The sequence below is a fragment of the Phoxinus phoxinus genome (genome assembly GCF_949152265.1).
Source record: "Phoxinus phoxinus genome assembly, chromosome: 3".
In the NCBI taxonomy this organism is placed as follows: domain Eukaryota; kingdom Metazoa; phylum Chordata; class Actinopteri; order Cypriniformes; family Leuciscidae; genus Phoxinus; species Phoxinus phoxinus.
The window spans coordinates 39472235-39616413 of record NC_136878.1 but is presented as its reverse complement, the minus strand read 5'-3'; the positions used below and the strand labels follow the sequence as shown (position 1 = coordinate 39616413).

The window sequence follows — 144179 nt, the reverse complement described above, 5'->3', positions numbered from 1 at the left end:
ATTTCATCTGAAGAAAATTATAACAAGGTTAAGGAAGGATAAAAGGCATGCTTTGAAAAAAGTTAAATGAAGAATTTGCACATGGTGATTTCTAAACTTTGTGTGTCACATTTGTACCTGTCCTGTCTATTTTATTTCCTTTTTCTTATGGGGTTTTTAAGGGTGGGCTCCTTAAATATAAATGGAGGTAGAGATAGGACAAAATTGGCTTTGATGTAGCTTGTACATCAAAATTATGTAAAATCACAAAATTATCTGATGTATCTTTTTTACAAGAAACCCATACTGATACTGTAAATGAATGGAGCATGTGGTAGGAAAGGAAAGCTCACTTTAAGTCATGGGACAAATAACAGGGGTAGCTATTTTATGTTCGAAAAATATCAATGTTAATATTTTAGCTGTAGATGAGGTTATAAAAGGTAGACTTTTGTTAACTTAGATAGAGGTTGGAGGAATTGTATGTGTTCATGAACGTTTATGCCCCAAATAATGGGTCTGAGAGGGTGGATATCTATGAAAATGACAAGGTTAATTAAGACAATTGATAGTAATGTGTGTATTGTTGTGGGAGGAGATTGGAATTCCACCACAGACTTTACAATTGATAGAAACGGTGAAGAGCCACATAGCCAATCAAGTATGGTGTTGACAAAAGTATTGAATGAATTTGAATTACTAGATGTGTGGAGAATGATCAATAAAAGAGCTAGTCAATATACCTGGCTTAATGTAAATGATAATAAAGTCAGTGGTGCAAGATCAGATAGATTTTATTTGGGTAAAGTATGGAATAATTGGGTTATGGATACTTCTATTTTGCCTAATGGTTTTTAAGACTATCACATGGTTATTTGTGTGATTCATTTATTTAATTCTGGAAAATCTGGAAAACGAAGATAGATTCATTTGAGAATCTCTATCAGTGGTGGGATGTGGGTAAAGTTAACAAGGATTTTGTGTCAGAATTATTCATCTCATATTGGATCAGTGGTGAAGCAAACTGTGAAAAGAGTCCAAAGAGACATTTAACTTTTAGAACAGGACATTTTTAATAATAATTAACTTGTGCATGATGATGCTCTACAAAGGAAAAATAAAGAGCTTGGGACTTTCCTACAAGAACAAGTGAATACAGCGCTAATGAGGGCAAGATTTTGCTCTATTAAAGACATGGGTTACACTTTATTTAGGTAGTCCACTTTAGACATTCTACTAACTATAAGTAACTTTTTAACTAGGTGTCAACTAGCTCTCATTAGAGCATTAGTAGGCTGTAGTAGACTGGTAGGTTATGGTTAGGTGTTAGGGTTCGGGTTAGGAGAACAAGTTGACTTGTAGTTGCCAAGTCACTTATAGTCAGTAGAATATCTGTTGGGGGACCAACAAAAAGTGTTAGCAGATAGAATAGCAGATAGATAGAAAGTTGACATGTAGCTGCAAAGTTACTTATAGTTAGTAGAATGTCTAAAGTGGATTATCGAAATAAAGTTACCAAGACATGAACAACCATAGCACATATTTTTTCAATCTTGAAAAGAAAAGTACAACACAGAAGCAAATTGATCATCTTCGTCGTCATGATGGTTCTATAACAACAGATCCTGTGGAAATAAGGAAGATGTCTGTGGATTTCTATTCACAATTATATGCTTCTGAAAACTGTAACTATGAAAGCGCTGAGGATCTACTTAGTGATCTACCAAAGATTGAGAGTGAACAGAGAAAGACTTTGGATGATAACATTACTTTTCAAGAGTTTACAGAGGCAATTCAGCAGTTGTCCACGGGTAGATCCCTGGGAATTGATGGATTGACTGCTGAATTCTATCAATGTTTTGGGGGGATTTTAGGAGAAGACTGAAAGAAAAACAAAAAAAACGGTAAACCGGGACCAAGCAGAATTATTTAATAGGATTTTCAGTAGGATTTAAGTGTTGATGGCGCGACTCCTTGAGTGATGTAGAATCTAGCAGAATTAAATAGGGTATTAAACTGAGAGCCTTATCTAAGATTATTTCGGCCAGGGTCAGGCATGGTGTTGGTTTCTGGTTTGCTGCTGGGCAAAGACGTCTTAACGCAGTATTCCGGTCAGGTGACAAGGCTGCTGGTCACTTTGAAAAGACAAGCTAGAGGAGTTTTGTCAAAGCTGACTAGAAGTAATCAAGGATGGATTTCAACAAACTTAATGAACCTGTGATATCTTCTTTGGGGCGAAAAAAGGAAAATAAAAGCTGAAACTTTTTCACAGAATCTTGCTAAAACAGCACACATTAGTGGTGAGGGAAAAGTTCCCTGTATTGCGTGTACGTTAATTACAACAACAAAGTTTGACAGGCGTCTATGTCAGCTGAGGAGATTAACGTTACAAAGAAGTGTTTTATTATATATCATAGCAAGTACTCGGCTTTGTTTAACTCTGAAACATGACGTGTGGTGTTATCTGCTTTTGCCACACACAAAAAAAAAGGTATATAAAAAAATACTTTCAATGAACATTAATTTTATAAGTTACCAGTATTTTTTAGTTATTATTACTGTACTTAATCAAAACAACCCAGCTGCAGTTTGATTGATATTCAAATGCACAATAATAATAAAAACTCTTCTGTTATAGAGTTCATTTGCAAAAACAGATAACTCCGTAATTGTTATTTTTCATATATCATGTTTTTTTTTTTTACTTGTAACAAACAACTTGTAAATGTCCCAATTGACCGTTCGCAAAGACCCGACCCCTTTAGTTACTGTCGCTATGTCCGACAAGCTACGCCACACCATGTTCTTACGCAGTGAAAAATACATTGCGGAGCAGAGAGGACACTGACAACGAGCCAACAGACAGGACAGACCAGGTTACTTTTCGGTTACTTTTGATATTAAACATGTTAAACAAAGTCTCACCTTTCAAATTTGGTCAAGAAATTTAAACAATAAATACCGTTTTGTGGCTCTTTAATGTGTGTGACAGATCGCTGTAGAGCATCAGTTAAAGGAGAACTCCGGTCAATTTTAACATTGAGCTCAATTTTTTGTACATTTGGAGTGCTGTCAATACAGAGAACAATGACAAAAATCTGTGTTGCCTACACCGTGTTATCTTCTTTTTAAAATTTGCACCCTATTGACTTGAATGGGGCACGTTTTAAACCTGCTTTTATTTCTCTTATCATCCTTGATGTGTCATTACAAGTGCCCAGCCATGTTGAGTGATTCCTTCAGAGTGAACACGAGTGAATCTGACTGCAGGAGATGTGAAAGATATTAATAAAAATTATTGTTATATTAGCCAGCGCACATACCTGTATTTAGTTCCTGTTTTCCGTCAAAGTCCAAAGTAGTCGATTGTCGAGTTGACGCGCATAGGTTTAGTTACTCAGATCACGCGCGTGAACTCGACAATCGACTACTTTGGACTTCGACCGAAAACAGGAACTAAATACAGGTATGTGCGCTGGCTGATATAACATAATTTTTATTCATATCTTTCACATCTCCTGCAGTCAGATTCACTCGTGTTCACTCTGAAGGAATCACTCAACATGGCTGGGCACTTGTAATGAAACATTAAGGATGTTAAGCGGCTAAAAGCAGGTTTAAAACGTGCCCCATTCAAGTCAATAGGGTGCAAATTTTAAAAAGAGGATAACAAGGTGTAGGCAACAACGATTTTTGTCGTTGTTCTCTGTATTGACAGCACTCCAAATTTACTAAAAATTGAGCTCAATGTTAAAATTGACCGGAGTTCTCCTTTAAAGTTGCTCGCGAACCAATCATCTCTTCCTTCTAGTTAATTTATAGCATCAAATAAACATAAGGAATGTTGTTTTGCAGCGGAAAGACGTCAGTCCACTCCGTTTATCAAGTTCAAATCCTCCCATGTTAATCTACTAACTCTCCTGACTGCTTAGACAGACAAAATGGCAGATGGCGAAGTATGATTGGTCAGATGACCGGTCAATCAAGCTCCCTGCGAAGGGTCAATTGGGAGAGGGTGTGCAATTTTCAAATAATTTAATTAAACTTTCATGTTATATATTTTTGGATGCATTTGTGAGTTAATAAACGTAACTGGTTGTGTACACTTGGCACATAATATCTAAATATCGTTAAATCGATCGATATAGCCCTGAATCGAATCAAATCGTAATCGCATCGCAGAATTTGAGGTATCGGCAAATATCGTATCGCTGGCTGAGAGAAACTGGGTTTTTATCCATTATCCTAGGGGTGATGAACTGTCCGATTTACACCCCTAGAAATGAGTGGCAGGAAGGCTTAAAGTGGAGTATGCATATTATAATATTGTAAATGAGTAAAGGAGTTTTATTGAAGTATGGTGTGTTAATTATGTGTTATGCACTATTTATGATGACGTGATGTTTCTGAATTAAAAAAAAAAAAAAGTATATATACATCTGTAGGTTAATATATGTTCAAATTTATTTTATTATATAATTTTAGAATATGAGTTTTGAAATGTAAAAATGAAAGAATTTTGAATCTATCTCTCTCTCTCTCTCTCTCTCTCATAACTGCAAGCCAGGGACACACATTTACTGTAGGTTGATTATGAATATAATTTGATACTTATGGCTGATCATGCCCAAACGTGTGTTCAGCACGTTCAGTCGGTGTTTAATATTTTCTGCAGTCGATGGAAACAGTCGGTCTTACAATGTTTCAGCTAGTCGTTAAGTGTGTCCCCAGCATTAGTCTGCTATCAGTGGCTCAAGCCTCCGTTACTAACTCTAAAATGACGTTTTGGAATTAGCAACGGAGGCATGGGATTAGATGAGTAAGAAATTAGAGCGTTTTAATGACAAACATCTTGAAATACATCATCTGAACAATGTTTCGAGGTGTGGTAACTGTAGTATAAGCAGAGTAATTTACTCTGGACAGTTGAATTATTAGAAAAATAATGTACACTCCGCTTCGTGACCGCATTACCACCTCGGGTGTGCATTATTTTTCTAATAATTCAACGGACTGTCATTAATTATTCCTTACATATATTTTAAGGAGCTGAGAAAGAGAGGGAAAACAGACTCAGTCTCATTGTCGTTTAGGCACTTTAGCATTTTCTGCACATTGCTTTTGGAGAAAGAGTAGGATGCATGAAACACTTAAGTTCTGTGAAGGTCTTTTCTTCCTCAATCCCATATAACTTACTAACTGTTCTGAGAAGTTCAACATCAACAGGTTCTATGCCTTTTGACCATTTGGATGCTACTGTCAGACTGTAATGATTCCACTGAAGGCAAGTCTTAAAGGGGTGGTAAAGTATGATTTCACTTTTCTAACTTTAGTTAGTGTGTAATGTTGCTGTTTGATCATAAACAACATCTGCAAAGTTACTACGCTCAAAGTTAAAAGCAAAGGGAGATATTTGCTTTTAAAGAAAAGGAATACAACAAACGGCTGGTAGGGACTACACGACATTCCTGACATCAGCAACCCTAAAATGTACATAAACCCCGCCCCCGGGAACACACAGTCCATGTTGAGAAGGGGAAAAGTTGTTGTATAAGAGTATATTTGTGAGTCAGCTCAAACTTTAGCATCCATCTTTTCACATGCAATCGAAAGTCACTCTGTGTGCATCTCACAACAGTTCCTATATGAGTGATTTATAGATTACCATGACAGAATATCCTAATTGAAGATAGTTAACTCCACATCAGCAACATAAATTCATCAACTAACCTTTCAGAGAGTTGCTTCTACATGTTTTCACTTCTTCTTTAGTATCTCCATCTTTGTCTGACTCCGTTTTAACATTAAAGGCAGAACAGTTTCTGTAATTTAGTGTGTGTCTGCATGAGGCAATCTCTTGAAACCCCGCCCTCTGTGCAGGTCATTTGCATTTAAAGGGCCAGGCACAAAACGGTGCGTTTTTGCAAATCCTCAAAAAGTGACAACTTTAACATGCTATATAAAAATATCTGTGGGGTATTTTGTGCTGATAAACTTCACACACACACTCCACACACACTCCTGGGGACATTAGAGATTTATTTTACATCTTGTAAAAATGGCATTTTACCACCCCTTTAAGAGAACCCAAGTGCAGTTTATTTAGATAAACGTGAACAAACATAAAAACAAAAGCATGGCGTGGCATGAACTTAGAACAAAACATAAACATGAACATGGAGCTTACCAGCCATGGTTTCACAAACAAAACTTGATAAAGACACATGGCAAACATGAGGGCTTAAATACATCAACTAATCACAAGACAAGGGACACCTGTGAAAAAATGAACCAATGATAACATGACGCATCAGACAAGGGCAGACACATGACAGGGAATCACATGACAGACATGAAACATGACCAAAACGTTACATAGACTGTGTAAGCCTTTGATGATAATGTTAGTTGAACTATTATCCTTTCCTTTGAATCGTCTGACCATCTCTTGAGTAATGGTATCCAAAAATGTGTAGTATACCCTTGTTAAACTCCTCCAAATTCTCAGGGTGATGGTCTTCTCCTGTTGACTTAGAACTATACTTATACCTTGCAAGCATGTTTCTGGGTCTTGTCTCGCCAGGTATTTTGTCAGCAAACTCAACTCCAGCAACCTCAGCCCTCTCCTTTGCTTTTTCAAACACAATCTTGAATTCACTGTCTGGCCTCAGTTCCTGAAGCCTTTTTAGCACTCCTTCCACCACTGGGTATGACACAACAAGATATACATCTTTACACTGAAGAGCAGCTGATGCAACAGCAGTCTCCTAAACACTGGGGTGGTCACCTCCAAACAAAGCATAAACTCAAAATTTAGGTTGTGAAATAACATTAGAGCATCACCTGCAGCTGGATCAGGCGGATTGCTGTCTGACATTTTCTCGACAGGCCTAGCGTGTGTCAGTCAGCCATTTTAATTCCCAAGATTTCTCTCGAGCATATAACAACTTTTGTATTTCTATGAATGCAGCATGGCACTTGCTAGAAGAAGACAGGAAAGAATAGAGCCTATATACCAAATAAAAAAAAAATGTACAAAATTGGGGCTTGGTTTAGCGGTTTCCACTAACACTAGGTTTAAACCGTGTGTGTGGCTGTGCCCATATAGTGCTTTTTCATTTTGGCTCTGAATACTAGCCTGCAGCCCCTTGTAACTAGCACCCATGTTAAATACACTATCATAGCCTTGACCCCGGATATTTTCAGCGTTCAATCCATTTTCTGGCAGAAGGGTCATTACCACTTCCTCTATGTCTTTGCCACTTGTTGATTTTACATCACACACTTGGATGAATCACTCCTTTATTTGCATGTCATGGACAAACCGGACCACAAAGGATACTTGCTCTGAGTGTGACACATCAGTAGTTTCATCCAAAATAATTGGAAATATCTTGGCCTTTATCTCTATCAGAATTACATTCCTCACTTGTGTTCCAAGATATCTTATTAGATGATTTTGGGACCCGTGGCTTCTTCTTGTGGAACTGAATCATCTGGATACACTCAAGATGCATTCTGAGGACACTATTATATTCAGCAAGGAGGTTCACAAGCTCAAGGAAGTTTCCTATGTTTGAACTGGTGCTACGTTCATCATGGCCTCTAAATGTGAATCATGCCAAATATACTGTGATGCCTATCAACCGAAGCAGTATTTCTCGTTTTTTCTATCTTTCTTTTTCATTTTGTAACTCACATTCTGCAGCCTGAGCTTTAAAAGTTTCAACTAAAGGTCCCTTTCTATAGTTGGCCCACCTCACCATACTGATCATATGGGCTTCAGTGGCTGCATGCTCATGAATCTTTTCAACAGCCTTCCTCCAGTTACCAAACTCCAGCTGTTCTCCATGCTGTTCTGGCTTTAAACTTTTCTTCTGTCGGCTGATATCTCTAAATAAGCTCTAACTTTAATAATGTTCGACCAAGGGGAAAAAAAGCTTCTGGGGGTGTTTGGCTCAAGGTCATGGTGCAAAGGACCCTAGATTGAAATGACTCCGAACCATCCCTTTAAGTGTTTAGTCTAGTTATTAAAGTCTTGTTCATGTCACACATAAAGTTTTCCATGTTTCATGCTCATATACTGGACTACCTAATCATGTAGATGTTGACTACTTGCTCTGAGTAGTACTGTACAGTAAGAAAGACATTTACAGAAATGTACATTTCTTAGAACTTAGATCGGGAACACTTCCTATAACACCCGTGATCCGACACCCGATGTACTCGTTGTACGCTTTTTTCTTCTGGAAAAACTTTATTGCATTATTTTCCTGTTATCTATGTAAAACTGCTTTGAAACAATCTGTATTGTAAAAAGTGTTATACAAATAAATGTGACTTGACTTGCATAGCATGTTCATTATTTTTGGGGAAGAGCAATGAAGGGAGGGGTGTTTATTTTGGGTAGGGGTGTGTTTGTTTGCATTAAATTTAAACAAAAATATGAAATTATGATATATAACTTTAACCATCTGGGGTCTGAGGTGTTTTCTTTGCTTCTGGAGGTGTTCTGACATTTATCTAACATTTGTGCTAATTTCTGTTACTTGTGACATTTTCATGGCTAAAGTCTGATTACACTGTATTCAGCATAAACTCTGCTACAATAATATGCAAATATCATGTATGTAAAAGTTTGTATTTTTGAGATAATGATGTTTATGTGTGGTTTATGATAAAAATGTCACTGAAATAAGGTCATGAAACCCATACTGATTATTTCTTCACAAAACTTTTAAAATTTTTATCACGTAGCCTAGATAGAGTATTTGCTTCAAAACTATGTGAAAATCATCCTGCGTACTCATTCAGATAAAACAATTTATTGATTTAAAATGTGTAAGACATGTTTTGCGTAAGAAAGCTTTATGCAAGGAGGCGTGAATCATCATGAATATTGATGTGTTTCACACCTGGAAAGACAAAGAACCTCCCATAATGGCCCAATCAGGTGGGACTGTGAGAGAACTTGAACAAAGAATAAGTAGAGATTAAAAAATAATAATGGCTTTTTGATTGTTTGGATTTATTTACAGCACAACACAACATAATCATGACAACACAGGACAAAAAAAGCACATTATTGAACACACTGATCTAAAGACAGAGACTTGAACAGTCACATAACTTTGTGCCAATCCTGGAACATACATACCTGTCATTTCCAAGGTGTTTGATTTTTCATTTTACCAGTTCATGTACTGAGACTTGTGTCAGCAGGACTCTGTTTAACTGTGAACATGCTGATATTAAGAGAAACTATAGGGCTGCACGATTTTGGGAATAAATTTGAGATTTTTCTGGTTAAAATTGTGATTTAAAAATTACATATATATATATATATATATATATATATATATATATATAAATGAACACCAGGTTTGTTGTGCCTTATGTGTAGGGCAGCATAATAATAATAATAACAACAATAGCCTATAGCATGCAGCCTATACATTTTAAAAGGAACTCCTCAGTATACTACACTAGAGGAAAATATATGGATTATCATGTTACTTCAAATGTTTTAATTTGTTATGACGTCATGAAATGAGATTGGAGTAAAAACATGAAGCCTAAAGTTTGCTGCGTTTTGCTTTTCAAACGCGGGTGTCAAACGCGAGTGTCAAACTATTAAACATTATTGTTACTACATCATACATATCTACGTTTGAGCAGATATCCACAAACAAAGTATTTAAAAGTAAACCCTAGTCTAAACATTATAATATTCGTCATATTAGAGTATAAACACTCATAGTGGCCTACTTTTATATCATGCTGTGTGTTATTATCAAACATAAAAACATCCCGTACACGTATATCAATTTAGCATTGAAAGGTTGCCTATCTCTATAGTTAATATTTCAACATGTTTCTGTCTAATATATATATATATATATATGTGTGTGTGTGTGTGTGTGTGTGATGCGATCTGGAAAAACCCGTCGGATGTCGCGCTGGTACGTTTTCAGTAAGGTCTAAAAATAGATTGAATGTCAGTTTTTTGTCAAAAGACAAAGTTTTTTGCGGAGAGACAAGCCGAGTGATACAAACGGTGAACAGTCCCAGTGCTGATACTGGTGAAATATCAGCAATCCTGGAAGCCATTTCAGCCAATCAGATTCAAGAACAAGAACATATCGAGCAGAAGCAAAGCAACTTGGCGTCCATTTTCAGGCCTTCCCACTCTCTAAAGTCTCTCGAGAGCTGAAAAGCTTTTCCAATATTAACACGGGTCCTAGGTCTTGCCTGATCGTAATCCTTCATTTTGCAATTATATTACTCTGACCTTTTCTTCTTTGGTAAGATCTCAGCCATCTCTCTTTCTACAGTCTTTCTATAAATGTCCCGCTTGCTCACACTCTCCTACCCATCAAGAATGTATATTCTCTCTATTGCTGAATGGCTAGAGTGTTGTGAGGCTCTTCTGATAGGTCTGATCGAAGCTTTTCTCCTATTGACACAGCCAGGACTACATACAAGGACTATGTTTTTATTTTCAGCACACAGAGAGATCAGACATCTAGCACCTATTCACAAATGTGTTCAACAGCATTTATCAGAAATCACTTAACCCTCTAATGCATGAATTATGTTTTTGCATAAAAAAAAAAAATTTAATCTTATTTTCTTGAAGATTTAAGATAACAGATTAAAAAAAAAAAAAAAAAATTTAAAAACCCACCCCCTTAGCAGATTTTATTTTGTTGCCTCAGGGCAACGCTATGCAGTATAGGTAGTAAATCACAGAGAAAAATGTAATATTGTCTCAACGTTTATTAGGAAAATCAAGAGATTTGAAAATGCCTTTTATTTAGAATTTACTAAATATAAGAAAAGGGCTTTAAACATGTATTTTTCTGCCTCTCAAACCTCTTTCTGGGGTCCATTCTTCATCACTGTCACTTTCCTCAAGCTGTACTCACTAATAAATCCATTGTTGGGTATGATTCTGACTGATCGCTACTTTCTACCATAAAATGTCCCTGCATCCATTTTCCTGTAAAACATCAGTGCAGAAAAAGCAAAAACACTGATTTTGGCCTTCAAGAAAGACACATCTACCATTAGCATTGCTATTGCACTGAACACTAGCCTGTAAAAGTACAATTTAATTATTATTATTATTATATTACCATATTGTGCACAAATAACATGTAATGATGTGTGATAACATCCAAACACATTGTCAGCAAAGACCTCATAAAAAGTACCCCTTATCGCATAACGTTGCCCTGAGGCAACAAGAAGAAAAACTGAATTTCTAAACATGCTAAATAAAAAAAAAGTTCATAAAACTTGACAAACGGCTTCTCTACACCTTCATGCACATACATATATTTTTTATTTACAGTTCATGTCATTGTAAATAAGATTACTGAAGCAAATAATCTTACATTCTTCTCACACCATGTGCTCCTGTGACCACATGTCAGAAAAGGAAGTCCCGCCTTCAAATGATGCTTGATAGTGACTCCCACACCTTATTGGACCATTCTATAGCAATCATTTGACCATTTTGATTGGTTGCAATTATTTAAAGAAACATGTACTGGAAATTAAACTTAAAAACACTTTCCGTTGCCTGAGAGCAACGCTATGCAGTAGAGGGTTAATGCACATTTACCTCTCTCTTTTGCCAAGCCTGATCAATTCACAGCATCCAGCACAGCAGCCCACCAACATCTGCAGATCTTTGTGCAATGATTTATGAGAATCCCATCCACAGCTATTATGCGGACTTCACATGCTAACGAAATTATCATACATATGAGTTTCCTAGTTAAAAATTGGACATGAATGCCCACTAAAGTTGTATTTAGCACTGGGAAGCTTAGGGATGATTTTGATACCCAAGTTCCTGAGTGGGGCGGGCCATAAACTTTAAACATGGCAGAGGAGAGAATGATTGCTGCTGTAACTGGTACAGTATTATTAAAAAAAAAAACCTGGTGTCCCCCATAATTCCTATTCTTTCCGACAACAAAGCACTTGAATGTATGACAAAATCATACTCACGACTTCAGAAGTGGGAAATTTCCGATTACACGTGAAAGCAGCATTATTGTGTAGTTGCATTATTTTTTCCCCCAAACCAGTTCAGTACAAACACTACAGAAGAGGATTAGGGCCAGGCAATAATAAAAAAATAAAACCATCTCGAGATTAAAGTCATTATAATGCGAGATTAAACGCGTTAAATTTCGAGAAAAAAAGTCGAAATACAATCTTGAGAATAAACTCATTAAATATTGAGAATAAAGTCGTTGTGTTGCGAGAAAAAACTCGTTATATTTCGAGAAAAAAGTCGAAATACAATCTTGAGAATAAACTCATTAAATATCGAGAATAAAGTCGTTGTGTTGCGAGAAAAAACTCGAACATGCTGATATCAAGAGAATAAACTCATGAAATATCGAGAATAAAGTCGTTGTGTTTCGAGAAAAAACTTGTTAAATTTCGAGAAAAAAAGTCGAAATACAATCTCGAGAATAAACTCATTAAATATCGAGAATTAAGTCGTTGTGTTGTGAGAAAAAACTTGTTAAATTTCGAGAAAAAAAACTCGAAATACAATCTTGAGAATAAACTCATTAAATTTCGAGAATGAAGTCATTGTGTTTCGAGAAAAAAAGTCGAAATGAAATGTAGAGAATAACGCATTCGATCAGTGTTCATTGCATACTGATATCAACCTCATCGAGGTTTCGTGGTTTCCCAGGATACCATAAGACGCATTATTAATCGTTTTTGGTTGTGTACGCCTCCATCCACAGAATGTAACGACTGTAACCATATACCGCTAAAAGGGTCCGTGTACGTTTTGATAGTTTGTTTTTTCGTTTGAACCAAAAAACAAAATAACGAGAAACCACCTCATTTTCGTTTGTCGTTTCAAACCAAAAACAAAGAAACGGTAAAATAAGAGCCGTTCTCCAGTTTTTGGTTTCTGAATCCAAAAACGAAAAACGACTAAACCAAATACAAATAACGGGCCGATTTAGTTTTTTTTAAATTCCTTTTTTCATTTCTCCGTTTGAAGATCTACCTTAAAAGAAAGATAGGTTGGCCACGTGACCCGAAAATAATAGTAAATATAGCCTATCAAAATAAAAACCAAGCTTTTAGAACGGAATATGCAGCACCAAAGTTATACCAGAGTAATGTTAGAAGAAGAAAAAAATCAATCAATAAATAGGCTTATATAAACCTGGACCGAAAGAAATATGTTAGCAACAGTAGTTTATTACAGTGATTTAATATCGTGCCTATCCACGTACACATCACCAGTCACGTTTAATGAGCGCATTGTTTGGTTCAATACAGTTGGTAATATAGGTTATAACCTAATAACTTATTGTGTGTGCAGAGTTGTTACTGTTAGCGCTGTATTATATAATTAAATTAATATTTAATGTGGTTTCCACCGTAATGGTGGAAAAATAACAAAATATTCAGACGCCTATTTGTCACCGTATAGTAGGCTACGGTGACGCATTGCTGCCACATAAATATATATATTTTTTCCCCTCAATTATGTCGTACATAAAACGGATAGCCTATAACGCCTTTATCATACATCTACGTTCAAAAAGCTTTAAAAGCAAATAGTAGCAGCCCCCAATCAGGCAAAATTAATCAATGACGCCCCTTTTTTAAAAAAAATATATTTTATATAAGCCTATAAGTTTTTTTTATATAATAGGCTATTGATTAGAGTTGCCATAGACTAAAGATTTTTCTAGACTAGTAGTCATTCATTTAAGCAATTAGGACTAATCGTAGTATTTTATATTAAGTATTTTAATTGTTTATTAATTAACTAGTCTTTTCTAAATCAGTGTAGGCTGCCTGCAAACATATCTCCATACATCTCCGCTGTAATGTAGCCTAGATGTGCCTTTCATACGGACAGGGTTACATAATCAGATGGTAGGCCTAGCCTACATGTAGCCTATTTGCTTTCGCTTGGATTTTTTTTCGTTGGTGGACATTTTTTTTTTTTTTTTTTACATTTTTACATTTTTTACACCACTCCACAGCCATTTCTAAAGATTTAATTGGTCGTCAATCACAGTACTGATTGACAGCACAGTTGTAGTTATAGTGAGCTTTAAAAATTCGGAAGATTAGGAACCAATTGCAATAATCACATTTATTTCCAAAATAATCTAAACACGAGGAACAGATGTACTGACCACAGTAAAACAAATAGCCATGAAGGACAAGACATGACAAAGAACGCAGGAAACACAGGGGTTTAAATACACAAGGACTAACAATATAACAAGACATACCTGGGAACAATCAAGACTAATGAACGTGGAACCCATCAATTAAAGGACTACAAAAGACAGGACTATAAACCTGACCCAGCAACTGAACATAATTATACTTCAAAATAAGAGTCCAACACAAGACAGGGGAACACAGGCCAGGATAATGACAACAGTGCAAACAAAGTGTTGTTGTTAGGTGGAAAACTAAAATCTCTACTTTCAAAAGATGGACAAAATATGAACATTTTAAAATAATTAAACACTGTGTCATCAATTTATAATTTGGGTTTATATGCGGTCAGACATGTGCATGTGCCATTATATTATAAACATGTTAAAGAGCAAATTGAAAAGGAGTTATAAAGGTTTTTGACCAGCGAATGTCAGACGTGTTTTGTCCATCATTAAAAACAACTGCATCTGAGGCAGTGGGCCATTTATGAAATAAATGTATGACAGAAAACTGGGCATATGGCCATTTCCACGCAAAACTTGGCATTTATCAATATGGATATGAGTGGTGGCTGTGATCAAATCTCACGTCAGGTCTCAACGTGTGTATGCAAGTTTTTGCATTAGCGTGAATTTGGGTGCATCATAGAGACAGAGCATATTTAGGCCACGCCCACACCGGCGGGGAAAACAATCCAACCGTCTCCATTGACTTTGCATTGCGAGAGGCTGCCTCCTTGTCATTTCTTGCTTCTAACTAAAGACAGAAAAATGCCTAAAAGCTGCTGTGTGACAAGGTGTACAGCAAACAAGCTAAGAAACCCAGAAATAAGTTTTATTTTTATCCCGGATAACAGAATATGGGCAAAGAGGCGGAGCTGAGGAGCCTGGCTATCTGAAACCACGCCCACCTAGCTCAGGCTTGGGAGCTAATGCTATATGCTACTCACAGTACCAAGTGATTCTGTACAGCTATTCTACTAGTTAAAAATGTATTATGCAGTAACTTACAATATTACTCTGAGAGTGTGTGTGTGTGACCATGATTTATGTGCATACATGTCAGTCACTCATTACAGTCTATGGTCCGTCAGCGCGGCATCGCTCATCAAGTTCGTAGAGAGCTTTATTATTCAGTCCATTTTAAATTCTGATTTTGGCCGCATCTCAAATGGGTCAAACCATACATATATTACCTATGAAGTTCAAGAAAATGCGCCAGAAATCCGTGCTCATTCAAGGATGTGCATTTATTGCATGGACGGAGAAAGCACCGACACCTGCAGGATTTCATCTGACGGTTCATAAGCATATTATAATCTGTTCCAGAGCAACGGTACCACAGAGCGAGTGTAGCCTTTATATCTATAGACGTTTTTAAATCTGAAAACTCCAAAAAGCAATGAAATTGTCAGACATCCATTAGTGCATGTTCACAGAGGAAAACAACTGAAATACAGCGCTGGTTGTTCTCTCGAACGATACTCGACGACAACGACGGAATCCAAAGACGTGGGCGAAGTAATGGGTGTATTGAATTGTATGAAATAATCCAGAAAAAAGCACAAACACGGCAGAGATGGCAAGTTCAGCAGCTGGAATTTGCTAAGGTGAAGTGACGGCTAACAGCAGACAAACGGCTAGCATTGACATCAGCGGCAATCCACCTGTCACTCAAGTGGCCACGCCCTTAATTATGCAGAACTTCAAGGCTTAATATAATTTAAACGGATGAGTTATAAAAAAAATAACCCCCCTCACAGTTTTCATGAAAGGCAAAATTAGCTGTATAGACCAAAACTACTTCGAGTACCAGGCTGTAAACATGTTTTTTTCTGTTGTAAAGTTGGCCATTTTAACATGGGGGAGATACAGATTTGACTCACTTCTGCAGCCAGCCTCAAGCAGCCAGTCAATGAATTGCCGTTTAATTCACTTCTGTGTTGGTTTCAGGGAGGTTGCCGCTTGGCTAAAACCAAATAGTTCTACTAGAAAGACTCGGGAGGCATAATAACGTAACAAGCATACATTTATTAACAGCCCAGGCTGCAAGCAAATATTGTGATATAAAGTTATTTGGTGTAGGCTCCGTACGTAGCTCGCAATCCGAGGGTACGGAATCTGCATTTTCTGCCTGAAGACGAAGGCAGGGGTGCAGCCGACCCCTGGGAGGTATGGGAAGGGACCATCCTAGTGGTGGTGGGGAGGATGGAGCCTGGAGGGTAAGGGACCATCCTGGTGGTGGTGGGGAGGATGGAGGTGAATGTAGACGTCAGCATCCGCGAACTCAGATATGTGTAAGTACTGATCTTTTATACTAAAAGAATTAGAACACGATTGGATACGTTACGAGTGACGTAACGATTGAGTCTTCCCGGCAGAACTTGCGTAGCAGGGAGTGGATAAGTGATATTAAAATTATTTATTGAGTAACAATTAGGACTGCTAATGATTTTTTTAAAATCAAAATAATTACACGATTTGCTAATAATGAATCTAATTACATATCACAAATAATTACATATCAATATTTGCTGAGAAAAAATAAAAAGGTAAATGCGGCAAATAAACAATTAACTAAAGCTTTCATTTCTAGGGTAACTAGGCTGACCCAGAAGAAGACTGTTAAGTGGTCACATCAAGACAACCCTCCTGCAAGGGTAGGCCTAAAACAATCAGCCAAGGAGGCTCAGAAAAAAGCCTATGACTTAAGACGCTACTGCTTGTAAGATACTAAAAACCTAAACTGCCCTAGTAAAATAAAAACATTTAATGGGCCTCTGAGGAGCAGACTATTGAGACTAGCATGAAGCTCTAGGGGCGAAGGACTCAGCAAGATGACTCTCAAAGTGATAGGAGGTCCAAATACAGGGAGCTCTAGAGAGCAGAGGCCAAATAAATTATTCTCTGAAAAGAGAGGCGGCCTAACAACACCCAACTAAAGGCTATCTAGATCGAGGAGGCTCTAAAGGGAGCATACAACAACAGAACTAATAACTTTGCCCAAAGAGCAGCTGTGCGTAAACCCTTATTTAACCTAAAAATACCAATGAAGCTTAAAGAAGCTTCGGGGAGTAAAGGTCTCAGCACAACGACAAAAAAAAACAAAACAAAAAAAAACCTGTAAAGAAATTAAATACTCGCAGTCAAGACCCCTCAGAAAGCTGTTATATTCTTGAAACGAACACCAAAACATCATCGGTTCAGACCCAGGGCCTGACGTAGCACACATAAGTATGAGAGTGGGAGGGGGATGAGAGGAGACCGATGAGGAAAAAGATGGCAGATGTTATGGCCCTCAAAGGGAAGGAGGGAGATGTTTTTTAACCTCTACCAACTCCGGGACGCTGATGGCCCTGTCTACAGTCCAGGTCCAGGTTGCCGTTTGGGTGTGGACTCAGACTGGCGCTGTATATACAGGTGAAACTCAAAAAAAAATAATATCGTGCAAAAGTTCATTTATTTCAGTAATTCAACTTAAAAGGTGATCTAGTATATTGTATAGACTCATTACATGCAAAGTGAGATATTTTGATGATTATGGCTTTGGGGTTTTCATAAGCTGTAAGCAATAATAATCAAAATTATAACAAATAAAGGCTTGAAATATCTCACTTTGCATTTAATGAGTCTATATATTAATGAGTCTAATATATTTAGTTTCACCTTTTAAGTTTAATTACTGAAATAAATGAACTTTTGCATGATATTTTTATAAATTTTTCTAGTCTCACCTGTAGGTTTTGAATGCTGCCGAGTGCACCTTCACCTCCTTAATGCAGGAAAGTCTGTTTTAAGGGCTATGGGTCTTTCCTATCTCTCTTTAGGGGAAACATCAACACTGAAGGCTCCGGCCCTGCCATCCAAGCCTACGCCACAGCGGGTCAGGCTGGGGCTGCATTGCATACCATGGCAGTGCTTCAAGCTTACCAGACCGACTTGCTGAAAGACTTGTGTCACGGGGTGACAAAAACCTGAACGGGACCAAGAACTGGTGAATGCACTGTGAATTTGTTGCCATGGCAGCGAGGCCAATTGCCTGAGTGACAGCAGGTGTGGGGCAATCACAGGGAACGCTGTGAGAGGGGCACATATTCAGATGGGGCTTTAAAAGCAGAGAGAAAACAGACTGAACGGTGGTTCTCCTCCCCACCTGGGGGTTCTCCTCCCGTGTGAGACTGTGTTTGACAGCGGGTTGTTCCTTTTATTGAGGCTGGGCTGTGGAGTGGTGAAGATCGAAGCTAAGGAAGAGAAAGGAAGGAGTGAAGGATTTGTCAGCGAAAACCTAAGGAATATCGTCAGCAGTGGGAAAGACGCAAGTGATGAGTATTGGATCCGTTGTTTATATGCACTAACAGTGAAGTGGTGTTGCAAGTTTGGAAGTGTGTGGCACGAGTGAATTATTACACCGAGTGAATTGTTGATCTGTCTCCAACTTCAGTCCTCTCTTTGCCGAATGTAACGACAGCTGCAACATTCTTCTGCTTTTCCTGGAGCGAAGTCGAGCCCTGGCCAAAGACTAGATTCGATCTGGTGGGAGAAAGACCGGTGGGTGAGTGCTGGCCCTAATGCACGGTGTGTGAGTGGAATTACAGTGCCTGAAATGACGATTCACCCGGTTTGTGCTGTGAAGTGAAATTGCTGTGTGGAGAAATATTAGAAGTCTGCCGTGCACTCTTCCCATTCAGTCTTCCACCCGCTGTCTCCAAGGGAAGGTTTCGACAAATCAAGAGCCCCACTTCCTCCGTGAGAAGACCCGGCCCTGTTAAAGCTGAGTGTTTTATATATCGCTGGACTGTTAAAACCGTGCTGTGTTTGTTCCAGTGTCCAACGAAGTGGAGCGTTTCGCTCAAGTGTTCTCCCTGCCTGGTGGTCTTCACACGCCCCTATTGGAAGCCTTCGCCCTGTTCAGAAGAAGAGAGAGGTATATCAGTTGAAGTTTCATGTACTGTTTGAACCGTTAAGACCTTCCTGTACTGTTTCAGTGTCCAACGACGCGGAGTGTTTTCGTCCAAAGTGCTCTACCTGCCTGGTGGTCCCCACACGCCCTATGGGAAGTCTCTGCCCTGTTCAGGAAGAGAGAAGTGGTCTCCACACGCCCTATGGGAAGCCTCTGTCCTGTTCAAGAAGAAGAGAAGGGACTCGCTGGCCCCCACACCTGAGTACCTACCGAGTGACTTACCTGGATGGCGCGAGGACCTCCCCTGAGCCCCCTTCAACGAGCCCCCGGCCCGCCACGATCGTTCCTCTCCTCCCATCCCAGGAGGTCCAGAGACGCTTGAACTGCCCTGGCGGCAAGAAGTTTTAATTAGGACTTATCCAATTCACCCCTTTTAATTTAATAAAGAACTGTGATTATTTGTATTCTCTTGTCTGTCTGGTCCTTGACCCGTTCCTCGAGGTGGTTCCCGGTTTTCAGGGGTGGGTGCAGTCTGGCTTGGCCCGCCCCGACCTGTGACACTTGGACCAACTTTAATTTATAGAAAAACTGATTAGTGGTCGAACGATATATTGCCAAGGTTGATATTTCGCATTTTTTAAATATCAGCATCGGCCGATAAGTTTTTCTGATTGGCCGATGTGTTGGAAGCGGGACTTTTATTTTGACGGCGTGTCAGACTTTTATTTTGACTTTTTACATTTATTTTACTTTTATTTTATTACCAGATTACTGAGGGCCTGTTATAGTATTTTACTTTATTTTTATTCGCATATGCATATATTTTTAAACAATTACTTTGAAAAATACTGTAATTGGATTGCAGATTCAAGAAGTTGCCATCTAAAGTATAAGCATGTTTATTTTAAAGATTTGTTTTCTACATTATTTAAAATGTATTTAATATCGATTAAAATCAATATAACGTATATGTATATATATAAATATTATCGTCTTTATATCGGTCAGCCACCCGGCTCTCTAAGATATCGGTATCAGCATCGGCCATCAAAAAAACTGTCGACCACTAAAACTGATCTATAAATGTATATGCATCCTAGGACATTGTGTATATGATGATTATTGTCTGTTGTAGTGTCTTCTATTGTATTTTGTTTAATGATAGAACCAACAGTTAATGTATCCTCACATATACTATGTTTGATATCTATAAATGTGTATTTGACAATCTAAATGATCATATATAGTACTGTAAATGTTGATACCTATGCAACATTTTAGCATTATTCAGCAAAGGGCCATAAAACCTCCTAACTGAGGAATTTTCCCACTTGGAAATTGCACCCTTCCCATAGGTCAAGCCAAAACACAGAGGTGTAACTTCTGAGGAACTTAAAAGCCAAAACAAAAATGTACAAAAACGTAAACTCAGGATTCTCTCAGTCAAACCACACCTCTTGCTTCTTTTTTACCAACATATCATTGAACCCATTCTCCTGTATTGTGCCACCTGCTATTTCGCTATGCTCTCGCTCACCAAATAGAAACATGCTCCTTAAAATCACTAACACTTCCTCAAAAATAATTGGTCTTCCCACTCCCAACTTGTCGGCTCTCATTGACACTGCTACCATTCGTAGAGTAAACACCATAATACAAAATCCCAGCCACCCTCTCAACTCATGTTTCATCCTTCTCCCCTCAGGCTGTAGATAGATACAGACAGCTACCCCATAAAAAAACAAGCCTAGGGAAAAGTTTTGTACTCTCATCTATAAGAGCGTTCAATTGACAGAATGTTGAATTGTTTTTTTTTTTTTTACAATTTTACTGTTGTGTTCATGGTGCCATTTTTGTGCAATATGTATTTTATTATGGGTACAATAATACAGTATGTGTGTTCTGTGTAGTATGTGCATATGCATGTTGAATGTTGCTCCTGGTACAGCCTGTGAAAAAAAAAAAATCCTCTATCGAGGACAGTAAAGAATGAATCTGGAAGACAGAGGATCTTTGTGTCAAAAAGTCAGGATTGGACTGCTTAAATTGACCACACCAAATCCCACAACAAGGCTTTCTGTATCTTAGTCATAGTCACTTCACAGATATTACTGAGATAAATTAAACTGAAAAAAACTATGATTTGAGTGGTGCTGTGACACCTGTTGTTTTGTCCCTCATGGTAAGAATGCTATAAAGTCTAGATTACAGTCGAGATGTCATTTTAAATGGAGTTACATGTCATCTCATTACATCCATCTGCTGCAGAAGCTCTAAAAGAATATGTTTATCATGCCAACAGATGAGAAAAGATCTACATAGGAAAAGAAAGAGTGGGGAGATACATGATAACTGCAAGAATCACGAATACTTGCAAGTATTCACTCTTACAGTTCTACAACCAACAGTTAATTTTATGTTCAGACTATTAGTGACTTTGCTATAGATTTCTGATATAACTTTTGTGACCAGTTTAGATTCGTTTTAAGAGTCGTCTATTGACAGCATCTCTTTATTTGCTGTAGAAACATTCATGTGAATAATGGCACAGTGTATTGCTGTTAAGAGTCAAAATGTATCTACATCATACTGAGAACAAACATGCTTCATTGCTTGAGAAGGTTTCCATTTCCAGTGACACGATTCATGATTATCTTTTTCTGAAGTCTTCCAGAATTCAATAAAAGTCATTTACAGCAGTACAACCGAAGATTAACTACGAGTTATTGTTTTGACTGCTTTGAAATTGGAAAAAGAAAGAATCCAGATAAATAGAATGTAATACATCATGTAGACAGAAGTGTTATCATGGGAATGACTTCAGCATTGCAAGTCAAGAATGAACTTTCAAAGATTAGGAATTGTACAATGTTGCCCAAATCTATATTGAATGCTTGTTTTGAAGCCAACAGAAGTGCAGAAGGTTTTGTGGTGCTATACTAGAACACTGTGTTTTTTTGTGTGTAGTTCACAGTAGTAACTGTCTATTTTGAAATCTCTTATGTGCTTTGCGTGCTGTTTACCTCTGACCCTTCTCTTAGGCAAACCCATAATAAAAAAATTAAAATCTACAACTGTCAATTATGATAAAATATTTAATGAGCACCATGTTATGCCGGATTTCACCATTACAATTGAATTAGCTATTAGTTGTTCTGTGTCGATCAAATCATGTTTAGTATTCAACATTAGTTTGTTCAACAGAGAGTTTAAAACTACACATAACATTTTTTTTTTATCTGGAAATATTTAGTGACATCACAGTTTCTCTCTGACATCATTTTAAGCATCCTATTTAATTTAAATAAATCAATAAAAAAATACATCACCTATATCAACATTATAACCTATATCAAGAGCTCTAAAACAATTTAGAGGGTCAATCACTACATTCAGTTCACATTCTTTTGTCCATTTATTTTATTCTAAAATCCCCTTCAGCATGTTGGTCACCTTTTAGTGTTGATCTGTCAGTCATTCTAGACAATGAACACATAACATCTTGGCCTGACCCATACATTTGTTCAGAACTTGTCAGACATCACCCTGTTTTGCATGAGTATCTCATCTTTCAACATATGTTTTGTAATGGTTGAGTTCAAGGACAAATTACAACTGCCATGTCGCATTGGAACCAATCAGATGGAGAAAAGGTTGTGGGGCATGAGGAAAACATTACAAATGTGCTTAGTTGTATTGAATGTGAACTTAGTGTATTTCAAATCTCACAAATACATGTTAGAAACTGTTTAAAGTTAGCATATTTTTAATGTACTAAATTGCATCATCATCATTACAAATGTGTAATTACAAAGATATTTCAATACATGATGTTCTATTGACAAGTTTCAATAGAAATTATTTTAGTTGGGGGCAAAAACAAAAGTGTTGCATTTATAAAAAAATGTCAGTGTATATCCATGCTCTTTTTAAATACTGAAAATATTAAACATGCAAACTTTTTAGTGCTTATTTTCTGATTGTTATGTTGAAGACTAGATCTTATCCTCTCAAACAATGGGAGTCTTTTGTTTGCACTTGCATTATTGACTTTACATGATTGCTGTCCATGGTGCTGAATAGTATGACTTTTGCATGACAATACTTTTAAGGGATAGTTCATCCAGAAATTACAATTCTGTCTTACACTCACACTCCTCTTCCAAACCTGTAATACTTTATTTCTTCTGTTGAACACAAAAAGAGAAGTTTAGTATATTGTCAAAGCTGCTCTCTTCCATAGAGTGGAAGTGACGTTTAAGCTCCAAAAAGCACTATAAAGGTTGGGTAGGCGCAGTTTTAACGAGGTACAGTCTTAATTCTGTGAATATTTGTCATCTTCTACAAGTTCAAACTGCCATCACTGGCAAATTGGCATTTGAAACCTCTGCCTGTGTGTAACCATTGAAGCGGATCGTCCACTTACCTGCATTGGGTTTGACAGACAAGGCTAAACCCTAGTCCCAGACAAAAATGCATGTTCGAGCTGCTTCAAATGAAAGCAACTTGCATTGACATATTTTTAAATATGTCACTGCTATTTATTTGTCTCAGGATGCATACCAGTAAATGTCCTAATTGAACTAAATTCTAATCATGTCTTAATCTAATCCCTGTCTGAGAAACCAGGCCATAAAGCCACAAAAATACTCAACAGATATGCATCATTACAGTTTTAAAACATTTAAAGAGTACATTTCAGGTTACTTCACCTATTAACATGAGTGTCTAAACTTGCTCCCGGAGGGTCACTATACTGCAGAGTTAAGCTCTAATCCTAAATAAACACACCTGAACCTAATCAATGTCTTCATGATTACTAGTAACTAACTTCTAGAATACATGGATCAGCTGTGGTCTCCACTTCATGGCTCTGGCCTATCTTTCCTCTCCCTACTTCTATACACATCCTTCTCCTGCTTTTATTACGTTTTTGTTATTCCTTGTGGCATCATGAGCCACCCTTTAATGTGGAGATTATGTTTTTTGGGTCTTTGTGTTTCATTTCAGCTTTTAGTTTGTAGCTTTGTCTGGTTTATTTATTTTCTTATTGTTTGTGCTATATTCCAAATGTTCTGAAGCTTTAAAGCTTTGATACATGAAAGGGAAAATCTTGCAATTTGGAAATGTTCCAATTGACTCTTTTAAATGTTGGGATGAGAGAAAGAATAAAAAAAATTTAAAAGTGACTTTTGTAAGTATTAATATAGATCTATATCATTCTCATCTATTTAACCTCTTTAGGACAGTCTTAAGTAAGGACAAGTCCAGATGTGAAGATGCAGAACATGGTGTCCCATGAGAAGCATTAACAGTCTCTAAATTAGAGTGACACATTAAATGACATTGAATCATCCAAAATCACCATGAACTTGTTTTTCTTCTATTCACAGAGAACAACCTTGAACAGTTTTAGCATCTGACAGGAGTCTCATTCATCTTTTAATCTGATACGGTACAAGGTTAATTTTTGAAGCTATTTTTTCTCCACACAAAATTGCACTCAGGGGATTTTCCAGTGCTGGAGAAAGGAAGTGGTGAAAGGATGTCCACTCAAGCCAATATTCCAGCTGCATGTGGCAAATTGTTAATGGAAAAGTTTGACTGTTTTGTGACGTGAATAACATGGGTTTCACACTGTGAATGTTATTTTAGTGGTTTATTCCCAGCAGGCTTATTAATGAATCTTTGTACTTTTGGTATAGTGTGGAGTCTCATTATAATCTTCTGCAAAATGAAGTAGCCTGGTGAAAATGTAAGTAGTGACTTAGCGCCTTACTCTTTACAAATTGTATAATTAATTCAACTCAATCCAATATTTGGACATTGCATGTTACAATACATGTAGTACAGGAACAGTGCTTTACAATTACTTCTCTTATTAAAGGTTATAAGATTTAGCAAGAATATATTAAGAACACAAAATATCAATTTCAGTGATTCATAGTGTGCCAGAGGAAACTACATGACTTGGATACACAATGCCCACATAGTATGAATTTTGCATGATGGAATGGGAACACTGCATGGGCCCTGATTATATTCCGGGCATGCTGTGGATGAATACAAATAAAAATGTAATCAGCAATCATCCTACACAAAAACACAATCCATGAATGCAAAGTGTGCTTTCTAGATGTAATATAAACACCGGTGCATATTTGTGACAGGAGATACAGGGCTGTGTTTACAGTATCACTTCCAGCACCCCCTCAAGGTAACCGCCCGTGTTCATTGATAGCTACACCACAGCATGATGCTTCACTGTGTGTGTGTGTGTGTGTGTGTGTGTGTGTGTGTGTGTGTGTGTGTGTGTGTGTGTGTGTGTGTGTGTGTGTGTGTGTGTGTGTGTGTGTGTGTGTGTGTGTGTGTGTGCAGGGTATGGAAGATATTGACACATCACATGGGGGTGTACCGCTGACTGTGAGAACTGATTCACAGTCCCTTAAAGCAAAGCAATTATGTGTGTCAAAGGGAGGAAATTGTTCTAAAGGTATAGGCGGTTTTGCAAAAAGACAGATGATGGCAATAATACAGCAATAATCTGCCAAGATACCCATAGTGAAGCTTCACTGCTTCATTCATTTGAACGAGAGAAAAAAAAAATACATATAGACTGTATAATGCTAACATGCTGTTGGTTCTAGTATTCCTTTGTAGGCCTACTTGATCTAACACTTAAAAAAATATGTTTCATTAGTGTGTTCTAATTTAGTCAGGTTTATTCAGTCATCTTTAATAATAATAATAATAATAGTTTTTAACATTATTCATTTTATTTATAGTAGAAGTTACCACATGACGCATGTTTAAACTTAAATGGGGAGTGACAAATTAAGCATTGGCCTAGTTATCTTTTTTGCAGTGACTTTAACCAAAAGTGTCCGGGTGATTTTTAGTGGATGTATGAAGCATTGTACCACCAGAGTAGAGAAGTTCAACACATTAACTCAACTATGAACATGATTCACTAACCAAACTGTTTGTCCACCAGAAAGAGTCACAAATACATTTTACCTTCATTTAAAACAATATGTGTTCTAAAGTTCTTTATTAGAAAAGTGTGCTTGTGGTATAATAATAAGTGTCACATGGTTTAATATTTGCCTAATGCAGTGGCGTTTTTCCTTATTTTTCAGTGTATTTTAGGTGTCAAAAAAATGTTGAGGGGTCACTGTACTTTGTTTAGACAGTATTTTGTTCTGGAACTGGGTTTGTATCGTAGGCTACTTAGTGTTCATTCATTGGATCCTCTGGGCATTTCAACACGCGCTTGTGTTGAGATCAGTTAACTCCGCCTCCTGCCACGCGCTCTCAGTTACTGCTGCTGGATCTGAGCGCGCTGCACCCGGCATTCGCGCTCTTCTGCTGACAACACGTACTTATTGTAACTATTTAAAACTGCCAATTTAAGTGAGATATAAGATTAGATCTAATACATTTTGGCCAGTACTAGAGAGACCATCACGTTTTATTTAGTCAAGTACAATTATTTAGCATCGTCAATAGAGGGAACACTGAACTGACATAAACGAGTATGGACAGTTTCACACTGAGTGGGGAAAAGATGCAAAATATCAAGAAGTTGTGGATATAAACGCACAGAAGAACAGAGCTCATTCCTAATATCCTATGGCTTGAAGGTGAGGTGCATGTTTTACACAAAACTATTGGATTTATTTACTCTTTGATTGAAATGATAAGTGATATTAATTACCTTTTTAGGAAAGTGTTTGTCACTGCTTCTCAGTTTGTACAAACATTAGTTGGTATTGACTAGCGTTTGGCTGTAATAGGCTACTTAAAAATGTTTATTGCATATATATATATATATATATATATATATATATATATATATATATATATATATATATATATATCATCAGCAAATATATAAATCATCAGCAATTGAAGTAACGCGCGAGTGCACCAATGTCACATTTACGGGGAATAAAACAGCTGTGGTTGCCAGAAATTCAGGTATTATTGGATGGTATTTGGTGCCTGTATATTTAACAGTTCATAACCATAACGTTTATTGAAATAGTAATATACCAACCTGCTCGAACGGTGTCTTTAAATATAGCCTACCGCTATACTATTATGCCATAAGAAATACAGAAAATGTAACTTAAACAACCAAATGAACATAAAACAACAAGAATAATATTTAAATATAAATGGTATTAATATTATTAAAATTGTTAAAATGATTTTGCTTTTTCACTTAAAAAACTATTTTAACAATGCTTTAAAACTAGGCTAAATGTATTGCCTTTTTGTAGTAGCCTATAGAGTTTCCAATTTATACTTTTTACTTCCAAAACCACAATACTTTACTGTATTTTACAGTACAATTCCATTTATTGTCTGTTAAATCAACAATTCTGTATAATAAGTAACTTATTAACAGGTTATAATTTGAGCATTTTTTTATAGCCTAGTTTTTCTATTACAATTATGAACATTCTTATGGTGCACATGGTATTGAGTAAATAGATGTGTGAGTAGAACACAGATTAAACATTGTTTAGGACATTTTCCAGAAGGAAAAAGACACATTCGGAAGTCTGCTGTTTATTGATTTACAATTACATAATCAATTCTTGTTAATTATCGCTATAGATTACCCACAAACATATTCCGAGATCTACCGAGCTGCCTAACCTTAGACAGTTGGCAAAGTGAGCCTGTTGGCTGCCAAGAATAATCTGTGCTAAATCACTTACATTGAGTCAATATGGTGGTGTTCATATGTTCACGGAGTGCTGGTCTGTGTACAGATCATAGTAGTATCCTGTAGTACAGGTTTTAATATTCATCTCTGCAAGTGTGGAATGTGTGAAATTGACTTAGTTTGACATAAGGGTAGAAAATATGATGAATGGAATGGTCTGTCTGCACTACAAAATTGATCTCTCGGTTAGAATGACCATGTAGCCTATTGAAGAATTCAAAGAATGCCATTAAGCATAAAGCACATGAGAAATACTTTTATAAGGAGAAATGAAAGTGACTGAAAATTTCTGTGGAAGACTTTCTTCCCTTGGGGCTTCTTGCGTGAAGAGGCGTGGCCCTGAGAGCATTTTCTTGACATTTCCATGGAGGAAGAGGCAGACGCCACACAGTGCCCTTTTGTTATTTAACAGAGCCTGTTTTTAGGAGCTTGTAGAACAGGGGGCAGTGTTTCACAAGAACTTTCAACAAGAACATGTTAAACCGTTGAGAACAAGAAAACGAGGTAATGAACCTTATTACCGGTAATCCATGATAGTTAGTTAAATTGCTAAAAAATCATATATAGCAATGGATACAGTATATATATATATATATATATATATATATATATATATATATATATATATATATATATATATATATTAATATTATATAGATATAGCAACAAATACCAGAGGCGGTTGACCATTCTGTATATCTCCATTCCAGATGCTGGGCTCTGATGGCAACATTTAGTATTAGCTTTTTGTGCACAGACTGAAAATACACCCATGGAGAGGCAAGCAAATAAAAGTCTCTGATTTTATGATCTTTCTTTGGAAGTGCAGCACATTATGGTCTAAATATATTTGTTAGCAGATGGTGGGATAGACATTATTAATGCTGAACACAAGGCATCCCTGAAATTGGTGTCTCGGAAATGTCACCACTGTGGCATTTAATGCGTTTAATGGTTACAACAGTACAACTCACAATAGGTTGCTATTTAAGCACTATAATGAAAGTGTAACAAATGTCACAGTGGGCAAGACTATGCCCTTATACCTCTATGTAATCCAGGACATGACATCTAACTCGTAGGAAGACCAAATTTAATGTGTTCCTTTTTTGACTCAGACAAAATCTTTCATGACATTTCTAGCTTTGTTTACCTTGCTGCCCACTATGTGATTCTGCTTAATTTAGAAGACAGGGCAGAGACATAAGGGGCTTTAGACCATGACTAATGTTATGGATCATAACCATAGGCAAACTTAAATAAATACTGTCTCTAAAATGTGCATGCTTCAGCAAGTGCAGGCCCAGCTGGAAAGTCGTTCAGACATTTTTACAACTAGTTTAAAATGGTTGTAAAAATGTCTGAACGACTTTCCAGCTGGATTTTCCAAAGCTATGATGCACAATTATGGAAGAAACTTCTCCAAAGTTCATGTCTAGGATGTACAGCTCTAAAGTTACATTGGAAGAAATTTTGAATACAGAATAAAGTATAAATCTTAATTATTATTTTAATCAAAACGTAATTGTTATGATAATTGAATTGCTCATTAATAATAAATGTGTAATTATTCACTGAAATCAAATATAACGCTTTTAAACACGTCAATGCAGATTTTACATCAGTGACATTTCACAAGTCCATGGCACAGGCCGAGCGACGACTGATCAAGGAGAAGCTGGAGGGACGAGGGAGCCTGGTGGAGCCGTAAGGACGATGGTCCCAGGTTAAGCCGAGGGAGGCAGAAGCCAAGGTCATGCCGACTGGTCGACGATGTGGAGCTGAGGTGGAGCTGGAGACTGAGAGGCCCTAGGCAGATCCACGCAGCAAAGAGAAGTTAGAGGAGGAGCCAAATGACTGGCTGTCATTGGTAGAGGAGGTGGAAGAGGGAGGCTGGGCCGGATCATTGGAGACGCAGGAGACTTGGAGCTGGGCAGAACCAATGGAGACACAGAAGACTTGGAGCTGGGCAGGACCAGCGGATAGACACTTGACTCTGAACTGGGTGGAACCAGCAGAAACCAGGAGACTACAGGGATAATCGTCTTCCAAACCCTTATCAAATATGACAAAGGCCAGCTTCAGCTCACCCTCAGCGGCGGGAGTGTGGGCGGGGCTTCCACTAGCACACCCACTGGTACTGACGATGATTCCGGCTCTCACACCTGGTCAGAGACTCTTGTTTGTGCTCTGGCTCCAGGGCGATGATCATCTAAGTCTTTGTTTCTAGCGCTGGCATTGCGGCAGTCTCATGCTCCGCATCTGCGGTGGGCTCAGGTGTTTCGACTGTTAGAACGAAAGGAGGGTGGCAGCTTGCTGGGCTCTGGGTCCGGACTGGGGCAGATGCTGTCCTCCTCAGTGGGGCAGATGAACGGGGACCCGTTTTTCACCAGCACCCACTCCACATACGCGGCAAAATCCCACAAGGACCATTCACGAGCATGACTTGGACAGATCACTTAGGCTGGTGTGGAAAAATATGCAAAGCAAGTGGTCCTGATAGTGGGTAAGGCATGCCAGATCTAAAAAGTTTCTTGTGTGGTCCTCAAGTGAGTGCTATACTTGCTCCAAACTGAGCAACTGGAAAGTTGAGGAATCCATTGTTATTTTAAAGAAAAAACGCGGCAGAAATTTGTAGGCTCTGTGTTCTGTAACGTGTGTCTGTAATGAGCACACAATGATCAGATAATTTAACAAACAAAGTTTTTAATGAATAAATCAAAAAGGAACACTTCGTAGTATCTTCAGAAATACAAACACAGTCTTTAATGAATTAATCCAAAAGGAACATTTTAATTTAAGTGTTCTGAAGAAACATGATTACTTTATATGATTTAACCATCAAGGTCTGGCTTCACAGACAGACGGAGATTAAGCCAGGAGTTGGCCTTAGTTAAATTAAGACATTTAAGTAGATTTTATACTTGTGCCTTGTGACAAAACAATATTTTAAGATATGTCAGTGCTTTCAGTTAAGACAGATCAAACATGCATTTTATTCTGGGACTAGATTTAAGCATTGTCTGTGAAACCGGGCACAAATATGTTATACAGAAGCTTAAACATGCTTGACATAATTAATTAATTAATTAATTAATAATTAAGTAAATTCATTTACATTTTTGGGTAAACTACTGTATGTCTCTAAGGGTCAACAAATTCTGTCATCATTTACTCACCCTCATGTTGAGTAAAAAAAATAATATTTTTTTCACTTTGTATTGTGTCATTGGGATTTAGCCACACTTAAAAAAATGGTAACCTCTAAATTAACTAATTTTATTCAAGTCAGGTAGAAAATATTATTCAAAATCAGCTAGATATAGCTCTTTAAAGTAACAAATGTAGGTTAACACAAGTTGTTTGATCTTCTGGTAAGTTGTTAGGGAAAGCACTGATCACATTTAGCTATGACCTTTATCTAACAAACTTGACAAACAAAAGACAAATGCTTCATATATATGTGTCCACAAAAGACTTGATCAATGGCTCACATCTGTTACATGTTAATGGCATGTAGCTAATTACCTCAGGTCGCATTCATCATCATGTCCTCATGCTTTTAATATGGATGAACTTTACACACTGCCTGCCCTGAATAAATAAATGATGATTTAACATGCTGTACAAAATTGTCTAAAACGGTATTCAATATATCAGGTTCCTCTAGTGTCAGCCAACTGTTATATTAAAATCTCCCTAAAACACTGGCCAGGAAGCCATCAGGGGTGTTCCAGCCCCACATCATCATCATCATCATCATCTGTTTCATGCCATTTCATGCTTCCCATACTGCCATGGCGGGAGAGCTCTTGCTTGACCCTTGAGGCTTGGAGACACCCTCCTATATTGGAAACAGGCACAGGCTGCTCAAGACATGGTTGTTAGGATACAGCATAGGCTTACAGTCCTAATGAGCTCATCCGAGGCTTGTTATGGTGCTTCTCCGCTGCTGCTCTCCAAGAAGCAGACGTTTCCACTGTTTCCCTAATGGTTGCTTCAGAATGAGTGAGTGCTGGAACAGACAGAACTGGAACACTGGAATAATGTGGGTTTGACACACGGCGATAGTTTTGTCGATGTTATCTAACAAACGGTGCTCTGTGTGTTTATTTAATTCAGACTATGTGGAGAAGTGCCTTTGTTCTAGTAAACCTTTGATTACCTGAGGGTGGAGCAGACACTCCAGACTGTGGCCTTTGGAATTAATAATTTTTTTATTTTTCATCATGAAATGCCAGAGTAGTAATTTTAGACTAAAGCATAAAAATTAAATCACAAATCCTTGAAAGTGAGTTTTCAATTATGTTAAAAGAAAATTACTTTTTATTGGATTTTTGTTTGTTTGATTATTGTAAAAGCTCAGAACATTATTATTGATGAGTTCTTGCATCAAACCTCAAACATTTCTTTAAAATTGAGTCCTGAAAAAAAAAAAAAAATTCTGTGGAAATCTGCTCTTAGATTTTTCCACGTTTGTCAAATCTCTTGACACTCAATTACGTCAAGGTCAATTTGAGATTATATTAACCTCTATATATCAAGGCTGCTGGAGTGACTCCAGTAAAGCACTGTCTTTTATTTCCTTGTAACTTAATACACACTCTAAAAAATGCTGGGTTGTTCCAACCCAATTTTGGGTCAAATATGGACAAACCCAAACGTTGGGTTAAAAATGTAATTTAAAAATTTAACCCAACGGCTGGGTTTGTCCATATATGACCCACAATTGTGCAGCTAGGACATTCAGGGGAAATGGTGTGGTCACGTTTTTTTTTTTTTTTTTTTTTTTTCAGAAACACTGCTCCCCATACAGCATTAAATGTAAGTTTTTAAACTTAGAGATTAAGTAAATTGCTTATTGATTTGGACTTTTTAGTAGGCTACTGATAGTCCCCGTTTATTTAGCTGACAGGATTTTTTAGATTACATTTACAATCTAAAGTTTAGAAGGTTAATTGTACAGTTATATAAATATAGTTTGGTATATGACTTAGGGCTGATTGATTATTCTTTAGTTTATGTAACTGGTCCTACTCGATCTGCCCCGAGCAGGACTTTGAACTGTGGTCTTCGGTGTGGGAGGCGGGCACTCTAAAGACCACAGCCTCTAGCGTCAGTTGCTAGAGCGCCACTTGAGATCAGGGGAGTGAGGTTTACACGCACAGTTCTTACTGGCCTACGACAGTTACACTCACTCTCCTAAACTTCACTTCCATCCGGGTCACGGCACCAAATAAAACCCATCTTACTCGACCCGCTCTGAGCGGGATTCGAACCGTGGTCATGGCATGGGAGACAAGTGTTCTAACAAGGAGGCTAAAGATCGCAGCCTCTAGAGTCAGTCGCTAGAGCGCCTCTTGAGATCAGGGGAGAGAGGTTTACACGCACAGCTCTTTCTGGCCTATGACAGGTCCATTAGGTTTGACAAAATATATGCTTTATTATTATTATTTTTTTTGCATGTAAATATCATGGCACAACTACCATAATTATAATCTCATACTTCCAACAGCTTGTTCAATAAAAAGCCATTTACATTAACCTTCTGTGTCGAGGTTGCTGGGGTGCATCCGGCAATTTCTCAACCATTTTGGAAAACAATTCACTTCAAGATCACATGAAAGCAGAGAACTGGAGAGTCATTATGTCTGTGCAACGTGCAGGGTCAGCAAGGGTGACGTCTCTTATATTGAATCAAACTGACTGTTTGTGTTTAAATGTTAGGATTTCCACCTTTTCACACAGGTCACTTTGCTTCATTTTATGTTTAGCTACAGCTCCATGTTCAACTGTAGCAGCGAAAGGAGACATCCAGAATATGTCTATAGGATGAATTATATAATTAACTATCCAGCCGTATGAATGCAGCCGTACTTCCATGTATTGTAGAAATGGCCATAGGTAAGATTTCATTTGATGGACGAGCAGGTGATTTTTCAAATTTAATTTCAATATCAATTGATTAAAAAGACCCATTTTCAATATTCATTTCCTTAGTTTCTCATCATATATTACTAGTGGTATGGGTGCATTATATTGTATCTTTCTCTCAATATGCAAGACCTCCCACTTTTTCTAGGTTGCTTTTGAAGTCTTTTGCTTTTTTTGAGCTGTACTGCATCCATATGTGTTGATTTTTTGTATGTGGAGATTTAGATCGAATTCATATTTTTGTGCACAGACCTTTTTATACATCTCTGTGTTTGTGTGTTTGAAGTACAAAGTGTATCAGCAAAACGCTGGAAAAACCATCACTCCCTATTCTTCATCAAGGTTTAGCACCTGCAGAATTATCCTTTCTGTGTATCTCGATACGGTGAATTTTGCCTTGTCATTTAAATTGGGTGAGACTGCCTGTTAAGAGCCTTAAATATTGAATGCACTGGTAACTTAATCCACCTAGGACATACAGGGGAAAATGGTGCTGTTAGTTGGTTTTCAGAAACACTTTGCTTACCTTAGAGCATTTATAATGGTGTTTTTACACTCAAAGATTAAAGGAGAACTCCGGTCAATTTTAACATTAGGGCTGTCAATCTTCCTCTATAATACTATTCGAATTTCATTCCTTATTTTATTTAATATTCGAATAATATTCGAATATTAAATGCTCAAATTCATCCTATTATTAATATTTGCGACATTACACAGGCTTATGAATCGTCAATGCCACTATAGCATTTGGTTGTTGTTACACGTTCTGTCCACTAGAGGGACAGCTAACATTACAATAAACATTTAGAAACGGGTGATCGCGTTTTTTTTATTAACAATAAAACAGCGGAAAAAAAATGAATGACTTTAATTTGGCAACTTTAATGGACATTTTTCCACTGATCAGTTGTCTGCTGTTGTGTCAGAGTTTCACAACTCTGTCAGTGATTGTTGCGCGGCTAGGAACCGTGTACTATTGGCTCAAGCTCGTGAATAATTCTTTAAATCCAGACCCCTGCGTGATGTTGATTGGTCTCATATCTTTACAGATAAACCGTGTCAGTTTGTCTGTAATCGCCTTTTGGCAGACAGCTGGTAAGCCCCGTGATGAAGAGAGAGGCAGAAAAGAAGTCATTCTTGCCTGTTTTAGCAGTGGTTCCTTGGACAGATCGCCTAGCTTGTCAGGGTGTAGCGCTGTCAGATGTGCCCTAATGGTGCGTTCACACCGGACGCGAATAGCGCGTCAGGCGCGAGTGATTTCAATGTTAAGTCAATGCAAAGAAGCGTTGCGCTCTTGACGCGCGAATGGACATTGGTCAAGCGTATAACTAGACGCGGCAGGCTAGAATTTGACGCGCTATTCGCGTCCGGTGTGAACGCACAGTAAGGTTGCAAGTTGAGGAGTGATATTTCATTCAGATTTAGCATATTCTGCAAATTGCCACTTCTTTATTTGTGATTTTCCCATTTATGATTTGAAATCCAAACACCTTCCACACATCGCTTCTCAAATTGTCAGGAGTGGTGATCTCCGTTTCCGTGGAGACATTCCTCGCCGCCATTATTGACAGTATTGTTATGACGATGCAGCGTGGATAACGCGCACAATTGTGTTACCATTAAAAAATGTATTGTTTATCAGACGAAACAAAAGCATTTCATTTTCACATGCGTGTGTAAGCCAAGTTGGCGAGAAAGGCAAGATTGCATATTATATATATATAAAAAAAGTAATATTCGAATAGTAACTTCAGCATTCGAATAGTATTGATTTTTTTAAATATTCGAATTATATTCGAATTTCGGAATTCGTTCCAACAGCCCTATTTAACATTGAGCTAATTTTTTGGTAAATTTGGAGTGCTGTCAATACAGAGAACAACGACAAAAATCGGTGTTGCCTACACTGTGTTATCCTCTTTTTAAAATTTGCACCCTGTTGACTTGAATGGGGCACGTTTTAAACCTGCTTTTAGCCTCTTAACATCTTTGATATGTCATTACAAGTGCCCAGCCATGTTGAGTGATTCCTTCAGAGTGAACACGAGTGAATCTGACTGCAGTAGATGTGAAAGATATGAATAAAAATGAGTTATTTCAGCCAGCGCAAATACCTGTATTTACATCCTGTTTTCGGTCGAAGTCCAAAGTAGTCAATTGTCGAGTTCACGCGCATAGGTTTAGTTACCTATGATCACGCGCAAATTTTAAAAAGAGGATAGCACAGTGTAGGCAACACCGATTTTTGTCGTTGTTCTCTGTATTGACAGCAGTCCAAATTTACAAAAAATTTAGCTCAATGTTAAAATTGACCGGAGTTCTCCTTTAAGAAAATTGCTTATTGATTTTTATTTTGCAGTACTGATAGCCCCCATTTATATCTAGCCTTATAGAAAACTGAAATGTACTGTAGATAGAAAAATTCAGAAGTGATCCTCCCTAACATTCATATTGAATAAGTAGATGTAAATGAATGACAAACATCTTTGAAACAAACAAACAAAAAAGGATGTTGAACTGCACTAATTAAAAAAAAAAAAGCTATGCATTAACAGTGCACAAAAGAAGATATTTTGAAGAATGTGGCAGTTTTGTTTCCATTTGACTTCAGTTCTTTTTTTAGTGCATACATCAGTGGGATACTTTACTTTTTGACAATTTGGAATGCACAAAATACACTGAATAATTCAAATACAATAACCAGAGTATTGTACTTTATACTATAATACTGAATCTTGAGGTAGATCCAGTGCATACTAGATATCAGTGATATAGAACCTGACAGTGTCAACTCTGGTATAACTTAAGGCACTATGAAATGTCCAGAGTCAAGGTTAATCTGTTTGGTGACATTCCATATAAGGACATATTCTTGTTGAGGTAAAAGGTTGTGTGTCAGACAAGGTGATACAATTCATGCAGCTTGTTCTTATATACTACAGATGTACTGTTAATGACTTAAATACATTGCTGCAGGTACAAATTGCTACAGTTTCTATGTGAAGTGTTCTCTAGTGGTGCTGAAAAGTTTACTCCAATCAAGATTAGACAAACGTTTTTTTTTTGTTTTTTGTTTTTTGTGTCTAATAAAATAATAAAAAATAAAACTCAATCTGTTATTTACAAAAAGCTATCATATGGATTCAGAATACCTGGAAATAGCACACAAGTCATTTGAAAAAGAGCAGCCCGAGGTTGAGCTGTATGTTGTTGTGAACTTTTTAAGGGCTTCCTATAGCTGTACAAATGGAGTATAGCACTACCAACAACATGGTCGTGACATCGACTCCCAGATCACATAGAATGAAACTTGAATGCTCTGTAAGTGGCTTAAATGCATCAGAAAATGCTGCACTCTCCTGAGGTTGAATTTTGTATCTAAAATTAGATTTGATTCCAGGTAGGTATAGGTTTAAGGTTATAGGGCCAAGCTTAGATAGATAGATAGATAGATAGATAGATAGATAGATAGATAGATAGATAGATAGATAGATAGATAGATGTGAATAATGTACAACTATTTTTTTAAGTGAAGATTGTAATGACTATGGTAACTATGACATTTATAAAATTATTATTGCGTTACTCATTTGTTCCTGTGTAGTTATTCATTAATGACGGAACAGTATTCTAAAGTGTTACTGGATCAGCTTTTTTAAAATCTTATAAAGCCTCATTTTGAAACTCGCCTGTGTACAGCAATTTATATATATGGCAACCTATTTCAGGTTTTGAAAAAATGTATATGACTGAATTAATGAATGAAGTTGCTTTAGATATTTATTTTTTGCTGACAGCTTCCTACCTTGTCCTGAATAACAGCTTGAATGGCTGTTAGATAGAAAATGAAACATTGCCTGAAGAATGTCTCGGTTGAATGGAGTTGTTACATTATTGAATGGTTATGATTTCTAGCATGTCATTCTACACCCACTATACAATTGAAGATTAGTTGTTCATGCTTCCCTTGAGTATTTCTCATCTTGGTCTGGTAATTTAAGACTGGGACAAATTGTAATGCTCCTCCTGTGAAACAGGCATTGTCAATGAATTGGCTGCCTGCATATATTTGTGCTAAATGACCTGGCTAAAGCTTTTATAGGGGAAATTGCCTGTTGGTTAAAGACAGTATATAAGGTGTAATGCTTTGTGGTGTTACATTACTCTGAATTGATGGGCTTGCGCTGGCCCTCTGAATCCAATTCTATATATAAAAGTAATTAATCAAGTCCCCTGAAGGATGTATTTTTTGAATCATCAACCAGAAATGGCAGCAAACTATCATTGATATCACTTGTGTTAAAACTGACCTTAGTCATGCAGAAAAAAACACAATGAAGGGGAGTTTGGAGTTGAGCTACCAAGCATAAGGACTGGATAACTGACAAGAAATCCCCTGACATTCTCTTCTCTTCTCTTCTCTTCTCTTCTCTTCTCTTCTCTTCTCTTCTCTTCTCTTCTCTTCTCTTTTCTTCTCTTCTCTTCTCTTCTCTTCTCTTCTCTTCTCTTCTATTTTCGCGAGATGTAGGAGAGTGGTGGAGGGTGCGGTGGGGAATAACATAATTGAAACATCTGTCTGCTTATATATTTTCTTTATTTTTTAAATCTTAATTTTTTATTAGATCATTTTCTGTAATTAGAATTTTGGTTTCGTTGGTTAACATTAATTGGCAAGTGTGAGAATGGCGTGGCTCCCAGTTGAGCGCGCACCATCTCCTTCAGTCCGCCATGGAATTAGCTGTGTGCCGGAACAGGGAGTCACGGTGGAAAGTGTACTGTTAGGGTGGGACAACAAATCGGTTGTAAAAGGATATAATCGGCTTCAATAATGAACAAAGCGGTAGTGATCTTTTTAACAGAGGAGCAACAAGAGTCGGGATGCTTAAGTATGAGAAAATGCAAAATACTGTGGTTGGCCTACTAGAGGATGAAAGTAAAGTAGAAATGAGGTATGATGAAACATTCTCTCAAATGTCAGGTGTTTCTGAAACAGGGCCACAGATGGAAGACAGCCGTCTTTATTCTCTTCGGGAGATAAATTATTTTCTGTTTAAAACATTTGGAAGAATGGTAGAAATTAGAGATTTTTTTCAGGACACTGTTAAATCGGTGGTAAAATTGCAGCGAACTGTTGGAATGGATGAATTGAATGAAAAAAAGAGGTTTTGATTGAGGAAAATGCTTACAAAACTAAGAAAGCGTAAAGGCTCGTCTTCAAACAAATAGAAAAATGAGTCTGGTGCATGGGTGTTCCCTTTCGAAAGGGAACTCGCACTGCGTCGAAACGCATTGGGGAGCGCTTCAGGCGTGACAGGTGTTTGAAACATCGCCTTGAGAGGGGTGTAAACATCTCAAATGATTTGACGGCTGACGAGGGTGAGTTGCAGGTGGATGAGGAAGACTATTCTCCTACTGCGAGTGTTCTTCAGACCGAGCAGGACATGGCTGATGAGGGTGATAATCAGGTAGATCCTGAACCCTCTCAGCCACCCTGCCCCGTGTATGCTGAGCTGGTGGATGTTATGGAACACGCTGCTAGCAGGCTGTAGCTGCCGTGGCGACGCGTTAGGGGAGAGACCGCTCGCAGCAGGCTTGATATCCGGTTTCTCCCCGGCCATAGACCACCAGCTCAGGCGAGCTGATCTACACACGGAGATCGAGAGGGCATGAAAGAACCCATACCCTGCCTGGATCCACCGACATTAGCGGGCTAGTTTCGCTGATGTTGAGGGGATCGGAGAGTGAGCGTCGACACTGAGAGCTGAAAGTTCAGGGAGGCGAAGGTGCGCTCAGCTGCTTTCAGGAATTGTATGTCACTGAGATCCGGATCAACGCCCAGACAGGCGGTAGGGCCTGGCCCTTCACGTTCCGAGGATCGTAGACAGGGCCAGAGAGTCAGTGTCGCCTCTCATGTGCCCCCTCCATGGAGGAGCAGGTCGCAGAAGAGGCGTGACTCCCGCAAGAAGAGGGTCCTCAGGGAGGTGTTCCAGCACAAACGCACGCAGCATCGGTAATGGATCATCTCCCCGGAGGGCGTTACATCTCAGCCCTCTCCTCTCTTCCCGAACAACTCTGACATTGGTTGTTCCTGAGTACATCGCTCCCCTGAGCTCTGTTTAGATTAGGTGGGTATACAAACAGCAGTGTTGATGGTCAGGCTCTGACCTTAGCAGGCCTTCCTGACCCTAAGCCCCATTGGTGCTCGACTGTTATTTCACTTGCCAATCAGACAATTGGCCAAAAAGACAAAAAGTCTTGATAAAGTTGATATTAAGTTATGTTTACTCTTTTTTATGTTAGAAAAGAAGTTCCTGAACTGAATGATATAAGAATCAGCAGGTGTTGTTGCGCCGAATTGATGCAAAAGTATAATGTAGTGTCAATAAAATCATTAATTACAGTATTTATCATGTTATACATGAAAATGTGAGCATTGAATATTAAAACCCTCTGTGTAATCTATAATTTACAGCAATAAACACGCATTACCCATTTTTGTCATTTTTATGGCTATGACTACTTTGACGTAGCCTGGCTCCACCCTCTTACGTCTCTCCGCTCAATTTTAATTGTCCTTCGGTACTTCGTCTGGGATTGTGGTATATTCTTGGGTTTTCTCCGGTCAATTTTTTACCGGTCCAATCAGCGAACAGAGGGAGTGGCTGAGAATGATGCCGTTGAGGTTGTGCACTAGTTTGAGTCGTCATACGTCACGACCAAATGTTAGCGATTGGTTATGGCAGATCCAGAGTGGCTCTGGGCAGATCCTATAGTTTTAAACTTCAACAGAGGACCCGCCTTCAAGGAAGTTAACGCTTGTCAATGGAGAGAGGCCAGACTCTCTGTACAAATGCAATGTACGAGAGTCTGGTAGATCCCGGCTAACTTTGACGCTCTTTTACTCATAATTAGATTCTGCGACTTTAGCCGGGGTTTCACAGGTGGGGTCACCTATCATTCCCCAATGCGCTTCGACGCAGTGCGAGTTCCCATTCGAAAGGGAAAGTCTTGGTTACGACTGTAACCTCTGTTCCCTGAGAACAAGGAATGATACACTGTGTCTCCTTGCAATGCCTCAGGGCCTGCCAACCAAACATCCCTTCAGACGATAAGGTGAATGTTATGTTTACAAGGCCCCCCTTTTATACTTCTGGGTCGCACGATGATGACATCATGGGCTGTCGCAGGTCAATAGGATTGCCGTGATTCGATAGCAGTTTCAGACACCTGTCACGCCTGAAGCGTTCCCCAATGAGTTTCGACGCAGTGTCTCATTCCCTGTTCTACAGTGCTGTCAGTGCTACATTGCTACAGGCAAGGGATACAACCTTCAAGATTAAAAGAGTTTTCGAGATCCCTAAAAACTGTCTGTTGGAGGAACCACTTTTTCACAATCCAGTGGTTCATGGTACACTGATGTCTTCTAGGAGTGTACAGGAGAATATGTTGAGAAGAAACTCCACTAAGTTGAAGGACTTGGTTTATCCAGATGGCTGGAAGTCTGTGGAGGATGTAATGTACCTGACAGGACTGCTATCTCCATGTCTCGCCATGCGTTTTTTTTTAGAAGAAATTTGCTCATTTTTGCCAGGTTTTACAGAGAAGTTATACAAAGGAACGATCTGAATGAACAGACTGATTTTATCCCTCAAAAACTGTCAATTTGTTCTACTTATAACAACAGCATGTTTGAAGACCACCATATAGGGCCCTATTTTAACGATCTGAAACTCAAGTGTCAAAGCGCAAAGCGCAAGTAACTTTGTGGGCGGATCCCGGCGCTGTTGCTATTTTCCCGGCGGGATAAATGACTCTTGCGCCTGGCGCAAATCTAAAAGGGGTTGGTCTGATGTAGCTTCATTATTCATAGGTGTGATTTCGGCGTAACGTGAAATAAACCAATCAGAGCGTCCTCTCACATTCCCTTTAAGAGCAGACGCGCTTGTTCCATGGCGGATCGCTATTATAACGGCGGATTTGCCAGGCGCACGCCAGAAGCAGTTCACAGCCAAAGAGACCGACGTTCTCGTCAGGGCCGTAAAACACAGAGAAGTGACATTGGGGATGATGGGAGAAACCCACCCGAATTAGCTTCGGTTAAACAGTCGTATAATTTGGGTAAATGTATAGCCTAATCTAGATTTTTTTTTTTTTTAATCTAGATAGATCTTTTTCACATCTTCACGGACACAACAATGATTTCCCTCGTCTGTTAATATTTTTCCTTGTAATAATGTATGATTTGCAAAAATGAAAACTGCTGCGTCTGTTTATAATTAATAGAGAATCAAAGTGGATGCGCGTTAACACGCTACATTATGGCCAAGCACGCGCCCTTAAAATACCATATCACTAACGCGCAACGCGCCACTGTCTTTAGACTGTTTTTTTCCTGGTCAGTGGCGCAATTGCTTTCTAAAACTGGAAAATAGCACCAGGGAAGTTTTAAGCCGGAACACGCCTCCTGTTTGCGCTGAACCACCCCCGCGAGCGCAAGTTCATTCCCTAATTTACCGACGTGCGTCTGTGGAGGGAAAAGTCCGCTGTGCGCGGGTTCAAAATAGGAATGATACATGCGTCGGTGTTCAAAGTCAATTGCGCTGGGTGCAAGATAGGGCCCATATCACTTCTGAGATATGGACAATTGATGAAATGTCTAAAAAGGTTTTCTATAACCTATGTGTCAAGACTGTTCATAAAGACACACTGAAGGAACAGCTGCCATTTAGGTGGACAATGAAGTTTGGGCCAGCTTTCCCTTTGAGAGATCAGTGGAGGTCACTGTATAAGTTTCCACTAGAGAAACGAACTGCAGATTTGCAGTGGAGACTTAATTACAGGGCAATATATGTGACTCACCTCAATCCAGCAGTAAGTGGGGAGCGTGGGTCCTGTAGCCAAGAAGAGACTGTGGAGCATTTATTTTTGGATTGCAAGTGATTGGATGGGACTTTTTCAGTTTTGACTGAATGGTTTAGAGGATTTGGGGAAACTTTCTGAATGCATTGTTATATAGGTGTAAAGTATAGAATGTCAAAAAATATTATATTTTGTCTCCTGAACTATGTTATGGTCATAGCAAAATTAACAATTTGGAAGACCTAACTGGAGTGGATTCAGAGCGAATATTGAAGGGTTTTGCTCGTTTTTTTTTTTACATAGCAGCAAAATAGACTTAAAATGCTTCGTCATTTTTGGTCATACAGACTTAAGAAATATGAAACAATAAGCTGTTGAATGCCTACTTTTTTATGTGTCCACTTACAATCGAAATAAAACATTGTGCTTTTGTAAAATGAAGATAAACAGGGTGTGCTTTCTGCCTTTCCGTCTCCGTGAACTTTTTTTTTGGTACACGTCTTTAAACTTAAACAAAAGTCAGCGAATACTATTCACCCAGGCATGAGCAATATATCTTTATAATCATTTAAGTGTGTACTTTTAAATTATCTCATTCAAAACTAAAACAAATATTATCTGTTTATGTAATCTATATAAAAAGAGAGAGTTCTCATTTCAGCTCATTATAGCTCGTTATCTTTTGATGTGACCACACCCACGGAGAGCGCGTGCTATTCAAACGCAAATGATCTAAGTCAATACATGCAAACATGCAAACCGGCCACATCAGCTCGATAAAACACATCAAGTTTAATTAGATGAATGTACTATGTCATCTTGCGAGGCTGTGAGGAATAATTCTGGGAAACTCACCTCAGAAGTGCTGGTTTCACTTTGAGGAGCAATGGATCCAGTTGATGATTAGTAGTAAGTTTTTTATTCTTATATGCTTTGTTCTAATCGCGATATGGAATAGTATCTGTAAACCGCAAAAAGACTGTGATATGAATCGCATTTGTGTGTGTGATGAATGAACGGCACATACTGTATGGGCGCTGTTGCTTCTAGTTGTGACATTTGGATAGACTATAAAGTTTTTACTGTAAAATAGACATCACATAAGCTTTTGTTAGCCAGTTTCTGCTCATATGTTAAATACATAGTATGTTTTGTCAGAAATAAACTCATCAACTAAGATGTTATAGTGTTTGTTCCAATGTAACGTTAGGCTATATCAAACTAATGAATCCTTAACTTTGAAATATGTATGATACAATATATACAAAAATACTTTAAAAAAAGAAATACACTTGAAATATTGTTAAAATTGTAATTGTTATTGATTTACATGTGGACACTTTTTAATAAAATAGCAAGAAAAATATTTACAAGGTAGGTGTAAAATAATATTTATAGGTCAATATAAGCCTTCTCATTAAATGATTTTATATTGTTTTTTATTAGTGACACATTTGGGCAGAGGATGTATTCCAAAACTTTCTGAAAATACATTATGAGAATTAACTGCACAATTACTAGAAATGTTTACCTTGGATATTATACAATTTGCATGTATAAAAAAAAATGTGAAAAAAAACAAAAGTTTCCAAATCTAACTTTGAACCAATTCTGTAGAATGGCCCATATAGCCTATTTGAACAGGATTTGTTTCCAGGTATGACTATGTACTAAAAATTTGCTTTTGATTTTAATTTATATTTGGATTATATATATATATATATATATATATATATCATTATGCAAGCTCATTATGCGGGTCATTATGCGGGTCATTGTCTTCTCAGGTGTGAACACATATTTACTATGTGTTTTGTGGCATTACTTCAGACACCTTATTTTTTTTTTTTTTTTTTAATAACGATGCATAAACATTATTCTCTCAAAAATACAAACATGTACATGCATGTTGCTCACATATTATGGTAGCCCTGTTTGTGATAAATATAGTGTAAATACTCCTTTTCCTTTAATATGTTTATAAGCAACTGAAAAAAGCACAAATGTCAGGGCATGTCAGAACATCTCAAGGACCCCAAAAACATCTTAGACCCCAGAGGGTTAATTTCAAATAGATAAAAAATTTAGTTTGCTTATTGTGACTTGGTAGGAGACTTAATGTCTTTTACAGAAAAGTGGTGTGTAAGAGAAGTTTGACCACATTAGAAAATACACTTACATTACATAACTTATGAAATTGAATCCATAATGTTTGTTATAGTATCTGTCTAGCGTGTTATCAAAAGGTGTGATGAAGTTATGAAACTGCCATGAGGTTTTGGGAACAGAGTTTGCTGGTATGGCAAGAGTGGTCAGTTAGGGGGAGTTACCACTGCAAAACATCAGATTGTACAAGATTAGGAATAAAAAGGTCGACCTGGGTCGGACTCTTGTCGTTGAGCCTTCTTTACCGACAACTCTATTCCCCACTGAACCCCTGCCACCACCTTGGAGCCGGGAATGATGGCCTCGGATCTGTCCTCCACCTCTGGCGTGTCAAACTGTCTCGAAAGGGCATCGGGCTTAGAGATCTTAGAGCCTGGTCGATAAGAGAGGATGAACTCGAAGCGATTAAAAAAGAGAGCCCATCGGGCCTGCCGTGGATTCAACCTTTTAGCCTCCCGGATGTATGTGAGATTCTTGTGGTCCAAATGATGAATGGGTGTTTGGCCCCTTCCAGCCAGTTTCTCTATTCCCGGAGCGCCAACTTCACCGCCAGTCAACTTTAACTAACAACTTTAACCAGTCATAAGGTCTTCGGGGTGGAAGAGAAGCAGAATGTTTCTTGCTGAACACCATAATCATGGGGGACCTGGGATGAATCGGGAGAGGCAGCAAAATAACTGGAAGCCACTTTTAATAGCCAGCATTTCTGTGGATGGGACTGATGACTCAGGTAGTGTAGGGAAGGTTGTCTGAAGCTCAGGAGAATAACAGAGAGACAAGCCAGACACACAGCAGTTAGGCCCCCACTCACTTATCTGGTTGGAAGACCAATCAATTTGTGGATTATGTTAAACTAGCCAAGGATATCCAAAGATCAAAGGGAAATCAGGAGAATTGATTAAAAATAACTGTATCACTTCTCTATGAGAACCCACTTGAAAGTAGAGGAATTTGGTGCACTGGCTTACCTGGCCAGAACCTAGGGGCAGCCCATCCAATGCAGTAACAGTCAGAGGATCATGGAGAGCGATGGGCTGAATATTTAACTGTGAAATTGAAATTCCATGAAATTCCCTGCAGCACCAGAGTCTATGAAAGCCATGAGCTCATGAAGTCCATTGCCCCCGGAGAGTGAGACATCCATGGAAATACCCGAAGATGCTGGTCGGGGGTAAGTGATTACTCTCGTCCCAGGACCCCTCTTCTTGGGCGAGAGCTGCCTTTTGCCACCAGTTCAGGGCAGTCGGACCTCAGAATGACCTATACATACTATTTTAATATCTAATAAACCAAAGCAGCACAAACAAAGTAAAAATGATTGAGCCTATTTTGCCTATTTGAGCCTCTTCTGACGTTTTTCTTTGGGTGGGGGCGGGGCCAACTTCAAGCAGTGATTGAAAGGACGAGGCGGGGCGAGGAATCGCAGAGAGCAGAGAGAAATCGTGAAGCAAAGAGGACACTGACACCAACAGACTAGACAGAGCAGGTTACTTTTAATATGAAACAAATTCTCAGCTCTCAGATTCTGTCAATTTTATTACGAAATTCAAACAATAAATACCGTTTTGACGCTTTTAAATGTGACAGATCGCCAGTAGCGTCTTAATTCAAATGGCACGTGAACCGATCATCTCTCTTTACTAGCCAAGTAAATAGTAAATAAACACGAATGATCAATAGGTGTGTTGAAAGAGACAGTAGCCTACTGAAATGTATATGGCTCATACATAATATCGACCAATCAGTGTTTTTCTACCGCGGAAAGAGGTCAATAAAATAGCTGGAGTAGACTACAATGTCACAAAACGCTACATTTACCCCAGGAAAGCCATTTATTTACCATAAGACGTAAGTTGGCTAGAATTTTTTTTTTTATCTTATAATATATTTAGTATTAGTATAAATGAGTATTTTGCTAAATGTGTGCACTAGGCTATATTACATATTGATAATATTTGTTGTAATAAAAACCGCATTAGGCCTATATTTAATTTGAGTTGTTATTTGTAACCTTTAATACAACCTGCTGAAAGGGCTCTTTGTAGTCTATGTTTACAGCATTAGGTGAGATTTTCTTTTTTTGAGAAAAATTAACATCTAGCCTACTGTACCTTATATGTATCCAAAATCAAATTTGAGTCAAAATCGGAAAAAAACAACAAGAATTACATTGAAATTGTAAAATTTGTATCAAACAATAATAAAAGCAGTAGCCTATACCAATTATTGCACCCTGCTGTCACTAAACTTAATAAAATTATGTGTATTATGTCTCTGAAGGGTTAATTGGAAATAGATTGGGAATTGAATCAGCCTATTATGAACTGCTGAACAATGTGAACACTTTTAGAGAAAACTGGTGTTAAGAAAAAAATATTGATTTACTGATAAAGAGCATCTTGGTTTAAATTAGTAAAAACCTTTAATTTTAAAAAGTTGTTTTGCAATAAAGGGCTAGGTGTTAGGGTTGGAATGTGAGTCTGTGAAATGTATATTTATGTACAGGGAGCAATTGTCTTCTCTAGTCTTTTCTTATTTATTCTCCTCTACTCTGCATATCACTGCCTATCCTGTTTTCTTCCCCATCGCTCCTCTAATTCTCTCTTCCCTTCCTTTCACTTGCACCCCAGCTAACTAATGAGATCAGACAGAGCAGGGGCGTCAATGGGGCAAAGCCAGAGCTCCAGTGGCCTGGGGCACTAGCATATTCCAACACACTGCACTGCTCACAGAGAGAGAGAGAGAGAGAGAGAGAGAGAGAGAGAGAGAGAGAGAGAGAGAGAGAGAGAGAGAGAGAGAGAGAGAGAGAGAGAGAGAGAGAGATGGTAGAGAGCAATTCTACGGGTAGACTCTCTGATGTGACCCCAGACACAGAACACACTCACAGAACTTAGAGGAGGTGCATTATCATGTTTGGATGCAGGATGCCTGCTATGAGGTCCCAGATGAGTTGTTTTCTGAGCCAACACACAGTAAGACATGAGCACTCAAATATACTCTGTACTGCTCGATATTGTAACTTTCTAATATCAAGATTGTACAGCATCACTGCATGATCATAGATTGTGTTTAATTACAGTATAAAATATATGAAGAGTGATTCTGTATGTCTAGGAATTTTTTTTCTGTGTAGTAATAATTGTTTTATAATAAAGTGCTCTCTTTTGTCATGTGCTCTTATGAGTCACATACTTTTTCCTTGTTTGAAAATTATTTGGTCTGTGATGAGACACAAAGCACTTTTAGTGTGGCTTCCTCTGCAACCAAGTAACCACACCCAAGATGTATCCTAGAAGCCAGTCATTTTTTTAGTGACACAAGATGCACACCAAGCCGTCTAAGGAGTTCACTGGAATTCACAAGACGGCTTTTAAAGGGGTGGTAAAATGCCATTTTCACAAGATGTAAAATAAATCTCTGATGTCCCCAGAGTGTGAGTGTGAAGTTTTAGCACAAAATACCCCACAGATATTTTTATATAGCATGTTAAAGTTGTCACTTTTTGAGGGTTTGCATATGGAGCTAAAAGAGTCTCAATAAAGATAAATGCACACACAAAATTCACAAATGCACACACAAAATTTAAAAAGCACAGAAGATTCACAAATGCATACAAAATTCACAAATTCACACAAAATTCAGAAATACACACACAATTCAGAAATGCAAACAAAATTTACAAATGCACTCAAGATTCAGAAATGCACAGGGCAAGATTCAGACGTGTATTTCTGATGCACACACAAATATATATTGATTTACAAACTGCTTGCGGTCTGTGAACTTCACTGCATTTGTGTGTGAATTTTGAGACTCCCTTGACTTGGCTCGACACACAAATGCCTTTTTTTTAAACAGGGAATGATCAGCAACCAATCAGATATCTCCCTTGGTTTAGCCAATCACAAGAACACACCCCGCGTGGGGGATTGTTTACTCATAAGCCAATCACATGAATGCGTTCACACAGCACGATATGCATGTGGCGCGGGCGCGGTGGAGTTCTGTCTGTCAGTTGGTTGAGACATAGGGTGTACTCACACTAGCCAGTTTGAACCGTGCCCGAGTGCGTTTGACCAACAAAGCGCGGTTCGTTTGACTAGTGTGAGTGCTCCGAACCGTGCCCGGGCACGGCTCGATTAGCCGACCCTGGCCCGCTTGGAAGAGGTGGGCCAGAGCACGGTTCAGTTGGACTCGGGACTGGAGCACGGAACAGGACGTCACGGTTTAACAGGGCGCGCTTGACAGGGCATAGCAGAAAGAGAGAGAGAGAGAGCCCCGGCCGCGCGCGCGCACTCACCGAGCGCTGTCTGATCTCTCTCTCTCCCTCGCGCATATTAATCAAAATCAATTAATACGATGGTGTCGAGAGAAAAAAAACTCCAGTGATTAAATGTTTTCTGTGTTGACAAATCTTGTGCGATATCCTAAACTGCCGAATTCATTGCTGTTTTTTTCTGTTTACATTTCATGGTGTGACACTTCTCTTCATTATGCACCATTATGCACCACAAATGCTGAAACCCTATGTGAGTGCAGGCCAGAGGGTGAGTGGGGAGGGGGGACAATCGTACTCGGGCCCGGTTCATGGCAACCGTGCCTAGACATCATATAGATATATTGAATTTCTTCACTTTGACATTCAGAGCACTGGGCAGAAATCACATCGCGTCAACACCCGCCGCGGGCATTCGCGATGCTTTGTTTTAATTGAACAGTCGGATTCCCCTGGTCCGCACCAGTTCTAAGTCTCTATATAATATCTATGGGTTGAGACCTCAACATGGCTTCTGGCAACGACTTACCGCTCCCCTGTTGTTGCCAGAAGCCATGTTGAGGTCTCAACCAACTGACAGACAGAACTCCACCGCGCTCGCACCCGCGCCACATGCATATCGCAATGTGTGAACGCATTCATGTGATTGGCTTATGAGTAAACAATCCCCCACGCGGGGTGCGTTCTTCTGATTGGCTAAACCAAGGGAGATATCTGATTGGTTGCTGATCATTCCCTGTTTAAAAAAAGGCATTTGTGTGTCGAGCCAAGTCAAGGGAGTCTCAAAATTCACACACAAATGCAGTGAAGTTCACAGACCGCAAGCAGTTTGTAAATCAATATATATTTGTGTGTGCATCAGAAATACACGTCTGAATCTTGCCCTGTGCATTTCTGAATCTTGAGTGCATTTGTAAATTGTGTTTGCATTTCTGAATTGTGTGTGTATTTATGAATTTTGTGTGAATTTGTGAATTTTGTATGCATTTGTGATTCTTCTGTGCTTTTTAAATTTTGAGTGTGCATTTGTGAATTTTGTGCGCATTTGTGTATCCTGTGTGTGTATTTATGAATCATGTGTGTGCATATGCGAATGTAGTGTGTGCATTTATCTTTATTGAGACTCTTTTAGCTCCATATTTGCAAAAACGCACCGTTTTGTGCCTGGCCCTTTAAATGCAAATGAGCTGCTGCAGAGGACGGGGTTTCAAGAGCTCATGTGTGTTAGCAGCTGCAATTACCTCACACAGACACACTAAAATTACAGAAACTGTTCTGTCTTTAATGTTAAAACAGAGTCAGACAAGGATGGAGAGACTCAAGAAGAAGTGACAACATGTAGAATGTAACAGGACGTCTCTGAATGGTTAATTGATGAATTTATGTTGCTGATGTGGAGTTAACTATCTTCAATTAAGATATTCTGTAATGGTAATCTATAAATCGCTCGTATAGGAACTGTTGTGAGATGCACACAGAGTGACTTTCTATTCGCTCCGTGCACAAAATGGCGACCGTTGACGTTCGAACCCTGAGTGTGCGGGCCAGTACTTCCGGTGATCTGACAGCGAGAGCGGGAGACAGAGAGAGCAAGAGAAAACAGCGATATGTTCCATAACTAGAGAGACAATTTTTCACAATGACTGTTTTTAGGATTCAAGAGAGGTGACTTCCCTTTCGGAGGGTGACAGCCTCAGCACTTCATTGTGCCGTTATATGTACCGTTTCGTCACGTTACAACAACAAAGTCAGCTTTCATGCATTCCCCGTTGATGCTGCGGTACAGGCTGAGTGGATGCAGAAGATCCAGGGGAATGACTTCAACCCGACCAAATTTTTAAATGCATATAATTTTCTGTGTATTTCACCTGTGAGTTTCTATGCTTTCTATTACTGCATGTATTTTGTGCAAGTGAGATGAGTAAAAAACATCCGTTTCATAAATAATGATATGTCTGGTGTTTATAAGCAGCGCATACAGTATTTTACTATGTGTAAAATATACACCTACAGTTAAAAATGTAAATGTAAAATATGTGATGATAATATTGATCGAGTAAGTGAAAATATATACGCAGAATTGAGAAAATAGTATTTATGGAGATAAATTGTAGCCTATCACAGGGCAAACGTGTGAATGTTCACGGGGTATTTTATTTAACAACTCTAACTATATTTGTATAATTGTAACTATATTTACAGTTGGCATAATGTAAATAATGCCAACGCATTTACATGCCAACGCCCTGCACCAGGCATAATGCGAAACCGGAAGTGTCTAACCGCACACTCGCTGTTCAGAAATCCAAAATGGCGGCCACGTGCAACTAGTCCATTGCAGGTGAAAAGATGGATGCTAAAGTTTGAGCTGACTCACAAATGTATTCTTATTCAACAACTTTTCCTCTTCTCAACATGGACTGCGTTTTCCCGGGGGCGGGGTTTATGTACATTTTAGGGTTTCTGATGTCACTAACCCCGGAGGAATGTTGTGTAGTCCCTACCAGCCGTTTGTTGTAGTCCTTAAAAAGCAATGTCTTTAAAAGCAAATATCTTCCTTTGCTTTGAACTTTGAGCATTGTAACTTTGCAGATGTTGTTATGCTCAAACAGCAACATTACACACTAACTAAAGTTAGAAAAGTGAAATCATACTTTACCACCCCTTTAAAATCTGAACAGTTGGTGGGTCTAATTGGTTGGAATTATAGTCTGAAAACCCTGGACTAGAGTATGGTCAGTGGAGCAGTAGCGTGTGTAAATAAGGTCCAATTTGTTACCTTATTTGTGAGTAACCGCAGTTGATACTCATTTGAGGACAAATGAGGCAAGCAGAGTGTGGAAATCAGCAGCTTGAGGTTTTTCAAGGTGGATAAATAATGCAAATAGTGCAAATAGCATTATTATTGTATTGTTTTAGCACTTTTATGATGGCAAGCAGTAAAAGATTTACGGCAGAACAAGCTCTGGAACAATTACTGGAAAGTAAATCTGCCAGGTTGTGAGTGTGTAAGCTCAAACAGTAGAGCATTGGCACTCACAACGCCAAGGTCATGGTTTCGATTCCCAGGGAAAGCAAGAACTGATAAGAATGTAAATGTGTACCTTGAAATATAATGTAAGTCATTTTGGATAAAAGCGTCTGCCAAATGCTTAAATGTCTGTTCTTCAGAGCAAGAAGTTCTAATTTAGTTAGACAGCTTTTTCACTCCTGGGACTGTTTGTAAAAAAAGTTTCTTATTTCATTGTTCTTTACACATTTGATTTAACAATTACACATGTCTGTAAAGAAAAGGGTTTGAAAAATATTGTTTTTGTTCAAAAACTGTTCTCTATTGTTGTGTGAGGTGTGATTTTCAGTAATAAATGAGAAAAATCTAATTTTCGTTTTTGAAATTCTCTAGTTTATTGTACATTTTTCACTCATACATCCTTTATAAACACATTACATGCATGTTTATGTTAGCTTAGGGTCTTCTGAATCCATAGATACCAAACACTTGGTGTTCCATCTCCATTATATGGTTTATAAGCCCAAATGAAAAAATAGAGAAAACGGACCAAAAGGGGCTTAGTCCCCAGAGGGTTAAGACAGCATGTTAAGAAGACTGCCTTCTTTTTCATTCATCAGTGCTGTGTCTCTCAGTTTGAATTAGCTAATAGTGTGTGGTGTCTTGCATTTTTAAAGGCAAAAACGCGTTCTGTGTGAATGGCCCCTAGCACTAGTAGATTTTGGCATTTATCTCATCCTGCTACCGACATTGATGATTCCGCAAGACTTGTTGGGGAAAGGTTTGCTATTACTTTTCTGACTTAACAGATTGTATGCAGTTTAGACCACCCTAGCAACATCCTTGCACCACTCACATTCTCTTCAGAAAATGTAAAAAGCTAGTTTCTTTTACTCTGCTCTTGGAACTAGTCACCAGGACTTTACAAACTGGCATGTTTACATGATACATTGAGTGATACTCTTGAGTGCCATTACTGCAAACAGACCCTGGGAAAATGTCAGCTGTTTCCCCTCAATATTAAATGGGATATGCCCCTCAAAATATGTCAGATGAGATAAGATACAATTGTGAGGCAACATTTTGCAGGTCTAAATGCACTTTTGTGGTGATCTAAGATCAACATTGCTTCTCTGTGTTGACCTTAACAGTTCTGAGAGGAATTTGAAAACTGCTCTCCACTGCAAATTACACTTCTTCATATACTTCTGGCACGCTTTAAGACCCAAGATAAACAAAGGTCACTGCATCATTATACAAATATGCCCTTTAAACAGCAAGTACAGCACTTAACAAATTGTGCTTTGAGCTTGGTTTACCATTTAAAAAAATATTTGTAATAATTTTTTTTTCATACTATTTATACTATAACTTTCTAGGTGATGTCTCTCTATATATTCTCATGTGTAAACAGCACTGGAAACACAAAACAAGTATGCTAGCCTGTATGGACGTGCCCAAAGCTGAATACCTTATACGGAAAGTCACGCGTGCTTCAGTGTGTTGTATTGTGTGTAGTAGAGCACACATTGAGCGCTCATTCAGTCTCTTTGAGCTTTTAATATTCACAGACACTAGTCCATATCGAGATTTGATTCATTGTACAGCCCTACAGGTACTTTTGATTTATTCATTCTAAAAAATTACCAAATTCCATGACGTTCTGTTTTATACTGTACAGTAAGTTCCATTTGTGAGTGGATTCCGCGGTGAATTTATGAATGAAAGTGTGAAAGTTGTGTCACAAAACTAAGTTGTTACGTATTCTCACGCTTTTTTAAGTGGGTATACGGAAATACTTGGCATTTCCTAGTGGGTATACGGCATATACCTGCACTGTAAAAAAAATTGCTGCGATTATTTAGCACAACTTAAAATCCAACATTGTTTCAACTTTAAAAAGTATGTGTTCAAGCTTGACTTAAAATATTAAGTTTAGTTAACTTAAGTTTAGTTTGGTTAAGTTGGATATTTAAGTTATCTCAACAAATTTTAACTAATCGCAGCCACATTTGCGATTATTTAGCACAACTTAAAATCCAACATTGTTTCAACTTTAAAAAGTATGTGTTCAAGCTTGACTTAAAATATTAAGTTTAGTTAACTTAAGTTTAGTTTGGTTAAGTTGGATATTTAAGTTATCTCAACAAATTTTAACTAATCGCAGCCACATTTTTTACAGTGTGCGTATCACGTAGACTACACCACTGCTGCAACTGTACTGTGGCGAGCAGGATGAGGCGAGGGCCGTAGGAGAACGGCGCGAGGCCCGTGGCGTCATTGATAATGAGCGACACCTACGCGACGCACCGGCCTCGTACTGTATCTCTCACGGAGGAGCAGAAGCATAAAGGAGGAGCGACGACAGTAAAGATCGAGAGAGGAACAGGCCTGATTTTATGTTGTGTTTTGTTTCTGTTTTGTGTGTCTTCTTATACTTTCATTTTGTATTTGTTTTGTTTTATGATTAAAATCTGTGAATGTTCGCCGGTTCCTGCCTCCTTCTTCCCATAACATCTGAACTGCGTTACACTGGTGCCAAAACCCAGGAAGAAGGAGGAACGCGTCGTCAAAGAGTCCTTGCCGAATCCGCAGTGCCATCGAGCATGGTGGGCAGATTCCGTCACAATGGACGCTCGAGGCGGTGTGCTGGAGTGAGTTGCCACGGGGACGGTCGAGCTCGCTGCTGGCCGCCTGGGTGCTGGAGGGGCAAATGTATTCCTTTCTTTGAGTTTTCCTGCCACTCATCTGTTTCCATGGATACTAATCCTCATCACAGCTGTTCGCCATTTAGTTCATCACCATGCGTATAATATACATTATTATATTATAACATGCATGTTTCTGTCAGGACCACTATCGTCAAATATGATTGACAATTAGCATACAGTTTGGATTGGCGGTATGGTTCCGTTCTGGGCGAGAACTCCCTGCGCATCCATGCAGCCTAGCATGGATAAGAGCAGGGAGAGCAGCAATAACCCCACTTGGGGTAAACAGAACAGAACCAACATGAATGAATGAATATATTGAATTCAAGATTTTAAAGTACAACATAATTCGAGAATTTATTCTGATTAAAATGGAATCAGAATGCCAAATCCTGACTGGGCGAGAGGAGGAGCTGGGGATGGAGGAGGGTAATTAGCTCCTGAGAAATGTGATAGCTGCTGATAATACTGAAGGAGCCTATATGTATATAGGGTGATAAGCGTTGTATTCCTATAGGTAGACGTGGATCAGCTGACAGTCAGCTGATGCAAGCTTGACTAACATGACCTGCCAGAACTGACGCTACGCTTGATATATATTCCTCACCTTCCCTCAGTGTTCGCCTGGTCTCGTTTTGCAACATGAATGACAAAAAAACATACCTGATAAAGATATAAAACAGTCATATACATTTGACTTTACTCTCAGCATTTCTGTAAAATAAATTGCAAGTGAAATGCAATTAGCACATGCTTCAAATTCATAGATGACAGAACATTTGTCAAACTTAAAGCGAAAACATGAAAATAATCAAACATACAGTAATGTCATAAATATGATTTAGAAGAAGAATGTAAGTGTAAAAGTGATTTTTAAGGCAAAGATGAAATGATATTAATAAGAGCTTATTAGAAACCTATACCTCTCCCATGCAAACACAATGTAGAAAGGGAAGACGGGGTGCAAAGACAGGAAATTAAGATTAACGCTGCAGTCAGAAAATTAAAGGAGAAGACGCACACATTTACAAACAGTCACTTCAGGTATTCAAAGATTAACACAAATCCATATATTTGTTTGTTTGGTCTGTTCAACAACAAAAAATTTATCAAAACTCAAAAAGATATTCACTCTGAGGTTTTGAAAAGAAACCTTCTCGATTAATTTCACAACCCAGTATATCTCCATTTGCAACATCACTCCTGCAATAGGATATCCTCCATCAGAGACCAATGCCACGGGCTGCACATATTGGTGAGATAGAGTTGAATGATGCTTTGCCAGCAGAAATTGCAATACAATCTTTCTCACCCATCATATGTTCAAGTGTGTATCACGAAAAGACCACTTTTATTATAGGCGGGGGCGGATATGAGGAAAATGACACTGAAATTGCTTTTTTCTTTATAGTTTTCACACTGTCCTATTGCTGGATCTATTCCCGCTGTGTTTTGTGATATCTTACCAAACCACTGGTTTGGGAGTCAGTTCTAATTTGTGTGATTATGATCATACACTGCCAGAATCAGGGCTCTTTGCCTCTATAGCCCATGAAAAACATGTCAAATACTGTATCTAACTACAGCGAGATGTATTGGACGCAGCTAATCAGAGCACTGAAATATCAAAGATCCTGTGTGCTGCAGGAAACCAGCCTTCATTCAATTAAATCAAAGTATATCATGATATTGATTGGTAAAATATGTTTGAGGCTAATTGTTACCTAGCAGAGACTGAAACACATCGATCCTCCCAAGCATTAATTTGAATTAAAAAGCTTAATCGGTAACACTCTACAATAAGGTTCATTAGTTAACGTTAGTTAATGTATTAATTGTAAAACCAGAGTGATCGGACAACAGCGGAAACCAGATGATGGTGACTTGATGAATGGTAATGGAGACTTAGCTGGCGATGACTGAAGTAGATTCTCTGTGCAGGTAAAGAGTGGAGAAGATGACTGGAGATCTAGGTCAGGATGACGGAGAGAAGACGAACAGAAGACAGGAGACTTGACAAGATGATCACAGGTAAGTAGGCAGGTAGGTAGTCTGATTGCAAACAGTCGTACCAACGACGTTGCAGTAACGTTCTTAGCAGAGCATGTGAGCGGAGTGGCGAGCGGGGAGCGCGAGCGGGCGGGTCTTGGACGGAGCGCAGAGCGGAATTTTTAAAAGGACGGAGCGTTGGTTTCCTGCTCCAATTTCGCTCCGCTCACACCACGAGTCTGAAGCATGCTCAGTCAAGCCTGACCCAGAATCCATCTGTCTTGCACTGTCATCAACAGACTATTTTCATTCAAACCCCGGCTCACATTACTGCTCATAGTGGAGTTCAAAAAGTACTTCAAAAAAGAAAACGAGAAATCAATTAAAAAACTAACTAACAGTGATAATGGCGTACAAGAAAACGGACGTGGAGACATCGTTTCAGTAAGTAAAGATTCCTTTTGGAATCTAAAAAGGCACATCTCCCGAAAGCATGAAAGTGTGCTACGTGAACACGCAGGGAAGAAAGCAAAAGGTTAGCAAATTGAAATTGTAACAAAGTATAAATTAAATATAGCGTAATATTCAAATAAATTTGTTTCGTCAATCAAGTAGTCCTAATGGTTCGTTTTATTTAATTTGTGTCGTTCGTGAATTTTTATTTGATTGTAGCGAGAGGAGGAGCAGCAGCAACAAGAGAAAACGGTTGAGGAATTCAAAAGTTTCTTCACTGCACGCAAAGGCCCAACCATAACAAGGGAGAGAAAAAGAGAGCTGGATGTAGCATTTTTTAAAATGATTTACATGGACTATGAACCGCTGAGTAAAGGAGAACGCGAAGGGATGCAACTCTTCGCCAGCGCAGCTCAACCGGGCTACACACCCCCATGCTACAACACCGTATGCGACACGCTCATGCCACATGCTTTGGAAGAGATGGAAGCCAAACTGCGAGACCTACTGCAAAATGGTGATGGGCTCGTTCTGTCACCTGACATTTGGACCAGTAGAAGAGGGCAGAGTTTCCTTGGCATCGTGGCCAGTTTCATTGATGGGACGTTCCGGGGGCACAGTTTTGTTGGGCTGTGAGCACATACAAGGGCACCACACCGCAGATCGTATTTATCAAAAGTATGAAAGTCTACTGAAATATTGGAACGTGTGATTTGTGTCGTCACTGACAGTGCTAGCAACTTGATCAAGGCGTTTAACCTCCTCCCTGGCACTGAAGAGGAGGCGGAGGGTGAAGTGACCGCGGATGCCAGCAGCAGCGCTGAACATGAAGAGGAGGATGAGGAACCACCGGCGCCCTCGCAAGTCAGTGTGGAAGTGATAACAACTAATGTAGAAACTATGATAAATCAGTACTTTACTGTGTCAAATTTACGGCTTATGCGATAAACGCTGATGGAAACATTATTTGCCGAATAAATAATAAATCCATTTTGTCAAGCAAAACATTGATCGCAAATGTCTGCTAGCCATTGCGGTGCTGGAAGGTCTGGGGGCCATGGCGGTGCTGGCAGCTCAGGAAGCCATGGCGGTACAGGAAGGTCTGGGGACCCTTGGACAGCCAAAGTGGTTGTGTCCGCAGACAGGTAGCCCCCCTCCCCCCAAAAATTTTCTTTGGTAGAGCTGTGGGCTCTGGATCAAGCTCAGGAACTGAACGCTTCTTTGGACACATGACCTGGACTGCAGACCTCTCTGGACACTAGTCGAAGACGGGGACTGGAGATTTGGGCATGGCGGCCTTCTTGGCAGAGGGCTCTCGCATGGTGGCAGCGGCCATCTTGGCAGAGGGCTCTGGAATGACAGCGGCCATCTTGGCATAAGGCTCTGGAATGGCCGCAGTGATCTTGGGACGAGGCTCTGGAATGGCGGCCATGATGAGACGAGGCTCTAGAACGGCGGCCATGACAGGATGAGGCTCTGGAATGGCGGCCATGATGAGACGAGGCTCTAGAACGGCGGCCGTGACAGGATGAGGCTCTGGAACGGCGGCCATGATGGGACGAGGCTCTGGAATGGCTTCTTCTATCATATAAGGTGATCCACATAACCGTAGAACATCTTCGATGTACCTCTTCAAGGAACCTGTTGTTGCAGCACGAGGAACTTGCTGATACGGGTGATTGTCTAACCTACACCAAAAGACGGTCTTTAATGTGGCCTCGTTCCAGGGTACTTCATGCGCGTGATCGAGGAACTCTTCTATGTAGTCCTCGATCGGGCAGCCATCTTGAAAGTGGGAGAGAAGAAAGTTAACTGGGTTCACCAGGTTGAGGAGGATGCCCATCCTGTGTTTCTCTTTGTGGTCTGGTCTTCTGTCACACACAGAAGGGAACAGACAGATTGTAATGTGAAATGGTTTTATTTTGTAAAAGCAGAGTGATGGGACAACAGCAGGAACCAGACAATGGTGACTTGATGAATGGTAATTGAGACTTAGCTGGCGATGACTGAAGTGGATTCTCTGTGCAGGTGAAGAGTGGAGAAGATGACTGGAGATCTGGGTCAGGATGACGGACAGAAGACGAACAGGAGACTTGACAAGAAGATCACAGTCGTATCAACGACGTTGCAGTAACATGGTTATGGCAGACTGATTGCAGGTGGGAACCAGCAGGGATGCTGGGAAGTGTAGTGCTGACAGGTTACTGAGCTGGTTACTGGTGACTGAGCTGGTGACTGTGACAGCAATAAATGTGTTACAGTATTTATTAATCTTTGTTAATGTTAGTTAATAAAAATACAGCTGTTCATTGTTTGTTCATGTTAGTTCATAGTGCATTACCTAATGTCAACAAATACAACCTTTGATTTAAATGTTGAAATTAATATTAACTAAGATTAATAAATGCTGAAGTATTGTTCATTCTTAGTTTAATGATTCCTGTCTTCCTGGTTTCTCTGGTCTCTGTTATGGTTTTGTTTGTTTATTTTCTGATTAAATTGTTTTGCATTTGGATTCAACTCACCCTTTGTTTCTTGAGTTCACCTTGCATTACACTTAGTTCATGTTAACTAAGGTAGTTAACTAATGTTAACTAATGAACCTTATTGTAAAGTGTTACCGCTTAATCCATCTCTGCCGTCGCCTAGATTTCCCAAGTGGCAAAGTACAGAGAGGCAGCAGTGATAACAGAACATACTTTAGGCCTGGAACACTGAAAATCACTGTCCTGTCAGTCACACTTTAAAGATCAAGAACATGGACATGGAATGGATTAGAATATATGTGTGTATTATTATTAATGCAAACACTACTTAAATCTGCCCCATAACACCTATCCTTTATTAACATTGCATTGTTAAGAGAAATCGATATTTCTATTTCAAATAAATAATTTTTTTAATAAATATATAGTGGAAAAATTTTTATCATGGTTTCAACTTTCCACAACAATAATAAGCAGCACAAGAATTGCCAATATGAATAAAAATAAGAAATGTTTCTTGAGCACCAAATCAGCATATTACAATTATTTCTGTAGGATAACGTGAGGCTGAAGACTGGAGTAATAACTGCTGAAAATTTAGCTTTGCCGTCACAGGAATACATTTAAATATTTTTTTTATTAGAAAATAGTTTTTAAATTGTAGCAATATTTCACAATATTGCTGTATTATTGTTTATTGTTCATTTTTGATATTTTTGAACAAATGTATGCAGCCTTGGTAAGCATAAGATATTTTCAAAAATCTTGCCAACCCTAATATATATATATATATATATATATATATATATATATATATATATATATATATATATATATATATATATATATATTATATGGAAATAAGCAAAACACGCCATTCAAATGATCAATCCTGAGCAAAGGAAAGACACTCAGTGGTTCGAAGTGATTCATTGATTCTTGTTGGTTAAAGCCGGATGGAGGGTCCTCTTTGCTGTGTTTGACATAGACATCATTTTGTCAGGCAGTTTGCATCAATCAGCAGCCATCACTTGCTCCATTGGGTCTGTGGCGTCAGCGTCACACACACATTCAACTACAGAGGTAATGCTGGGAAAGGGTGGAGGGCAACTAATATAGATTGTTGCTATAAAAGGACCAGGGAGATTGCTTCTGTAGGAGGCCATTTGTTTCGCTTTTCTTTCTTTGCTTGTAGTTTTGTCTTACATTTTGGTTTCTATGGGAATGAAGAAGATGAAGCACTGTATTGATTTTTTTTTTTTTTTTTTTTTTGGGGTGGGTGGGTGGGTGGGTGGGGGTGGGAGTGAACCTTGAAGCTTAAACATGTGTGTTTTTCTCGGTTCATTAGACTTTGCTATTATCATTTGTAAGTGTCTTAATTCTACATCTGTACACTGACTTGCCATTACAAGAAAACGTTTTATTATTGATTGACTGAGTTTAACAAGAGATAAAATTATGACTCTCTTGAGATTTCAGTGCCTTATTAGAAGCCAAATATTCTAAAGCTCAGAAATATAGGCTTTAGACTAAGCTTTAAAGAAGGCTAATGTTAATGGAAGAATGGAAGTTCCCTACCCCGTTAACCGATAATATCACCGTTTTATATTACAATGAATATTGCCAGGATGGGGCCCTGTCACGATCCACACTCAAGGAGACAAGGGAGAAGATACAAATGCAGTAAGTGCCAGGTCCATGGAGGGGAACAGGAGCAAGGGGGAACGGCTTAAGCGGCGGCCAGGGCGACACAGACAGTCCATCGGGCGGCCAGGGCGAAGCAGACAGTCCATCGGGCGGCCAGGGCGGAGACGACCCCTCGGGCGGCCACGGCGGTGAAGACCCCTCGGGCGGCCACGGCGGTGAAGACCCCTCGGGCGACGACCACTCGGGCGGCCACGGCGGAGACGACCAGGGTGAAGACGACCACTCGGGCGGCCATGGCGGTGAAGACCAAGGCGGGACAGGGACCGCCACCGGCTCAGGAACTGCAACAGACGCCACCGGCTCAGGAACTGCAACAGACGCCACCGGCTCAGGAACTGCAACAGACGCCACCGGCTCAGGAACTGCAACAGACGCCACCGGCTCAGGAACTGCAACAGACGCCACCGGCTCAGGAACTGCAACAGACGCCACCGGCTCAGGAACTGCAACAGACGCCACCGGCTCAGGAACTGCAACAGACGCCACCGGCTCAGGAACTGCAACAGACGCCACCGGCTCAGGAACTGCAACAGACGCCACCGGCTCAGGAACTGGCTTGACGTAAAGCTCAGGCTCGGCAGACGTGACGTGAAGTCCAGGCTCGGCAGACATGTGTCCCCTCCATGCATGCAGTACTGCCAATGCATAAAAAAGGAAAACAGCCCTCTTGGCCATGGCAGGACTTACGGGAACAGCGTCTGGCACAGGAACCGTCTCTGCATCGGCAGATGTGACGTGGACAGTCTCTGGAACGGCAGACGTGACGTGGACGGTCTCTGGAACGGCAGACGTGACGTGGACAGTCTCTGGAACGGCAGACGTGCTGTGCCTCCTCCACGCATGCAGTACCGCCACCGCATAGAAGAGGAAGACCGCTCTCTTGGCCGTGGCAGGACTGATGGTGGGCGGCTCCGAGACAATCTCAGGGACGACAGCGGGCTGCTCGGAGGGGACGGCCTCCGGGACGACAGCGGGCTGCTCGGAGGGGACGGCCTCCGGGACGACAGCGGGCTGCTCGGAGGGGACGGCCTCCGGGACGACAGCGGGCTGCTCGGAGGGGACGGCCTCCGGGTCCTTGGGGAGGCTGAAGGTCTTCCTCCTCCGCCGTTTCTGACGAAAATGTGCCGGCTCTGGACTGGACGGGCACCACGGCGAACGGAGCTCTGGGCTGGGCGAAATCAGCGGTGGATGGAACTCTGGGCTGGATCTCACCAACCCAGGGCCGAAGAGTGGCCAGAGTGGAGAATGGTGTCTTGGATCCTCTCGACCACCCTCTCCACTGCGGCCTCCACGGGTCCCACGAAACTTTACCAATCGGGTCCCCTCAAAAAACTCTCTCCTCTCCCGCTCAGTGGCTGGGGAAGAGACATTGAGAGACATACCGCTGGATCATGTGGGACGGAGTCCTTCTGTCACGATCCACACTCAAGGAGACAAGGGAGAAGATCCAAATGCAGTAAGTGCTTGTATTTGAGGGAAATCCGTTACTCACAATCCAGTCCAGGCAGAGGTCATAACCAGGGTAGCAATCAAACATAAACATACAACGGGAAATAACAGACGCAGAACTCAGAAGTGGCGTGATAATTACAAGGACTCCGTGACACATACTAAAACAGACAGGGTATATATACACAGGGAATAGACAATGATAATGGGGAAATGGCTGAGTGCAATGATCAGTGATAAGGAAACAGCCGAGTGCAATGAGAAGACAAGGATCGTGGGAAATGTAGTTCAATAGTGTGATGGACACCGTGGGGAAGGAGGACATCTAGTGGTGACCCAAGGAACATAAACCAGACACTGTGACAGGCCCTTTTTGAAAATCAGTTTCTTTTTAGGACATTAGTTATAAGCTGTCAAACATTTTCCACCATTATTGACTAAAAATAAAAAGTTAATTACACATGAATTGACACATTCACAAGTGCTGTACACTTATGTACAGCACAGTGTTGTGCATGTTCTTAAAAAATGCAACCTCGAAGGTCTGTTATAGGCTTTCCAGCTAAATTTACAGTGAAACAATCATGAAACACAAAACAATTAATGAAACAGCATAAATGTAAAAGGTAATATACAAAAATACCAAAGCATCGTTTTGTTCGTTTAGAAATGAAGGAATTTATTAACTTTGTCCTGAGAACACATTTCAACTCTTCAGTTAAAATCCTCTATTATAAAGTTGACTCTTTTGTAATGTATACTATTTTATTGTGTGCACATGTTTCTCAATTATACAGCAAAAATCTATAATTTTAGATTAGAGGACAGAATTTACAGAAACATTTCTAATTCAAGAAATATATTTTTGAAACCAACATGGATTTCTGACTGAGATAGTTACTGAGATATAGACCTTATCACAACCATAATTTACCTTGTAACAATAAGTCCTGGACATACTAGAAAAAAGGTATTAGAGAGGTATTTGAACATTATTTGACTCAAAATTATATACTCATGATATGTACTGTATGCTAATTTTCCATAAGCTTTAGCTTGTACCCTCATTCTCAATGCTCTTTCTGGTCGGTTTGAGATGTTGATTTTGGAGCAGGAAAAGATCTTGTTGTGTAAATTCAAAATCAATATAAGACAGCTATTATGCCACTATTCACACAGAAAAATCAATCCTGTTTCAGCAGCTGTCCATTGTTATAGCGCTTAGAGGAGAAATTGGAGGAAGGATGGAAGATATATTCTGTAATTTGTGCATCAAATATTATAGGCCTACATGTCAAATGAAGATGGGTGTGATTGTGAGAGTGTTAGCTGAATGCTGTGATTATTGTGCTTAATGTTCATTTACAATACAAGGTCACTCATGTTGTCTGAGTGTGCTCATGATCTCCGTTCTCGTACATTTCCTTTTTCTCAGCATTTTGACGCTTTTATAACTGTATCAAATTGAATATGTCCTCATACAGAACATTGCAAAACATTGCAAATCAAAACATTGTTTTTGAATTTAAATGACCTTCCATCAAATGGATGTTTAATTATTTAATTCAGTTAAAGGGAAAGTTCACCCAAAAAAAAATATATGTCATCATTTGCTCACCCTTAAGTTGTTACTACTGAAGTTGAATTTCTTTCTTCTGTTAAACACAACATATGATATTTAAACAAAAAAAATACTGTAACCAGACAGTTGATGTTACCCATTGACTTTCACATAGTATTTTTTTCCTACTAATGAAGTCATTGGCTACCGTCAACTTCTTGGTCACCAGCATTATTCAAAATATCTTCTTTTGTGTTCAGCAGAAGAAAGAAACTCACACAGATTTGGAACAACTTCAGTGTGAGTAAATGATGACAAAACAGGATGAACAATCTCTTTAAGTTTAGTTCCCTTTTGAAAGGGAACTCGTGCTGGGTCCCCTAGAGGGCACTATGGGAAATCCCTCCTGCATGACCAGTGTCTGAAGCATGAGTCTTAAAGTCGGCATGAAATCAAATTTTACAATTCGTATTTTTATGTCTAATGTTGTAGTGTTTCTTATAAATTATTTATCTGTGCACTTCATATTTTTTTATTTATTCTTGTACCCTTATAATCTTTAATCAAATACGTTTCCCTTCCCCCTCGAAACGACTTCTTTTCTCTTCCGGTCATGTGCTATGGTGCGAGGGCGTGGCAACTCCCTCAAACCGATAGTCTGCTATGAGCGCGAGATGGAGAGGAGAAGCGCTAAAGTAAAACCCTGCCCTCTATTCAATATTCAGTTTCACTTGGAAATACATCACAACACTGGAGAAAAGTAATTTGTAACTTCCGGTTCATGCCGACTTTAACACGGCAATGAACTTAGGCAGGCGTCAGCCTATGACGTCACTACTGGTGCGACCATGGCACCTGTAAAATATGTCACCCTCTTTCATGTCTTCAGGAGACTGTTTATTGTACATGAGTGAGGAGCATGTGCGTTTAATGCACGCATTGTGAGGATTTCTCATTTTAAAGCTCTGTTCACTACATCCCTTTTCTCGAGGGATATGGGATGCACATTTTGGTGGAATGATGTCTTCTCTTCGAGCAAGCTGGATACGCTAGGTATGATGCATTCACGAGACTGACTACAAGAGACAGGTAATGAGCTTATTCCTTTCTGCTCTCTCCTGAGGGATAGTAGTTAAAGTTTGAACAAGCGTGCTTGGCACTCGAGGGAGATGCATTCGTGTCCGTTTTCATATGATTCTTTATAGAGTGATAGAATCTGATGTTTGAACTAGTGCGCTTGAGGTTAAATGCGTACTTTTGCTGATGTGGTCGCAGTAATTGGCTCCACCTGGGCTTGACTCTCTCTTAAGGGATGAGAGTTGAGCACCTGGTCCCACGGCCACTATTACAGTGAGGTGGGATTTAATGTGGGGGTTGTAGGCAGAGCACGGAGGAGTCAAACATGAAGTTTTTCTTTTTTTTATCTCCTCTTGTTTACTCAAATAATACTATTCTATGTTCTATGTTATGTATCTAATTTTAAAGAATTACAGACAAAAAAAAGTGTAGAATTGTTATTGTAATTATAACAATTGGGAGTTGTGGAAAGGTATAGCCTGCGTCAATGAAAGATTAGCTCTGGTTTGGAGGATGAGACAGATTTTGTGGAAAACAATGTCTGTTTGGAAATAACTACCCCGCTTCTGTGAGCCATATGTTTTTCTGATCATCAAGGGAATCCATATTCGGCCCGCACTTATCCTTTATTACGGAATTGAGAAATAATTGTGTGAGGTTGAAAATGTGTCGATGCCTCCCTACTTTTTCTCAGTAGCTGAGGCGTCCTCATTGAAGGCACCAACCTATTTGGATCTTTATGTTCTACTGAATGGCAAATTAGGTAAGCAAGAAGCTGTGTGATGCTGAACTCCCTCTTGGTGGGCCTCCTCTCGCTTTAGAGAGTCATCATGCTGAGGTATCCATCCTCAGTGTTTAGCTAGGCAGCGTTCTTGGTTGCTAGGCTATCTCTTAGCCTACTTGGCTACTGCTTTACAGTAGGGAAGCGTGGTTAGGCCTCTTCTCATTATAGAGATTCATTCTTCTCAAGCCTCTAATCCATTGGGAACCACCTGAATAGTAGGTCCGAGTTATTAGGCTTTGCGAAGCCTCCTTGGTAAGCTGTTCTGAGCATGGGACGCCGAAAGGCCTCCTCTCATTAGAGAGAGTCGTTCTGCTAAGGCCTTCGCTCCCCAGAGCTCTGTTCTGATAGCGTCATGAAGTAGTTAGTTCGTTTGTTTGGCCTTCTTGGCATACGTTGGATATAGCTAGGACTCCGCCCTACGAACGAAGTTGTTAGGCTCTCTGTGAGCCTCCTTGGTCACTGCTCTTGAACTAGAGCGTTGTTAGGCCTCCTCGTGCTATAGAGAGTTTTTCTATTAGAGGCTTCTGCTCCTCTGAGCTCCACCAATTATTGTGTCAGGCTGCTAGCCCTGTTATGTAGCTTTCTTGACAGGGGTAGGATGTAGTGTATTCATCCTATACGCTCAGCCTTAAGCTAAGTGGTTAGGCTCTCTATGAGCCTCCTTGGCTACTCCGAGCATTGTTAGGCCTCCTCCCGCTAGAGAGAGTTATCTCATACCCCTTTTCCACCAACAAGAACCAGGTGCTGGTTCAGAGCTAGAGCTAGAGTCGGTTCGGAGTTGGTTCTACTGACGGTTCTTCTAAGAACCGGTTTGCCTTTCCACAGGCTAGAGAGCCAAAACAGAGCCAGATCTTACGTCACTGTGTATACATCTCATGTTGCCCAGCAACGCTAGCGCGGCAGCGCCAAACAAAAACACACCAGGCATGTTCGAGATGGTTCGGCTTCTCGCAGACCGATCGCCGCGTGACATTAAAGCACTGCTAAAGCGATCAAAAGCACAAGGAGTCGTATGCTCTCCAAACACTCCCGGAGCTCTGATCGGTCCGCGCCGCTCCGATGCATCTCGAACAAGCCATCAACAATAACGGACGTTGCAATACTATGGATCCTCATGGGATTGCAAAAATACATCAGAATCCAACGCGTTCGTGCAGCTCGCCGTAACTTACATAGACGGATATTATAATCGAGCTGCTATTAGCTCGACTAGCTGCTATTTAAAAATGGCGGTCACAAGTTTCTATTCGACGTGTTGGTCACGGTAACCCCGCCCCCAGCCCCTGACGCAAGCGGTTCTTACTTGGCTCCGTTCTAGACCCTGCAATGATTTGGTGCTACTTAAGAACCAGTTTTACTGGTTCGGAGCTGGTGCTTTGGCGGTGGAAAAACAAAGAACCGATTTGAAACTAGGCTCTGGCTCCGAACCAGCACCAGCTCTGCCTTGGTGGAAAAGGGGTATTAATGAGGCAGCATTTGTGAGTTGTAGGCTCTCTGTGGGCATCCTTGCAAGATGCCGTGAGCATGGGGCGTAGTTAGGTCTCCTCTTGATTTACAGAGTCATCATGTTGAGTCCTCTGCTCCTAGAGCTCGGCCAGGCAGTTTGCTAAGTTGTTAAGCTCTATGTGAGCCTCCTTGGCTACTGCAAGGGTTGCTGGGCCTCCTCTCGCTAGAGAGAGAATTATCTTACTGAGGTCTCCGCCCCCTTGAGCTCTGCAAGGACAACATTTGTGATGTGTAGACTCTCTGTGAGCCTCCTTGCATGATGACCTGAGTGTGGGGCGTAGTTAGGTCTCCTCTCGATAGAGAGTTGTCATGCTGAGGCCTTCCACTCCTAGAGCTTGGTGAGGTAGTTTGCTAAGTTGTTATGCTCTATGTGAGCCTCTTTGGCTACTGAAAACATTGCTTGGTCTCCTCTAGCTAGAGAGTTATCTTAATGAGGCCTCCGCTCCCCAGAGCTCACCTATTGCATTTACTAGTGAGCCTCCTTGCAAGGCCTCTCTGTGAGCCTCCTGAGCGTGGTGCATTGTTAGGCCTCCTCTTGATTTAGAGAAACTGAGGCCTCCACTCCTAGAGCTCGGCTAGGCGGTAGGGTGTTATGATAAGTTGTTAGACTCTCTGGGACCAAATGGAGTGAAATTAAATGGAAAGCAACAGGAGACTTTTGCTTCTCAGATATTTTCGCTCTTCTTAAAAATGAGAGGAGGCCTACAACACCCAAAGCTCAGGACATCTGGGAAGGAGGCTCACAGAGGCCTACTACTCACAATGCTATCCTAGCTATCCTAGCAGTCCACAGTAAATAACTCTCTTAGTGAGAGGAGGCCTAACAACACTCGCAGCAACCAAGGAGGCTCACAGAAAGCCTAACAACTTGGTATGCAATGGTCAAACTCTGAGGACGGTCTAAAAGTGCCTACTATGTCCTACACCTAGGACAGCTACCAAGGAGGGTCACAGAAAGCCTAACTACTTGATATTGCTATCCAGGTGGAGCTATGAGGAGTAAGGGCCTCTATAACTCCACTCTCTATAATTAGAGGAAGCCTGACAACGGTCCATCCGAAAGCAGTAACCAAAGAGGCTCAGAGAGAGCCTAACTACTCAGTACTACTGCCAGGTTGAGCTCTGAGGACTGAGGCCTCAACATAACGACTCTCCGAAGTGAGAGGAGGGCTAACTACGCCCGACCCACAGGACACCTACCAAGGAGGCTCACAGAGAGCCTAACTACTTAACATCGCTATCCAGGACGGAGCTCTGAGGAGCGGAGGCCTCTATAAAACAACTCTCTAAGCGAGAGGAGGCCTGGCAACGCTCCATAAAATAGGCAGTAGCCAAGGAGGATCAGAGGGTGCCTAACGACTCAACCCTGCTGCCTGATCAAGCTCTGAGGGTGGAGGCCTCAGCTTAACGACTTTCAGAAGTGAGAGGAGTCCTAACTATGTTCTACACCCAGGAAAACTACCAAGGAGGGTCAAAGAGAGCCTAACTACTTTATATCGGAGCGGAGGCCTCTATAACTTAACTCTCTATAGCAAGAAGAGGCCTGATAATGCTCCATCTTAAAGCAGTAACCAAGGAGTCTCAGAGAGAGCCTAACTACTCAGTCCTACTGAGGTTGAGCTCTGAGGATGGAGGCCTCAACATGACGACTCCCAAAATTGAGAGGAGGCTTAACTAAGTCCTACACTCATGACAGTTTACAAGGAGGCTCACAGAGCCTACTACCTGATATCGCTATCCTGGTGGAGCTCTGAGGACCGGAGACCTCTATAACTTGACTCTCAATAGATAGAGGAGGCCTTGCATCACTCCACGTCTTGTGGATGTGTGCAAAATATGGCTTATTCCAAGACCTCCGCACCTCACTGTGAAGATCTGGGATAAAGGAAGTCTCGTACAAGCTGGTGGATTATGCCCCGAGAAAAAAATGGTCATCGAGGCGGGCGCATGAGGGTGCGCTTACCAAGTTTCCACGGCAGATCAAGCCTATCCGCAGTGTGACATAACGTCCAACAACTCATCATATGCGGGGCAGGCGGGGTGAGAGCACTTAGAAACATCGTCGTCCTCATCAGCCTCACCCTGCACAGCTTGGTCTGGGGCGAGGAATGCGCATGCTGCTGAATGAGATGCCACAAGAGAGACCGCGTCATCATTCCGCAGCCCGCTCTCGTCAGCCACCAACGTGCGTGAGATACTCAAAGCCCTCTCAAGCACATCGCAAGCTCCATCTGCTAGCCCCACGACTTCAGTTTCCTGCTCGTCTCGGCTGCAGCAGGTCCTGAACTATGGGGCACAGATAGCTGTCCCGATTCCCTCAAGAAAAGGGGCAGACTAGAGCTCAGAGGAGAACGCTCACAATGCACGCATACAGCCCCTTCAAAGACTGAGCATGCATGCTTCTTCCCCAGACACACAACGCACATATCGCGTGTGTTATTAGGTGTCAGAAAACGCTGACACGGATGAACACACATTCTAAAATTCACAGTGCTAGTGCTGTCCATATTATAAACTTGCCAGTTCAGTCTCCTGAAGAAAATAAGAGGATGACGTATTGCACAGGTCCCCATTTATACTCGTCATCTCATCTGTAGTTTTGTCATAGGCTGTCGCCTGCCTATTTGTATGTTGATTTTCAAGTGAAGTCAAGTCATCTTTATTTCTATATTGCTTTATACAACACAGCTTTAAAGTAATAAACGGGAAATGATCAATGATTAAAACTTCATCAAATATGAGACCAACCAAATTCTACATTAAAGCTGCTTTACAGAAGATAATAGTGTTATTATTCAGCTCAAGTCAGTTCATTGTTGATTCAGTTCAGTTCAATAACTGTGTAAAGTTCCTCAATTATGAAATTAGTTCAATTCAGTTATTTCAATTCAACTGCACACCCAATGGCGCGGCCTAAGCCTATAATAGCCCTGTGAATTTGCCATTATAGCAGGTTTTAACGACTGGTTACTATGTGACAACTCTCCAGGTTACTATGGTGCGGCCGGCTACGTAATACTCATTCCCTATCTCAGGGAACTGAGGTTACGATAGTAACCGAGTAGTTCCCTTTCGAACGGTCACTTCGTATTGCGTAGCTATACGCAGTGGGGACGCCATGCAAAACGCTGCACCATAAATACTGTTTTCAAGTGTTATCAATTTAAATAATTTTTCCCTGTCTTTAATGCACACACACATAGTTAGTACAAGCTAGCACACACATACAGTGCATGTTACACACAGCAAATAATGTTGTAGAGAAGACATACTGTATACATTTAAAAAGACTACAGTTTTCATTGTTAGGCAAGTTTATGTGAAGAATGTTTCACTTTGTAGTGTATTCTTGTAGGTTTAATAGGTTTTCAATGTAACTTGAAAGTAAAGTAATTAGTAATCTGATTACTTTTTACATGCAGTAATCAGTAATGTACTTAAATTACAATTTTAGAGCAGTAATTAGTAATTTGTAGTGGATTACTTTTTTTGAGTAACTTACCCAACACTGGTTATAAGCAGCTTTTCAGAAGACAGTAGAACCGTTATTCAGCTCAAATCAGTTCAATGTGGATTGAATTTAGTTCAGTAATATTGTCAATGTTACATAATTAGTTATTTATGAAACAAAGCTGAATTAGCTATAAAACTGCTCATCATTCAAGTTTTGGTCTCATGTAACAGTGTCAGTGCAGTCAAATAACATTGTTGAATTTTAAGTGTATTTTAAACCCCAACTACGCCATTAGGAACTCAAACTCCATCAGGTAACAGAAATGGAGAAAAAACCTTGGGGAAAAACCAGGCTCAGTTGGGGGTTTTCCTCAAAAAGTATAAAAACACTGACCAGCTCAAGACAGCAACATTGGCTCAATCAATGGCTTGAGTTGGACAGGACTAACTGTTTTCAAACCAATAGAAGACTTGAGGGGGTTTCAGGAAAGCAGTTTGAAAACATCATTTTGTTATTTCATAACCACCATTATGGTTGTTTCATTTGGTGAAGTGAAATTCTGTCTTAGAAATTATACACTTCTGCTTAAAATAAAACATAAATAAAAAACTCTACTGAGATATGATAAAGCAACCTCTGATAAATAACATGTTCCTTTGTGTTGGCATAATGCTGTTTGGTTTCATTCCGTGTTTGTGGCTTCACTGACAGTGAATTATGTCTCTCAGTTTCAGGCATCTTCCCTGGCCACAGCTCATGGATTTCCTCACGGAGTATCCCTACAATGACACTTATTATGACAACGGAACTGGGGCCCTCAACAGCACAAGCTGTGAGGCCAAGCACCCGTATAACTACTATGCCATGCTCCTGACTCTCCTCATCTTTGTCATTGTCTTCGGCAATGTGTTGGTGTGTATGGCAGTCTCCCGAGAGAAAGCACTGCAGACCACCACTAATTACCTCATTGTCAGCCTGGCGGTGGCAGATCTTCTCGTGGCCACATTAGTTATGCCCTGGGTGGTGTATCTTGAGGTAAGAAACATTATTTTATTTTTTCATATGGAGTCCCATTTCAGGTTGCTGGAAGTTAAAAAAAACCTCAGACTGTATACTAAAAATGAGCCTCAAAATTGAGGATATGAGGCATGATTCAAAGTGTCTTGCTATTGTTTAATTAAATATGTGCTGTTCAATTAATTGAATTGGGTATTCGCCTAACAAGACCTTCGGGACATGTCCGAGTGGCTGCAGTGAGCTGGCACCTTATAGCTTTTGGTTTACAATACACATGGCACCACAGGGCTTTTGTGTCAATTGTGTGATTTCCAACTCACAGAAAGCCGATTGATCTGAAACATAATGCACCTCAGACAATCCGTTAAAGCCCCACAAAGGTTTCGCAGGAACTGGACTAAATGAGTTGTAGCTAAGCATCAAGTAGGGTCATTTCACTTTTTCTCCTTAGTCTTTAGGTGTTAATATAAGACTACAAAAAAAGCCTTTAGGTGCTATCATGAAGTTGTGATGAAGATATATATATATATATATATATATATATATATATATATATATTTAGTACTACACAGCTGAAATTATTCACTTTGCAAAAAAAGAGAAGTTAAAAAGGTAACATGAGTTCTTTGAGTTTCAGTTGCTTGATATTTTGCCACATTGCTCTGCATGCTATTAGAGACATCTCTGCATGCTTTTGGATACAGTACCTATATACCTGGATTACATGACTGACAGACAAGAACGGTTTGACCTAAAAATATCAAAATTGAAACTACTGCGGAGACAAAGACACCTACATCTTGGATGCACTTCAGGTAAGCTAAAACATACCAAAATTTTATTTCAAAGTGAACTATCCCTTTAATAGAGCTAAAATGTTGAATCCATAAAAAAATGGAAGAACCTTACAAACTCTCTGCATAAATGTTCATGTGGCCTTAAAATATCATCCAGATAGTTTCACTCTAACCTCAGATGTGCAAAAACCTCACTGGTTTTTAACATGCATGCGTTATTAAAGATACAAGAGAAGCCTTATCATGGTTAAATTAAAGCATGCTGACATTTTCCTTCAGTGGTAACTTTGAAATTCTTTGTCTCTGCACAATTGGCTTTTCATGTACGGCAGGTCAAGAGAAAAGGAGAGACCCACTTGGCATCATTGCCATGTAGTTTACCAATGTCCATCTCACTCCGCATCAGTCTGTGAAAATGGCCTTTGGCTGCACTTTGTTGGGTCAGCTCAGCTGCTCTTTCACCATCCATAAAAATATTGTGGCCACCGTATTGCTTACGGTGAATGATTAGAAGGGTTTATTGTATTCTGGAAATATTGTTACAATTAAGCCCTAAAGTAGCTCACAACTCAACACAGATAGCCTATATAAATGGTTATCTTCCATTCTTGGACAGTGAAAGAAAGCTTGATTCTTTTTCTTTTTGAAAACATGAAGAGGACTATCAAGGACTGTAACATTCTAGGCTACATGTGTCTACATGTTCATAGTTGATGTCCCAGTTGTCTTAAGAGAGCCAATTTAATTATACAACAATTTGAAATGCCCAGAATATTGGCCCAACAGAAATGATTGAATTAGCAAATACCTTTTGTTTGGTAGCCTGGAATAACGTAGTCTCTTGAAGTGTGAATGTGGCTGCTGCAGAAAGAGTATTTTGTAATAATTAAAACAGATAGTACAGTAATTACACAGTAACAAAAAGCACCATGGTACTTTTTAAACTTTTTTCAGACATAAGATTTAATATGCCATGGTATTACTATCTGATCCCATCACTGTACAATGATGCTGCCACAAAATGTATTTGTAACCGTTTTAGAAGAAGTCAAGACTAAAACTTAATATTTCTATTACAAATGACAAATATATTACACATATAATTAATTAAACATGATCAATAATAACATATTCATAAAAATGAATTATTTTGTGTAGTTTAGATTATTGAAATATATATTAAAATATATATAGTTATTTTAAATTGTATAGATTGTAATACATTTAAATATGATATTTAAGGCGGCAGGTATAGTCAAGTCAAGTCATCTTCATTTATATAGCGCTTTTAACAATGTAGATTGTTTCAAAGCGGCTTTACAGTAGTAAACGGATGATTTAAGGTAACATAGATTGTTTTGTCTTTATAGCGGTTCTTGAATAAATATATTTTCCAGCTAAAGTTAGTTTTGATTGATTCACTTCCGTCGCAACTGTCATTAGTTATTAAATTAGAGGCCACTAAGATGACATTGTTCTCTCTACGCGGACTTTAAACGCGAACCTGTGAGAAACGCTGATGGCGCTCATGTGCGCATTAAGAATTAATTCTATAGTTATGCGCATTTGAATATATGTGCGAAGGTTTGTAATTCCCTATAAACCAAGCCTTACTGTGCGTTCACACCGGACGCGAAAAGCGCGTCAAATTCGCGCCTGTCACGTCTAGTTATACGCTTGATCACTTTGTGTCCATTTGCGCGTCAAGAGCTAAATTGACGCGCGTAAAAACATAAATTTGAAGCAGAATTTAAGCACGTCAGAGGTGAAAGTTTCTTTTTACAAGATGTCTGATGTTGATAGATCATTTAAATAGTTGTAAACCAGCAGGACGGCAGCTTACTAGCGAGTTAGTAGGTCAATAACGTGACACAAAAGTGAAATTTGTATATCTTACAACTTACCAGGTTGTACAATCTCCTCACTTATCTTCTTCCAAGCGAGGTCCTTTTTGTTCCTGTCTCTATAAAAGTATGAACTTGAGTCTTATAATTCCGGGTGATCACTCACAGCTAAAATTAGTTTCTCCTCCATTTTAAATGAGTGACTTCGAGCAGGAGTTTGTTATGCTATGTCACGTGAAGCAAGCAGGCTCCTGATTGGTTAACGCGGCGCGAATTGATGCAGAAGTTCAGATTTTTCAACTCGGGCAGCAGACGCGAATTCGCGTCAACACGTGAATGCACAAAAAGCACTATAAAATCATTCGCGCGTAACGTGCCAGACGCTCAATGAGGCGTATACGCGTCTACCACACCGCACTATACGCCTCATTTGCGCCGCAGGATTTTTTTCCGCGCGTAACGCGTCTTTGCATTGACTTAACATTGAAATCACTCGCGCCTGACGCGCTATTCGCGTCCGGTGTGAACGCACCATGAAACTACTTGTCTGGCCTTAATTTTGAAGCAGAATTTTATCACTTCGGGGTAGATACGCGAAACCGTAATTATCCCGACAACGCTTTATCTGTAGAGTGGTAAAGGGATCCTTCACAGGGGAGAGAGAGTATAAATAATAAAGGTGAAATAAATAAATCATTGTACTGGCTCTCCACTCCAAGGGCTAGATTTACTAACAGCTTGCACCAGCACAAACCCCTACTGTCCGGATTTACTAAAGATAAGCCATGTAAAATTACCTGCAATTACTTACAATCAGGCATACAGTAATGTGATAACATTGATTTAGTATAAAAGGGGTCATGTTGAGTTCTATACTATATTTCTTGAAAAGTAGAACCAAAAACAATAACATTTTTTTATTTATTATTGTTGGTATTACCATCTAAATTCAATTAATTTGATTTGTTACATTTTGCTTACATTCTGACATTTGTGCTTCTGTTACTTGTGACATTTTCATGGCTAAAGAATAAATACTTTTATTCAGCACAAACTCTGCTACAATAATATGGCAACAGCATGTATGTCAAATTTGTGGTTTTGAGATAATGATGTTTATGTGTGGTTTGTGAAAAAACTAAAATAAATCGTCACTGAAATAAGGTCATGAAACCCATACTAATTATTTATTCTCAAGACTTTTGAAAATTGTATCACATAGCCTAGCATATTTGCTTCAAAACTATGTGAAAATCTTCCAGCGTACTCATGCAGATAAAACAATATATTGATTTAAAATTTGTAAGACATGTTTTGTGTAAGAAAGCTCTATGCAAGAAGGCGTGAATCATCATGAATGTTGATGTATTTCACACCTGGAAAGACAAAGACCCTCCCATAATGGCCCTATCAGGTGCTATCAGGCCCTATCATTATAAGGAACCTTGCACAAAGAATGAGGGTAGATTTAAAAAAGAATGGCTTTTTGATTGTTTAGATTTATTTACAACAAAACATAATCCAAAGATACAAAACAGAGGACAAAAAAAGCACATTATTGAACACACTGATCTAAAGACAGAGACTTGAACAGTCACACATCTTTGTGCCATTCCTTAAACATACCTGTCATTTCCATGTTGTTGTTTTTTTTTTTTCATTTTACCATATCCATATACAGAGACTCATGTGAATGTTAGCAGGACTCATCAGTGGCATCTGATCCCTGTAAAAAAAACTGTGAACATCCTGTTATCAAGAGAAACAACAGGGCTGCTCGATTTTGGGAATACATTTTAGATTTTCTGGTTAAAATTGCAATTTAAAATTTACAAAAAATATATATATAATGAACACCAGGTTTGTTGTGCCTTGTATGCATATACTTGTAGGAATGCATAAAACAATAATAACAATAGCCTGTTGCATACGGCCTATAAATGGTAAAAAACAAACACATCAGTGCACTACACTAGAGAAATATATGCTTTTCAAACGCACAGCGCGAGTGACCCAAACGCACAGCGCGTGCACAGAGCATTTACTGAGGCGATCAAGCCGCTCCAAACTATGAAACATTATTGTTAGCACATTATAAACATCCAAGTTTGAGCAGATATCAACAAACACAGCATTTAACAGTAAACACTGCTCTAAACATTATAATATTCATCATGTTAGTGTAAATTTCATACTAGCCTACTTTTATATCATGCTGTGTTTTTTTATCGAACATAAAAACCTCCTCGTGTCGTACATGTATATTTATTTATCATTGAAAGGTTGCCTGTCTACAGTCCAAAAAATAAATTGTTGAATGCACCCATTATGCATCTGATTAAATAATAAAAAAATAAAATTTAATCTTATTCACTCAATGACGTCAAAGCACTTCAATTCAACAAATTCTGCCTTGTTACATCAACTAGTTAATGTCTTGTTTATGTATGGTTTTGGTAGTTTAATGAATATCTATCTTGTAGTTTCAATTAGATTTGTTTTACATGACAGCACTAAGAAGCATGACATTACCAAAACTTCAGTAATCTACACAAAAGCACAGAAAACATGCAAACAATTTAAAAGTTGTATTTTTTTTTAAATTGGGCTTTAAGATCTTCTGCAAGACTTCAAAATTGCATTTGAGCTCTGGTGGGTAGATCCGGTTCAAACAGTATATCAGCCCAAATAACAGAGCACAAGCCTGTGCAATGCTACTCAAGTCACTGAGGACTTCTACACCTTAAATTAGGACACCGTACCTTCAGTATGACATACACTCCCATTACAGTTTGCTTCATGGTACTTTGTGACTCAATGTCTGTAGGACGAAATACATGAAAGATCACAAACAGTAATCAGCTCAAATATGTATTACAAGAATAGCACACTTATACAATCACTGGCCACTTTATTAGGTACACCTGAAACAGTAAATTTCAATCAAATACAGGAGCTCTGTTGTGAATTCTACATGTCAAAGGTTATAATTTCTCCGTTTTTAAGTTGAAACTGTCAGAAAGGTTATAATTCTACTATATTTATTATTGAGGTCACAGTGTGTGCTGGAGTGTTATTGCAGTGCATTATATTATAAGATTGTTATAATTTATTTGGCCACCATATTTAAAATGAATGAGGTGGCTAAAACATTAGAACCATCGTAGAATATAATGCACTGCAATAAAATAAAGCATGCATGTACAGTTTCTGATGCAGTTTATATATATATATATATATATTAGGGCCGGGACTCGATTAAAAAAAATAATCTAATTAATTAGAGGCTTTGTAATTAATTAATCGAAATTAATCGCATTTTAATTGCATATAAATATTTGACCTGAGAACAGTGAGAAGTAATTTTTTTCACATGGATTTTTAGTATACCATTGAATAATGACTGAATACATAAGCTTAAGCAACAAAATATTGTTTATTTTTGTTTAACCAAGTGTAGCAGACCAGTGCTATTTTTGCCATTAAGTGTAGCAATAGCCGTTCCGAATTCCTTGTTGCACAGCTTGCACACAACCATGCTCTTATAGGTTGTAAATAGTTTTTTCTTTGACACTGGTGGCTCATCCGATTTTGTTGTGTTATCCTCCTCGTCCGTCTCTCCCCCAATTTCACATAATAGATGTAAATAGAACGTTTTTTAAAGCTAGCTAGCAACTGCTCACGATGTTTAGTCCTGGATGTGTGTTGATGCGCGCGACCGACCGACCCACAGCGCAGGCAGTTGCTAGGCGATAAGTTGAGCTTCCAATCAAATAAAAGTAAACGCCTGGCATTGGCCAATCCACTGTTTTACCCGTTTACAGACACAGGATTGGATGTACACAACCATGAAGAAAACAAAGTAACAGTAGACGGAAACGGTTTATAATATACATTTTCCGGGACTGTCGCTCAAAAAAGAGAACAATCCCTGGAAAACCGGGACGGGTGGCAACGCTAGAAGTTATCGTTTAAATACTGTCTATGGAAGTTGTGAACGCTAGTTGGTGCTCCAGTATAATCGGTCCGCCTAAACTCATCCAGTGAGAAACGTTCCGCGGTGCAAAAATAAGTGCGATTAAAATGCGTTAAAAATGTTTAACGCGTTATTTTTTGTGTAATTAATTAATCTTAATTAACGCGTTAAAGTCCCGGCCCTAATATATATATATATATATATATTTTTTTTTTTTTTTTTTTTTTTAAATTAGGCCCCAAGAGAGCTCAACCGATATGAATAAAATGAATTAGTTTAGTGCATCAACCAATTCACATAAGAACTTTGTCACGATGTATAGCATCAGTTCTGATATATGACAAGCGATGAGCGCGTCCGTCTCTGTCTAAGCGCCAGTCAGCGCGCGAAAGCACGTTTGAATTTAGCAGGTAATCACGTGATGCACTGACCGTTCTAATCACACCGGTGTGATCGTACGGTCCAGGGACCAGCCTTGACTGTTCACACTGGTGTGGTCGTATGTGTGAAAGGGTTCATGTGGAAAATTTTAGCTTCTTAAAGGGTTAGTTCACCCAAAAATTAAAATTATGTCATTAATGACTCACCCTCATGTCATTCCAAGCCCGTAAGACCTCCGTTCATCTTCAGAACTCTTAAACAGAAAGTTTAAGATATTTTAGATTTAGTCCGAGAGCTTTCTGTCCCATTGAAAATGTATGTAGGCTACGGTATACTGTCGATGTCCAGAAAGGTAATAAAGACATCATCAAAGTAGTCCATGTGACATCAGTGGGTTAGTTAGAATTTTTTGAAACATCGGAAATACATTTTTGTCCAAAAATAACAAAAACTACGACTTTATTCAGCAATGTATTCTCTTCCGGGTCTGTTGTCAATCCACGTTCATGACTCCGCATTGACGTTGCTGACGTGTTATCTGGTGCGCCCGAGCTTCGTTTACAGTCTGAGGGAGACGCACAATGTATTCAAGCTACTCTACATTGTTTGAATTTTGGTATTGCTATATTTTTTAAATGGTGCGTAAGTGTGCATGTCGCGGATGTCCTAATCGGCAAAAACAACCACGGCGACATAAAAGTGCATTACCAACAGCAGCGTCTTACGTCAGCAGCGTCACTGCGGAGTCGTGAACGTGGATTGACAACAGACCCTAAAATATCTTAAACTTTCTGTTTGAGAGTTCTGAAGATGAACGGAGGTCTTACGGGCTTGGAACGGCATGAGAGTCATTAATGACATAATTTTCATTTTTGGGTGAACTAACCTTTTAAAGGCAGGGTAGGCAGGTTTTTTCTAAAAAAAACTTTTAAACTGTCTTTATATACCAATACATAATTAAAATGTAAGTACTCTGAAAAGGAGAGTATAAAAAAATCGAGTGTCTATAGTCCTCTCAGGGCTGACATAAACACAGTTACTTATTTCCATTCGGAACTAATTAAATCATTTGGTGGGCAACTGTCACTCTCCCTCGCTACCATGGCTACCACCCCTGCTGCCAGCATGCGCGCACCCGTTTGACTCGAGGAGGGGAAGAGGCACGGAAGCTAGGGAGAATCACAATTATGGCAGAGAAAGAGCAGTCAAAATTCCCAGTACCTGCATATACAGTCAGCGAAGGCAAACAAGGCAAAAAAAAGGAAGACAGTATTCGAAAAGTTACTTGTCTCTGGAGTGTAGTCCTCATCAGAGCCAACAGTGCTTTCATCGTGGAAGCTCTTCAATGCAAATCACCGTATATGTTATGAATCTTACACAAAATTCACCTTCAATCACAGTGTAACTGATGGTAATGGGAAAACGTGTATCAATGCAACCTGTTTTTAGCTTTGCCTTATGTTACTAGCTCGTTACCGAATCAAACTCAATATATTTTAAACTTTACCAGTATCGATATGCTAGCTTGATAGTGAGTACTAACAGCCATGTTAGTTGTTTATATTCATAATGATAAAGTTAGGTATTTTATTACATGTGATTCTGACATGATGTCACTACATGCACTGCGCTCCTCTCCGCTCGGCTTAAATTTGTATATGTATTTACTCAAAACTATTGCTTCTCTCTCAAGTACTGAATGAATTATACAACAGGTGTTAATTGTTGTTTTAGCTGTTTAAACTGGAGATAGCATGGGGGGAAAAACTGTTTTTGTGCCTAGATCAAAATGCACCTCCAGCAGTCTTTGGAGGTGCAGTCATTTGTGTAGAGGGAGAAAAGCATTGGGGAGAGAACGCACCCCTGGTGGGCACCAGTACTGATGGTGAGGGTCCGAGATGTGAGTTTTCCTAGCATCACAGCTGCTGCCGGCTGCCGGATGGAGGAGGGCACAGAGAGCTGGGTTAGTTTATTCAGGAGGGTATCTGGGACGATGGTGTTGAAAGCGGAGCTGAAGTCCACAAACAGGATCCTTGCATAAGTCCCTGGTTTGTCCAGATGTTGGAGGATGTAGTGCAGTCCCATGTTGACTGCATCATCCACAGACCTGTTTGCTCGATAAGCAAACTGTAGGGGGTCCAGCAAGGGTCCAGTGAGGTCCTTCAGGTAGGCCAGCACCAGTCTCTCAAATGACTTCATGACCACAGATGTCAAAGCAACAGGTCTGTAATCGTTAAGTCCAGAGATTTTAGGTTTATTGGGTACCGGGATGATAGTGGAGTGTTTGAAGCAGGAGGAGACTTGTGATCTGTTGAAAATCAGTGTGAAGATGGATGACAACTGGACAGCGCAGGCTTTGAAACAGGCTGGTGACATATATATATATATATATATATATATATATATATATATATATATATATATATATATATATATATATATATATATATATATATATATTCAATCACTTTAGAGTTTCCTGACAGTGTTGCAGACACACTGTATTGAGCTTTCGACAGGGATAGAGAGTCTGGCCATGTAAAATAAGTGTCGTCTTGTCACATTTTACCTGTAAATAATGAATGGCTTTATAAAGATGTGCTTCGGCAGACATGGTCTTACTGTGATTTCTGCATCTAATGAGGTAGAGGAGTAAGGGAAGAAAGGGAAATTATGTCAGCATTGTTTTATAAAACTAAGTCAAGTTAATGGGATCCGTGTTGAGAAAAAACTAAGATATAGTGACAAGAGCAAAATAACATTGAGAGAATTAATGCTGAGTAATGCTGACAGTTCCAGCTGACAGGATGTGATTTATTATGATTTGAAAATAGATTGATGATTTTGCACTGTGTTCATTGTTGGATGTAAGTTTTCATACTAGGGATTTGTAAGTGGCTATGCTGAAGCAGTGAGATAACACCAAATCAATGACTACCCTAGTGAAAAAAAAATATGTTAAGTATACTTGAAGCCAGACTAATTATTAGTATACTTCAAGTGTATTAATGATTAGTTAACTTAAAGTGTGCTATTTTGAAACAACTAATTTTGTACTAAGTATATTTTAGTAGTAATTAAGTTGTAGTAAAGCATAACTTTAAATGTATTTAGTGTACTTTTGTGTACTAAATTGGAACAACTTTAAGTATATTTAGTATACTTTAAGTATATGCCTGTGTAAGGACTAGTTACATACTTGATTAGTGTATTAAAGTGTACTTTATTTGTGTTACAAGTACATTACAAATTAATTACAAGTGTCTTCGAAACATACAAGAAATATACCATAAATATATTAAAAATATATAATAAGTATACTTGCAGCCACACTAATTATAAGTATACTTCAAGTGTGTTAAGGATTAGTTAACTTTAAGTGTGCTATTTTGAAACAACTAATTTTGTACTAAGTATATTTTAGTTGTATTTAAATTGTAGTAAAGCATAACTTTAAGTGTATTTAGTGTACTTTTGTGTACTAAATTGGAACAACTTCAAGTATACTTAGTATACTTTAAGTATATGCCTGTGTAGGGACTAGATACATACTTGATTAGTGATAATAAAGTGTACTTTATCTGTGTTACAAGTACATTACAAAATCATTACGAGCAATATACAAGTCTATTATGTTTGAGTAAAAATTATATTCTCCGTAATACCTTTGGCTTAATCCAAATACTACAAATAGCACACTTTGTCTTCAATAACAAATGCACATTAAAAAGTGTATTTAAGCATATATTTATTACAAATCGTCCCCTTGGAATTATAAGGTTCTATCTGACATTTTTGTCAAAATTGAGTTATTCACATATTCTTATTCTGTGACAACTTATTTACATTATGTGATGTTGTTTTTTAAGTTGTGTACATTTTGGAACTTTTTATTTAGAAAATAAAAAGGTTATTTCTACACAGTTGAATGGAATGCAAAAACTTTAAAGCTCAATATCTCAAAACCAGTCAGAATGCAGATAGAACCTTATAATTCCAAGGGGACGAAATGTACTTATAGTGCACTTGTAACCCATTAATAGGATAACACCATAAAATAAAAGGAGGAAAAATATCTACTTAGGGTCTGAGCTCACCAAATACTTATAATCACAACTTAAAGTATATGGAGTCCTGGGTTCGGGGTGTCACACCTTGCATTAATAAAAAAATATATTAAAAAATTATAATGTGTGACTGCACTTATTTAAACTAACTGGTGTCTAAAATCCTAACTAGACAGATAAATAAAAATAAAAATTATTGAACCAAAGGAATGAAATAAAATCAGAAATATGAATTAATGAATAATAATGAAATTAATGAATGAAACAATCAGTTCACTGAACAGTACACTGAAATCTCACTTCGCTGTTCACTTCATAGGCACGCATCACTTTGTACACATCACATGAGATATCTATACCATTCAATCAATGACAATCAAATAAAATGAAAATAAAATAATTAAATTCAACCTTGTAAGTGTGATGAAGTCTGAGTGCAATGCAATTGACTCAGTTCAGTGTGATGGACTCAGTTCAGTTCGTGCGAATATGACTCAGTTCAGTTCATTTGGATAGAAGTGTAATTGACTCAGTTCAATTCAGTTCGTTTGAAGGTGAATGCCTACAGACTTTGCAGGGATGAACGATGAACAAATCGAATCTTTTTCCTCGTGAAAGAGTCGCCAAGATGACTCGATTCTTCCACATAGGAATCCAGCGCGTTTCTGCCTCACTGCGCGAATCCAACACGACCACGGAGCGTTGAAATCAAGCCAACTAATGCAATAAAACAGTTCAGACATCAAATCAGAAAAATATTGACGACGATGGATAAGATAAACGATAGCCACACGTGGCTCACATATCTCTCTGTTCAATGAGCTGGCGCGAATGTGACGTCAGCACCCATCACGAAATGCATATAAAACATTCATATAACTCTTAAACTTAATACATTATTCCCATAACATAAATGTGTAAACAGGTTTAACAAGTATACTAATACAGCATAAACACTTTACATGTGTTGTATTGCCCAGTTTATACTCGATTACGAACAGCATTAACCATCCACATTTTCTTATATGAACAAACACAAACTTAAACATTATTTATGAAAATATGAAACAATTGTGACTTACCTAATGCAATAAAACAGTTCAGACATAAAATTAGAAGAATATTGACGACGATGGATAAGATAAACGATAGCCACACATGTGGCTCACATATCTCTCTGTTCAACGAGCTGGCGCGAATGTGACGTCAGCATCCATCGACGCAATTCTTTATTAGTTTCGGCCCTCAGCAAAAACAAAATAATAAAAGAAATAAATTATAATAAAACATATGTCTGAACATTTCATGCATTAGGCAAGGAAAAATATAAAATCATACATGAAAATACATGAAAACACAGCCTCAATTAATTGGGTGGGTTACACACTTGTTAGGAATATATTAAAAGTATGCTTGTTTTCAGCATATTTCTTAAAAGTGTAATTAAGCATATTTATTACCAATGTACTTATAGTGCACTTGTTAGAAATACATTAAAAGTATGCTTGTTTTCAGCATATTTCTTAAAAGTGTAATTAAGCATATATTTATTACCAATGTACTTATAGTGCACTTGTTAGAAATACATTAAAAGTATGCTTGTTTTTAGCATATTTTTTAAAAGTGTATTTAAGCATAGATTTATTACCAATGTACTTATAGTGCACTTGTTAGAAATACATTAAAAGTATGCTTGTTTTTAGCATATTTTTTAAAAGTGTATTTAAGCATAGATTTATTACCAATGTACTTATAGTGCACTTGTTAGAAATATATTAAAAGTATGCTTGTTTTTAGCATATTTCTTAAAAGTGTATTTAAGCATAGATTTATTACCAATGTACTTATAGTGCACTTGTTAGAAATACATTAAAAGTATGCTTGTTTTTAGCATATTTTTTAAAAGTGTATTTAAGCATATATTTATTACCAATGTACTTATAGTGCACTTGTTAGAAATATGTTAAAAGTGTGCTTGCTTTTAAATATATTTTTAGAAAATATACTAAAGTACTATTATTTTAAAGTGTGTTAAAAGTTGTATTATAAAAATAGATAAAAAGCATGATGCTAATATACTTTTAATATATTTAAAGATAGTATATTTTTTTTGTGTATATTTGCAATGTACTATTGAAAAAGGGAATATATTTCAAATACAATAAAGTATACTTTTTTTTCACTAGGGTACTCCCAAATGTAAACCTTCTTCATTTCCTTCTTGCAGAAGGGACATCTATAACAGATATTTCTCTAGAGAGTTTATGAAGGTCTAGAAGAATGAGATAATATAGTGTTCATAATATAGTACAATATAATAATATTAAAGATAGATAACAGGCCATCTTTTACACCAGCTACAGTATTGGAAGATAATGGACTAATTTACAACAAAAGTTGTTTCACTATTGCCATTGCGTATGGTAACAAAAACATGTCTTATTCACTAACCACACACCAACCAATCTGCATTTTTTAAACTACTTTCTGCAGAATGTTATGTTTGGCCACTCATGGGCAAAAGTGAGTGGGGATGTTCATGGTCCTTCACTAGCCATATCCTTATTTCCATAAGCAAACTACCAGACTATAAGCAAACTAATATTCAGGCTATTTCAATGTTCTATTATTTGCCTTGCTTATTGAAACAGAACACATGCACATTACAGCAAAAACTGTCAATGGACATTCATTTTCCCTAGGGAGCACAGAGTTAAATACATGTATGTGACAGCACGGAATCCCTCAAAGGCCATGGATTATTACTTTTGTGTTTATTTGCCCTCATAATCTTTAATCAAAATAGCTTCCCCTCCCTTTTGCAGCAACTTCTCTTCTCTTCTCTTCTATTCTCTTCTCTTCTCTTCTCTTCTCTTCTCTTCTCTTCTCTTCTCTTCTCTTCTCTTCTCTTCTCTTCTCTTCTCTTCTCTTCTCTTCTCTTCTCTGGCGCAAGGGCGGTACAACTTGTCACTCACATGAGATCACAATAGCAAACCACAATGATTCAACCATCCAATCAATTCCCCACGGACAAAATTAAGTCCTGCCCTACATTTTCTCTTGTTCACGGGGATGTTTCACAAAAGACAATTGCAACTTCCGTTTCATGCTGACATTAGATAAAGCATCAAAGCACAGGCAGTGTCCACAAATATACAGTACGATCAGTGGGTGCATTCTTAATTAATTAAAAGGGTTTTGCATGAAGTGAAGATACTCTTTTGATTTATTTGCATGTCTCTAAAAGTAAAAAAGTTTGCAGACTTTTTGGACTGTCAGTTTCAAAGATTCCTTTCATTTATGCAATCTGCTGTTGTTGGAAATGATGGGTAGATCCGATATGACAGGTTGCAGTGATAAAAGGAGGATAATTATTCTTTATTTCTCCTGAGATAAAGAAGAAAGCAGACTTACTCTGAATGTTACTATATAGCGTTGTTTTTGGAAAATCCTTCTCTTTCTGTTTGTTCACTCAGCCTTCCACCCTCCTCTGTTCCCCTGGTACCAGCCACTGCTGTCTAATGTGGTGCAACATGAGTACTAATAAGCTCCCAGTTTTAAAGGGCATGCAACTCTATTAAGAAAACACTTTTTGAGGATGATCTTAATTTAATATAAGAAAAATGGCATTTTCAGAAAAAACCCTACACAGTTGTGTTTGTATAACCACATTTTTGGGTGGATACAATGTTTTATGAGGTGATAAATTGGAGGCCAATGCTCCTGTCATTTACAGCATTAGGCATTTGAAATGTTGCACCAGTTAATACATTTTATATTTGTAATGAATGACAACACCTACAATGATCAATTGAACCGGACATGAGCAGAGCCGGCGCCAGCGGAGCACTAACAAAGTCTGACGATGATGTAATGCAAAGTATCCCTAGCTAGAAAAACATGGTCCATTCACTTATGTTACGTCCCTAAGGTGGCTGAGGGTATGAGGGAATAAAACATCAAATAAATAAAGTAAATTCCCGGATCTTTTAACCCTGGTTGACATTAATCAATGTGCTGGTACAAAATGAACACAAGAACAGAGGGAGTTTCAATTGAGAAAAGGGAGACATTTATTCACAATAAAACACATGATTACACTTAATTGAGAGGACAAAAAAAGAACAAATGTCAATCACAGGGAGTAAGAACCGGAGCGGGGCTAAATCAAAGAAAAAATTGTAACAAAACCCACACTTCAATTACACCCCATTCCCAATAAACTACCTAACGCAACAAAACAAAGAAAGAGAAAAAAAGTCTTCGCCATTCAACGCCCTACATAATCTACACTAACTGAAACCCCAAAACATACAATGATGGAACCCACTCCTTACCTAGTGTGTTGACAACAGACTTCCCTACGTGTTGCGAGATGGAAGTCAAATGACATGCTTTCCTGTTTACTACCTCCTGGTCGGTTGTAATACATTACGAAAAATACGTTTATTCAAATGTTCTATTAGTATACTTCTTTTAAACAAAAAATAAGAAAGTAAACTTTCAGTCCACATTATATATACTTCTCAGAAATATACTTTATGTACTTCTCAGAAATATACTTAAAATTACACTTAAGTGTACTTGACTATGCTGAGAGAAAAGTCCAAGTACTGTATATTTGGCCTGAACTTGTTCAATCTTTTGATTGAGATATACTTAAAAGTATAATTAAGCATTCAAAGTATACTTGGCTTGTAGATGTGTGAACTCTTTTGATCGAGTATCCTATTAAATATACTTCTTTAACATAGGCTTTCATATACAGTCTTATAAAACTTACATTGTTTGAAAATATTGATTTGAATATTGATATAAAAGATATGTTTCTAATTCTACGTATCTGAATTTTTGTGTAGGCTAGTTGGTTCACAGGTACATTTACTTCAATTCTACTTCATTTTTATTCTACTTTATGAGGATATTGTTAACCATGAAGTTATCGTTGTTATTGTACATTATAAGTCCATAGATAATGTCCTTTGCAGTGAAGTCCGAAACAAGTGATGGAAGATTGCTCACTCAAATGTTAAATAATGTGATCATCAAACATTAAAAACATTAAACAACATGTAAATCAAAACTGCTTAAAGGGGTCATGAACTGGATTGTTTTATTATTGTATAATGTTGCTTGGGGTGCCCTTATAATGTTCTAATGTAACTCTCTCAAAAACTTTTACAACATTTTTACTATTACAGCTATCGAGATTAACAAATCGTGTATTGTTTAAAGCATTATATTTAAATCTATTCCATCACATGAAATGTTGCAGTGATGAACACTGAGCAGATGACAGACAGTCTGTTGATCGAGTGAATAAAGATCTATTGCAATTTTTGCTCTCTCACGAATGCCTTCAACAAATAGCACTGCAAACACGATGTAAATACAGTAAGAGCTTCGTTGTGCAGTGTAACAGCATTATTGATTTCATAACGAGTTTTGGCAAGTGTCCAGATAAACTCGCGCTGTGTGATTGACAGCTTGGGCGATTTGGAAAGGGAGCATTCTTTGATCGCTTTCTGTATATAATTTAATCACAATTTAAATACGATTATTTTCATCCTACTAAGAGAAACGATGTGAAGTTGATTGTTTAGTCACGGATTCATAAACCGTATTGAACGATTTTGAGAGAAAGATAATCTATCTGAACTTGAATAATTACTCAGAAATCACTGATCACAGATCAGGCATTAGAATATACATGGTTACTTACATGTTTGTGGCGTTGCTGGCAGATCCGTATCGTAAAAGTCTGTTTGCAAAGCCTGTCAGATTCGGAAATTGTGACTGATTTACTGATTTAATAAAGTTTAATCACGCATTCCTAATATTGGAATCCGAAGGAAGCTTATGCAGCGACTGTCTTCTTCCAAAACCAGGCCCTGCACAATATTTTGTAAACGGCATATTTATTGTTTGCTTGGTAGCTCGATCCGGTTTAGCAATGATCACCTCGTAGGCCTATGTTATTTAGCGCGAATCAGTTGGCGGGGCTAAACAGGCAGTATTGAAGTAGGCGTTGATTTTCTTCTGCGGAGGCGGTGTATGATACCCTTTGACTTCATAGTTCCCCCCTTTGAAAAACCTGTTGTTCGCTGTGTCTGGTGTCAATGAAAGCTTTTATTGGACAAACAAGGATGTTTTCAGCTCTGAAACGTAGGATATTATAGTATGATGACCTCTTATATGTCAAAAACTCAAGGAAAATTAGATTTCTCAGTTCATCACCACTTGAATGTTACTAAATGAAATGTCGAACACACGAAGAGAAAACAACTGTAATGCTTTGGGGTTGTTGGACTCAATCTACATCTCTGTTTTGATCATCGTTCTGAATCTGGGGCCGTATTCACAAAGAATTTTATCTTACCACTAGGAGTACTCCTAAATCGCACTAAAAGATTTTAGCTAGGAGTGTTCTCTTAAAAGTTATTCACAACGCCTTTCAGACCTACTCTTAGTAAGGAAAAATGACAACTCCTAAACTAAGAGTGAGTCTTCGTTGCTATGGATGACGTCAATTATCATGCACGAGCTTCCTCGCAATGATCACGGTGATTGGTTGTTAGATGACAGGGCCATGCGAACCATAACACAGACGCACCAAATCATGGAATTACGACATCTAAATATGTCTGTGTCCTACACAAAATAATAATAATAATGTCATCGAAATGCATATATAATGACATGTTTGTGTAGGCCCCAGTGAAGTGTAATTCTAAAAAGGCAGAGAGAGAGAGAGAGAGAGAGAGAGAGAGAGAGAGAGAGAGAGAGAGAGAGAGAGAGAGAGAGAGAGAGAGAGAGAGAGAGAGAGAGACAAGTTGTGAATTAAATTAAATTAAAGCCTACCCTAATGAAAACCGCCACTTGCCTAATAATGAAAAACGACACTTGCATTAACACTTGCTTGGTTAATTGACATCCTATTAGCCTAAATAGACTACTTAAAGCAAGGAAATATTGCTCCTATTGTAATGTAATAGTTGAATGACGGTGGATTATGAACTCGCCAAAACGGAAAAGAAAGCCCAACTGGATGCAGGATCAGTTACTGCGGCTGGCCCAGTTGGTGCTGGGAAAAAAAAAATATAGGCCTATATAATAAAAGAGAAATTCGGCACTGGGATACAACATCGAGAATTGTGAAGTTTGCATCGAACACAATCTGGGTATTGATGGAGTGGGTTTTCTTTCTATTCACAAACACGTCCTCATCCTGACGTGGTGCAATTATTTGTCTATAGCAACGACCACTCCGGGCACACCGGCAATATCCATAAAGCTGGCTTTGTTTCTTTGGAGTTGGCGAATGTCCAAAGGAAAACTTATGAACTGTCGAATAATATGGGGTCTACAGAGTGCATTGATGGTTTGGTGGATATTTACCGATGGCTGGGATATCGCTAGATCGTCGGCATTACACAATTGCATTTTCCCCGTTGCCAGGTAGCGAAGTGTTATCAAACATTTCAATTCGGCACTGATTGGGTTGTTGCGATTAGTTGGCGCTGTTATTGCATCCCTCACAAGATCCACAACAATCAGTATTCCCTCACGGTTAAGGCGGTATCTTTGTAATAACTCCGTGTCATTGAGTGTCTCCAATACACTGTGTCACGCGGCGATTTTAAGATCCTTTGTGAATAGGTCTTAGTGAGTTAGGAGTCCTCTCGACTTCTTTTAAGCTGTCCCAGACTTAGGTGCTACTTTTAGGGCTAAAATGCTTCGTGAATTACTCTTAGTGAAAAAAATTAGGAGTCCTAAAGTTAGAAGTGACACGCCCATTATTTTTAGGAGTTGCTCCTAAATTCGCCAGTTAGGAGCTACTTTTAGCCTTAAAATTCTTTGTGAATACGGCCCCTGATCAAGACGTAGTCTTTGACAAAAAATTGGATTTTCTCAACTTTTTTGTTTAAAATGTTGCCTTTCTTTATGAAACTTACCGACATTCAAGTGTTGATAAAAAAGGATGCATGAAGCTATAAAATGTTTTTAAAATAAAGTACAGTTAAATGTATTTTTCAAGTACAAAAAAGAATATCTACATTTGAACATAGTAGTATACTGTGAGTGCAAAAATAATATATAAATAGTAAACTATAAGTATAATGTTATGTTCACTTAAAGAAAACTACTGTTACACTTATAGTACACTTAAATATATACTTTTATATACTAAAAGTGGGCTAATTTAGTCCCAAGCAGTATTGAAATAGTATACTTACAAGTTTACTACAACTACACATTGATATTAGTATACTTACATAAACGTACAGTATACTTAAAAATATACTTAAACATTACTTAAGTATACTTCATAAAATGAACTTGAAGTATACATCTTTTTTAGTAAGGGTTACTATAAAACACACACTCGTTGTGACCGCTTCACTAAAAAGTATAACGCACTCATTACAACCCGTTTAACAAATGCAAATGCAACCAATTTTATGGTAAGTTAGAGCAGCCTGAGCAGTAACTCGTTATTTTGATGGTCCCTTTTGTAACTACATGTAAGTAACTTTGCAACTACATGTAAACTAACTCTCATTACAGTATTAGTATGTCTGCTTAATATCTGCTAACTGTTTATTGGAATGGTCCCCCAACAGACATTCTACTGACTATAAGTAACTTTGCTTACTTGTCAACTTATTCTAACCCTTACCCCATGAGCCTAATAATACTCTACTAACACTCTAATGAGAGATATTAGAAATGTAGGTGCTACTTATAGTCAACAGAATGTGTTAAAGGGACCATCATAATAAAACAAAACCGCCTGAACTGCGACTGGCGACGAAAAATAACAACACATTGAAATAATCAACTACAACCATTATCTATCCCTCTAAACATAGAAAAGAGCTGCATTCTTTGTGTCAAATGTGTCAATCATAATGTAACTTTGCAAAACAGTCCATGGCTAAAATGTTGCTATAGAGAACCCTAAAATTAATCATAGAACGCCTATTTTTTGTTTTAAATAAGTCTATTCCAGGAGCTGGCAACCTGAAGTGCTATTTTTGAGTTAAACCCTCAGAAACAAACAAAAAATGTGTGCATTCATGGGATGTGCATGAAACAAGGCCAGAAAATTAGTATAGAAATATGTACACTGTTTACACAAAAAATTTAACCTCTCCAAGTCAAAATATTCTAGTGACTGGTCACATCTAAATTTTTAAATTGGAAAAGTGAAATTCTGTAAAATAAATTGAATTATTTGTTGCAATAGTCTGTTAACATTGGCTCAATGAGAAATAATATTTCAGACTAAGTGAAAAATTTAGATGTTATCAGTCACTAAAAATTTTTTACTTGGGGATGTAATTTTTTTTTTTACAGTGTAATGCACAATAGGATAGAAAAAAAATCACATAATTAGTGTATTCAACTATGCTTAGCAATTTAAGTATGCATACTTCAAATACAGCTAAGTACCTCTTTACTAATTCATACTAAGAGCTTAAGAGCTCCACTAAGAGCTTGTTGAATGCACTTGAATTGAAAGGTAGACTTTAAAGCATGCATTAGGAAATAAATTGTAAAACCAAAGCTAAATAACCACAGAATCTGTTTTTCTTTTATTTATGAACATTCAAAAAGAGATCAGATTATACTGTGTAAGGAATTTAATGCAATCCATTTCATAATACATTATATAAACATATGCTAATGCCTTCAAATCATATATAATACATTAATTAATTCAAATCAATGGGCTTATGATTGGGAAAATAGCCTTTCATTAAACATTATTAAGGCATGAATATATCTTCAACCTCTCAAGACCTGTTAGCTCTGTTACATTTCTGTGAGCTATCATTTAATCTTCTGCTTTGTAAAACTGCTAACTTGAATATTTTATACATTTTATACACTTCGAGAGAACATCATCAACTTCAATTTTCTGAAGAAAGACATACATGCATGCTGGACATATGGCAACACGACGCAGTGTCTCGTTTCCATTCTCAGGGAACCATGGTTAGAGTCTTAACCTTAGACATTCACTTTCGAACTCTACACTGCGTCATATATCGACACTATGGGAAAGAAATACCCACTATGTCATACTGACAAAATGCCTTCTTACTGTGCTTGTGAATTATCCAGTGAGCTAAGCTGTAGCCAAAAGCATTGTCATACATAGCAGAGATGACTAAAAAAATAGATAGCCTGAGGTTACATCCACAGCTCAAATACCACACGTTATTCCTGACCTATCACTGAATCTGGGGCTGAACAGCCTAGATAGCTGAAAGACTCACACCGTCTGTTCAGTAGCGGTTAAGTTTTGCTCCAAGCCTGAACCTCGAGCCAAGACTCGAATTTGGGTTGCTGAGTGCACAACTGCGTTGTTTGCAGCACATAGTCCACAAAGCTATTCTGACTGCTATCCGGACCCTTGGCCAGTGCAAGGCATTAAGCATCCTGTCCTCAGGACTGACAAGAAGCAGATTAATGCTTCACATTGCCATGCCTCCGAAGGAGACAGAGAAGGAAGTGGGACCCTAAATCAGTATTGCCCAATCTTCCTGTACTGTCTAGCCCCCTGACATGTGATCACAGAGGGAGCACTTTGTCACGAACCGCTGAGGAAGAAAGCAGACTGGATCCAAGATGCAGTAAACGAGGCTTTATTTTATAAAAGGATAATCCAAAAACGTGGTCCAGGCAGGCAAGGGTCAATATCCAAAAGAGCAGATGACAAAATAACAAACAGACTAGGTACAGGAGAAACTCAGGAAACAAACGCGGTGTGACGTAGAACATTGATACACACAGAACAAGAGACAAACAGGGCATTAAATACATAAATGACAAAGGGAAAACGAGAGACAGCTGGTGATTACAAACAACAGACACCTGGGTGCGATTACACAGACAGAATTGTGGGGAATGGAGTTCTAGTGCATGACACCGGGGGAAAGAAGGACATCTAGTGGACACCCGGGGAAACACAACCAGACACCGTGACATGACCTCCCCTCTACGGAGCGGCTACCAGGTCCATGGAGGGGAACAGGAACAAGGGGGAACGGCTTAAGTGACGGCCAGGGCAAAACAGACAATCCATCGGGCGGCCAGGGCAAAGCAGACAGTCCATCGGGTGGCCAGGGCGGTGAAGACCCCTCGGGCGGCCACGGCGGTGAAGACCCCTCGGATGGCCACGGCGGAGAAGACCCCTCGGGCGGCCACGGCGGAGACGACCAGGGTGAAGACGACCACTCGGGCGGCCATGGCGGTGAAGACCAAGGCGGAACAGAGACAGACCCTGGCTCAGGAACAGTCACAGACACCACCGGCTCAGGAACAGCAACAGACACCACCGGCTCAGGAACTGGAACAGCAACAGACACCACCGGCTCAGGAACTGGAACAGCAACAGACACCACCGGCTCAGGAACTGGAACAGCAACAGACACCACCGGCTCAGGAACTGGAACAGCAACAGACACCACCGGCTCAGGAACTGGAACTGGAACAGACACCACCGACTCAGGAACTGGAACAGACACCACCGGCTCAGGAACTGGAACAGACACCACCGGCTCAGGAACTGGAACAGACACCACCGGCTCAGGAACTGGAACAGACACCACCGGCTCAGGAACTGGAACAGACACCACCGGCTCAGGAACTGGAACAGACACCACCGGCTCAGGAACTGGAACAGACACCACCGGCTCAGGAACTGGAACAGACACCACCGGCTCAGGAACAGGAACAGACACCACCGGCTCAGGAACTGGAACAGACACCACCGGCTCAGGAACTGGAACAGACACCACCGGCTCAGGAACTGGAACAGACACCACCGGCTCAGGAACTGGAACAGACACCACCGGCTCAGGAACAGGCTCGGCGGCCGTGACGTGATGCTGGATCGGGGCCGGCAGGGCGAGCAGCTCGGGCGGGGCCGGCAGGGCGAGCAGCTCGGGCGGGGCCGGCAGGGCGAGCAGCTCGGGCGGGGCGAGCAGCTCGGGCGGGGCCGGCAGGGCGAGCAGCTCGGGCGGGGCCGGCAGGGCGAGCAGCTCGGGCGGGGCTGGCAGGGCGAGCAGCTCGGGCGGGGCGAGCAGCTCGGGCGGGGCGAGCAGCTCGGGCGGGGCGAGCAGCTCGGGCGGGGCGAGCAGCTCGGGCGGGGCCGGCAGGGCGAGCAGCTCGGGCGGGGCGAGCAGCTCGGGCGGGGCCGGCATGGCGAACAGCTCGGGCGGGGCCGGCAGGGCGAGCAGCTCGGGCGGGGCCGGCAGGGCGAGCAGCTCGGGCGGGGCCGGCAGGGCGAGCAGCTCGGGCGGGGCCGGCAGGGCTAGCAGCGTGGGTGTGGTCGGCAGGGCTAGCAGCGTGGGCAGAGCAGGCAGGGCGAGCAGACCGTGGACGGTCTCAAGAACAACCTCCCCCGCAGTGGCAGCAGCAGCGGCCTCAGGGACAGCTTCCTCCTCCGCAGCAGCAGCGGCCTCAGGGACAGCTTCCTCCTCTGCAGCAGCGGCCTCCAGGACATTGGGGGAATCGGGGGTCTTCCTCTTCCTCCGTCGCCTACGGCGGTGAGGTGCAGACTCTGAGCTGGGCTCTGGGGTTTGAGCGGTGTCTGTGCTGGACAGCGGGGATGCACGCTCTGGGCTGGGCAGCGATGAAGCTTTCTCTGAGCTGGGCAGTGATGAAGCTTTCTCTGAGCTGGGCAGCGATGAAGCTTTCTCTGAGCTGGGCAGCGATGAAGCTTTCTCTGAGCTGGGCAGCGATGAAGCTTTCTCTGAGCTGGGCAGCGATGAAGCTTTCTCTGAGCTGGGCAGCGATGAAGCTTTCTCTGAGCTGGGCAGCGATGAAGCTTTCTCTGAGCTGGGCAGCGATGAAGCTTTCTCTGAGCTGGGCAGCGATGGTGCAGGTGAGGCTGGTGTATCCCATTGCACACGAAAGTGGAGATACATCGTGAATCTCTGAAAGTTCAATATCTCCAGCCCCTTCATCTCCCACCGGGGCAATGGGTCGTCCAAACAACGATTCAAAAAGTCTTTCAGGGTTGCATCGTCGTAGTTTAAATTACGTGAATATTCTAAAAAAGTCTGAGCAAACCCACTTATCTTTTGGCCATTCTGTTTCAAGGCCAACAGCTTCTGCAGTCTCTCCCTCCTCTCCTTTTGAGTAATGGGGAGAGAGGACGCGACACCTCGTCCTGCTGGATCCATTTCGGGTGTATCAATCTGTCACGAACCGCTGAGGAAGAAAGCAGACTGGATCCAAGATGCAGTAAACGAGGCTTTATTTTATAAAAGGATAATCCAAAAACGTGGTCCAGGCAGGCAAGGGTCAATATCCAAAAGAGCAGATGACAAAATAACAAACAGACTAGGTACAGGAGAAACTCAGGAAACAAACGCGGTGTGACGTAGAACATTGATACACACAGAACAAGAGACAAACAGGGCATTAAATACATAAATGACAAAGGGAAAACGAGAGACAACTGGTGATTACAAACAACAGACACCTGGGTGCGATTACACAGACAGAATTGTGGGGAATGGAGTTCTAGTGCATGACACCGGGGGAAAGAAGGACATCTAGTGGACACCCGGGGAAACACAACCAGACACCGTGACACACTTAGCTAACACCTCTGTACTTCTAGTGCGGGAGGGAGAACCAATGATGACCAATGATAATGTGGTATGAAATTGCATTATTTGCCCATCATCTGCATTTATCAGATGTAACTTAACTGTTATAGAGGAAGCAGTTCGCTACCACCTCTAAACTGCTGGCACTCGGACACAACAGACAGAAAGTAGTGTGGGACACGAGCAGCTTAATTGCTCATCATTTCCTTCTTACTGAAACTGCCTTTGTATCCAGTTCACTGGAGAGCGCCAGATGAAAGAGAGGGATGCGATGCCCAATCTCTTCATCTGGATCCACTATTTATGTGCCACCAGGGAGGTGCATCAATGTCAACTCCATACTCCTAGTAGTGGACAGGCAACAATAAAAAGTGATGTGCAACTCATCACATTTTCTTCACTACTGTATTGCCGTTCTTGTACTAGGAAGGGCTGCAGGTAGAATAATTTTACTGCCAGGGAGATCTACATGAGCTTCAATGTGTTAAAGGGCATGACAGACCAAGGGGCAAGGCGCTTAACAGTGAATCCTGCTCCCTATCTATGTCCATTTAAATAACAGGAGACATGCTCTCTAGACAGAACAAGATTACAGGGGAAGTGCAGTAAGCCATAGACAATATACTGAAAAAGTTGGGTATACTAAAAAAAGCAGCCATTTAATTATTAAGCCTTTAATTATTAAGAAAACTTGTATGATATAGTCTACATGATGCACAGCCCTTGCTACAGACTCATTCCTTTCTTCAACCAAATCTGGAGGATTAAAAAAATACAGGAGAGAGAAAACTTGACCTCAACCGCCGCTTCACTCAGAAGAAGACTAAAAAGAAGATTCTGAGGGTTCAGCTTTTTATGTCTCTTGGCCAAGATGAATTCCCTTAGAAATCCCTGGTCAAGATGACTTCCCTTAGATCTTCTTTGGGCTTTCTGCAAGGTCACCCCCTCGAAGCCCGACTCCTCAGAGGTAGAGTACGGGCAGCAACACTCTTCTTCTGACCCTGTCTCCAGCTGGGGCCAGCAACAGATGTAGGGGGGAAAAAGGGGGATATAGGGTCTTGACTGCCATGGGGGATGTACCACTCGAACGCCATATCAAAAAGTCCCAAAGGCCACACCGGAACATCAAGAAGATAAGCTTTGGTAACACTTTATAATAACTGCATGCTATGACTCATTGGTTAAGCATTAGTAAATTGTTAATTCCTAATTTATAAAGCATTGTCCCAACATTAATAGACATTAGTAAGCAGTTTAAAATACAGCTATACATTATTCTTGATTTATAAGCATATCTATTGTTACGAGTGAACGGTTTCATTGTGTTTTTGGTTCTGTCATGTTTGCCCCATTGTTTGACCTAGTTTTCCCAGTGTGTCCCACCTCCTCAATCAGCCAGTTCCTCAGCCCTGCCTCTACCGCTGTTCTTCAGCCCCTCTGCATCTGCCTTGTGCATCCTTATAGCAGTAAGGATCTGCCAAGTGTCTTCAGGCCATCAGCTCCACCTAGCACTGACAATCCCCTGGTTTCACCTCTAGCCTCTGTGCCCTTTGCTACACCTCGGCCTGTCAACACTTTGGCTCCACCTTGGCTCCTCCCTCGGTTCCACCGGAAACCATCAGCCATAAGGCTTCTCCAGGCTCCCTCGTCCCTCTGGTTCCGCCTTGGCCAGCGACCTGTCTGCACCTTCGGCTCCCTCTGGCTCTGTCTCTGGCTCTGGCTCTATTTATCATTTACTTACACTTTCTAAATGATCTTATGAACCACTGACAACTCCTGAATAACTGGTTTGTAAATAATGCAATACTTACTTTAGAAAGGATAAATTGATAATTAAAAATAAAGTATAAAACTACAATTATAGAACACATTATAGATACGTGAAGCATTAATTGCTGTATAGCTGTATATAGCTACAAGAATTAAGCATTTATAGCTGTATTTATAAACTGCTTATTAATGTCTTAATGTAGGAACAATGCGTTATGAATGATGATTTAACTATTTACTAATGATTCATAACATGCATGGCATATATATAAAGTGTTACCAAAGCTTTTTCCTTCTCCTTGAGCCTCGAGAGGTTAAGCCAAAGATGCCTCTCCATGGCTACCAATGCAGCAATGGAGCGGCCCACAGCGCGAGACACCTGCTTAGTAGCCCGGAAGACAAGATCTGTTGCACGGCGGAACTCCAGGACTTCATCCTGAGGTACTCCCTCACCCAGATGGCTGAATGGCTGAAACGAAGGCTAGATGTCACTGCTCTGTTCCACTTTGTAAATCGAACAAAGAACGCCAACCCTACTTAAGTTTTCATGGATTCCCGCCTGAACTGATTCTAAGGAAGAAGTGGATTAAAGCGGTTCGCAGGGATGAAAGGCCAAATTTTTTAATAAAACAAGGTAGCACGTTTGTTTGTAGCCGGCACTTTAGTGAATCAGACTACACTAACCTTACAGGTAGTGTTGAATTAGATCATTTAAAAGTACACACTTAAATGATTATAAAGATATATTGCTCATGCCTGGGTGAAGAGTTTTCTTTGAGTTTTGTTTAAGTTTAGAGATGTGCTCCCAAAAAAAAGTTCACGGAGACGGAGAGGCAGAAAGCACACCCTGTTTATTGTCTTTATTTTACAAAAGCACAATGTTTCTTTTCGCTTGAAAGTGGACACATAAAAAGTAGACATTTAATAGTTTATTTTTTCATATTTCTTAAGTCTGTATGACCCTAAATGAGGAGTATTTTAAGTCTATTTTGCTGCTATGTGAAAAAAATCGAGCAAAGCGCGCCAGCGCGTTTGCTGACCCCAGAGGGCTAAACACCTTATAACCATACAAACACCTGAGCTGACGCCAAACTGACGTTAGCATAAGCTAACCTACCTAGCTAATGTAATGTTATGTTATGTGTAATGTATGTACCTAGTAGCCACTCACCTTCGTAGTCGTAGATTAAGCTCTCGAAAAAGAAACTGTATTCCTTGTCCACTTTTAGAGCAGGGCTGTGATATAGTGTTATTTTGGGTAAATTTACCAGGGATGCAGTATAAGTAAACTTAGGGTCGTCCATCATGGGTTCGCCAGAGTGATGAGGGATTCACCGGAAGTGGCAGTGCACAAAGATCACTGAATGCGGAAGTAATACGTATCAGCGTGATAATGGCCTATTACTTTATTATAAATTCACCAGCATCAATAAAATTCTCAATCTCATGAAACACCCAAAGTTATAGAAATAACAATTCTCCAGGGCCAGGCTCAGCAGGAACAAGGCAGGCCGGCTGCAACTCAGGAGGTCATCCAAACCCACCTAAATTCACACCAAATCAAATATCAAGTATACAGGATGAAAGCAGCTTGCCTCCCCCTGTTGCACACGGAGTTCTCACTGGCTCCTGGAGGAAGAAAAATAAACACATTAACCAAGGACTACACAAATTGCACCAAAAAATACATTTTAAAAGAAATAGAGAATAAAATGTACAGACACTGTGGTGTGGCGGATATAGCACTCAGGCCCCCTGACAACACCACAGCAAGGTGGATAAACAGTGCCTGAGTGGCACCAGAGTAATGGGACAATGGATAAAGTAAATGTCATAAACACTCTACAATAAATGATGAAAAATTATATTGCAACAAATGTGTGACAAACAAAACCTGAAATTACAGGTTCAAGGCGAGAAAATGCACTACTTGAGCAAAACAGCAGAGTCTCAACATAGGTACCAGAATAGGAATGGAAACGGAAATGCCAGGGAAAGGAGAACCCAGTCTCACCAGGACACGTACACACTTACCAAAATAAAGGTCCTTAAATAGTACGGCCGCTTCCACCTCAATCCTGCCCAAGCGTGCCCCACAATACCTCAAAAGTGAAGCCAAAGCATCGCAATCGCCCCCCAGTTACTGGTCCTAGTATAGGTCCTAAACCCCGACTCCCCATGTTAGTGAGACCAACTAAACAATTAAAATACACTTAAAATATATTTTTTCCAAAGATGGTTTCTGTCATGTACTGTAGGTTTTATCACGCTGATGTAAGTTCAAGTGTTTGTTTATAAAATAGGGTTTTTTTAATGATTTTTAAAAAAATAACTGTTTTTAGTTAGTTATTTGATGCGGTGGTGTGATGTCATGATTGACAGCTGTGATTGACAGGTTCTCTGAGCGAAGTAGTCACTGAAGCACCAACATACTTTTTTTGGGATCTTCGGAGGACTTAGGAGATTGGAGCTTTAAATGTAATATCTAAATTTCTATAATTGATTTTAAAAAGTGCAGGAGCGTGTGCTTGCGATTGATTCTGCGAGAGTGAGGGTGGGGCGTTGATTTTGCGGCTTTACTTCCTGATCACTAGTACTGCGCAGACTCAGGTCCCGAAATCACTACTAATCTTTTTTTACAGTCTATGGTCCTGCCACATCTGTATTCAGATAAATCCAGAAATGGGTGGGGCTTTAACAGGTGGTTTGTGAAATTTCATGAGAAGCCTGTATTTTTATCATTTAAAAACTCTAATATTAACTGATAAACTTTATTGAAATATCTTCTAATTAAACCAAATAATACTAAATGTTATATATATATATATATATATATATATATATATATATATATATATATATATATATATCCAGAGGAATTGTGTGTACAGAATTATGTCAGGAAAATCATCCACAACGCCAAAAATGAGGACTCTATATAAAATAGCTGATTAGAGAACATAGGTTTCAGTGGTTAAACATTTCTAAAACAACTTTTACTATGCATACAAATGCAAATCTAAACAAATTTTAAAGAATATGCCTACATAAATGCTTGCTGTCTCATGGAGAGAGTGCAAATGGCAAAGCCGTTTGATTTTCGATTGCGCTGCGTCCTTATTTCATTCATAAAGTTTACACTCATTCGTGTATCACATCGAACAAGATTCAAGACATTTAAATAGACATATATCAAATAATAGAAAATGTGTATGATGTAGTTTAGTAGATATTACTCTTGTCCAAGCTCTGATTTCTGAGATACGCACTGAGACGACAACAGTGAGACGGCAAATCAACTATTTGATTTGCAATCACGCGTTGCTCATTTCATTCATAAAGTTAACACTCCTTTATATGTTTATATATAATAGCATGTTATGCTATCAGGGGATAGCTCACCTGTTAAGCCATTATTCTCTTACGAATAAGGTATTCGGATATGGGCACATCCCTAATAATATTTCACAATAGTATTGTTGACTGTATTTTTTAACAAATGAATGCAGCCTTTTTTAACTTTTCGTCAGTGTACCATGCAGCATGTGTACCGCTAGGCCAATACTTTTTTTTTTTAGAACAACATTTGTATTCAGGTTCTCTCAGTGAATTCTATATTCTTCATTATTAATTTATTTATCTGAGAAAAGTATTATTGTTTTGTTGTTGTCCTCAGTAAATAATTGAACTTGTCTTTTCAAAACTTATTGTGTGTATGCGCATGTGTCTATGTTGCAGGTGGTGGGGGAGTGGCGTTTCAGTAAGATCCATTGTGACATTTTCGTCACATTGGACGTCATGATGTGCACGGCGAGCATTCTTAATCTTTGTGCTATTAGTATTGACAGGTAGGTTCTTCTATCAGTTCAGGAAAAGTGTAATGATTAGGCTACTTTAAATGATCAATAGATCAATCACATATTTTCCAGTGGGCAGTGGGATGGGGGGGGGGGGGGGGATTAAAGGCGTAGAATATACAGAGGCATGAATTCATTAAACACCTGTCTTTTTCTCTAAACACCTGTAATTCAGTTTATTCAGGTGCTAAATTGCTTTCCACAATTAAAATGTTTTATTCCTGCCCACAGAAAGAAGGCGTTATACTGAATATTAGTTAAAAATAGATGTTTGTCTACAGTTTTATTGATCATGTCAGCAGTAATTCATTAAATGATGACCATGTGATAAAAAATAACATTATAAACAGGCACTTTTTCAATGTTGGAGCAATTATGCAAAATCCCAGTAAAGTATGTCAGATTACAGTAGTTTGCTGCAAAGATCAGGGAATTCTGCCATGCAAATTACATTGAGTGCTAAATTCGGTGCTAAAACAATGCAGACAGCACTAAAAAAACAACATTTTCAGTGAGCATAATGCATGCTTGGTAAACTCAAGCATTTTGTGAGAGTAGGAAGACCCCTGAAGCTTTGGAAATGATGATGATGAGGTTTAGGTTTATTACAGTCACAAAAGGAAGAGAGATGATGGCACAATAATGGCAGCTGGTAGCAGGTGTGACCAACATTGTTATTTCCGCTTTTTGTCTGCTTAAATTCGAAATCACCCTATACCACCCACCCCCTTTTCATCTCCTTCCCTCTGGGCTTCTCGTGCAGGTACACGGCTGTTGCCATGCCGATGTTGTACAACACACGCTACAGCTCCAAGAGACGTGTCACTGTAATGATCTCGGTGGTTTGGGTGCTTTCGTTCGCTATTTCTTGCCCCCTGCTGTTTGGATTAAATAACACAGGTAAACGACAGGTTTGTATATAATGACCAGTGCCTAATTTGTAAATTAATAATTGCCGGTTCAAAAACAGCAATGAAATGGCGCTGTGAACATACAATGTGCAACATACAATGACGTCACTAAATGGTGACACTTCATAGGTTTCTGCATTTCTGCTTTACTGTGCTCAAAAATATATATGCTGAAGGCCAATAGCAAAACATAATCTCTAAATACATCTGCATAAACATGCGCTCGCTCTATCACTCACATGCACATGCGGCATTAACTCAACCAATCAGCATGTTCAGCGCCCAAGTCCCACCCCCGAAAGTTCATAAACAAAGTTCCTAGTTCTGCTTAATATTTTTTTAATAAACATGCTGCTTTATATTTTTGAAGAAACTGTGAAAAAAAATGTTCAGGATTCTTTGATTAAAAGAAAGCATTAATTTGAAATAAGAATCTTTTGTAAAATTAGAAAGTTCTTTACTGTCACTTTTTAATATATCCTATATGCTTCATTTTCCAGAACGTTTTGAGCTCACTCAACACTGTTGTCATATTGTTATAAATTTTCCAGTATGTTTCTAATCTAATTATAATCTGGAGCTAATTTGCACTTGTTATGGGAAATTTGCTCACACAGGCATTTGCCAGTGCCTCACTGAACTAATTTTGCAACCATAATTAATTGTGTAACCATATTTTACTCACTCTCTCTCTTAGCTACACGGGATGGTGCGGTGTGTGAAATCGCCAACCCCGCTTTTGTTGTCTACTCCTCCATCATGTCATTCTATGTGCCCTTCATCATCACCCTCCTCGTCTACGTGCAGATCTACGTGGTTCTTCGCAAGCGCCGGAAACGGGTCAACACTAAACGGAGCTGCCAGAAGACAGATGCTGATGCTCAGCCCTCTCTCAAGGTGATGTGCACTTTGTGAGGCAGTAGCCTCAGGGAAAATACCCAGCACTCCCCACAGGACAAGACATGGTGTCAGTGTCATTTTACAAAAGGACTTGGCCTTTTTCTAGAAAATATGGGGAGCATCTGTCAGTGTTAATTAGAATCTCTGGGGTAATACCAGGACCTGCAGGACACTGTAGGAGATACAGTAACCCCAAAACCTTTACTCACCCCTGGCTGGAATCAGTGTTATGTTGCAGTATTCTGTTTAGTTTTAGGTTTCAATTAATGCTTGATTTTGGCTAAATGCAGATATATATATTAATAGGGATGCTACATCTACATAAATCCGGATACATTTGGAAACAGTGTTTTCATTTCAAAATGCAAATTTCAAATCAAATCTCTGTCCACACTTGCATTTTCAAGCATTTTCCATACGTTTAACGTCCACACTGAAATGTCAGAAACTTTAAATCATTGTGTATGCGTAAAACGTAATAAAAACTGACTGAGATGATACAAATTTCTCACGCTATTCTTTCTGGAACAATCATTTTTATTAGCTAAATATCCCACCACTTACTGGTACGTGCAGGTTGCACTCAATTGCCATTCCAGACTAAAACACAATTACCATCATATGTGTTGTAGGACAGCAATTCACCTTTGGCTAAGCCCCGCCCCCCCTTAGTTACTGTTGCTACGTCCGTCAACTTCATATGGGCTCTGGTTTGGTATCAACATGGCTTATGCTGTGGCAGCTCTTCCTGCTGAAATTGTATCAAACTTTTATAAAGCAGCAAATAAAGTGTCCGATAGAAGTAGGCAAAAGGGGCTGCAATATGCGTTCGAAGGCTATATTCAAGACATACCGGTGAAACGCAAGCAACAACAAGGCATCCAATGGTCACAGTCAAAAAATGAACCACCGCATATACTAATCGAGACGGAGGCTGGGACTAACAATATCAAGGAGAAACACCGTTTATGCAAAGCTGGGTAGGTCTCTATTCACTTCTATAATCGTTATTTACAAAGCAAACGGACTACGCGAGTATAACGTTGTATTTATTAGCTAGCGTGTGCTAGCGTATCAACAATTAGGGTAGAGAACGAAAACATAACCTAAAACAGCATAAAACTGTCTAACTAGTATAACTTCACAGTAAGGTTAAAAGCTAAATTTATTAGAGCACACAAAAGTGCGCTTGTTGATCCTTGAGGGGTTTCGCTGACTGTGAGGACCAAAAACGACACTTGTCAGGATTTGACTTCGGTTTTGGGAAGGGAAAAAAACGGACACCCCCCTCCAACCTCTCTGGGAAACGCGTATCTGTGTTACAAATGCCCCAGGCACAACGTTTAACCATATTTTTGATAAAACTACGACGGTAATAGCCTGCCGAGACCAAAAATATGAGACGCCTGTGTTAACGTCAATGGAGCGCTGTGAAAAAGTGTCGGACCTCTGTGGGAGCTCGTTCTTGATTGACTGTGATTGGTCAATCTACATTCTAGGGTGTGGCTTAGCCAAAGGCAAATTGTCTGTCATCTTTCCAGGAATGTAATATGAAAATTGTACAAAGTAACTTTTATCTTTAGCAACACTGAACATGAATAGCACATAGCAGGGACATAACTGTATAAACAGATATCAATTGGTACAATATGGGCCACATGACTAAACGTGTCATTACAAAGCGAAATTGGCGTTTACAAATGTATGTGCCTAAGCTCAGTTTTCACAGGACAAAAAGGGAAGGCAAAAACGTAGAGAAAATGTTGCTTTTTCAAATGTGTCCAGATAAGTCCAGATAACTAACAGTCTAAGACTCATTTCAGTATCTCCACTGTGTATTGAGTTATGGGGGTATTGCCTTAGCCTGATGTTGAATATGCATTAACCACTGGACGCTGTGAGAGTAAAGCCATTAAAGCAAATTAAACCATCACCATGCCAACAATTAGAAGACATTTGTATCTTGAGCTGTAAGGTTTTTAAACAATTCCTCATGCAATCTGTGTCAGAGCAGATTGCGTATATGATAGGCTATACTGGCTTCATTCATATTTTATTTTTTATCACAATACTGAATTATTTCAATTATTTCTTTCTTCTGACCTTTGCGCTCTTTCATCATCGATTTCCTGCACCTGCTTTTTTAATGGCCACTTTGAATCAATGGGCTCAAGCCATCTAGTTTTAAAGAGTCACAATGACTTTACAAATGACTGAAGCAATCACTTTTTCATTCCCCTTTTAGTGCAAGAAAGGCTCTTTTGTGTTAAATGGATTTATTTGCATTGTGTGTCATCAAGAGGCACCAAATATACCTGTGAATGATTTTCAAGGCTCCATGCTGTCTTTGAAATCTAATGTCGACCACATGCTGAATTAAATTCTTATGTCCTCTGCCACAGGAAAAGTGCACTCATCCTGAAGATGTGAAACTGTGCACAGTTATCATTAAGACCAACGGGGGTTTACCTGCCAAAAACAAGAAAGCAGTAAGTGTATTTTACTTAGAAATCAACTCAAAAAGTTATGTAAATTATTTGTAGATTAATGTATGCAGCTGCATATACATTTACAGTGTTGGGGAGTAACGGAATACATGTACCGGCGTTACGTATTCAGAATACAAATTATGAGTAACTGTATTCCGTTACAGTTACAATTTAAATAGTTGGTATTTAGAATACAGTTACATTGTTGAAATCAATGGATTACATGAGGATACTTCTCTGTTTCACAATCTCTAAATAACGTTTATTCAATATCTAAAAATAAATTAAGGCAACTTCATGCATTTCCCAGAAACCCCAATATGAAAACGAAAAAATTTGCGGTTTGCGTGATCAGTCACATGAAGTTGGAAGAGCAGCCGTGGCGGGAGTTAGAGGTAGAGATGGAGCCGAAACAGAGCCAGGGCAAATTTATATCTTGGAAATTTAAACAGCATTTCACACTAAAGAAAGAGGGAGAACGAAATATATCTGTGCAATGCAATCTCTGCTTACCAGCAGCAATCAACCTCCTTTCAGCGTCCAAAGACTCCACCTCCAACCTGAAGAAGCATCTTAAAGAATTTTTTTTCTTTAAATTAGCCAGTTTTAGTCGTCTGCTGTAGTTTTACTGGTCACCTTGCTATTTTATAGTTGTATCAGGTAGCTACCAGGGCTTTAACGATATGCAATAACGTTATGATATGAAACCAAAATCACGACGACGCTCAGATCGACGAACTGCGTATCATTACAGATTTGCGCAAAACTTTTGCGTTTTTTTTCTAAATGTCGACAAAAAACTATTTCGAAATGACGGTGTTTCCATTAACCGATGTTATGAGACTAAAACTTAATTTTTTCCTCTCGCGATAAGTAAAATCATTCCAAAACCATGGCAACTGCGTGTTTTCAAAGTATTAATGGTAAGGAACGACCCTTATTATACTCGTGAGCGGCACATATGAGGTGTTTCTGGGTTTTCTCCCTCATATCTGATTTGAGGTCTTGATTGTGGTAGGTATTTGTTTGAGGAGAATCCATTATTCCTGTAATTATTTTGTCTTTTATGAATTTTAATAAAGAACTCTGTCTCGTATTATGTCCAAACACACCGCATTTATGTCAGGAGAAATGCGCAAAAACTGTGGAAGTAATCCAAGTATTTAGAATACGTTACTCAGATTGAGTAACGTAACGGAATACGTTACAAATTAAATTTTTGGGCATGTATTCTGTAACGGAATACATTTTGAAAGTATCCTTCCTAACACTGTACATTAACACAATTACATCCAAGTGCCTCAATATGGGAAAAAGTGCAGTTATAAAACAAAATCTGTACTGAAAAATTTGCTGGTTATTTGGAAGTCTAAGTAGCACATACTTTTGGTGGTATAAACTTCAATATTTAGATTGATTAAGCTATATTGCAAAATATTTTTAACTTGAATAAAATCAGTTAATTGATTTTTAATTGAGCGGGTCTCCACTCTCCCTGGGCCACAGGCTGTCATGAGGCCTCGTCAGCTGCACGATTGAGCAGGCCGGAAAATTAAGTGGAACGAAGCGACCTCAGAAGCTTCTGACTCCATAGGAGAAGGTGGCGGGCGAGTTGCAACATTCAGGGAAGCATAGCTCAACGGTTGCAATGTTGTCTTTACAGACCAGTACATGCTTGCTGAGCAGCGGCATTTTGCAGCTTCTCAAAGCAAGGTGTACTGCTAGCAACTCGAGGTATTTGATGCCAATTTCAGTCGGAGGCTATGCCCGTTGTGCGTGGCCCCTCAGCCGATGTTGGTGGACACTTGTTCTAGGGGCGGCTGGCCCAGAGAAACAAAAGGTCTCATCACGGGCTGAGGGTTTGGCGGCAGGCCAGGGTGATTGTCACATGGAGCGTGGGTGCCTGGGGGGCCTGTCTCAGGGACGCTTAGTCTTCAGCTTGCTCCACGCTGAGGCCTGGATGGAGGCTGCTGCGGTGGCACAGCAGGAGCGGAAGCGGTGGCAGGGGGATGCCCTCGGTGACAAGCAGGCGGAGGAGCTGCCACCGGCGGCGGGGTGGAGGCAGCAGAGAGCCGCTGGGGCAGGATGTGCCGGATGTGGTTCCTACATTCAATGTACATACATCTGCGTGATCTACTGCTGACGCACAAATTAAAGAACACAGATGCAGTCAAATCATTTACATAATGACCAACGCAATCTACTAAGTTCAGCGCAAATTAGCATTGGTTCGCTAATAAGCAGAGCTAATGCTCATCAGGTGCGGGTTGACATAGACGCAACGTTACATGTAATCCAATGTCTTCCTCTGGCATTCCAAAGAAATGAATATGAGTGGAAACTATTTTCTCCCTGCTGTCTGTTCTCTGCGGTGTCTCCTCCTAGCAGCAAAAATTGCAGCCATGTCGGAAAATGGGTTAAGACATGCTTTTTTGGGGCATTAAATAATGCCACAAAATACCAGTAAATTGACTAGTGCAAACATTAGTACATCGTACAAAATTTGCATCTGAAAGGGAAACTCCTACAAATGCATATGTAAATGTCAGCCGCAAAAATAAATGTGTCCACACCTTTTCAGCGTAGAAACTGTGTAGAATCTCATATGGTCCAGCGCATTTAGATCGGCGTTTCGTTGATTGACTGATCGAGTCTGTTTTTCAAAGATGGCTTCTGCTTGTATACGTGAAGTTGACTGTATGTATAAAATATCTTCTTATTAAACTGTCTGGACACTGTCAAAGTTCTCAATGCTTCGGTTTGAAGGTAGGGACCCTCATTATGCTACCGTGTTAGTGTGGGGCTATTTTGAGCCTTGTTAGTGGTATTAACAAGCGATTTTTATTTGTCATTACTCTATGCCCCATATACTAGCGTTATACTAGCGTTATAGGCTAAACTGTTTTTAGAGATAAAACTATTTACATTCGATAATCATGAAAACAAATCTCAGATAACGGTTGACTAGGTAACAATGTGTAATTAGACCAAAGGTTCATTTTGCGCTGGAGTTTTCCTTTAAGTATACCAATTTATTGTGGGCCACAAATACATTAAGATATACTAGAGTCAATGTTAAAAAAATTGCGCTTAAGTATACTATTTCGTCACTAGGGAGGTAAACTCCATCTGTAAATTCTTCTCTTTCATGAACTGCATGTTTGTTACAGTTGGGTTACTGTGAGTCATATATCACATCAGATGGATAATACTTGGATTACTGTGAGTCATACACCCATGTTGACAGCTTGTCTGTGTTAAATAAGCATTGATTTAGCTACTACTTTAAATGTGAATAGTTAATGAGAGGCCATAAGGTCACCAATTACCACTGTCAGAAACTGGTAGGTTAGGGCAAATAAGCTTTAATGCCCTTTTTATTTTCACACGTAACAATTTTCAGTTATTTATTTGTTTTACTTTTTTCCTACGTTGGATCTACTAGTACATGACATACTGTACAGATTCAAAGTGTCATTATACAATTAATGATAAACACATCTTCAACAGAAACTGATAAAGGAGGTCCTGCACCAGGGTTGTGATGTGGGGGTGGATATTGTGGCAGGCACCAGCCCTCTAGAGAAAAAGAAACAGGCATCCACTCTGGTCATCGACCTATTGGCCAACCCAAGCCCCATCCATGCCTCTCCCTCCCACGCTGAATGTCAGTCAAATGGAGATGAGAAAAATGGCCATGCCAAGGAGGTCCAGACCCCTAAAGAAGCCAAACCTGTTGAAACTCAGGCACTGCCCAATGGCAAAACGCGAACTACAGTGACCAAAACCATGAGCAAGAGGAAGATTTCTCAGCATAAAGAGAAGAAGGCTACTCAGATGCTGGCCATTGTTCTAGGTGAGATCACAATGCTGTCATTTTACAGAAGTATTGCTTAGGCGTAAGTCCTAGATTGAGGTCTTGTCCTCAGAATACCACAGCTTATTTTCTCTGTTGCAGGTGTTTTCATTATTTGTTGGCTGCCCTTTTTTATTACTCACATTTTGAAAACTCACTGCACGACCTGCGTGGTGCCACTGGAAATGTACAATGCTTTCACTTGGCTGGGATATGTGAACAGCGCCGTCAACCCCATCATATATACCACTTTCAATGTGGAGTTCAGAAAGGCTTTCATAAAGATATTGCACTGCTGAGGACATTATTCATTGCACACGAAGAGGAGGAGAGATGTAAGATTTCACAAGAGGTTAGTGCCATCTTTCACTGCCATGTGAAATGATGGATTTACAAAGCCACGCTTTTAAGGCAGAATGGAAAAACTCATTCCAGAAAATGGAGGTTCAAATGAATGTAAAAGTAGAGTTTTATTTGTGTGTCTCCATTATTTATGGCAGTAGACTGAGTGTGCAAGCAGATGTTTATTCTCTTTGGAGTTGGAGTTGGAGTGTGAATGTGATTCATTATCGATTAAAAAATTGAAGCGAATTTGAGATTCGAAATTGGATCCTGCCACAGAGACTTTTATGCAAGCAGGGACCTGAATGTCAAAATAACACTATTATATCAATTTAGAGGTGAGCAACTGGTTACAAAACGCTTACATCTCTGTATATTCAAGTATTTATTTAGTCTATAATATTTTTTTGTTTTGAGAAATTTTTAATAAAGGGATAGCTATTGTAAAGTATAAATAAGGTGGAAATACCACCAGCGGTTTTATAAAGCCAGAACACAACAATATTAAAGGTGCACTCTGTAATGTTTTGTTTATGTTGCACTGGTCATCTTGGACGTAAACTGACACTTAGGGGCCTGGAGCGTAGAATTATACAATATAAGCAAAAGGTTTCAGTTGTAGAAATGTGCTGTTCACAGTCAGATTTAATTAATTTTAGTTCTTGAGCAAAAGTGTCTGATAACAGCCAAGATAAAGTAATATCTGTCTGGTCATGTGATCTCGACATGTCTGCCCAATATGTTCATTAGGCAACCCATGCTAAGCTTTTAGCAGAGCATCCATCATTTTTCAATAACTACTTTATGTGTAAAACTTTAAGAAATTATAACATTTCTTTTTTTATTATTATTACTGAGTGTACCTTTAAGCAAACAGAAATGAATGCCTTTGACTTACCGACTATGAAGGACAATGTAAATAAGAATTAAATAGTTTTATTGAAGCCCATGACAAAAATGATCATGCATGTTACATTGGTACTTCACATTAAATTGCAGCCAATGTATGTCTCTTGTATTTTTTGCGTACATCACAAGTACACAAAAATGTATCTGAGCTATATGAAGTTATGTCTGTTTTTCTGTCTGATACTAGTATGTTCACTGAAATAGGTGTTTGATTTGGACATGTGACAGTTTTTTTTTTTGTGTGGTTGGAAAAAAAATAAAGCACAAATCATTTATGAAAAAAAGACATCTCCAATGATAAAAGCTTTGTTTTAAACATGGCCAGAAAATATCCACTGCTGGATCTACACATTATCTAAAAAAATTATGTTTTGAGGGAGCCTTCATGAAAACACATCTCAGGTTACGCATGTAACCATGATTTCCTGAGAAGGGGAACGAGACACTGCGTCCTCTAGAGGACACTATGGGATATTCTTCCAACATGACCGGTGTCTTGCCAGAGACAGCCTATAAAGTCATTACTGGTGTGACCATGACTATAAAAAGGGCATCTGAGGAACACGTCACACACTTTGTCTGACGGAGACGTTGTAGGCATCAAAGAAGCATGGCAACGAGACGCAGTGTAACCATGATTACATGCGTAACCTGAGACGTTCCCTTTCGAATGGGAACTCGCACTACATCCACTAAAGGACACTATTGGGAACAAATAACCACTCCACTATGCTGAGGGGAATGTATACCTTGTAACATAAGCCTTAACATTGACCAAGCTGTTAGAGTCAAAAATTCCCCAAAGGACGCACCAGTTGGTTGTCAGTGACACTATTCCTTTCAGCCACTACATACTCTAAATGAGGAAGATACAGTACCTTGCTCTCTTCCTCGCAGGATCACATAAGTTTGGCACACGTGTAAAGTTGAAAAGTTTTGGAATCATACTTAAAATTAGATTCCTTAAAGGGAATCTGGCCAGAGGGAAAGTGCATTAACCCCAGCCTGTCACCTCAAGGGGACAACAGTGTCACCCCTAAAACCACCAGGGAGGCTAGTTCCACTGTCTAGCCTCTGACCTGTCTGCCTATGACCTGTCTGCCTAAGCAGAAACTCTAGATTAGCACTCTCACAGAGGCCCCAAATGAGAGGAGATTGTATTCCTAAAGACAATACCACTTTACACCAGAATCCAGTCCTGGAAAGTAGATTGACTCTACCAGGCCGCAGAGAGGCCTCCTCAGGATCTATACAGCTTCCATGGAGGTAAAAGCCTAATGCTATGTTCACACCAAACGCAAATTGAGTGTCTGGAGCGAGTGATTTCCATGTTAAGTCAAAGTAGTCTGGAGGTCCTGCGGCGCGATAGATGCATTTAGCGTGGTACGACACGATTTCACCTCATTTGCGCGTCCAGAATTGAGCACTTGGCGGGATACACATGAGTGATTTTATTTGGTGCTTTTTGTGCATTCACCCGTTTGAATCGAATTTGTGTCTGACATCCGAGTTGAAAAATCTGAACTTTGGTGTCTGTTCGAGCTGCGTTAACCAATCAGGAGCCTGCTTCCTGCTGTCACATGGTGAAGTGACATGATAAACGGGTGCTGGCCCGCCCGGAGGCACTCATTCAAGAACTCAGAACGACAATTCGGAATGTAAAGAACAACATATTATACAGTTATAGTATGTGTTTTATTGGGAAAATTCCATATACATAAAAAGAAGTGGGCTCAAGGTAAACCAAAATTTACCTGACTCTCTCTATGAATGCTCAATCAACATCAGCCATCTTTCAAACAGACAACCGCCTAGCACTTGCCCCTCCCTGAAGAAGCAAATTTCACCTCGAACGCTTCAAACGCTCGCATTAAACGCGCGCCCATTTCGCGAGTGGATTCAAAATGTTCAGCGTCCAACTAGACGCGATAGAAGTGAATTTGACGCTCAATTTGCGTTCGGTGTGAACGCCATATAACAACTTGGAATTGTTTTAGGCGGAGCACTGGGGAGCGGAGGCCTCAAAAGGATTGCTCTCTATAGCGAGAGGAGACCTTGCAATGCTTTAAATCAAAACAGTAGCATCATTGGATGTTCACAGAGAGCCTAACATCTTAGCACTACTGCTTAGTAGAGCTTTAAGGACAGAAGCCTCAACATAACTACTCTCTAAAGCGAGAGGATGCCTAACTATGAATAATAATATTCTAGCTAAGAATAACTATCAAGGAGGCACACATAGTGCCTAACAAATTGCTACTGGTGCCCACGCGGAGTTCCGAGGAGCGAAGGCCTCAACAAGATGACTCTCTAAAATGAGAGGAGCCCTAACTACCTCTATGCTGGGGACAGTCTCATCAAAGTGGCTCCCAAAGAGCCATATTTATTAAAAAGACTGTCTATACGGAGCTCTCAACAGCAGAGCAGAGGCCTCAACAGAACGACTCTCTGAGTGAGAGGAGGCCTTACTACACTCAACCCTAAAGACAGTAACTGAAGAGGGTCCCAAAGAGCCCAACACTCCAATACCACTGTTTATACGAAGCTCTTAGAGCGGAGGCATCAGCACAAAGATGTCTAAATGAGAGGAGGCCTGACTACACTCTGCGCCAGAAACAGTCCCATCAAAGAGGCCCAAAAAAACACTCAATTGATAATACTGCCTGTGTGGAGCTCTATCGAGCGGAGGCCTCAGCAGAATGGCTCTCTGAATGAGAGAGGGCCTTACCCTCAGCTTACTGTCTATGCGCAGCTCTGAGAGCGGAGGCCTAAACAAGACGACTCTCCAAACAAAAACAACTCCACCCTATGCCAACAATAATCTCATCAAAAATGCTCCAAAGAGCTAAATGATAATATTGTCTGTGCGGATAATATTGTCTCAGCAGAATGACTCTCTAAATGAGAGAAGGCAAAATGACACTTGGTCATAATAGACAGTTACAGCTTCAGTAACTGACCTTGACCCAGGTCCAATTCCTTCAACAAGTCAAGTCAAGTCAAGTCCCCTTCATTTATATAGCGCTTTTAACAATATAGATTGTTTCTGGATTGAAAGCATCTTTACAGTGCCAATAGAAAAAATAGAACACATTACAGTAACAGAGATTGTTTTGGCTTTACAGCAGCTCTAGAATAAAGTAATTGTCCTGCTAAAGTTAGTTTTGATTGATTGATTCACTTATGTTGCAAAGATCATTAGTTATTAACTTAGGGGCCACTAACACGACACCGTTCTAACAGAAAACACTTAACGCGCTCCGGCCCACTCATCCGCACAAAACAGAGCCTGCAGTGGCTCGAGAACGCAAACCCTGAAATAGATTCCAGGGTGCAAGCCTTGAACATTTTTGGGAAAAAAAGGTTATCTCTGCGCAAACCTGCTAAAACGCAGACAGCGTGCACATGCACATCGCGTGTTTAGTCTATAGGGAATGCGCGTTTGAATATATATATATGTGTCAAGGCATGTAGTCCTTCTTTACAAACCAACCCTCAACAAACTACTTGGCTGGCCTTAAGAATTGTTTTTAGTCTAAATTTGAACTGACAGAGTGTGTCTGCTTCCCAGACAATGTTAGGAAGACTGTTCCAAAGTTTTGGTGCTAAATAGGAAAAGGATCTACCGCCAGCAGTCGATTTTGTTACTCGATTTTGTTATTATCAACGTGCAGGAATTTTGAGATCGGAATTTTGATAGACGTGAAGGACTATAATGTGTTAAGAGCTCGCTCAAGTACTGGGGAGCTAAACCATTTAGTGTTTTGTAAGTAATCAGCAATATTTTAAAATGTATACGATGTTTAATAAGGAGCCAATGCAGTGTTGACAGAACCGGGCTAATATGGTCATACTTCCTGGTTCTAGTAAGAACTCTAGCTGCTGCGTTTTGGACAAGCTGTAGTTTTTTTTTATTAAGCGTGCAGGGCAACCACACATAATAGGATTACAATAATCTAGCCTTGATGTTATGAACGCATTAACTAATTGTTCCGCATTTGTTATTGAGAGCATACGACATAATTTATATATATTTTTAAGATGAAAAAATGTGGTTTTACAGATACTAGACACGTGACTTTCAAATGAAAGATTGGTATCAAAGAGCACACCCAGGTTCTTAACCCATCGACGAAGACTTGACAGAGCAGCCATCAAGTGTTAGACCGTATTCTAGGTTATTAAGTGAGGAAGTTTTTTGTCCAATAATTAGAATCTCAGTTTTTTTTTTTTTTTTCAGAATTAAGTAGTAGGAAATTACTAGTCATATAGTTTTTTATGTCAGCTATGCATTCCGTTAATTTTATGAATTGGAAAGTTTTGTCAGGGCGTGAAGAAATAGCATAACAGTGAAAACTAATAACATGCTTCCTAATGATATCTCCTAAGGGTAACATGTACAGAGTGAACAGCAAAGGTCCTGGCACATGACCTTGTGGTACGCCACACTGAACTTTTGATTAACTTTTTGATTAACTTTTTGAAGACATCTCTTCATTTACTGCTACAACTATAACGGTCAGATAAGTATGATTTAAACCATGCTAATGCAATTCCACTAATGCCAACATCATTTTTGAGTCTATTTAAAAGAATGTTGTGTTCAATAGTATCAAATGCAGCACTAAGATCAAGTAACACTAATAGAGAGATACAACCAAGATCGGATGATAAGAGAAAATCATTTGAATGGAAATCCTCACAGATACAATTTCTTTCTTAAAAGGAACATGGTTGTGAGGATACTGCCTTTTCTAGTATCTTTGACAGAAAAGGTTCGAGATCGGCCTGTAATTGAGTTGTGTTTTTTTAACAAGCCTATTAATCATAGCCAGCTTAAAAGTTTTTGGTACGTATCCTAATGACAAAGTTGAATTGATGATATTAAGAAGAGGATCTATGACTTCCGGAAGCATCTCTTTCAATAGCTTAGTCGCTATAGGGTCTAACATACATGTTGTCGATTTAAATGATTTAACGAGTTTAGAAAATTCTTCATCTCCTATAATAAATTAATTAAAATTTTCCTCAAGGAGACTACAATGCACTGCCTGATGCGATACTCTATTAGACGGTTGGATAGTTATAATTTTCTCCCTGATATTATCAATCTTGTAAGTAAATATATATTTTTTAAAGACATAAAGTCATTACTGCTGTGATGCTTGGAAACGTCTGGGGTTGAAGCTTTATTTTTCATTAATTTAATAAAGGCAGCCTCATACTCTTGAAGCACCGCCATTGTGTACAAAGTGCCTTCAGTGTCGATGGCTCCCCTGCTAAGAGCTTGCAAACATCTCTTCAAGAGGGGCCATCGACACGTATCCATGCTCACGCATCCCTTCAATGTTAGCATAGTTGGCGTGCTGGTGTCAGAAACCAAGGACACGGAAGCGCTTCTCACTAGACATTTTCTTTTTTGTTATTATCTAGTTCTTTCATTGCTTACTGTGTCACAACAAACTGTCCCTGAAAACAAAGAAGAGGGTGACGTGTTCCTCAGGTGCCCTTTTATATTCACTGTTGCACCGGTAATGGCGTCATAGGTTGTCACTGGCCAATGCAATTGTCACATATAGATACATATAGATACATGCTGGAAGTATTTCCCATAGGGTCCTCTAGAGGACACAGTGCGAGTTCCCATTCAAAAGGGAATCTTATTTTGTATTCATATTTCACAAGTGTTAGTACATAGTGTTTTAATATTTAGGATAATTACCATAAACTATCTTGCAAGTAAAAAGGTTATTATTGCACTTAAGTTTCCTTTTGTCTTTGTGCTGAGAAAGATAAGCCATTACTGGTGTCATTTATAATATTTTATCCAGTGTAACCCCATTTGAGAAGTAGTCAGCAGAAAGGATTCTACAGTTTAAAAAAATACCCATAGACTTAATCATTTGAATGATGAAGTGTGTCATTTTGTTTCGATGGCAAAAACTTTTTTTTTTACAATACAGTATTTTTACAATATCCTATCACAGCTTATTATGCAGAGACAACAATAAGCAAGCTATATTTATAAATGCTGTGGTGCTATCAAAACATCACCAACCAGCTGGACACAGCAACACTGGCTACAGCAATAGCATGAGATCGGCGTAATATGCTTGTTTGACCACAGGAAGATGGGGGAAGTGAGGAAACCTGTTTAAAAACAGTAGTTTTTCTTGCAATTCCATTTTGTGACTCTCATGGCACAAAAATGACTCACTTCAGCTCTATGCCCTCATTTGCTTATTATTGCAATGTGATCATCTGTAAACCTGCCGATCCTGTAGATGATTAAGACATTTCAATTAGTGCCTATACAGTTAGGTGTTTTATGTAACTAATGTCTGACTCTGAAATAGATGCAATTTGGCACTGTTCTTTTAGTGCTAAAGCTATTCAATTTATTTACTTCATGCGGTTGTCAACTCTTTTGTCATGGAGTGACATTTTTAATTTTTCTATTTAACCCCGCCAGAAATGTATTATATCATTATAAATATATGTTTTAAAAATTTTATTTATATTTAACGGGAAAAAAATTATACATTTTATATGTGAAGCCTGATGATACATGTTGCCCATCATAACATAATTAATCACAAATTGATTTCATGAGTATCAAATTTTAAATATTTCTGAAGCAATTTTTTCTTAAAATGGGTTTAATGTTTGTTTTTAATTTGTGGGTGGAATGCAATGGATTCTGTATACTGAGTTTATGTAGGCCTACTTTATCTACAATAGGTGACTAAAAGTACGAAAGACGCCTTTAGCCAAAATGTCTGTGACCTTTTATTAGCACTGTTTTTAAATTGAATAAAGTATCTTGAGAGTGCAGAACGTCTTTTTTTTAATCTTGGTATTGACATCAAACAGCTGGGAGAATGTGGTGATTATTTGAATTTTGAAAAAAGAAACATCTTGTTTGTGTGCAGATGCATGTGAATGGTTTTGTCAGAGCTGTGCACTTTTGTTGAATAAAGCACAGTTACAATCTTACACTTTAATAGCATTAATAGCTCCTAACTTGGTTGCTGACCCCTAATTTACGCCATAGTTTGCTGACTCCTGATTAACTTACTTAGTTTTTATTTCTTTATTTATTTGTTTGTTTGCTTGCTTGTTTTTCTTTAATGGAACTTTTGTTTAAATAATTCACTGTTGATAAAGTTACCAACAATCCCCATTTATTTCATGGTGTGCAATTCCTTCCCAAGAATCACAGTATGTTATTTTAAGGCTTTTTCTTTTCTTTTCTCTTTTTGTTTCTTTTCTCTTTTTTTTTAAAAGAAAAGAAAAAAAAAGACCCCCAGTTTTCGATCAGGAATTAATCAATAGTTTAAATCAATACTTTAAAAAGTGTGTTCATGCAAATATAATGGAATGTAAATGCTGTACAGTTTTTAATCCCAATATCTTCTGTTGTATGTGTTTTTACTTGTACTCAGACTTGTACAAATCTTTTTTTTGGGGGGGGGGGGGGGGGGGGGCATGCAAATTGACTACTTTTACATAGTAAGTAAATGTAAGTTTATGGTATGTCAGATATTTTGTAATAGCTGTGTAAATATTGAATGAATAAAAATACATGTCAGGTATTGCCAGTGATCTTATTGCATAAAAAGGCCTGCTACACATTTGCTACTTTGATATTTAAGTCAAGGAAAATGAGTGTTGGGTAGGTATTAATAGGCTTCTAATAATGCTTAAAGGGCCAATCTGCCATACATTGATCATATCTGCTGGCACATAAATAGTGTGGCATTGTTTTAAAATAAGGCTAATGCAAGAAAAGGTCAATGTTTGACAGAGAGTGGAGATGAAAAGCAACTGGCATTATGGGTAATCTGAACACACAGTGGCAGAAAGCATTATATTAACCCAGCACATTCGGGGCATATTTTGGAAATACAGATTTGAACATGTAGTAGGGTTGTAAACGATTAATTGCGATTAATCGAATCCAAAATAAAAGTTTGTGTTTGCATAATATATGTGTGTGTATTGTGTATAATTGTTTTGTATAAATACACACGCATGCATGCATATATTTAAGACAAATGTGTTATTTATATATGAAATTGTTCTATTTATATATAATATAAATCATATAAATATATGCAGTATATAAATGCAAATATTTCTCAAATATATACATGCATGTGTGTGTATTTACATATATATACAAAATAATTATACACAATACACACACATATAGTATGTAAACAAACTTTTTTTGGGATTCGATTAATCGCGATTAATCGTTTACAGCCCTATCATGTAGGCTACTTGAAGCATCTTATTCTCCGTAACCAGGTTATTTTTAATGACAGTTTTGCAATTTTCAACAATAATTACAATCAGAACCTTATTTATTAAAATAAGTTTTTGAGGGTAAGGAGTTATAATTATAAATAAATGTGCTGTATAAATGTAAATGGTCAGAGAGTCTTGTATGAGGGCAGGTGGGGGTTTTGGAGGCTTAGCTATGATTAGATTGTGAGATGCAGCAAGTCACAGAGACAGCTCGTAATTACGGCCCACCGTCTAAAAGTGCACACCCACTTCAGTGATGGATTGAAGCTAATTATAGTGGAGGCCTTTAAACTAAAATTGCTTTCAGTCACTGATTATTCGCACTGATTATTGACAACTTTATGACATTGGGATCAACAATGTGTATTTGAAAATCTTTGATAAATGCAGTAATTGAAAGTCAAAGCTATGACAGAAGGGTATCAATTTTCTAATCAAGTATTCTTTGAAGTTCTTTATAAGGAGGAATGGTCTCTTATACTGTGTTGTTTATTAGTAGTGTTTGCTATGGTAAGTATCACATTATTAATATTATTATTGGCATTATTATTGGGAAATAAACCCCTTAACCCTACATGTTAAAATAATTGTCTTTTTTGTCCATACAAGTCAATGGGGTCCAAAAAGTGGTTTAATCAATTCTCCTGAAGCCATATAAACAGACCTACATTTACACACTGAAAAAAAATAAACGACTTAAAGTCCATTTAATATTGGTTTACATGAAATTCATAATTTGTCTTTTAACAGAAAAGATTATGCATATTTTAAAAATACATCACACTAAACATTTGCAAAGGCAACCTTTTTCATTTTGTTTAGTTGAAGTACTAAAATAACTAATACACTAAAACTAAATCATACATAGAAAATATAACAGAAAATATGACAAAACATTAACAACAGCTATAATATCAATGATAATTAAATAACACTGTTAAATATGTCCAAAGTCCAAAATTATGGCAAAACCAAATTATTGTTGACTGTCCGAAATTGAGCATACCCACACAGAATGAAGCTGTAAATACAGCCAGACATAAAAGTGATTATAGTGTGCAAGTCCACGTATCAAGTTCACAGTCACTGCACAGAAGATTTCATGTTTCCCACCCCATGGCACCTCTTGACCATTAAACTCCCCCACATGCGTGTCTATGGACACTTTCCACATGATGGTCTGATGAAAGTCTGAGATATATGCTTCCTGTACTACCACTTGGATTGTCAAGCTGTCCATCTCTGAAGTTGTCTTATCATCGCGATTAAACCTCAGATGAATGCCTCAGAGATTGACAGATCGAGAGGTGGAGAATGGAGGCTTGACTGGAAGATAGTACATTTCTGCACCATTAAAGGGAGATGTCAAGTTCAACCAATTTTACCCAGTCAATATCTCTAGAGACTGACCCTTGGAGGTCACATGCTCTGATCTAATCCTTTAGTAATTCAACCAAATCCTTCTCAAACAACCCACAAGTCAATAATATACTGCCCCCAGATAAGTTTCCAAATTATGTCAACAGCAGACTGTAATCCTTATAAGTTTCGTGACAAAGAGAGAGCTGAGAGTCTCTAGCTCCAGGGAACAACCTGCACCGCATAGTAAGACATTTGTACACATCTTTGTGAGATTAGTTCTCCTTTACCACTAGTGGCTTTACTTAGGAAAGAAAAATCACAAATACAATCTTTTTTTTCCCTTTGTTGTGTCTCCAAGTCAGCATTGAGATCAAATGGGCAAATGGCATAGCACCTATTTTTTTTTTTTTACGTTTATTTTGTAGAATTAATATGTGATTTTATATAAAAGATATAAATAGAATAGACCTTATAAGCATTATTTCTAAGGGGGGGGGGAAGTTTTTTTAAACAAAATTAGGGGACACAATTTAAACTGCCCTGATATCATGAAGATAAAACTTCATTAAAGGAGTGACATTTTTGAGGATGAAAACAATTTAAGTAGTTTGGCATAATTTTATTATTCATATTTCTTAGAGTGAAAAACAAAACAAAAAACTGCCTCACTCCTTAATTTGATAAACATTTGTCTGCCAAATCAAAGTAATGAGATGCAACCAATATTCAGGAGAAAAGAAAAGTCTCTTAAGATATCAGGGGCTGTATTCACAAAATATCTTAAGGCTAAAAGTAGCTCCTAACTTGCCGATTTAGAGGCACTTAAAAAATAATGGGCATGTCAGTCCTAATTTTATTTTACAAAGCATTTAGCATTTCAGATAATTTGTGAAAAGTTAGGGGTAGTCAAGAGGACTCTTAAGTCACTAAAACAAAATCACAAACAATCCTAAAATGGCTGCTGCTGGCAATCCACCCAAAGACACTGTACACCATTGAGGCAATAGGCGATAGAGCCTTGGGACCTGAGCTTTTCCCATTATAAATGCAATAAATATTTTGATTTATAGATTTTAATCTGCGATGACAACATAAAAGTACATTTATGTACCGGCAATGTGCATTGAATGATGGAGAATAAAACATAATTTGCAGTCAAGTTGAAAATAATGTCCTATCATCAGAGCTGATAGCCTTGTGGGCAGCTCTGGTGACCCGAGTTTAAGGTTGAGCCATATAAACAGACCTACATTTACAGACTGAAAAAGTGAAACGACTTAATGTCCATTTAATATTGGTTTTATTGGTTTAAATGCTTGTTGACCTTTCCTGATCCTGTCCCCCCTTTTCTCTCTCCCACTTTGCTTCCTGTCTACTCACTGTCCTATCATAATAAAAAGGCAAAAATGACTAAAATAAATCTTAATAAATAAATAAATAAATAATCCCCTATTACCTGTGGAAGTTGTTTCATGAGTTCACACTTACAAATCATCGAATAGAATAAAAGAGTAAAATAAGCGTATTTCCCATGCTGTCCGAGGGGATCGGCCTTTAGCCCAAACCCAGAGGACTCCCCCGTATCACCGGCTGGGAAGAGGAATCTCTAGCCGAGAGTGAGAAGTTAGGCTGGCAGAGGGATGCAGAAAACTGTTGAGGTAACTAGGTGAGTCGGCTGTATATATATAGGCCTACATATTAGGGGTGTAAAGTTCTCTGTAAAAAAAAATAACCGTACTGTTCTCCACCCACGGTTCGGCACGCACTTGCACCGCATTTCATCTTAAATCTGACGACACATCTATAATATGTTTTATTGAAAATATACAACGCGTATAACGGACAAAGTTCTGCTAATGAATGTTTCTGTCAATGGATACACATTCTGGGTTCCCAATACATTAAATCAGCGATGATCAAAAAAATAAATAAATGTGTACAAAACAGTCACTCTGTGTTTCATTTCCACAGTTATGTTGCATTTTCATTATCTGTAACATTGCAGAGGTTTATTTTTCATTTTATATCAAGTGTACAGTTGTAGAGTTAAATTTGCATCTTGAAATAAATATTTATCTGTTCTGTATCACTCTGTGTTGTGTGTTTCCTTTTTAGAAGATAACTGAGCCTTTAAATCTCATTTGTAAAAGCTTTACGAGGCATAGATGAGCTCACAAAAATAGTTAACTGACAACTACTAAATGTTTTATAACTACCTGAATTATCTAATCATGAACTATAGTAGAAATACATGTTAATAAAGAATGTATTACCACACTACCAGTAACTACTAAATGTCTATATAATTAGATGTATACATTTACATTTAATTAATTTATTAATCATGTTCTTGCACTTTCTAAATGATCGTATGAACCACTGACAACTCCTAAATAACTGGTTTGTAAATAATATAATACTTAATTTAGAAATTATTAAACACATTATAGATATGTTCATAAATCAAGAATAAAGCATTTATAGCTGTATTTATAAACTGCTTACCAATGTCTATGTAGTGACTGCTTTATAAATGATGAATTAACTATTAACTAATGCTTGATTAATGATTTATAGCATGCCGTTATTATAAAGTATTACCACTGCCGGTAGTTTTTTCACAGCACAGTAAAAGTTTATGCAGTAAATTCCGTATTCAAAGAATGGGGTGAAACACACGTTTTTGATAGAATTCGATGTGTCCAGCAGAAGATGGGTTCCATATTCTGATGTTATTCACAGAAGTAGCACTGTTTAATGTCCTGCCAGCCATTTCCCTGTTCCCCTGATGACAGCCCTGAGGCGGACACAAATGTTTCTATTTTAAGGCTGTTTCTATTTGTAATCTAATTACATGATACAATAATTACATAATCTAATTAATCATATTTATTTTCTGGGAACATGAAGAAAAGATAATTTAAAAGACATTACATTATTATAGTTGAAGAGTAAAGTACATGGATATATGCATTATAAGCAATGGCTTTAGATTTTTTTTTTTTTTTTTTTTTTTTTGCTACAATATTCTGTTGCATTTTACAGCAGCTTTACTCCATATTGACTTACATTGCATTCATGGTATAATTTTTTTCATAAACTTGCCACAGGTAAATGCTCTACAGTTTGAGCTACATGAATTGCGATATAAAATAAAAATGGCTAGAAAGTACAATAAATAGTTGTAATTGCAGGTTTATTTTATAAAATCTTTATCTCACAATTGAGATTTTTAAAAAGTTGCGATTTATATCTTGGAATTTTAAAAAATGTTGTATTGTGCAACTGAGACTTTACTTTTAGCAATTGCATCTCAATATTGTGACTTAATTTCTAAATCTCACAATAACTTTTTATTTTTATCTTCCACAATTACAATCTTACCATGTGACTTTATTTCTTATTGTAAACTCGGTCTCACAATTAGGCTAACAATGAGGTGCATGGAATGAGGCTTGCATGTAACAACATGTTAAATGAATAAGCTAATCGGATAGTCTTTTTCATGTTGTCTTCATGGCCTTTTGTAGAATGAGCTGGTAGTCCTCTCTGCATGCCTCATACATCAGCAGGATCTCGTTTCTTCCTTACATGCTTCATTGTGGGGAATGCCAGGACACTCAGTAAAACAAAGCATCCTTACAGCACTTTCTTCAGAAATAATTAAACTGCTCTCCTGGCTAAAAATACCAGTGTGCATTCTCCTGCTTGGCTGAGAAGCCATTCTTTCAGTCCTGTCATAATTATCTGCCTCAAAGCAATGTGGAGCACTGCGCTTGTTACAGAGAGACTAGCAAGACATGCACTATTTAATGAAGAACATTAATCATTTATTACTTGTGTTTAATTATTTACAGACCACCGTACACAATGTCTTGAATTCTCCTGTTTTTGGTTCTTTATTATTAAGTAGGGGAGCACGGGGCACAACCTAATGCTGGGTTAAATGTAACATGGACCTTTTACATGTTTAGCAGGTTGTGTTTCCGCTTATTTACTCTCGCTGCCAGAAGACGGTCTCCCGTTGATTTGTGGAAAGTTTTGATAAGATCTCGTGAAGATACTGGACAAAGAGTGTTTTGACACCATGCAAGTACATTTTTTCATCACACGTTTTTTTTCGGTTCCTGAGTTGGGTGTGTATGTCACCAAATCTAACTTTATATTAACTTCATCACTGTCTTGTTGGCCAAAAAATAGCACCATTTTGAAACGTCAGCAACTCCTAGCAACAAATATTTTTTATACGGCGGGGTTAGTTGCAGCACAGTGTTACAACTAAGCTGCCAAGTGTACAACGATAATGAAACGAAAAGAGGGGGCCACACAACTTTTCAGGTTTGAGTATTTATTTATATATTTATTTTGCTACATTTAACTTTGTTGGACTTTCACAAACAATGTTGGAATTTAAATGTCAAAGTATGACATTTGGTAAACATTTGATTACCATTCATTGATCATGTGTTTATTTATTAAGAAAATAGCCTGTTTTTCATGCAATAAACCCTTTAAAATGTGATTTTAAGCTCGTTTTTATTATTATTACTCTTATTATTAATAATAATAATAATTTTGCATGCAGCTGCCACAAAAAATATAATTCAATTGCAATTCCAATATTGGATGATTTTATTTATTTATTTATTTATGTATTATTGTAATAGAAGGATGATTGGATAAGGGATGGATGTATGGATATCTATCTATACAGATGCACAAACAATATCAAACTATAGATAAAATAGTACTAAATTATGTGTGTTACGTGTTACAACTAACCCCTCTGTCTTTTCAAATTAACCCTGCATATGGGGGCAACTGTGCGAAAATGGTAGGTCCTAGTGTATGTTGCTTGTCTAAAACAAAAAAAAGATTAATCTAACTTTTTTATTTTTTTAATAATTGAGCCAAAACCAAAATGTGTTAGGTGCTCTCCCCTATTAATTGCCAATGGCATAAAGGGGCTTGGTCATGTACGGTAATCCCACCGGAGCAAATTATCATCAACATCATGTCAAGAGGGCAATGTTAATTATTTGAATATACCATTTTTTATCCTTCAGTGATGTCTAAAGGTTTTAAGATGCATCCCACAGGCACGTGCATCCCTGCCAGTAACACATCAGTGTGGGGAAGCTTTTTTCAGTTGCATGACTTCAGTCTCATGATCTCCAGTAACAAACAGTTCTTTTTTCAACAAGAAGAGTAGCATGTCAAATCAGTAACCCCATTTCTAATGTCAGGAAATGAAGATTTAAAGTTCATTTGATTTAAGTGCATCTGTCTGCTTATTTGGATTTAAAATAACCAGTTAAACAAATCAACAGCAGATTCATTCTATGAAAAATTATAATATTACATATGTATAATATTACAATATATTTGATTGTATTATATTTAAGTTAGTTAGTTAGTTAGTATCATCATATGTATTTAAATGCTGCTGTCTATCAATGATTTTTTGCTTCTATTTGTAACGTCAAGAGGTCCGATGAAGAAGAAGATGGTCAGGCGATGTACAAAAAGATACTCTAATTTATTTTCACAAGCAAAATCCAAACAACACTTGAAACAGTGTGCGTGTGCACAAACAATAACCAGCCACTGAACAGTGGCTGAATAGGAACTCAAATACACACAGATAATGAAAGAAAACCAGGTGACACAGATGAAGGTGATTGACAAGACACAGGTGATGAAGATGAACTAATGATAACCAGAACACAGGTGATGACGGTGAAGATAATGAGCAGGTGAAGGTGAGGGAGGATGATGGGAGATGTAGTGCAGACCCAGACTGATTTCGACTTATTTATTGATATTATACAAATATTTGTACTATTGTCCATTTCTTAAAAGAACAAGCTCTAAGCTAAATCATTTAGAATTCCTATAATCTTTACCAATTATTTCAACATGAGAATGGAGTTCTAAAGTCTGTCCATTTAGCAAATTAATGTCTAATGTTACAATGTAAGGACAATGATATTTAGCAAAATCCATGTCATCAATTCAGTTTACATTACCATAGTATCAGGCGTTTGTCGATTAGGATGTTAATCATGCCATTTGTTCCTCTGTGCACTCCAGTGGAGTAGTCCTCTCCAAGCGAAATAATAGTTAAATATCACGCATGCAGAAGTCTGATTGCTTTCCTCGCGTACATCTTGTTTAAAATGTCAGCCCCTGATTTCACTAAACTCTAATCAGGGCTTTAGAGGAACACAAATGCAATAAAGCTACAGCATTTAGCTTCAATTAGCATCCATGCTCTTTGAAAATGGCGATAGAAAATGGCATTTTAATTCAATAATGAATGATTAAAGCATCTCGCCATGAAAGTGGTTATTTGTATTGAGCGATATGTCAAAGTTTGTGCCTGGGAGATATAAAAATTAGCTTTGTTGGAGGACCAGTAATGCGACTGAAGGAAGCAGGACACCCAGATTAAGAGAGTGATGACCTTTAAAACATGCAGTGCAGTTTGCTACATTTCTTTTTTTAACAAAAGGTTTTGGGAGGCAACAAAAATGGACATTTACATGTGGCAACTGGACAAAGGACAGATAACAGTCTTGCTGTGCAATAATTCTGATATCTGTTGTTTGTCTGTCTGTTCGTGGTTAAAGGATGGATAGCGCATGAAGTCAAATGTCTGTCTGACCAAGTTGTTGACATAAATAAAGTTACAAAGTTTTAAGCATTATTATAGATAATGGTTAATGGTGAGCATTGTCAATTTCAGCATATATTCCTTATCTTTTAAGCAATGCAGTGACACTCATGATAATTAAATGACTTGCATAGGACCCTGTGCCGCTTTATTTAGTTTTACAACGTTTTAAATTTAATTTACGGGGGGAATAATTAATTATCCGAAATAATGTTAATATTCCAAATTAATAAAACAATTGTTTTACCTTTATAATAATCTGACAACCACCTTCTTAAAGAGGCATAAAGAGAAAGCCAATCAAAGTTAGTCACAAGCTTTTCCACAATCTGAGGTAAATATTGTATATTTACATTTACATTTATGCATTTAGCAGACACTTTTATCCAAAGTGACTTACAAAAGAGGAACAAAGTATTCAACAAAGAGCCAACAATCATTTTAGTACACAAAACCAGGTTATTAATGTCAATGTATATGGAACAGCACACAAAACACTGTCATGGTAACACACAACACAAAAAATAATGGGTTACACTTTATTTCGATGGTTCACTTTAGACACTCTATTAACTATAAGTAACTTTGCAACTAAGCCAACTAACACTCATTAGTATTTGTAGACTAGGGTTAGGTGTTGGAGTTTGGGTTAATAAGTTGACATGAAGTTGCAAAGTTACTTATAGTCAGTAGAATTTCTGTTGGGGACCATCAAAATAAAGTGTTAGCAGACAGTCTACTCTAATGAGAGTTAGTTGATATGTAGTTGCAAATATACTCATTGTTAGTAGAATGTCTAAAGTGGGCCATTGAAATAAAGTGTAACTAAACATAGTGCAATAAATGTTCCTTTAACAACATAAGATGTAACATAAAACATCTTAATAAGTGAGCTTATTTAGTAAACAATTAACTTTTTTTTACCATAACATTTTACCTTTTTTTACAGTGTAAGATACAGTAAAAAATTTTTTTAAAAATCTGTGCCTCTCAAAGTAATTAATTTCCAGTCACTGCTGGTTGCTGAGTGGCTTTATAGGTCAAAGTGGGCATTACTACTGTTGGAAGCTATAATTTTATTGGTAGACTAAGTAGATTTGATGTATGATCACAAATGGGACGTATTGCCGGTCAAGGAAAATCTGAAAGAAATTGAGCAATACGTTTTTGGAAACACCCATCTCATTGAAAAATGAATGAGTTCTGCCTGCTTTGTTGCTGCAAACCCCTTGAGGCAACTGTTGGTAACTGTTGAGTGTTGAGATTCCAGCTTTATGCAAATGGTCTTCACTTTCTTACATCCAAACAGGCACCACAGAATATTTGATTCTCATGCACAATCAGCAGAAATACTTTTTTTTTTTTTTATACATTCTTGTATATGACTGACAATACATTTTATTTGTTGTGGCTTGAAAACATATTTTCTATCTTATTCTATTGTCTCGAGAACTGTTCAAGTTTGCCTCGAGCACTGAAATCTGGTTTTCATTATTAAAAAAAAAATTCATCATAAACAGTGCACTTCTCTTCTAAATTATCATTTCAACACAACTTGAGCTAATACATACAACAGTATGGGATCTTCATATCAGAGCTGGCTGTATCCCATCAAAGAGAGATTTAAAAGGTCAATATTTCTGGAGGCGTAGTACAAATCTCCCCAAATATGCTCGACAGGAGGTCACAGGAGGTCGTCCTTCAAATTCCAACATCCTCGGAAATTCCAAATGCAGATCTCTGTCCTACATTTCCCCCCAGCAGAAAGATACCTGTCACTAAAATACCAAACTCAAGGTTAATCGTACCTCAAGGCCAACGCTTCTATTGATTTCACACTGCTGGTATTTTAATAAATCCCCTCATGCTAAAACTCACTCAAAGCAACTGAATAAAGATCTTGGCTGCTGTCCTGGAGGGAGGGAGTTGTGGACGGCTTGACTGAAATTTTCTTCCTCGCCAATCCGCTACACTGTTTGATTTATTACCCCTGGTCTCCCTTCTACTTTATCACCCACCTCCCCCATACAATCTTATCCCAGCGGCTTTACCGTATTTGTTTGGAGCCCATCTGTACAGCCGCTCGACGCACTCGCTTTACCTCTTGTCCATATGAATCTAGCAAGCTGTCAGCGCTCTCGCAGGCGCGGTATCAAGGACGCCATAATTAGGTACTCTCTATTGTTTTCCTCACCTGCTCTTAGATGACAAAGCCCCACAAAGGATGTTTGGGGTGTTCTGAATTATAAAGGTCGAGAGGAAAGGTCAAGAGTACAGCAAAACACACTTCAGAAAAGGGCACTACTAAATTTGAGAGGGTGAGAAAGTGGCCTCACATGGAGATACTGAACCTATCCATTTGCCACTAGAAGTAAAAAAAATTATGAATAATAATGGCAAATAAATTAAATTAAACTCAGCAACAAACGCGTGCCATGTATGCTGCATACACTATACTGGTCAAAAGTTTGGAATAATTCATATTAAATCAAATTAAATGTATCAAGAAGCAACTGTTTTCTTTTTCTTGAGTACCAAATCAGCATATTAAAATGATTTCTGAAGGATCATGTGACACTGAAGAATTTACATTTAATATATGTTTAATCAAAAACTCATATGTGCGATGTGTTTGAACATAAATGTGTGTCTGCAGTGAGTACACAACCACCCTATAATAGTTAAAATCAACTCTCTGCTATTTTTTTAATTCCCATAAATTATAAACACTGTCTCAGACACCATTTGCATATTCTAGCAATCTGACATTGTATATATTTAGGCCCCGCTCATGACTGCTATCAAACTCATCTGATCTATTAGCATAGACAACACCCTTAGTGAGCTGTACATAGTACACCATGTTTATCTCCTTGCCAGAGAATTTAATAGCAGCATTCAAGTAAGAAATAATTATTAAATTCAAGTAAGAATTATTCTTATTAAAGCTACTAAAGTTATTCAATCAAGAGCAGTGAGGGTTTTTTTTTTCTTGTGTTTGATTCACAACAGCATATATAGCAGGTACTGTATTTTACGCTGCTTTCACTTTAATACACTGCTATAATATACTCATGTGATTTCTTTCCCTGCTGTTCACATTCACAGACATAAACAACTGTGTTTATGTGAACTTTATGTGTTTTTGACATAACCTTGTCTGTATTTGACAGTTTAAACACAATAAGACGTGAAAGACAGTTAAATACTCACGGGACGCGCCATCTGACAGCCAGCTTTCTGTGCCCAGGCTTCGGATGTGTGCGCTCAGAAAACCATATATAAGAAGTTTAGACTTATACGGTTTTAAAACGTATGCAGATAAAGAACTGAAATGTCACGTGAGCATTTTCTATTTAAAAAAAAGAATGGCTTTTTGATTGTTTGGATTTATTTACAACACAACACAATTCAATTCAAAGATACACAACTATGGTGTATCCATGTGGCCTGACTTCGTCATACTCATATTCTAGGCAGAATGTGAGTCTGATACTACTCCATAGGGCTTTGATTATGAGGCGTGTCTTAACCGAACCAGGAAAAAAAAAAACATTTGCCCTCAATTGGATAGACCTACAACCAATCAGAGCAACGCAGTAAGTGACGTATGTTGAGCGACGCATAGTTGTCAACAGAGCGCACATTGGAAGAAGTAGTAAATTAATGAGTTTAAACGATCTTTGTCGTTGTTGTAAAAATAATTTAATAATTTAAGAATTTAAGAAATACAAAAGGTGTATGTGTCAGGACTCTGGTTTGATCTTCAGCCTTTCTGCTGTGTGTGTCTTGATTGTCAGTTCACCTCACTCTACCATCACAGCTGAATCCCATTCTAATTAGTGCTCTCACTCTCATTACTCACACACCTGTTTCCCATTTCTGCACTGATTTTCTCCACTACTTATGCTTCTCTCTTTCTTTAGTTCTCTGTCATTGTGTCTTGGTTTCCGTTCGTTTCACCACTGTCCCCTTGCCCGAAAGTCTTGTTTTGGTTGCTTCTAAACCTTAAAGCTAGTGATGGCAAAATGAGGCTTCCTGAACCAATGATACCTCGCAGCCCATTGCTTCACCCAAAGGTTCATTACACGAAGCTTCATTCATTATTGCTCACTAGTGACACCTAGCTACTGTGCAACGATATAGCAGACAAATTAAGTAATTCTGAACCAATGACCTGAGCAAACTTATGATGTCCGTATCCCCCCCCCCCCCCCCATTTCATTTATTTATGTATTTTCTTCTCACTGTAATATCTGTAACCTTTCATTTGCAATAATAAAAGTACATGAGCAGACATTTGTCCATTGCCTGGGTATAAAATACAATATGTATCTTTCTTTGACTGAATTTACTTGTGCAGAAACAACTGTCACACACACAATTCATTAATTATTCATAAATTGTTTGGATAGTGCCAGTATGAACAACAAAAGTGAAACGAGTGCAGTGCTTATGTTGGAGGGAGTGTAATAAAGTAAACTGCAACATAATAGTCTGGGGTGGGAAAAGTTAAGAATTGTTTCTGGGAGGTTTTGTGCCGTGAATGGTTACAGTTTTAGTGCAGTGTTGTGCTTATGGGACTGTGGATATAGAGGAGTTTGCAGTTTGGGGTGGGTGAAGGTAGGATTACCATTGATTTTTATTGAGAAACAGATTTTTTTCAAGTGTTGGGGTTTAGACAATTCCTCTTCTTGGACAAAACCTCTCCAGCCTTGGAAAATATCCTTGCACACGGAACAGAGGATTCAGGGGAACATAAAAATGCCAGTGCCAGCAGGAATAAATGAGGATACCGATGCTTCTGTTGAGCCCAGACAGGGGAGGATTTCCTCTTCCTTGCTGGCTCCATTACCAGGAAAAGTAACAACAAGCAAACACATCAAAAAGGGCAATCCGAATCAAAAAGCAGTCCAGACCAGATCCAAAAATCCAATCCAAATAATCTTATCTAATTAATATATTAATAATATAGCTACTCCCTATAATATAGCTACTATAATTAATAATAACAATTTACTATAACTATTCTAACCTGATATAATTCAATAATATACAGCCTATAGCACATATATGACACAATAATGACAATGAGAGCTAACTCTCTTACTCTGACACTACTACACATGCTACTACTACTCCTGACAACACCCACAAGGTGGCGCGAGTTTCGAACTCCCTTTTATCTGGAAGCGACACTCAGACCGAACCGATGACGTATCCACACAAACCGAGGCCTCGTTTGTCATCAGTCACGTGATTTTCACGTTAACAACACAAGCCTCGAATCGCGGCTTCATCTGGCACACCCATTTTTTCTCGACACAAGCCCCGACGCCTCGGTTCAAATGTCACATCACTACTTAAAGCCTTGTCTGATTATTTAACCCTGTTTTGTTGTTTATTTGCCTAGTTCCTGTTCCCCGTCTCGACCCGGTTTTTGACCCCCTGCCTGTCCTGGACTATTGCCTTGGCTTTTTCCTTGAAACGTTTGGTTCGCTACTAGTTTTGACCCCAGCCTGTCCATTGGATTTCGACTCTGCCTCGCCCTCTTACTTGGTGGCTCGGCTACCAATTATTTTGTGTTTTGTTTTATTTTGCTTCAACCTTTTGGACAATAAATTCCATTCTCAATTGATCTGCTCTTGGGTCCCTGTTGTCTCTGCACCACCCTAACAGTAGGCCTATGTATATACGAACAAGTTCTCCGTTTAGGATTAGATCTCGACAATAAAGCAAATAAATCTTCTCGCATTTGTCTGCCTTGTCTCAACTTTATAACACGGTTGCAAAACGACTTGGCTGATTTAAAAAAATGGAAAGACGACGAACGAGACCATGCTGAAGAAGCGTGTTCATCTGAGGTTTCAGAGAAAAGAGATCGTCAGCCCTTCCCTTCCATTGGTTTTCATTGCGTCCCATCTTCTTAGCGACCATCGGAGCCAGCTGATAAATGACACTTTTGCCGAAGGACAGCAAACACATCTTTCCGATCGACAAATGCCTTAATTGCGGTTCTCTGTTCGTCTTTTAAAATGAATGCGCTGTCGATTTCTTTTATAACAAACGCGATAGCGGAATCTAAACATCTCAATTCTCCAGCTGCAGTTATCTTTGTGGAAAACCAATTCAACCCAACCGCTCTTTGATGACGTGGTGATTACGTAACAGCAGATCATCTGTCCATCATCGATTAAAGCCCGCCCTGGCAATTTGATTGGCTTAGCCTTCTGGGAGCCGAGCATAATTACTCCTCAACGGATCGAGTCCAGACCGAACTTCCCGACTACACCCAGGCTACAACAAAGGACAAAAAAGCACCTCATTGAACACCCTGATCTAAAGACAGAGACTTGAACAGTCACACACCTTTGTGCCATTCCTGAAACATAGTACATACCTGTCATCTCCAAGGTGTTTGATTTTTCATTTTACCATTTACAGAGACTCATGTGAATGTTTACTCCACAGTAAGCCTCACCAGGCCTCCATGTAAGTGGTCTCCCAGCGACGCTGGGTTCTGGCAGCTAGTGGCCGCTTGCTATCAGTTCAGCTGGCCTTAGCAGGCAGCTTCTGAAGGCGAGCTTGCACCCTAGCATGACTAAGGATAATTTTCTGCTATTGGTTCCCTCTCGGAACCTATTTTTATCTAGCCTACAGCCTGGTTTGCCTACTAGGCAGACCATGTGCTCCCCTCATTGAGGGTCACTGTGAGTACTCGGCCTCCTGAGTCTGGTCAGACGGCCAAAGACTCCCAGCTAGATCAGCATTTAGGCCTTTTCAGGCCTCAGTGTTTTGAAACACAAATGCTGGGTAGATCCGTGGATTGAGCAGAGAAACTCCCCTCGCTAGCAAGGGTTGTAAGCATTATGCGTCCAGATAACGACTGTAACCTCTGTTCCCTGCCTACCAAACAGTCCCTTCAGACGAAAAGGTGATCATCATGTTTGCAAGGCGCCTTTATATACTTCCAGGTCGCACGTTAATGATTCATGGGCTGTCGCCGGTCAATAGGATTACTGTGATTCGATTGTGATTTCAGACACCTGTCACACCTGAGGCATTCACCATTAGCATCAATTCCTGTTCTCAGGGAACAGAGGTTACCTAGACGTTTTTCACTCACCAGTGAATTTGGTGAAATCACGTTTTTAAGTTACCGGCCATTCAGAACTTCTACTAGCCAAATATACACGAGCCAAAAATAATATATATTTTTGTTCCATATATATACAGTAGAGGTGCTGGTCATATAATTAGAATATCACAAAAAGTTGATTTATATCAAGAATTCAACTTAACAGGTGAAACTAATATATTATATAGACTCATTACATGAAAAGTGAGATATTTCAAGCCTTTATTTGTTAAAATTTTGATGATTATGGCTTACAGCTTATGAAACCCTCAAAATCCCAGAAAATTAGAATATTACATGAAATCACACAGTAATTATACAATAATACCATGGTCATTGAACCAGGTTTTGGTTCTTTTGGCAGTGTGGGCATGTGCAAATCCTGCTGGAGAATGAAAATTAAATGAAATGTCCTCGCACAGTGGAACAAAGTCATCTTTTCTGATGAGAGCAGATTTTGCATCTCATTTGGAAATCAAGGTCCCAGAGTCCGGAGGAAGAGAGGAGAGGCACACGTAGCTTGAAGTCCAGTGTAAGTTTCCACAGTCAGTCACTTCATCCTTCCTGCTGCTGACCAACTTTATGGAGATGCAGATTTCATTTTCCAACAGGACTTGGCATCTGCACACAGTGCCAAAGCTACAGTACCTGGTTTAATGCTTATATAATTATAATATAATATAGTTTTTAAATATATTTAAATATAATTTTAAATACTTAACGCAATATAACATTGCATATTGAATATCGCATTATTTAAGAAGTTATCACATATCGCATTTTTCTTCTATATATAATACATATATATATATATATATATATATATATATATATATATATATATATATATATAATTATTGCCCTTTATTCGTTTTAGATATAGTTCTTTAACTTGATTTGTACTCATACAATTTTTATATATTTTTTCAAATGATCCTCTTTGAAAATAATATAAGCAAAAGTATGATCAAAAGCAAGCCCCTAATAAGACAAGAATGCCGTGCCAGAAACCAGCCAGATTTAGTTTAGTTTAGCAAGTTGCCCTTTGCCTCAAAACTTTGTCTATCATAAGTTCATTATATAATTGGGGGGGAAAACTAATTTATAGACTGGCTAATGCAGAATAAGTTTAATGCACTCATATAGCGTGGACACTACACTGTTTTGCTTGGTATGAAACATGCAAATGAGGTCAATGTATAAATAGCAGTGGTATCCCCGCTGTCCCTTTTCCACATAATTATGGGGACAAATGCAAAGCTTGTTTGGTGGCAAGAGTCCTAATGAACCGCAAAGCTTCTTAAACAATAATTAAGAGTCCAGAGACTCTTTAACCTTGATCTGTCAATCGACACACAGAATGAACTCACAAAGTATTTAAATATTTTCAGTCAATATGAAGCATAATTTGAAGACATCGGTGGGTAAATGCATTTTAAGTCATACATAATCTGCAGAAGGATTATTTTAGTCTAAACTAGATTGCTGACAGCATACAGTATATCTCCCATGTTTTATTTAATCAAGGTTCTTAACTCTCATTCACAACTCATGCTCATTGGGAAAACATGCCTGTGGCGATATTCCTGCAAAGTGATATAACACTGCTTCGTGCACATTTTGCAACACTTTCAAAGAGAAATGTCCTGTGGTGCTGCAAGCATGTTCAGTTTTTAATAGATTTGACAGATTTAACTTGAATCTAGCAACATCTTATTATGTTGGTTGATATATATATCATGGTAGTTCAGAAATTAAATGTCCAGTGAGTGATGCTAAAAGGTTCTCTCTGTTGAATTTGAAAATAACTTACCATGTACACTAAACCCTACCCTAAACCTAACTGATTGTGTTAACAAAAGCAAACGTAAAAAAAAAATATATATAAAAACATTTACTGAAGTAACCATGCCATTTTAGCTTGCTTCTGTAACCTTTATCTGAGCGCTCAGCATTACAAGTGCTTAATCAAAAATGTATTAGTTTACAAATCATGCACTATGGTAAAAGTGTTTTGAGGTCATTACATGGTATTGTGCAAAATGAACCATGTGAAAATAAGTCTAAATGAATATAAATATAATAATCTGCCCCTGTAATCATAGTTTGTGTTCAAACACTGTAAAAAATGAATGGGTCTTGTAATTTTCATTCAAAAAATGAAGGTGATAATTAAAAATATTGTGTACATTTTATTAAGAAAATTGTGGTTCAGTGTATACATTTTTTTTTAGAACAATTCACTAATAAAACCAAAAGTTCCTTATCAGTCGCTCACGTTCGACGTAACGTCGACGTGACAACGTAATTGGGATCGCCTTGAAAGACCAATCTACTTCGAGAGTATTAAAACGAGCCATTGGCATGCAATAATTGCATCAGCTGCTCTACTTGCAGCGCGAGCATATAACGAGCAGCAGGTGCGTCGCATATCATCTTCCGCTTCGGAGCCGAGCGGTTCGACTGCTCCTGCTCTACAATCTTCTGACAGTGTTAAACTTCAAAGAAGAAAACGAGTCGGTAAGTGAACACAGGGTGCAATTTGTGAAAAAAACAGAGGGGGGGATGTTTTGAAACATTTTTATTCATAAAAATAAATCATGAGAACATGAACTTCATCACTGCATTTGCAGGATTTGTAAAATCTTTTTTCTTATTAACTCATGAAGTAGCCTAACGCAATATTTTTACTCTAATAGCTTATCTTTCCCCACACATATAAACTGTGATCATGCAATAACGTTAACTTTACATCGCAATGCTGAGCTACAGTGGATGCGCGAATGAGGCTTGCGTCTACCGCGCCACGCTAAAAACCGCGCCGCAGGACCTCTAGACGCGCGTAAAAGCGTCTTTACATTGATTTAACATTGAAATCACTCACGCCAGACACTCAAGAGTGAGAGAGTAATCATTTTAAAATAAAATTGACTTTAATCAAACCACAGATTTGTGATAAGTTTTGTGATCTGTCTCGCCACTAGTGTAGTAGCACTATGATCACTTTGAGGGGGGGATAAAATTAATTAAGCAGAGGCAGGGATACATTGACCAGAAAGGGGGAAATCCCAATTGGAGAAATTAATGCGTAAATTACCAAAAATTGACAATTGAGAATGCCTGTGCGCGCCATCTGGATCTTAAGGATTTAATCGACAACTTCGCACAGAGGACAGCGCGGAAAATGCCGCTATAATGTAAGTGAGCATGTTTTTAATGTATTTGGACCTAGGCCTATGTGTGTGTAGTCATAGCAGTGAGTAACGATGTGTTATATTTGCGCCGTTACCAGCAGTGTTTTTTCATGTGTTATGGTGCGCATTCACCAGTGTTATTTTTATTTTTTTTGGTGCACGTAGGCTACTCCTGATTTTGTCAGTCATCTCATCTCTTATATGCTGTGTCTCTATCCTGTCCTATTCATGGTAGCCTACTCGTGGACATTGCGCCATCATGTGCTATAGTAGGGGGGCCCGCCTTGATAATCCTGCATATCCTGTTGGATAATCGAATATTGAGCCCGGCTTGTTACGCCACTGATTGTCCTGTTTGTGTAGCCGCGGTCATCCCTGGGTGCATCAGCACCAGTGAGAGAGCAGTTTTTTTCCTGAAAGAGCATACACGGTTTGACACTGCATCTTTCTCAAGACGTCATTCAAACCGCGTGTTTCTGGATGTGGTCGGTTCCTATCCTCATATAATCGGCCACGATCACGGTTTCACATGCCTGGGCTTAAGCGTGCTTAAACTGCGCTCGTGGGTGGTTATGTTCTCTCTTGAGAGGATGACCACATCGGCACGTTGTTCGTCTTGCCTTTCTCGTTGAGGTTTAAGCGATCAGCATGCCGTGTGCCGTCGAGCTGCCGGCTGACAGCACGGGTTGTCACGGCAACCCATCGCGCGTCGTTTGGTGCTCTAGATGCGCGGTCAAGACTGAAGTGCCTCAAACGAGGCGGAGTCCCCTTGCCTATGCCCCGATCTTCTGGTGCTAGTTCTTCTTCTGGTGCACCAGAAAAAGGCTACTTCTGCGTATAGCCAGGGTGACCGGAGGATTATAGTGAGGGCTTCCCCGGCCGGTAACCAATCCGTGTGGGCCCCTCACTCATCTATTGCATCGCAAACATGTTGAGACTGTGTTTGTGGGAGGTTATATTTTATTATGAGAAAACGACCACGTCAGCACGTTGTTCGTCTTCACGTTGTTCAGTGATCAGCGTGCTGTGTGTTGTCAAGTTGACGACCACATTCACTGTTTTGCATGCCTGGCAGCTTCTAGATGGGATTGATGGTCATTCTCATGATGGACCTAGCATTTCATTCAGAACTCCAGGGGAGGATTTGTTGATTGCTGCATTAGAGAGAGGGCTGTTAAGCTCTGGAAATGAAGATGATGTCAAGCTCCCACTATAATGGTGTGCATGCTCGTGCTGAATCCGATTCAGACTAGACAGCCATGCTTTCCTGGTTACGCTGGGGGTGCAGTGCGACGCGTAATCACCTTGCCCCACCTCCGTGCCTACCCGGATGTTGAAGAACTTTTTGCAGCATGGAAGCATTTTGGAGCCAATATGGCAAGCCAAACGTGCCAAAAGCTGCAGAAAAAGTTTTTCCACTCTCACTACCCTCAATGGTAGGGTGGCAGTGCTACTGCAGACCACCTCTTCCCTGCATGTGACGGCCACCCTGTAAAAAAATGTGGAAGGCCAAACAGTCATAATGCATGAGGGTAGTTCTGAGTCGGGGTTGAGCTGCACGTGGTGACTGACCGTGTTTAAAGTCACAGCACTGGCCCTCGGCCAGATGATGTTCACCCTAGTGGTCCAGAAGCACCTCCTGGCTAAACCTTGCAGAGGTGCGAGACATCGCCAAAGTTTGCCTTCTTGATTCTCCCATCTCACGAGGTGGCCTTTCGGCGACACTGTTGGAGACCCAGCGGTTCTCCGCAGTTCAGAAACAGGCTGAGGTAACTAAAAGCTTGCCACAATGTGCTCCCTCAGTCACTGATGGGCTGCCCCTCAGTCTGTTTGTCGCCAAGGGTGTCAGTCCCCTGCGGAAAAAACCCTCCGCCACAGCCAGTTCTACTGTGACCGTTGAGCTTTCGCAGGTCTGAGCCAGCGGCACCATATTTTCAGTAAAAGCAGCTTCTCTATCTCTGGGTCCAAAGAGTGCGAGGTTGGCGGTGTGCGACACTATGCCTTGTCACCCTCTTCGCCAGCAGCAGGCTGAGGTTCTAGGTGACCTTGCCCAAGCGGTAGTTGACACCATCACTTCCGCTAGAGCCCCGTCTACGAGGTGTCTCTATGCGTTGAAGTGGAACCTGTTCGTTGAGTGGTGTTCTTCTCACGAGGAGAACCCCCGAATTTGCTAGATCAGAGCCAAAATTTCCTTCCTGCAATATGGGTTGGAGCGAAGGCAGTCTCCCTCCACCCTTAAAGTGTATGTTGCCGCTATTGCGGCACATCACGATGCAGTTGAAGGTAAGTCGCTGAGAAAGCGTGACCTGATCGTCAGGTTCCTGATTGGGGCGAGGGGACTAAATCCGCCTCGCCCGCTCTATACCCTCTTGGGATTTGTATCTGGTCCTTTCGGCACTTCAGAGACCACCCTTTGAGTTAAAATGATGTCCTGTAAAACAGTACTCCTGGTTGCATTGGCCTCCATCAAGAGGGTAGGGGACCTGCATGCACTTTCGGTCGACGAATCGTGCCTAGAATTAATAGCCCGGCTAACTCTAACGTGAACCTAAAACTCCGGCCCGGATACGTGCCCAAGGTTCCTTCCACTCCCTTCTGGGAACAGGTGGTGAACCTGCAAGTACTGCCTTCGGAGGAGGCAGACCCAGCCCTGCCTTTTCTCTGTCCCGTTCGCGCTCTGCGCCTATACGTGGACAGAACGCAAAGCCTTAGGACCTCAGATCAGCTCTTCGTCTGTTACAGAGGCCAGCAGAAGGGAAAGGCTGTTTCCAAGCAGAGGATGGCCCACTGGATAGTGGATGCCATCTTCTTGGCTTACGAAGCCCAAGGCGTGACCTGCCCGCCCGGGTTGAGAGCCAACTCCACTAGGAGTGTCGCTTCTTCTTGGGCGCTGGCGCACGGCGCCTCGCTGACAGACAACTGTAGAGCTGCGGGCTGGGCAACACCTAACAAGTTCGCTAGGTTTTATAGCCTATATGTTGAGCCAGTTTCTTCCTGTATGCTCGCTTTTCCCGAAGTTCCCACTCTAGTGTCGGCTTGCTGCACCACTCCCCTCCACATTGAGCGGATACGTGCGCTTTTCTGCTCCAGTTGAGTTCCCCGCATAGGGGAACCCTGTTGAGTACCTCCGCACCCCTTCGACAGTCAGATGTTGCGGAGCGTCTGATGCCAGGCCTAGTGCTTGTATGCTTGTTTAACTTGTGCAAGGCTGTGTTCCTTCTGTGGTGATCCCTGCGGCGATCCCATATAAGTATTCTTCCACAACCAGCCTCCCCAGGAGCCACCCCAGTGACATTCCATATGTTGCACTGCCCCTAACCGGCCAGTCCATATGTGTATTCTCCACGTTACCTCCCTTCGGGCAGGATGTGGCTTCCGCAGCGGAAATAAAGGAAAAAAGGCTACCTATTTATTTTAAGAGAATTAGCTCAATTATGCGGTTTTATTTAGAGAAACAAAATTTTGCACATGGCTGGAAATAAATAAATAATAATACATATTGAAATTAAGTGTTATTTAATTTATTGAATGCGTTACCATTGTGCAGAAGAGTAGGGCTTATGGTTAAGTTGTGAATAACTGCATATATTAATATTCTGAAGCATGTTGCTTCGTTCATTGAGCAATAACTTTGCCAATAGCAATAACAAGTTTGTTTCTGTGCTGTGCTAGCAGCATAGAGTCTTTTAATTATACAATATAACAAAAAGTCAAATATTAACAGCTAATTTCCATTCACTTGAATTCACACAATTTAGAGAGTTAACTTAAAATAAAAAAGCATATTTCACTAAAAATATTAAATTAATTATGTCATAGACTAAATAAATTAGGGGATTTTCTTTGGACTTTATTAGATGATTTATTCAGGTAGATTCCATGAAAGAAATCAAGCCAAGTAAATAGCAGTAAAATAAATTACAGTGAAGGAATAAAAGTTGTGTTTTACTGCAACTAATGTTCATTTCAGCCAGAAACTGCAGTGAATTGTATGTACAGGTAAGGTACTGTATGTTTTTGGAGTTTAACAAAAATATAGGAAGAGACATGTTTCCAATGAGCCTGTGTTGCTCATTTGCAAAAGTCCTAGGATTGCTGCAAATTCAAAATGGTTCTCAGTGGTTATTTGCTATGTGGGCTCAGCAAAGAACCCTCTTTATATAGAGACATACTATTTAAAGGGTATTTTGGTAGGTTTCAAATTCTTTAAGCACTAGTATGTAAAGAACTAGAATATTAACTATGAAACAGTTATACAATGACATCAGAATGTAAAAACAAAACAAAAAAAACAAACAAAGGCAAATGCATTTAATTTACATTATGAAATTAGAATATAATTCAACGTTCTAAAATAGTGATGGATAATTTCTTCCGTATTGACGCACAGTGTCATTGCCACCCAGCCACTCAGCCACAGTAAATCGGAAAAAAGAAACTGTAGAGCGGCGACTTTCTTGCGTAGCCCCGCACATGACATGCAAGACAAAAAAAGTAAATCGTGTGCACGATTCACTAAATTGTTCCCTCGATTCATAAATATTCATATCACAGGCATATAGCAAATCAAGGGAACGAAATAGTCAATTGTGCACACGATTTATAAATCAAGGGATTTCTGTCCCTTGATTTATAAATCGTGTGCACAATTGACTATTTCGTTCAAGTCAAGTCAGTCAATTCTGACTATTTCAGTCAGTCAATTCTGACTATTTGACTATTTCGTTCAAGTCAAGTCAGTCAATTCTGCACACAATTTATAAATTGCGGGAACAAAATAGTAAATTTTGCACACGGTTTAGTAAATCGATGGAACGAATTAGTAAATTGTGTGCAAGATTTTTTTTTATGTGCGGTGCTAATTACTTTCTATCCATTGGTTGTTAAATGGATTTTGAGGTGTGGCTGTTTTCAATAAAAAAAATTCATGTGAGATTTCTGTCAATTTTGGAAGGGTGTGGTTTAAGCGGATTAAATGATTGGAGAAGTCTGGCATACTGCACCAGAGAGAAGTCTACGGTGGCCGTAGTCTACAGAGCTCAACGCGCTGCACCTGAAGAAAACGCATGCAAATAGAAAAACACCTGCAAATTAAGAAAACATCTTCATCAGTTTCACAACACAAGTGTGCTCCAAATACTCACAACACAAAAGTCCACAACACAACTAAATACAGAAACGCGCTACAAAAGTCCAAAACACAACCTAATACAGAAATGCGCTGCAAAATTTCACAACACAACCAAATACAGAAACGGGCTGCAAATAGAACAGACCACAAAGGAAATGTTTCCAGGGGACCCCAATAAGTGACAAACCCGGCTGGGACATGCATATTGCTCGAGAGCATCCCTATGTCCCTCTCCCTATAAGGGAAGACGGCAGAGCCCTTGAAGGGGGGACTTTGGAGTGAGCAGAGCACTTGTGTGCCATGATGTAGCCGTTTGGAATACACTTGATGAAGGGAGTAAAGA

At 39.1% G+C, this 144179-nt stretch overlaps 1 protein-coding gene across 1 annotated transcript; it reads left to right on the top strand.

Moving 5' to 3' along the window:
* Positions 1-26433: 26433 nt before the first annotated feature.
* drd2b (dopamine receptor D2b) lies at positions 26434-112111 on the top strand. The gene is made up of 8 exons (XM_079606018.1): positions 26434-26756; positions 72004-72310; positions 102497-102606; positions 103379-103515; positions 104224-104423; positions 106829-106915; positions 110426-110771; positions 110874-112111. Exons 2-8 carry the CDS (start codon positions 72032-72034, stop codon positions 111068-111070), a joined length of 1356 nt encoding a protein of 451 aa, XP_079462144.1. The 5' UTR covers positions 26434-26756; positions 72004-72031; the 3' UTR covers positions 111071-112111.
* The last annotated feature ends 32068 nt before the right edge of the window (positions 112112-144179 follow it).

What these genes read in the sequence shown, in the direction of transcription:
- drd2b (XM_079606018.1), top strand. Translation starts at nt 72,032, where the DNA reads ATGGATTTCCTCACGGAGTATCCCTACAATGACACTTATTATGACAAC. An exon ending in TGTGCTATTAGTATTGACAG is followed by an intron (nt 102,607 to 103,378) that starts GTAGGTTCTTCT and finishes CTTCTCGTGCAG; the next exon opens with GTACACGGCTGTTGCCATGC. An exon ending in GTTTGGATTAAATAACACAG is followed by an intron (nt 103,516 to 104,223) that starts GTAAACGACAGG and finishes TCTCTCTCTTAG; the next exon opens with CTACACGGGATGGTGCGGTG.